This window comes from Anolis carolinensis, chromosome X (assembly GCF_035594765.1).
Source record: "Anolis carolinensis isolate JA03-04 chromosome X, rAnoCar3.1.pri, whole genome shotgun sequence".
NCBI classification, from domain to species: Eukaryota; Metazoa; Chordata; class Lepidosauria; order Squamata; family Dactyloidae; genus Anolis; species Anolis carolinensis.
The window spans coordinates 3,710,008-3,854,186 of record NC_085847.1 but is presented as its reverse complement, the minus strand read 5'-3'; the positions used below and the strand labels follow the sequence as shown (position 1 = coordinate 3,854,186).

The window sequence follows — 144,179 nt, the reverse complement described above, 5'->3', positions numbered from 1 at the left end:
CCCTTGTGTAAATACAATGTGGTTGCATGCATACATGGTGTTTGTGTGTGATGGGGTGGTATGTATGTACCCATATATGTATGCTTACATGCACAATTTTGAGGTTTGCATTCCATCTCTTCTCGGTTTTGAATATTACTGTGACCGATTTTGGTTTATTCACGCTCTGAATGCTTTCATTGCTCATTCTTCTGTGTCATGCACAGGCAAGAAGAACAGTGATGCGGACAGGAACTTTGATACACTGGATCTGCCGAAGCGCTCTGAATCAGCAAAAGGTAATGTGCAAATGTTTCTCTACGAGTCACTTCTAGAGGGCTCAGGTTGAGGGAGTGAAAAATATACAACATTTATCATGACTATTTGTGCTTGTTTAATCTCACTATTAAATGAGCATTCAAGGGCTTCCTGGGTTGTAATACATGCACTGATTGAAAAGAGTGTTTGCTTTTGCAAACAGCGCACATTTTCTACACAGAATCAAGGTTGATTGTGGCATTTCTTCAGTTGCAGTTGTTATTTAATTGCTTTATTTTACTTTGGTTTTGTTGCATGCCCAGCCTTTCTTGTATATTTGATCATTTTATGTAATTGTAAGTGAATACCGTTCTCTGCTTAGTGCGTGCAAATGCCTGTTTTAATATCGCTCCCCGCGGTGTTACCGTTAAGATTATTTCAGATCTTGGCCTTAGGGTTTCCGGGAAAGGGCATTTTCACTCAATGGCCTTACAGGAAGACAGTAAAATCTTATGGCTTCCTTGATTTACGACCTCATTGATCCCAACTTTAGGAAGTCAATCCTGCTGGGTTTTTGCTCCAAAGACCTGCCTTGGTGCTACCATTGGTTCCTAAATTAGCACTTCATGCCTCCTGAAGTCCACCACAACTGATGTGTGGACACAACTCTGTGGAGCTCTTTGCACAACCCGTGGTTACTGCATTTTAACTGCATTTGTAGATGTAGCTTTGTAAATGTAGATTCTCCTTGGTATAAGGCAGTTGCATCATGGAATGTTTATGGTCATCCGTATCTGGAATATCATTAGCTATGCTGTCAACATTGGTCTTGTTTGCAAAATGAGAGCCGGTATAATATGAGGGCTATCCAGAAAGTACATTACATTTTGGAATTAAAAAAGAACAAAGTATACATTACGTTTTGGAATTAAAAATGAACAAAGTATAGGAGAGAACATTTACCATATGCAGTTGAAAGCCACACCCAAATACCACATCTCATGTAGTCGCCATTCAAATCTAGGCACTTACCATAGTGATGAAGGAGCTTTGCAACTCCTCCCCCATTAAATTCTGCCGCTTGCTTCCTCAACCACTTGTTTCCAACAATGGTGACGTGGCTGGCAACGCAGTGTTTTGGTGACGCTGCGCAGCTGCGGGAATGGGTGACTGGCTGGTTGAGGACAAGTGGCAGAATTTAGTGGGGGAGGAGTTGCAAAGCTCCTTCATCACTATGATAAGTGCCTAGATTTGAATGGCGACTACGTGAGATGTGGTATTTGGGTGTGGCTTTCAACTGCATATGGTAAATGTTCTCTCCTATACTTTGTTCATTTTTAATTCCAAAACGTAATGTACTTTCTGGATAACCCTCGTATAGAGTTGGATCTTGTGGATATTTGGCATAACTTTGATAGTTAACCATCAGTCATGGTGGCTAAGTCTTCTATCAGGTAGCAGGGTTCTGGACTAGGATAGGCCTGCACAATCTGTGGCACTCCAGGTGTTTTGGACTTCAGCTCTCAGAATTTCTGACTATTGGACAAGCTGGTTAGGGCTTCTGGGAGTTGTCTCAAACACCTGGAAGGCCACAGTTTGTGCAGGTATGATCTAGAAGAAGGTAGATATGGGGTTGACTTTAGATTAATCCATCTCATCTTCCTTCTTTTCCTTACTATTATGAGTGCGGGAGGCACACACATACACAGCATTTGTGTGATTGTGTATCTAATGCACACATCACCCATGACTTTATAGTCATGGGTACAGAGTTGTCACAGTGCCTTTTTGGGCTTAGAAATTGACCACCCTATGACTAATGGCTTTAATTGCTTACTCATATGTAGTAATCACACACTAATCCGTTAATAATAGCAATTGTCCTTTGCTTTTCTTACAAATGTGATTGTTGACTTACAATACATGATTTCTTTATGAATAGACCAATAATTCCAGCAATTTAAGATTGCACGTAGAGCATGCAAATTTGTTGCCAGGACTTGTGTATGTAGTAGTTTGGCTGCTCTCCCCTTCTGTCCCTTTCAAATGCCATGCTTTGGCAGGTGCAGGAGTAGAAGGGTGCTCAAAACCCACCATGGCATGAACCACTTTCTTTTAATGCTGTGTTCGAAGTAAGAAGCAGCAATTTGGCCACGATCCACTTAGAAAATTTACACATAAAAGAGATTGCTATGTCAGATTAATCTAACGTTTGTGATGACCTTGGGGAACGGAAAAATGTGCACATCTTTTTTCTTCTCCCCCTCTGGAAAGTCAAAATGTTCTCTGCAGGGCTTTCACCACAATGGTCCTTTTGTCTAGAAGCAGCGATATGTGCCGTTTAAACAGCTCAGAGTTTAAAGGCTTGTTTGTTCCCAGCGCTGCATTTGAAACGAGACAAAAATGAACTTTACATCATGAAAAAAAAAGACAAAGGAAGAAAGATCTGGATTGCTGCCTAGTTCTCTAAAAGCATGTTGTGCTCTGGGATATCTCATGGAAGTTGTGTTGTGTTCCTGAGAGAGCGGTTGAACTGTAACTGCCATGGCCCCTGGTTTTATGTCTTTCGTGTGATGTGGCTGATTCTAAGTGGAAAAACAGCCCAAGGGGGGAAAGTTGCCCTGATTCCACAATCAACCACTCAAGGTAGCCCACATCCTGACAGTGACACAAGTCTGGAGATGTTGGCCAGATCATTTGGACCACCAGTGCCAGGCTTAGGACTGAACGGAGGTCTTGCCTTCTTAGTCAAGGTCCTCCTAATCCACACTCCCCACATATGGAATACCCAAAATTTACACCTCCCTTCAACACCAAGAAAATTACAGATGCATACCATAAGGCCAGGTGTCAAACTCATTTTCACCAAGGGCTACATCAACCTTATGGTTGCCTTCAAAGGGCTGTTTGTAATTGTAAGAATGTATACACGTAACTATGATACTTTGGCATTGAAAGCCTCACAGTCCACATAAAATGATGTGGCGGGCCAGATTTGGCCCACAGGCTATGGATTAGACATATGTGCCATATGGGAACAGGGCTGGGTTGAACTGATGACACCGTGCCATTATCGTGGTTGTTTTTATTCTTAGCCCTGGGAGTCAAAGCAACTCATGGGAGGGGAAGCAAACAGAGTCAGCTGTTCACATTTACTGGGGTTAGAGGTACAGGGCGCCAGCAAAATGGAAATTTAAAAAATTGTATGGAGTTGTACAGGTTGTAAATATCTGCTTTAAGGTCTTGTCTGCCTTGAGGAAGAGGAGGCATTGGGAAAGGGGGATCTTTTCATTTTAGACCTCTCTGGAGTAAGCTGATCACAAGTTGTGCCCTAAGATTGTTCAGCTCTAGTCTGGTTTGTCATGTGGAGTTCAATCCCTGATCATCTTGTTCTTGTAATAAAGAAGGCGGGATCTCATTTCTCATCTTCTGTAGGCATGGTGGCAGACAGCTATTGAGTATATTTGTTCACGTCAGCAACCTACCCTCCCCACTCCCACCCAAAAATATGAATGCTGCTTTCTTATTTTGTGGACTTGGGAAAAGTAAAGTCACTGTATAGCTTTGTTTTTGAGCATTCAGGGTGTTGAGACACATTTTCTTGTTGAGGGCAAAAATATTGAGCAAGTATTCTTCCTAACTGTGTCCCAGGTCTCTCGAGATCACCTTCCCTTTGTAATTCATTAAACTTTAGCATCATTTGCTTTGAATGTTTATTAAAACCGTTTTAACAAACAATGGGGTCACCTCAACAGTTGACCTGAAAGTACATAGACCAAGACTTTTCTTGACTATTAACAAATTAAGTAGTTGGAAATGTTACCTTATAAAACCACTAGCTGTGCCCAGCCACGCGTTGCTGTGGCGTTGTCTGGTGGTGGTGGTGAGAAATTGTTGAGGTAGTGGTGGTATTGAATGTCTGTTGTATGGCTGTCTTTATGTTTAGTATGCACACTGAAGTGGATTATATGGCAGTGTGGAGTCAAGATAATCCAGTTCAAAGCAGATAATATAAGATTCTAAATGGGTTATATAGCTGCGTGGAAGGGCCTTGAATCTACAGTGCCATTTAATCCAGTTAAAATCTGATAATCTGTGGAAGAGGCCTAAGTGAGGCCTAACTCTGCCTGTGCCCTGGGCTGAGTGGGTTGCTAGGAGACTAAGTGGGCGGAGCTTAGCCTTCAAACTGGTAGCAATTGGATAAAAACTATTATTCCTCTCCCTGTAATTAAGACTTTATTTTTCTTTTCTTTTTGTTGTATCAACCTAGAGCCGTGAATGATGGGTTGTGTTGTCAAATTTCGAGGTTGGGAGGCCTGTAGTTTTGTTGTTTTGTCCGCTGCCCTGATGCCATCACTCTTTTATATATATAGATGTCATGTGGTGTCTTTTAGTGCAATTGGAAGCTCTGTTGGTGTTTTGAGATGGGACTGATAGGTTTGTAGGCAGAATGAAGGTTTGCAACATGGTGCTTGGTTCTGCTTGTGCATGCTACTGAATTTTCTGAATTCATCTATCCATCACTGTGCTTTGAAAGCAAAAAGTGGGGCCTGCCGTCAAGAGCCCGTTTTGGTGCCTTTCTTCTCTTAACAATGTAAGTGCTTGGCATTTCCAGTGTGGAGGCTGCTTAGCCATGCACACGCACCGTGGTTTATGTGACACTCTGTCTTCCAAAGCTGACCCACATAAAAGAACACAATCCCTGATGACAGGCTCTAGAATGTTCCTGTCATGGCAGGAGGTGTCTGAGGAAGGCACACTCCTTTCCTCTCAAGGAAATGTGACAGATCTTGCAAAGGGAGCTGATGGCTGGAATTGAGGGGATGTAAAGGCAGGTTAGACAATATCAAGACAGAAGCCACCAGTCAAAGCATGGCTGACTTACTGAACAAGCTCTGGCCCTGAAAAAAGAATGTGTGTGTCTCTCATTATGTGAGGGGATCATTTGTCCATGAAACAGGACATCATCTGGCAAAAATTAGCATTAGCGGTATACAAAACATGTAGAGAGGGCCTAAGTATACCCCAAGGGTATTAGATCCTGGAAGATAAGGGTCAATCCTGGTTGTAGGCTATATTTCAGAGGGAGGAGGTAGAATTATAGAGTTGGAAGAAGCTGCAAGGGCAATTCAGTCCAACCCCATCCTGCCATGCAAGAACACACAAAGCACTCCAGACAGATGGCCATCCAGCCTCAATTTAAAACATTCCAAAGATAGATTCCCAGGAAGCATATTCTAATGATAGCTCTTACCATCACCAGCAATTTCCTAATATTGAGTTGGAATTTATTTTCCTAGAGTTTGAATCAGTTTCTGCATGTCCTGGTCCTCTGTCTTTTAGTATTCCTCACCATGAGATCATGAGAAAGCTGCCAGGTTCGAATCCCACCTGGGGAGAGTGCGGTTGAGCTCCCTCTATCAGCTCCAGCTCCATGTGGGTACATGAGAGAAGCCTCCCACAAGGATGGTAAAAACATGAAAACATCCAGGCATCCCCTGGGCAACGTCCTTGCAGACTTCCAATTCTCTCAGTCCAGAAGCGACTCAAGTTGCTCCTGACACGAAAGAAAAACCATGGGATCACACCCAATATTTTCCTAAGTTTACTGAAATGAACTTTCTTGAAGTCCAGAATGCATTTTTTTTTGCTATGCTTGACTTCTCCTTTCCGCTGTATAACCAACTCTAGAAGAACACGGTCACTCCCACCTAAGAATCTTGTTGCTTCAACACCATTAGCCAGGTCGTCTCCAGTGTTTAGGATCAGATCTAAAACAGCTGATCCTTTTGATGCTTCTTCCACCTTCTCGACAATGAAATTGTTTGCAAGGCAAGGAAGGAATTTGTTGGACCCTATACGCTAGGTAGGGTTTGTCTTCCAAGAAATATCCGGATACTTGAACTCTCCCATTACACCTCTACTTTCTGAATATATGGCATTGTGTTCCAGGAAGGTATAATCAACTGGAAAAACCACAACTGAGAACTCCTTGCCAAATAAACCTTCTGAAATTCAAGGCGTCTCCATAGGTTGGCTTGAAGGCACAGGCACACACCCCATGTGGAAAACCAATTGGCTGCATTTCTTTCAGTGTTGCCTACCGTGGATACCCAAGCCACACCGTGCTACTGAATTCTCCCCTTTCCGTTCTCCTTGCTCTCTGCTATTTTTCCTTTTATGTTAAACCAGGACAAAGAAGTAGATCTAATCCATGATTTTAACATTTTATTCTGTATGTGCTTTTTATGACTTGTTTTTATGGTTTGATTATTGGTTTCTTTGGTTTTCTTGTCTTGTTTTTATTGTTCTGTTCGGGCTTGGCCCCATGTAAGCTGCCCCGAGTCCCTTCGGGGAGATGGGGCAGGGTATAAGAATAAAATTATTATTATTATTATTATTATTATTATTATTATTATTATTATTATTATTTTATTATGACACATCAAACAAGATAGATATGCTGGATTTCATATCACAAAATCACAAGTCGAACACTTCCCAAGTGTCTAGGACTGTGTGATGTATTTTCAGATGATGCGTGCAGATCCCAGTAGGGTGGCCTTTTGCAGCTGGCAGATTGTAATTTTGTCAATGTCTATTGTTTCCAAATACCGGCTGAGATCTTTTGGCACGGCACCCAATGTGCCCATCACCACCGGGACCACCTGCACTGGTTTCTGCCAGAGTCTTTGAAGTTCAATCTTGAGGTCCTGATAGCGGCTGAGTTTTTCCTGTTGTTTTTCGTCAATGCGACTGTCACCTGGGATGGCGACATCAATGATCCAAACCTTTTTCTTTTCCACAACTGTGATGTCTGGTGTGTTGTGTTCCAGAACTTTGTCAGTCTGGATTCGGAAGTCCCACAGTATCTTTGCCTGCTCATTTTCCAATACTTTTGCAGGTTTGTGATCCCACCAATTCTTTGCTGCTGGGAGGTGGTACTTGAGGCATAAGTTCCAATGAATCATTTGGGCCACATAGTTGTGCCTCTGTTTGTAGTCTGTCTGTGCGATTTTCTTACAGCAGCTGAGGAGATGATCAATGGTTTCGTCGGTTTCCTTGCACAGTCTGCATTTTGGGTCATCAGCTGATTTTTCGATCTTGGCCTGAATTGCCTTTGTCCTGATGGCTTGCTCCTGGGCTGCAAGGATCAGGCCTTCTGTCTCCTCCTTCAGGGTCCCATTCGTGAGCCAGAGCCAGGTCTTCTCCTTATCAGCTTTGCCTTCAATTTTGTCAAGGAACTTTCCATGCCATGTTTTGTTGTGCCAGCTGTCAGCTCTAGTTTGTAGTGTGGTTTTCTTGTACTGGTTTTTTGTCTGCTGTGCTTTGAGGAGTTTCTGATTTTTGACTTCAATCAAGGCAGGTTCTTCACTTTGCTTTACATATTCTGCCAGGGCATGTTCTTCTTCTTTGACTGCTTGTCAAATTATTATTATTATTATTATTATTATTATTATTATTATTATTATGCAAAGTTGTAGAAGGAAAGTGAGTTGTCTTTGGGCTGTCATCTACATTTTCCACAATGCTCAGAGTGATGTTGTGTTGGAGGTAACAGAAATGATCATTTCAGCCGCCAACCTGCTGCTGCTCAGTAAACTGGGCCAGAAAAATAAATAAGGAACCAAAACTGGCTTCTGATGTCCCACCGGGAGAATGGGAGGATGTTGGTGTCCATTGTCCATCACATCTGGAGGCCCAGAGTTTGTGTTGGTGCAATATCAAATGTTGAAGATGTCAGTTTTTGGACTACAAACCTCCCAAATCCCAATAGCTCTGCTTTCCCTTGCCCTGGCATTAACATTCTTCAAGCATTTGGCATACAATGTTCAGCATTCCCACTGGGACTGCTAAGTGTCTTCTCTTTCAAGGGTCTTGCTAAGTACACAGATCATTGTAATCCCCAGTGGCACCCATAATTTACAAAGGAGCTAACGGCGGCTCATTTGTCTTGTCGTGCCTGGTGCTGGCAGAACTTTTATGGCTCTGAATGGGAGATGTTTCCCTTGCGTATTTTTTGTGTAGCACAGCCCCCCCCCCCCACTCCCCCCAGGACATTACATTCTCACCTCTTCACATCCATCAAGAAAGTAGGCATTGGGTACCAGCTGGCAGCTTTTCAGCTCCACTTATAACAGAGGCGCTGGTTTATTGTTCCATCAGGTTGTGCCTTTCCTTAAAATGAACTCAGAAACTAAATTAATGTTTTACGTTGCCATTTTTGGCATTCACACTTCCCCACCTGTTTCTTTGCTGCAATAAAAATAAGTAGCACAGAATCTCAATGTGGCTCCATTTGGGTTATGAAGTGTGAGCTTAATAGGAACTTTTAGCAGTCCTGATATATATTTACATGTATGTGTACGTAATTTAAGCTATTAATACCATAGTCATTCTCCAAGTGTAGATTTTTGTGTCGTCACATTTGTGTCGTCTAAGAAGGACAATATTAGCTTCAAGGCTTGCAAAAACACATTTCTTGGAAGGGATCCTGGTCGAAAAAGCCTTTTCCATGAGGACTGTGTATTTTCAGTGAGTGTGGAATGTTGACCAGTGGTTTTTAGGAAAACGGAGGGAATGGAAATGTAACAGAATATCTTGAAGAGGGGATGGCTGGATGAATTGTGTCCTGAACAAGAGCGCTATGTGCTTCAAATGTTGGTTTATCTATAAGTTTGTATCAGGGACTGCTGTAGAATGAGTAAATGATTTATTTATTTATTTATTTATTTGCAGTATTTATATTCCGCCCTTCTCAGCCCGAAGGGGACTCAGGGGACTCACATTGTACACATATAAGGCAAACATTCAATCTATATATATAAAAGAGTGATGCCATCACGGCGACCCACAAAACAACAAAACTACAGACCCCCCAACCTTGAAATTTGACAACACAACCCATCATCCACGCCTCTAGGTTGATACAACAAAAAGAAAAGAAAAATAAAGTCCTAATTAGAGAGAGAGGAATAATTGCTTTTATCTAATTGCTGCCAGTTAGAAGGCTAAGTTCCTCCAGCTTGGTCTCCTAGCAACCCAATAAAAATAATAAAAATACTAAAAATAATTAAAAACACTAAAAAATTAATACAATAAAATACTATAATAACAGAAAATAACTAAAAATAATACAAGAAAATAATAAAATATAATAAATAAAAAGAGAACTTACAATAAAATTAATTAAAAAAAACAAATAACGTCAAATAAAAATTACACAACAATTTTTAACCTATACCACCACCACTTTGCCACAGCAACGCGTGGCCGGGCACAGCTAGTGCCATATAACATAGAACAGAGACAGAGACAGACGCAGAGGCAATTTAAACCTTCTCCAACTTCCAGCTTCCTGAGGGGATGCTTGATTCCGGCCACTGGGGGAGCAGCTGCTTCATCATCCACTGCGATGGCACTTCCTCATTCCAACGGCGGCTGGATGATTTTTATGGTGTCGTAAATTAGCCTCCCCACATATAAGTGGTAGCTAAATTTCCTACTTGATAGATGCAACTATCTTTCGGGTTGTTTAGGTCAGCAACGAGCAGGGGCTATATTTTATTTTTAATGGTCGGGTGCTTACCTGAAATGTTTGGGACCAGAAGTGTTTGGGATTTTCATATTTTGAAATATCTGCCGTATTGGTTCGATTCTAAGGTGCCATCAATTGCAAGATGTACATTAATTTCAGTAGAAATGACAGGAACAAAGTCTAGGACTTTCTGTCATTTTTCATTGGTCTGGGCATGGCTTTGACAGACTTTATTTGCCCACAATATGATTAGAAGGGGAGCCAACCCAGTACCTTGTGGCAAGGAGTTCCATGAGTAAGCCTTCTCAAAAAAGCAAATTTACTCCAGATTAGATTCCTAGGTCTGTCTAACCTTATTTGGCCAGCATCAGCGTAAGACTTTCAGGCTCAGGTTGGTTACATTACTTGCTCCCTGATCAAAGTCTGGAGTTGGATACTGCAGCAGGGTGTGTGCGCTTGTGTGTGTGTGCAGGCATGTAATTTTCTGCTCCTGAAATCCTTCCAATGCTGCATAAACTGTCAAAGAGAAAAGGAAAGTATCTTCTCTGCTCAGGCAGGGTCGCTAGACAAAGAAGCTGTGATAATCAGCAGCTTTTCAGCTCATCCAGCTGTGGATGTGAAATGGACCGACCTCCGTCTGCTTCCAAAAAATGATGACAAAGATTCTGGTGGCATGTTAAAGAAAAGCATATTTTATTTGCCATACACTGGCACAGACTGATGCAAGCTTTGAGGCGCCTCAAAACCCTTTGTTTTTAAATCTAAAAAGGTAACTTTCCCAACCTCCGAAGAATCTAGACTTCTGCAGCTGGACAATGGCACACAGGTTTCTCCTCAAGACAGTTGCTCCTACCTGAAACTTTAGCAATGCTGTATCATCGGACCACTTCTTTGATTCTCATAAGGATAAACAGTTATTTTTTATTCAAGAAAGCAAACCTACAAGCATACATACAAACAGAGCAACATTGTCAGCTTGTCCATATCAGCTAATTCACATTAGCTATGTCTTCTGCTGGACTTCAGGCCATTCTGTTGTCGAGCATTCTTGCTCAGGTTACCTAAAAGGAGAACTGCATCTATGCTTAGTGCAAAAGGAGCCCTGTCTTTCCTCTTTGGCTGGCAGGGCTGAGTGCTGGCATAATCATACATCCATGCCATATATCTCTGCCATGGACAAATTCAAATGGGTTGGCCAAAAAAGCAAAGCAGTAGTTGCCGGCTCCTCATCTTGGCCTGGAATAGTTTGGCATGCTTGGGAAACCTTCACAAAGCCTTCCCACCTGACAGCTTCACAGGGCTGTTGTTGAGGATTGATGGAGCTGTTAGTGCAACATGGGCTGCCGTTTCGCCTAAGTGCTTCATTCGGATATCTTTTTAATGGGGCAGGTGTCAAGCTGTTCTCCTTCTAAATCTTTGTGCAGCAGCCCAGGCTATTATTATTTATGAGGCTGCCCATTAAATATACATCTGCACAACACTGGGAGCATTGAAATAAAAATTATAGCTCCCCCCCCCTTTTTTTTTGGACAATTGGGCTGCCCAGGTAGAATATGGAATCTCCATTCATTGTGAGAAAACTGTGTGTCCGTTGCCAGCCCTCCGATGGCATTTTGAATGCTGCTAGATGTTCATGCTCCTTGTTTGCTTGAGAAGACTGAGATGTGAGAGTCCTCCCCCCGCCCAATAGTAATAAAAGGTGAAAGAATTGATCCGAAAAACAGACAACTGCCAATTTTGCATTTTCGCTTCTTTTGTGCTTGTTCTCGTCTCCTTGTGCCATCTCCTCTGAACAAGAGGAATGTTATTTTTTTTTCTGGTGTATACATTTTATTTAAGTGATTGATTTAATTGATTTCACCAATTGATTTAAACTTCATTTTACTCTGCTCGTTGATTCAAAGCATGTCAGGATGGCCTAGGAACAAAACAATATGGCATCAGTTGGGAGATTCTGGAATTTTTATTTTGTTTTCTTCCTGAAAAATAATTGCCAGGCTCTGCTTCTGACACAGTAAGCCCCCACCTATCTCTTCCAAAATGAAGCAACCGGCTTCAAAGCAATCTCTCTAAGAAAAGTCTCCCTGCATTTCGTGGGATGATTCAGATGATGTATGTGTAAGTGTATGTATCTCCACCAGTGTATTTGCATGTCTCATTTAGCATTTATATTACAAACAGTTATATCATTGGCTCTAAAGGCTGGGGGGATTGACTGTCTTAGACAGTCCAGTTCATTACACAGTTTGTTTGTAAAATGTGTGCCAAGCAAATCTGCCAGGGAGCCGGAGTGGCTCTTTGCGCTTGGCTGCTGCTGGCTCAAGCTTGGGATTTCCGTCGGGGCCCCGAACAGCTCTGCCTATCCATCCAGAACTGTTGAATTGCAAAGAGTTCCTGCCATGGCATTTCTCTGCTCTCTCAGTTAAATCGTCACAACCCAGAGCCCATTTTAGTATGTCCTCTCTTTCACATGCGTACACACGGCCATGCTCAAAGGGAGTGGCTACTAATGCAGAGCAAGGATGGGGTGCCCTGGCAGCACAGAGCCATTGACAACACAGAATCATAGGATCCTAGAATTGGAAGAGACCCCCGGGGCCATCCAGTCCAACTCTGGCACGCAAGAAGATGCAATCCAAAGCCTCCCAGGAGATGCCAATCCAGTTTCTTTTGAACAACCTCCAGAGAAGGAGATTCTAACACACTCTAAGGAAGCAGATTCCACTGTTGTCGGAGGCTTTCATGGCCAGGATCACAGGGTTGTTGTATGTCTTTCGGGCTGTGTGGCCATATTCCAGAAGTATTCTCTCCTGACATCTGTGGAGAGTCCAGGGTGTGACAAGAGTCCTTTGTCACTTGGAAGCCAGCGTTAATGTTCCACAGATATATATTTTTACCTTCCTTGCCTAGTTTATCCATGCAAGAGCCACACCCTGGACTCTCCACAGATATATATATTTTCCTTGCCTTGCCTAGTTTATCCATGCCACACAGCCTCTGAGGATGCCTGCCATAGATGTGGGCAAAACGTCAGGAGAGAATACTTCTGGAACATGGCCACACAGCCCAAAAGACATACAACAACCCAGATTCCACTGTCTTCCTAATGTTTAGGAGGGATATATTCCCCCTTGCAATTTGAACCCATTTCTATATGTCCTAGTCTCCAGAGCAGTGGAAAACAAGTCTGCTATCCATCAGAATCAGCACAGAACTTTAGTGCTAAAGTTTGAAAAAATGTCCTAGGTCTGGAAGAGAATCCTAAGAATCCTGCTGCTGGTGACTGAAAATAAGAGCAGCCCTCCTGGATCAGACCAAAGGCCTATCTGAGCTGGCATTCAGTGTTTCCTGCATTGACATAGACTTTGAAGGATCTTGGGGCATTCTGTAGTGCAAGATGCACTCACAAAGATCCCCACATGTAGACTCTTCTTTTATACCTTGCAACCACACAGTCACCCCCTCCCTTTTGCTCTCTATTTGCACTCACTGTTAAGAGACGTTCCCTACAATGCTTTTTCCAAATAGTATAGACACTGTTCCCCAATGTCTTACTGTGAACGTAGTATAAAGCAATCATGACCAGGAGCCATTTATTCCCCATGAATTTTTCTAATTCCCCTTGAAAGCCATTTACCTTGATGACAGTGCCTGTTGCCTGGTGTCCCTGTTTATTCCAGAACAGCCAGCCTTAGCTGATTTAAAAGTCAAGAGTGCCCTTTTTTGGATTAAAGCATCAAAACACAGTTGTTTTACAATAGGCAATCAGTTTACTGAGTGCCTTCAAGCCGTTTCCAATTTATGGTGACCCCCAAAGGCAGACTTGTCAAAGGAGATGTGTCACTGCCTTTCTTGGACGAGGCTGAGAGTGTGTGACTCACCCAGGGTCACATAGTATTTTCCATGGATCCAACTACCAAACCACCAAGCAACACTGGTTTTCATTGTAATCCATAAATCCCAGCAGCGGGGCATGAACTGACTATATTCCGCGTGGTATTTTTGTGTTTACATGCTCACATGAGATGCCATCCAGGACAAATGTCTAGTGAGCGGGAGAAGAACCGAATATCATCATCAGTGCCTGTTGAATAGTCTGTTGTTTAATGGTGCATTATTGTCTGTATTGATCTTGTGTCAGTTGCACTGGGAACCTTGTTGGCTGAAGAATTGGCTAGAAATATTTGCCTGTGTGTATGCTAGAAACAAAAGGCACCATTACCTGCTCTGAGATGTAATTGCAAGAATGCGGAGAGAGAGAAAAAGACCCATCAGGCTGACAACTTGATCAAATCTAGATTGTGGCCAGCTTGGAAAGTTACTGAAGGCAACAAGTAGCCCCAAGGCCTCTTGAAAGTACAATAATTGCTCTCCTGAAATGTACTGTTTCCCACACAGTTTTGCTTATCCACAATAGAACTTGTACTTTTGGGCATGTTAGTCATATGTGACTCCTAGCCATATTTCTCCCCACTTTCTTCAATTTCTAAACTTCAATATAATATACTAGCTGTGCCCGGCCACGCGTTGCTGTGGCCTTGTCTGGTGGTGTTGGTGAGAAATTGTTGAGGCAGTGGTGGTATTGAATGTCTGTTGTATGGTTGTCTTTATGTTTAGTATGCACACTGAAGTGGATTATATGGCAGTGTGGAGTCAAGATAATCCAGTTCAAAGCAGATAATATAAGATTCTAAATGGGTTATATAGCTGTGTGGAAGGGCCTTGAGTCTACACTGCCATATAATCCAGTTAAAATCTGATAATCTGTGGAAGAGGCCTAAGTGAGGCCTAACTGTGCCTGTCCCCTGGGCTGAGTAGGTTGCTAGGAGACCAAGTGGGCGGAGCTTAGCCTTCTAACTGGCAGCAATTGGATAAAAACTATTATTCGTCTCCCTGTAATTAGGACTTTATTTTTCTTTTCTTTTTGTTGTATCAACCTAGAGCCGTGAATGATGGGTTGTGTTGTCAAATTTTGAGGTTGGGGGGCCTGTAGTTTTGTTGTTTTGTCTGCTGCCCTGATGCCATCACTCTTTTATATAGAGAGATAGGGTAATTGTCCCTGTGATTCTTCTTGGTGAGCCTGATTGTGTCTAGGCCCCTGGTTTTGTCTTTCTCTGCCATCTACCTTGGTATTATCCACAGTAGACCAAAGCCAGTGTTGCCTCCCTGCTTCTGGCTGCCCTTTGCGATCTCCTAAATCCCCTCCGGATGTTCTGATGTCGCATATTTCCATGTGGCATTTGGCAAGAGGAAGAAGTAGAACAACAGCTTCCGACTCGGCTCCATTATTGATCCTCTTGGCTCCCAGAAGCACACGCCACCCTCGAGACATCGCCAAGGATGCTGACACAAAGGGGGCGGGGGGGCGGGGGATCTCATATAATGAATTCCAATCAGAAACCTCTGCAAGTGCCTTCAAATCACAAACATCAAAGCGACGGTCTCAGCTGAGCATATAATTACGAGAGGGACCTGCTGTGCGCTTTGGAAAGGGGAGGAAAGGGAACGCTTCTGCAGCAGCAGCTTCACCTTCCAATACGTCGGCGATGACACAGGGAAAGAGAAACTGGGGATAGAGTGTATGTGTGTTGGAGATGTCCTCCCATCTTGCTTTGTGTTTATGCTGTGAATCCCTTTTCTGGTTGAAAATCACCAAAAGCTGTCATTGTAAGGTCACCCGTATCACATCCTCAGGGCCCGTGCCCTATGTGAAATGGCAAGGAACTCCTCAAGTTTCAGGTTTGGTCCTGAAATCCCAGACCATGGGAGTTATTCTGTTTTAGCAGCCGTAAAGTGGATGTATTTGCTTCTCTTCTCAGCATCTCTTTCTGCTCAAACTCTGGTCCTCTTTTTCTTTTTTTTCTTCTAGTTCTCTTGGAATCTTTCTGAGCCAGGAAGTAAAATATGTTGACCACCAGAAGGAAGATCAGAGCTTGCTTCTCTGTCCTGGAGCAGGCTGGACATTTCTCTGTGTCTTTGTGGTGACTCCAAAGATTTCGTAGGGTTTTCTTAAGCAAGAAATGCTCAGGGGTGGTTTTGCCTGATCATTTCTCTCCCGGCTGCATTCATTGGCAGTCTCCCATCCATGTCCTAACCACGGTTTCCTCTGCTTAGCTTCCAAGATCAGGTCAATACTCCTTTTGAGTATTTCGGCCAATACAAGCCAGCATATTTCTCCCCTCCCAACCAGAGAATTCTGACTTCCCCAAGGAGGAGGGTTTCTTCCTGCTTTCCTTTGGATGTGCTGATGCTTTACATATCAACCTGAGGATATTTGCATGAGCAGCTGCAGAGTTCAAGTTAGAAAAAAAAGATGAGCAGATGCTCAAAGCATAGTATCAGGGAAGAGTGTAAGGTGTATGCGTGTGTTTCCCTTCATCCCCTCTTTTTCCCGGATTGGGATTTTGAGAGTAAAAGTGTGCATGAAGCACATGCAACCCTAATCCGCCATGCTCAATTAAACCCCATCCAACCAGGAAGGGAGCAACGTCCTTTGGGATGTAGTTGGTAAATATAAGTTTAACTGGCTCAGGAAAGGTGGTTATATACAATTAAAAGAACTAAGTGATGGTTGTAGACTTCATTCCTTCCCTGACCCCCAGCAGCAGATGGGACACCCTTCTCATCCTTCTATTTTGCATGGAAGGTGGCACTCGGACTCACTCCGTTGGCATTACCACCAATCACCATCACTGAGTATTGAGAAAAGCTTCCTTCTGTCTGCTTTTTGTTGTCTTTCTTGGAGCAATTGCTCGTGGTTCTCAGAGGCAGAGGGACTGAAGGGACAGTGGTCTGGTCGCTGGCTAGCTTTTCAAGCTTTTGGAAACACAACTGAATCAAATCAGAGTTTGTACAATGAAGCATGGGCACCCTCTCTTCCAGAGCTTGGAAGTGTCACTGTTTTCAATGACGACTTCTTGAAGAGTTGAAGTTCCCAAGTCCGCCTTTCTTTTTGTGCTTGTTTTCTTAAGGATACGGGGTGTTTTCAAGCTCCTAGTGAGTCACATCAGGTTTATTTTTATGCGTATACTTCTTTTCTGCAGTTATGCACTGATAGGATTATCTAGGGTTGTGTCCTGTCTAAGCAGTCTTCCCAAGCTTGAGCCTCAGGCAGCCGTCATATGAGGCAGGAGCTGAGAAGCTGGAGCCAGGACCTGAGCCGAGGGTCAGCTAAGAACACATCAGAGCCAACAAACTTGGTTGCTCAAGAAGGATCTGCTTTTCCAAATCAGTCCCACTCCAGACGGGACAAACGGCCCAAGCCAAACCTTAGGGATGAATGGCTCCAAGGTTCATCATCATGGTCGAATATAATTTCTTCCAGAGGTGGATCCATAAATGTCTGTGACAACCTATTCTGGAGCCACATTGTCTTTTGCAATGGGGACATACATTTTCAAATGGAAGGTGGTCCCGACAAGGGTTTGCTTGATGCACCTTCTTCCCCTTGGCACATTTCTCCCTTTCGCCCTCTATTTGTGCCTCTTCGAAATCCACAGCACTGTTAGTCACAGCTGACCTCCAGTTCAACACCCGCGGGCCTGGGCTTCCCAGTTCTTTCAGGGTTAGCTTTAAGCCATCTTTAAATCTTTTCTGCTGTCCACCAACATTCTGTTTTCCATTCTTGAGCTGAGACTCAATACAGGAGACAGTGCATATGGCACTTTATCACTGTTACTTATTTCCATGATACAGCACTTTATGAAACCTGTTCCCACTGGTTTGCTTTCAATTACTCCGATTTTATCTGCTTGGATTTTAATGTATTTGTCCATTATTTTATTTTGTGTATTGTTGGAATGTTTTAAGTTTATGTCAAATATGTTGTTGTTGTTTCGGGCTTGTCCCTGTTGTGAGCCACCCCGAGTCCCTTCGGGGAGATGGGGCGAGATATAAAAATAAAGTTTATTATTATTATTTCTCATTTGGACAAAGTGGCCAGTCCAGTGAAGTGGATGGCGGAGAATCATGGCTTCAATGCTGGTGGTCTTTGTGTCTTCCAGAACTCTGACATTTCTCTGCCTGTCTTCTCAAGAGATTTACAGGATTTTTCTAAGACAACGCTGATGGAATCAGTAGAGAATGGCGTTTGTAGACAGTCCACATTTTACAGGTGTGAAACAGAGTTGGAAGGACAATAGCTTTATAAACAAGCATCTTGGTATCCCTACAACTGTCCCAATTCTCAAACACACTACACTTCATTACAAAAAATGCTGCAGTCACAAAGCTCAAGACAGTGGTGTATTTCGGCGTGTATTTTTTTTTGGAACAAGCTTTTCAATACCTGTGAAGTCTCAAAAGATATATTAACCAATATTATTTTGCAAAGGTTGAATGTGTTTATATTATTTTGGTTGCCAAATTCAATTGATGTTGAAATAGTGGAGACTATTACAATCTGGAAGATACTACTGTGGATTATAACAGTTGACTGTACTTATTATTTTTATTATTGTTGTTAACTCTCAGGTAATATTGTATGTATATGGTGCTCTGAATTACATAGTGCAACTTATGTTTTGAAACTTTATAGTATTCGCTTATCCTTTTTACATAGAAGGAAGATAGTTCTATACTCAGAGAGGCCTGACTATTTCTGTGGCCTTTGCAAGATGCTCTAATATACATATCTCTTTTTATGTTTTGAACCTTTATAGTGGTTGTTTATCTCTTCGACATAGACTGGGAAAATAGTCAACAGTTTCTAGCATCACACCATTAAGCTGTATTGCTGGCATTGCAGAGGAGTTGGTTGGTGCCAGTCTCCAAGATTAAAGCTCTAGAAATTCCTGACGTGGGCTTGCTGGTACTGGCAGCTCTCTTTGCTTTCCGCTCTATCTCCGGGAGCTCTTCTTTCTCAGTTCTCCTTTGCAGCTTTCAGCCTCTGATTCCTGGGGTGAAGTCTCTGCTCCCGCCTTCTTCCTCGCATGAGGTTCTGCCGTCTGTCTTTACCACCAAGCTACACTTTGCATCCATCATTCGAAGCACTTGACTGCCAGATCTGACTGCAACTGTGCTGCCTCTAAAAATAAAAATAAAAATCTGTCGCTGCTTTTTAAAGACATCCCTCCAGTGTTACCTTGACATTAAGGTTGCTTTCACAGAGGGAGTTGATGGGTAGCATCCCAATTGAACAGGGCAGGGCTGGCGGAGCAATATGCTCTTTCCAGGTTGGGCTCACAGAAGGACAATTCACTCCTATCTTCCAAAAGTGCTGGGGTCATAAATAGCAAGTCATCAATAGTAAGTGCCTTTATAAATGCAATGTGCTTATAGGGCTTTCCTTTTTCAAAAATGAGCTTGACACCATTACTAATGAAGCCCCTGGGGTGTCATCTCAAAGCAAGACTGTAGTCCAACAATCTATCCTCATTTACAAGATGTTCCCCTCCCCAAAAAAATCTTAAATTGATTTCTCTTCCAATTCTATGCATATCATTTCCTTTCTGCCTCACGTTTTTTTTTCCGGTTGCTTAGAAAATGTTTTGCTTTTTCTCAGCAAAGCATAGTTTTGATAATATGACCTTGTAGGAATACGTCCGCTCAGCTTAAAGAGTCCTCATTGCCATCTGGTGGACATCCGTAGTATCTATTCATACCCTATTCTAGATAAGTCATTTTCAATGGCACGATTATTATTTTCTCTCTCTCAGTGTCCATCACATTTTCATCCTTCTTTCACGCATTCTGTTTGTGTTCTTCACCTTTCTCTCCAGGCTCCCGCCTTCTCTTCTTCACTTTGCTGCTCGAGTTTTAACTGTCGTTGGGCAGCTTCACAACTCCTGCAGCCCTCTCCCTTCTCATGAACTTTGTTCTCAAAGGAGGCCACAAGTAATTTTTGAACGTTCTTAAATGTTACTGCTCTTTGTCTTTGCCTTTGTTCCTTCTCTTCTCCCTCCTTTGGCTTCCACACTGGTGTTTATTTATTCATTTACAGTATTTATATTCTCTGGGCCCCTGGTGGCACAGTGTGTTAAAGTGCTGAGCTGCTGAACTTGCAGACCGATAGGTCCCAGGTTCAAATTCCGGGAGCGGAATGAGCGCCCGCTGTTAGCCCCAGCTCCTGCCAACCTAGCAGTTCGAAAACATGCCAATGTGAGTAGATCAATAGGTACCGCTCCGGCGGGAAGGTAACACTGGCGCTCCATGCGGTCATGCCGGCCACATGACCTTGGAGATGTCTATGGACAACGCCGGCTCTTTGGCTTAGAAATGGAGATGAGCACCAACACCCAGAGTCAGTCACAACTGGACTTAACGTCAGGGGAAACATTTACCTTTACCTTACTATTTATATTCTGCCCTTCTCACTCCGAAGTGGACAGGGCAGATCACAATGCACATATACATGGCAAACATTCAATGCCATTAGACATACGCCATATATAGACAGACACAGAGGCAATTTAACATTCCAGCTTCCGGCTTCCGGTATGTTCGATTCCAGCCACAAGGCAGAGCTGCCGCTTCACCGTCCACTGATGGAATACTTCCTCATTCCTTTCCACACACTGCTGGCAGTTTTATGGAGTCGTAAATTAGTTAAATTTGCCTCCCCACATAAAGTGGTACCTACATTTCCTACTCGACAGATGCAACTGTCTTTCGGGCTGCATAGGTCAACAGCAAGCGGAACTATTAATGGTTGGGAGCTCACTCCAACCCAGGCTGGCTTTGAACTCATGACCTCTTGGTGATTTTCATTCTCTACTACTCTACTCAACTCTGCTAAACAGCTGCACTACAGCCCGGTCCTTACATTGATATTAATTCAGCCTTTTCTTCTGTTCATTTCACCTCTTATCAGAAGTTTCTCGCCATCTCAACATTTGGAGGGGTCCCAGAGGCGTTTAGCAGCCAGCTTCATCTCTTTTGGTTAAAAAAAAATCTGTCACCCAATGGCTGAAGGCAGTATTGCAAACTACAATGTCTTTTAAGATAGCTAACTTTAATTAATCCATGCTAAAAACTGTATAAACCTTGAGATACACACACTCCAGGGTCCCCTTAGTATCCATGCAGTGCCTGGCACTATGTTTCATGGTCTTGGAGCTATGGCAAAAAAACACCTACACATTTTCTTTGAGTAGAGTCAGTAGATTTATATCCCATTTTTCAAAAGATATGCTCAAAGGAGTTTACACTAATTGTAAACCCAAGAACCTTATACTGGTCCACTGAACCTAAGATTGACTCAACTTCTGCTTTTGTTCCACCACCCTTCACCCAGCATAAATACAACTCCTTAGTAATGTGCATTTAATAAAAGAGTTATATATTATTTAAACGTTGCAGCAGACTCCTGCCAAGGCGGGTTTTCCATTGCCGCCACATTTTAAAAGAATGTGCAAAACAGCACTGAGCATTTGGTTCCTGCTCTTTGCCAATTGCCAGCCTCGGTTGACCTTTTTGTCTCTTTCAAGTTTTTTGAGACAATTACCTATATATTAGACAAAAGTAGTAAGGGCTGTAGGGAAAAATAGTTAAGATGGTTTTTGAAATGAAGGAAATGGATTTAGGAGGTAAGCAGGTGCTTAATGGGAGTTGGAACAGCTGCACTTCGCAGGCACCGGCTTCGAAAGGTACTTCAAGGAAGGGTTTGATGGCACTGCGCACAGCTGGAGTAACATGTAATAATTAAATAAAAAGACATCCTGCAAATGGGGCAGCTGGATTCATTAGATGCATGCATATTTGTGGTCTGGTCTTCCATGTGTTCTGGTGCAGGCAGAAGGCTCAAAGGAGAGCCATAAAGAGAGTCCCGTGAATGATGGACATATGTGTCCATGGGTTGGAGCATTAATAAATCGATTGATTGAATGATGGACAAATGCCCCTACCGCCTCTCTTCTTTCACTGCCCATTTTGATCCCCGTTTTCTCTCTCTCACTGACCTCCCATGTACACCTGGATTTTCAAGTGGGACCCATTAGTTAAATGGAGTGACCTGTCCAAAATGGGGCTAAAATTTAAAATAATTTCCATATCTTTATTTATGAATGGTGCCCAGCTTTTGGCCTACATCAGGGGTCTAAAACTCATTTTCGCCTTACAGTTACAGTAGAGTCTCACTTATCCAACATAAACGGGCCAGCAGAGCGTTGGGTAAGCGAATATGTTGGATAATAAGGAGAGATTAAGGAAAAGCCTATTAAATATCAAATTAGGTTATGATTTTACAAATTAAGCACCAAAACATCATGTTATACAACAAATTTGACAGAAAAAGTAGTTCAGTACGCAGTAATGCTATGTAGTAATTACTGTATTTACAAATTTAGCACCAAAATATTACGATGTATTGAAAACATTTAATACAAAAACGCTTTGGATAATCCAGAACATTTGATAAGTGAGTGTTGGATAAGTGAGACTCTACTGTACCTCCAAAGGGCTGTTGAGTCCATAGACAGAGAATTTGTGGATACAGAGGGCCAACTATATATATGTGTGTGTGTGTGTGTAGGGGCCCCTGATGGCACAGTGTGTTAAAGCACTGAGCTGCTGAACTTGCGGACCAAAAGGTCCCAGGTTCAAATCCCAGGAGCGGAATGAGCACCCGCTGTTAGCTCCAGCTCCTGCCAACCTAGCAGTTCGAAAACATGCCAATGTGAGTAGATGAATAGGTACCACTCCGGCAAGAAGGTAACGGCACTCCATGCAGTCATGCCTATGGCCACATGACCTTGGAGGTGTCTACGGACAACGCCGGCTCTTCGGCTTAGAAATGGAGATGAGCACCAACCCCCAGAGTCAGTCACAACTGGACTTAACATCAGGGGAAACCTTTACCTTTACCTATGTGTATATGTGTATTTTTACATTACAGTTATGATGTCCAATGATGAGAAATAAAGAAGCTGTAATCCAGTATCTGGAGGGCCACATAAAATGACATAGTGGGCCAGATTGGCCCCACAAACCTTGAATGTTGACACTTCTTACCTATATGATCAGAAATCAGTTGAGTCAATAGATTTTCCACACTGATTCCAGATGTTCCAGAGAGCCACTTCTGTCTCTTAATACCACACTCCCATTTATTCATTTTTTTCATTTGGATCTACATCATAGCCGGTTGTGGGAGGGCTTTGTAATCCACAAGTGTAACTTTGGGAAGTTCCGATGGTAAATTTAATCAGACTTGCAAAAGACCTGCTGAAATCCATGAAACGTAATATCCGTCATGATTAATTTGTCGCATGATTTCAGTGGGTTTATTATAAGTATGCCTAAATCTGGATTTAATTCAGAGGCTTTTCCCCTCTACTACACATGTTAATTTACTTAGTTCTTCCTAGAAGATGGTTTAATAATAAATTACTGACATTGATAGTGGTCACTATGCTTTTCAGAAATGGAAGCTTTTAGTGATTTGTCAGTAACCGCACTTGTGCCCCTTTACACCTGTGTTTGCATGGACATGTGTATGTGTTCATGTATAATACACAAAGTAGACTCCTAGTTAACCATCACCCATGGGATGAATGTAGTTTCTAGTTGTGTAAGAGTTACTATTAAAAATAGGCCTAACTAGATACTATACCACACATTATACTAGACAATAAGGTCTGTATTGACTGGGTATTAATATTGAAATACAGTGATTAAAAGCAAATTAAAACAAAGACAAAATTAATGTAACACAGTTTTACTGCATCATGAAAAACAGATTTTTATTTAAATACTATTTGAGTTTTTTTGTTGGCAGTTGCTTGAGTGTTCCGGTTGCTTGAGTTCTGCTTAATGGAGAACTTGCATACACGTATTACATATATGTGTGTACACACATTCTTGCCACCTGAAGATAGCTCTCCATGAATCTGATAAAGGGGAATATAGCTCGTAATAAATGTGTTAGTCTTCTTATTTCTCTTGCGTTTGCTGCAGCTGGTTAACACAGCGACCCCCTGGAAATGGATAGAAATCTGAAATGTGGCTTGTATCTTCACTTTCAGGCTTTGAATTGCTCTACCAACCAGAGGTGGTGCGGCTTTACCTGTCCATTCTCACCGAAAGTCAGAATTTCAACACTTTGGAAGCAGCGGCTGGTGCTTTGCAGAACCTCAGTGCTGGAAACTGGACAGTGAGTTACCCCTCTTTCTTTACTCTTCATGTTATTTAGACTGGAAGAGTCTCAGGTTTTTCTTTCTTTAAAGTAACCTTACATTGTCAGAACATGCTTCAGACTTAGGGATCCTCCTCATTTTTTCCTCTTTTGTTCCCCTGTACACATGGCTCCTTGCTTCTTCCCTCTGACCAGTGGTCTACCTACATCCGGGCGACTGTGCGAAAGGAGAGAGGCCTCCCGGTCCTTGTAGAGCTCCTGCAGTCAGATTCCGACAAGGTGGTCAGAGCCGTCTCTATCGCTCTGAGGAACCTCTCCATGGATCGTCGCAATAAGGACCTCATAGGTACGTTCTGAACAGTCCCTAGAAGACCTGCAGAGGAGCTGTCCGATGGGTGGTTTAGATCTACACCAAAGTCTGCATGTTTTCCTACTACCATAGTCCAAAAATCCTCCTGATATTAAAAGTATACTCTTGGAATTAAATACAGAGAGTTGAGTTGGTTGGAGCTCGGTGTTCTTTCACATAGTAGCCCATTGCTACCCACCTGAAACTTTCAGTTGTCTGATTTAAGGAGAATAGAATCATCATCATCATCATCATCATCATCATCATCATCAGGTTGTTGTATGTCTTTCGGGCTGTGTGGCCATGTTCCAGAAGTATTCTCTCCTGACGTTTCGCCCACATCTATGGCAGGCATCCTCAGAGGCTGTGAGGCATCCTCAGAGGTTCTGAGGATGCCTGCCATAGATGTGGGCGAAACGTCAGGAGAGAATACTTCTGGAACATGGCCACACAGCCCGAAAGACATACAACAACCCTGTGATCCTGGCCATGAAAGCTTTCGACAACACATCATCATCATCATCTCTGGTCCCAGCATACCATGGAGGACCTAAAGACACTCTGAAAATTTCTGAGTTCCTCCAACCCAACTCTGTGATAACTTCCAAAGGAAGTCTATCATAGAATCGCCCTGAGGAGATCTAGCAAGTGAATTGAACCCTGGATTTCAGTTATATGGTTACAGAGGTCTTACTGTATTAAAAAGAAGTCTGGCCCTAAAAGATTTTTAAACAAGTCTCAGACTTGTAGCATTCTGAAGTCCCAATGCTATTAGAAAAAAAAATGTCCTCTTTCCAACCCTTCATAAATTCTTATCCTTGGGCAGTAACATGAAGATGGGTTGCTACTGATTGTAACTGATAGATGACTGTGTCTCAAGTCATAGACAGACTTAAAGTTTACAACGAAACGTTAAGTTGTGCCCAGAATCAGTCGAGAAGACCTATCCCATTACTTGGCTACTGTTGAACATGTAGAAGTCCTTTGCTCTCCATTTATAGTCACGTACGCCATATCCGTTAGTAATTACTTTCCCACCAAAAAAGTTTTCTTTCAAGAGTCCAAAGTATTAAAACTAAAAGCAGCCTTAGCCCTTTATCTTACTGAACGGCGAAAGGCCCACCTGGGGGTCTTAAGGCATCGTCTCCTAGAAGCACTTAAAATGCTACATAACATGAAAGTTTATGTGCACCTTGTTGAGCTGAGGTGCGTCGGTTTTGTATCCGACCCTGCAGAACCATTCTGCATGTGCATGCATTAGCATTAATGTGTGGTGTTAAGCAATGTGTCTCCCAGTGCCTATTCGAGGCCATGAAGTATAAAATATGACAGCTACAAAATCTGACTTGCAGGATACAAGCACCTCTGCTTTGCCCTGCTGTGCAGAACAGGCTCACTTTGGGCAATGATTTCCCAGACATCTTCCCCGATCCCAAAATAAGAGTTGGAGGGTGAGGGAATGCACACTTAAAGCTGATTCAAACCAAAACTTTTTTCAAGGATCTTGGATTTGCAGAGTAATTTTGTGCTTGGATTTCCAATGGGTTGAAGCTACACAGGCTTTGAGTGGCCCAGGGAGCTGAGACTGTGAAAACTGGAGTGAACCACATTGGTATGGAAGGATTACGTTTTCCCCACACCAGTCTTAAGTCAAGGAGAAGCAATAGGTACTGCAAGTAGCTGAAGGTTGGCGGTTCGATTCTGGGGAGCCAGGCGAGCTCTCGCTGTTAGCTCCAGCTTCTGCCAACCTAGCAGTTCGAAAACATGCAAATGTGAGTAGATCAATAGGTACTGCAAGTAGCTGAAGGTTGGCGGATATCAGAGTCTTCCAAACTTACCTGGCCTACTACCCTCTTTTCAGGAAAAAAAATTACTCGTTGGTCCCCTGTAAATCTGTCTTTTTGTAGTGAACTAAAAGAAAGATACAGCGAGAAATTTGCATTATTTTATGTATCTCTGTTTCTACCGACATCCTACAATGTGGTAAAGAAGGATGTTGTTGTTGTGAATAAGACACCTTGAAATTACACTGCAACACATTAAGATAACGAAGGATCATATTGAAATAAAAACTATGAATAACATTAAACATAATCCTAAATGAGAAGGATGAACCTGGTGCGCTGCTATCCATTTATTAATGTTCAGCTCTATTTTTGTCAACAGCTTGAATTGAAAAATGTAAATACTGATTGCATGGGCACCATTTTTAACTACTTGTCACACAATTCAGAACCAATCTAATTTAGATTTCATACATGGGTTGCTGTGAGTTTTCCAGGCTGTATGGCCATGTTCCAGAAACATTCTCTCCTGATGTTCTGGAACATAGCCATAATATTCTCAGCAACCCAGCCACGAAAGCCTTCGACAACACAAATTTCATACATGTCGCTTATTATGAACACATTATTGCATGCATGTCTTCCTGCCAATGCATGCTGGACTTCCTGACAATTCATGACATGCTTACCTGCCCGCACTTACTTGTTAAGTTCTGTCTGCAGACTTGACCACTGATTGGTTATAACTTGCATTTTGTGTATTTCATTTGGAAAATGATTACTAATATTTTAGCTTTATGTTACACAGGAGATGTAACAGGTTTTCACTTTTTCTTCTTCTCTTCTTTCTTTATGTTTCCACGGCCCCTTTATTTTTATTTGACATCCCCCAATTGCACCCAATGCTTCCCACTTTAGGAAGCACTGCTCTAGATGTTTTGGCCTACAGATTGAACCAGTCTTCACAATTAAGCAAGAGCAGGGATGCTAAAAATTGTATTCTAAAACATTTGGAAAGCGCCAGGCACCTACTGTTAATCTAACCCCATTTAATTTGTTAGCAGCTTCACAGTCTCTGAGAGTGAACCCGTGGCCTCTGTACAAAGCAAGTGCTACCTTCTGCTGTGGCTCCATCACTTTCCTTGAGTACTAATCAGAATTGACTAATAGGAGCACTTTTGGTCCTTTAGGTAGCTATGCCATGGGTGAGCTGGTAAGAAATTTGCCTAGCAGGCAGCAGAGATCTTCGAAAAACTTGGAGGAGGATACTGTGGTTGCAGTCCTGAACACCATTCACGAAATCATTACCGACAGCTCCGAAAACGCCAGGTCCCTGATCCAGACGCAAGGCATTCAGAAGCTCATCGCTATCAGCAAATCGAGGTTAGTGTTTTCACTCTTGCTCATTTCAAGGAAGTAAAGATATAGAAAATAGCCTTATGGGACTTCAGAGTATTTGTTCATCTGGCCCAGCATTGTCTGCTCTGGCTGGTAGAGGTTCCCTTGGGTTTCAGATGGTGGTCTTGTCCATCACAGCATCTATGATGTTGGAAGAAGCAGATTTTGAATTACAGGGAGGCTGCATGTGTGTGTTGGCTTCTGCCAAAATCAAGCATGGATGAGACCATCCTTTTTTTCTCTCACTTGACTTTTCGGTCACCTTCTTTCCTCTGTCCCTTCTCCATTTGTGGGCTTCCAGGTGCTTATTCTTTTGAAAGTAGGCCACCAACTTAGAGCTGCAGGTTGTCCGTTCTTCCTATACAAGATTGATGTCTCAGTACAAGAGGACTCTCTCGGCCCCAGACTCCTTTCCCAGCCAGGAAAGAACTTTGGGGCAGCAATGCTTGGTTTGCACATGAGCTTTAGCTGTCAAGATCTCTGAAGGAAGACATTTTAAAAACACATCAACATCATAACAGCAGCCTTTTGCTTTAGAGTAATAAGGCCACCTGCCAGCCTTGTCTTTTAGGTGTGGAATTGAAGTGCTTAAAGGACATGCCAAACCTCTGTATCATAAATCAGTGCCTTTAATAGGTTGAGTTGACTTGAGAGACAAGATCAATAGAATGCAACGATCAGTCATCTTGGGACAGGGTCCCTTGACGCCTGCTCTATTCCTGAGCATCCGACACACATTTATCATGCATCATCATTTAAGGAAATCGAGGCATTTATTGGCAGACAGGGAGATGTTTGTCCTTTTGCTGCATTCCATTATATTGGTGGCAACGTCCTGGCTGTTAACAGAATAAACTGGCCGACATTCTGACGATTCTAAGGAGATGGGTGATGGTCTCAAATGAATCTCCTTTGAGCTATAGCAGAGTTGGAGAGAGGCTGCCTTCTCTGTGCATACTTTGTGAGGCAGGCTTTGATCTGCATAGTCTCAAAGCTCTGTCACTTACAGGTGACTTCATTAGGTGCATGAAAATATTTCAAAATCCAAATAAATGAGGGGTCTCAAAAGATTTCCACACTTGAGCTTCTTCTCCTCTGCCAGTTGCTTCGGCCCTCCATTTGGTACACACTTTACTGAACTTAAGGCTGGGTTGCTGTGAGTTTTCCTGGCTGTCTGGCCATGTTCCAGAAACATTCTCTCCTGATGTTTTGTCCACTTCTGTGGCAGGCATCCTCAGATGTTGTGAGGTTTGTAGGAAACTCGGCAAGTGGGGTTTATATTCACATTCACTCTTGCTTCCAACAGACAGTTCTTTCTCCCACCGTGGACATTCCACAAGTATATAAACCCCACTTGCCAGGTTTCCTACATACCTCACAACCTCTGAGGATGCCTGCCATAGATGTGGGTGAAACGTCGGGAGAGAATGCTGCTGGAACATGGTCAGACAGCCGGTAAACTTACAGCAATCCAGTGATTCCAGACATGAAAGCCTTCAACAACACATTAGACTTAAGGCTGTCATGAATCAGGGCATAAGCAAATCCAACATTCACATTCAGCTTTCCCGCAACCTCTTCACGTTCCAAGGTTCTTTCGTTCTTTCGTTCTTTATCCATGTAGAACTTTCCTACTTAATTAAGTCTTTCCTACTTAATTGAAATCAAACATTTCAATCCACTCATAAATGACTCTACAAGGGAGAACTTTGTCCTTCCTGAGCACACCTGCAGAGATGGATTTGCACTCCTGGCACACCTTCTGCCCACAAAAAGCGTGTGAGAGAACGCTGTTTCTCTCTGGTGTCATTTATAAGTTTCACAGCCATCTTCGCCACAGCGTGACAACTCTTAGACTAAACTGCAAGGCCAGCTTGCTTGCCAGACACATTAGTCACAGGCCATTCTCAGACACGACCAGTTACTACTCCTTCTGCCCTCACTATTTCCAATAGTGTGGAAACGTTTTGAAGACCTCTCATATTTTTAAAACACGGAGCCTTCTAGTGTCATGCAGTTTGGATAAAGAATGTTCACCCATACATTTGTACGGTAGCTTCTTCCATCACAAACCATTACTTTAATGGGTGCTTTGTCTGAAAGTTGATATAGAAATGTAGACAGTAGGAATTCAATATTGACAGAAATGTAGGGTTTGTGAGACTCCTGGGAATTTTGCCAGTTTTCGCACTCACTTTAGCAATGCTAGGTTCAGAGTTGCCTTTCAAGGCTTCTGAGTGCACATAGCAAAGTTTTATTTATTTATTTATTTGCATCACTTTTACCCCGCCTTTCTCCCCGAGGGGACTCAAAGCGGCTTACAATAAATTGGCAAAAATTCAATGCCTAAAAACAATGTAAAAACGATTCATATTTTAAAAATCTACAAAACAACCATTCATATTATTAGGAACCAGCTGATCCTAACCATCACAATAAACATAAATGAATGCATCATGTGGTGAGCATGCTCATGGGAACGGACCTTCAAACGTGTCTTTAGAAGTACTTCTGCAAAAGAATGGCCAACCAGCAATCCCATAGCATTTGTATCAAGTTAAATTGTCTCCCTGGATCAAATACCTGAATGCACTTGATTTGTAATGCTTGCTTTTTGTGTGTTTCTCCTTGCATCCCCTCCTCCCCAATTCCAAAAGCAGCCAATCCTCCAGGGAAACCAAGGCAGCCTCTCACGTCCTTCAAATGACCTGGAGTTACAAAGAGCTGCGGAGTGTTTTGCAGAAGGAAGGCTGGAGCAAATCCCATTTCCAGGTGAAAAGAAAGCAGACTTCTAATTGAGAATTGTAACCAGAGAAAGCCAGAATTTAGTTCATTTTGGCCTCCACCAGTGATGCCTAGGAAACATATAAAGTTGGGTTTTTTTTTAATTTCCACGACAACAAATCCAGGTTCTGTTCTGAGAAAAGAAAAACACAATCATGCTACAGTGTGGCTTCAGCCTCAGTCAGCTTTGTGTCTCGGTAGAGAGAGATGACCATAGGTTTCCCAAGTCCCAGCCCAACAACTACTATTTATTTATTTATTTATTTATTTACAGTATTTATATTCCGCCCTTCTCACCCCGAAGGGGACTCAGGGTGGATCACACTACACATATAAGGCAAACATTCAATGCCTTAACAAGACAAATGTGGGGCTCCGAGTTGGCCTCGAACTCATGACCTCTTGGTCAGAGTGATTTGTTGCAGCTGGTTGCTCAACAGCCTGCGCCACAGCCCGGCCCTACTACTACACCAAACTGGGTCTCCATGCAAATATAATTTTAGTATCAACCATTCATAAATGTCTGTTGCCATGCCATGATTCTCCAGCATCTCCCCAGCAACTCCTTAAAGCACATCTTCTATATGCCACTCTTAAAAAAATAAGATGCCAGCATGCCGGCCTAAGGCTGAGCAGCTTCATGCTGAAATAGGAAGTAGAATGTAGATCGTTTTTCTTGCGGTGCTTTTTAGAAGTGGATTTTGCTTGCTGCTCACCTTCCTGCAAGTTGCTGACTCTGACTTTTCTCCCGCTTTTTCTCTTCTAGTCTGGCTCGGCTACTCCTAAGGGATCCAAAGGTACCTCGTGCAAATCAGGCTACGATGACAGCACTCTGCCTCTTGTGGATAAAAGTCAAGGTCAGTCAGACATTGCCTATGGGTTTGCGTTTACAAAAAAGGGAGCTGCGGGGACCCAGGATGGACTGGAGCTGGTTTGGGTACCGCCCTCCCTCCCTCCATACACTCACTTCACTCACAAAAACATGGTCACACTCACACAAAAGGCCGTTGCTTAGTAAAGGAAAAGAGGTACAAAAGGGCAAACCGCATGAATGAATGCTGCATCTAGGTTCATCCTGGAAACCAGCGTTGGACGGTGTTCTGGTGGCATTGGTTCCCTGGCTGTACAGCCGGGCTGTCAAACTCATTGTTCTGGGGTTTGACAGCCTTGTGGTTGCTTTCAAAGGGCCGTTGAATCCATGAAGTCTGGGGATACAGAGAGAGGCCCAGCTATAATGTTTGTTTGTTTTTACATAGTGGTTGGTGCTCTTTAGTTTTTGCCCAGTCTGGGTCCCCAAATGTTATTGAAGACAACTCCAATCACTTTTGATGATCTGCCATGCAGATTGGGGGTGATGGGAATTGCAACCACCCGCCCTTGTGGCACTGAGGCTGGGGAAAGGTTAAAGGAGGTTTTAAAGTCAGGCATCATATCCACAAGCCTTGGATCTCAATCCAAACCTCACTCTCCTGACCAACAGAACAAACAGCAGCCTCCCAGATGTCACTGTATCCTAACTCCCATCATCCCTAGTTGTGACTTCTAGTGTTGAGGAATACAGGAGCTGGAGTTCAGCTTCTGGGTGGCCACATAAAAGGACATACCAAAATGGGTTAAACCCTTTTTCCGGCTTAACTGCTGACCTGAAGGTTGGGTTGCTAAATCCGCGAAATGGGGTGAGCTCCCATCTGTCAGCTCTAGCTTGTAGGGACATGAGAGAAGCCTCCCAGCAGGATGGTAACACATCCAGGTGTCCCCTGGGTAAAGTCTCTGTAGACGGCCAATTCTCTCACACCAGAAACAACTTGCAGTAAGTTCTCAAGTCGCTTCTGACACAATAAAAAAAATACTAGCAGCCACATTTAAGTCAAAGAATTAGTTATTTTAAATTTGGAACTATAATAGTCTCTATTTCTTGGGGTGTCAGGAGCCTTGGAATTCCAACTATTTTTAAAGTAACTTTCCAAGCTCTGGGTCTGGCCTGCCTCTCTCACAGAATTATGCTTTTAATTTCTCTCTCTGCCATAGATAATGAGAAGACTGGAAGTCGGGATATGATTCCTATGGACGAACTCGGGCCAGGTAAATGCAGCTGTGGATCAGCCACCCTGTTGTCCTCAATAGCGAATGCTGTCACTCAGAAGGGAACTCAGCTTGTTCTTTGGGAGAAGCTCTTTCAAGCGTATGTGAAGTTGACATTTAGAGCAGAACTTTTCTTTCCGAGGGATCGATAGTCTTTTATTGCACAACCCTATGCATGCGTTTTCATTGAGTTCAATAGGACGTACTCTTACACCCAGGTAAGTGGGCGTAGGGTCTCAGCCTGCATGTGTTTATCCAGTGCAGACAAACGTACACACATATATGCACATACACTCATGCACAGACATATATACATCCATACATATGCAATAAAGCATGGTTATTTAACTGAGACTGGGTCTTATGGCCTCATACTTTTGAATGTTTCCAGTGATGTAGCCTCATTTCAGGCCAGCTTTACCCAATTTGGTGTCTTCTAGAGATCTTGGACTACCCATAATTTACTGACTGGAAGACCTTTGTACTTTGACATCAGAATTTAGCAACCTTTTGTGTCTGTACAAGGAAGGGAAATGTAGACCCCCTCACCCCCCAAATCTGTTCCCTGAGCCTTTGTGGTGTGGATTTCTGAATGGTTTGATTCTGAATGTTTTGAATCTTTTGATTCAGATACAAATAGCCCTGGTGGAAGGCGAAATCTGAGGCTTTTCTTGTTGCGATGAGGCCACAGATGGCCAGTGCATGCTTTGCATGCAAAAGGTTCCAGGTTCAATCCCTGGCATCTCCAGATAGGACTAGGCAAGACTCCTGTCTGAAATCCCGTGACGCGACTCAGCAGTGTGTCCTTAGCGGTAAAGTGGCTCAGAATCTGTGGGTAAGGATGGAAACTAAACACACCAACACACATTGCTGGAGCGAGAAGTTGGCCACAGCCTGATCGGTTACAGCTGAAGGTCCTTAGCACAGAACAGATCCATCCCACCTGCCAAACATTAGTCCACTTTGGGGAAAACAATGGGGTGAGAATATAGGGAAGTGCACTTGGGCACCCACCACTGTGTGGTTCCTCTATCATGCAGAAGTGTAGTAGGATGATCTGCCCAACTTTGGCATCATCCTGGCAACCTTGATTCCCAGGATCCTCTAAGGTCCTAAAAGCATATCCAAAATTGGATCTGACCCAATGTAGTCATAGAAGAGGTGCAGTACCAAGGCATGCCATTGGAGCTATGCAAGGAAGGCGGGGTGGATTGTTCTATCAAAAAATAAAGTGGTGTGGTGTGGCCAGAATGAATGATGCCCTTGTAAACCAGAGCGGGAAATTCTGCTCTCAATAAGTGTGGAAATGGTTACCAATTGACTGAGCCATCCAGTTGCCGATTGGCTCAGCCGGTGCGAGAACAAGTGACGGACAGTTAATGCAACCCATATGGCTGCTGGAGAAGCTGCTTTGGGGCAAGTTGTTGGGAACCAAGGACCTCACATCTCTTGGCTTCAAGCCGACGGGGCCCAAACAAATAAGGTGGGACTTGTAGTAAAGTACATTCTGATATTCCTAGCCTTTCCTGAAGGTTCTACTTCTGTATCTAGTCAACATGCAAGGGGAAACGCAAGGACGAGAGCTCAGTCCTCATCCCATTTTTCTTTAAAATGATAGATCTCTACAGCAGGGAATATTCTTGTGTAGATGGCCCATGTGAGTCTGAACCCTGGAAATCTGATTATTATTATTATTATTATTATTATTATTATTATTATTATTATTATTATTAACGTCCTGCTTATTTATTATTATTTATTATTTACAGCATTTATATTCCGCCCTTCTCACCCCAAAGGGGACTCAGGGCGGATCACATTACACATATAGGCAAACATTCAATGCCTTTTAACATAGAACAAAGACAAACATAGGCTCCGAGCGGGCCTCGAACTCATGACCTCCTGGTCAGAGTGATTCATTGCGGCTGGTTAAAAATATACCCAAAGCAACACAATGTATAATTTGAAACCTACAAAAAACAATTGCAATAGAATTAAACATGGACACTATTAAAAATAAACAGAATAACAATTCTGCTTGCTGTTCATCTAGAACAATAAGGGGATGGTGGAAGTGGCTCTCATTTCTGTGCTCTTCCACTCGCCTGTTGAATTGGATATCGATCTGGAATGCTTGAACAGGGCTTCTGTTCTGGCAAACCAAACATTTGAATGTTGCATAGATGTGTTTGGAATCCGTGGCCATTTTAAATAAATAAATAGAAAACATTGGGTTGCTTTTCATACCCCCTCACTTAAACCTTTGTGCATACATGCTCTGGATGGGAAAGGAGTAACTTTTAATGGAGTGACACTACCAGGTGGCCACATACTTTCCGACAGTGTGCACTTTAAGAACAGATTCCATGCCTGGAAGATGTCATTCTTCCATTCTGATAGTACCATGTAGAACTTTTGCTATGACTGGATGCATATTGTGGGTTTAAGGAAGACTTCTAAATGGGAAGCCTGGAAAGAAATGTGTTTACGAATGGAGTGGCTGCATACGATTGGATTCAAGCCTCTATGTACTCCGTAGGCTCCAGAGACTAGAAGATTGAGAACCTGGTATACTTTTTAGATCTTTGGATCATATATTGGTTCGGTCAATATCTTCAGAACTCTTAGATGACTGGGTGAAACCTGTTTTCTAATAGCCATCCCATCTGTCCTCCAGAAGGTAGAAGGCCTTTAGATGAGAGCCTCCACCAAAGATCTCCATAGTGTGACAGGTTATCTTCCTTGTGACCATCTACTCCTTTGGTCATGTGGGCTGTTGGGGATGCTGTTCTCATTGTATTATATAAGACAGCAGCGGAAGACACAAAGCCCTGCTAGCTTTGATGTTCTTGTGTAAAGATTTGTCTCCCCTTTGAACGAAAAGTAGAATGAGCAGCCACGTGGCTGTTGACATTACACTGTCCCTTATGGCTGATGTCATTCCCCTGCAGATGGCTACTCCACCATCGATCATCGCGAAAAGGAGCGGAAGTACAAGGCTAATGACAACATGGGAGATGCATCCGAGAAGGAACCACTGAAAGTAAGTAGGTCTTATCACTAGCAAGCTACACGTCCCACAGCCTTGGTTTATAGCAGTGGTGTCAAGCTTGTGTCCCTCCACATGTTTTGGACTTCAGCTCCCAGAACTCCTGGCCATTGGACAAGCTGACAAGGACTTCTGGGAAGGCCACTAGTTTGACACCTTTTAGTTGCAGGCTCATCTCTATGGGAAGAAACAGTGTGACTAGTAGAGAGTTTCCTATTGTTGTGCTTGTCACCTCCGTTGAGGGCAATGTGAGTGGCATAAAAGGCAAGTGTTTTTATCTTGTTCTTTTCTGCAGAGGACCTCTTGCTTTTTAAAACGTTACCCCATTTTTCGAGGGTGGAAATCAACTCTCAGGGCTTTCTGTTTGTATACAGAATCCTCACCCTTGGTTTCTGTGTTGGTGCTGCCTGTCATTTTCATCAGCTGCCAAGCTCAAGGGTTCTTGGGGTGTTTCCCCAGAGATGTTCCTGTGTATCTACTCACTCCCCTGGATGCAAAGATAGTTACCATCCCGCTTAAAAGATTATTTCCCAGCTATGTAAAAAGAGAGGCTCAGATTTTCAAGCAGAGGGGATTTTCAGTAATTGCTCTGCCTTCTGCACCCCACAACTTGTGAGGCAGGGATCTCTGGCACTCCAGGATCCCACAACTTAATCTCACTTTCTCGGCATCACCTTTCATTCTTATGGTGGTGGTATGTCACTTTCCCAAAGATGACTAGAAGATTAAAAAAGGAAGAAAGCCCAGGGCACCAGGAAAACTCACAGTAATGGGCCATTCTTCCTTTTACTGGGCCCTGGCAGGCTTATGTGGCTGTGGTCATCAGCAGTAGCCATTGTAGTTCAAGCAACTGGAATTGAAAATGAGTAGCACACGTCTCGTTCTGCTTTGGTTTTCTTGCTTTCCGTTCTGCCATCTAAAAACCAGCCCCAACCCCACAGATTATAGCTGTACAAGAAACTCGGTTCTAACAATAATCTCTTCTCCCTTGCTGGGGAGACACAGAGAATGTGCAAGTGTTTGTGAATGTGTTCAGACTCAGTCACTTTGTCCAGTGTCCCGTTCATCTGCCTGCCTCATAAAAATAATCTATTGTCTTGTGATCACACTCTCGAGGACAAATCCAATAAGCCGAGTGCTTTATTTAGCTGGGCCTGTCCTCGAGAGTCTCCAGATGCTGGTGTGATTGTGACATACTGCCCTCTTTACCCCCTGTTCTGCTTTCCTTATGCCATTGCACTAAGCAGAATGGTCAGTGGACGGGGATTGTAGCATCACATGCACGATGATCCCTCAGTGACCCTTAAAGCTGGCCTGGCCAACAGGAAGCCATTGAAGGTGACGTCTGGTTGCTTCATTTGACCTGCCCTTCATCTGCCTCCTCAGCAACAAGTGCCAGGAAAACACAAGCCCTGCAACAGCCAGGGCTTGTGTCAGCCATGAAAAATCTGGCTAGGATCATTCAATGCTTCAGAGTTAGTCTGAAGACGCATGACTGGCTTTGGATTTGACCCTGAGCACAATAAGAATTGCATCCTTAGGCACCCCAAGAAAAATATTGCAAATGTCATATTTGTAGTGTTAGCCACCAACTCCAGTGGTTTTAGATTAGACATGTTCACAGAGGATGTGGCTATATTTGTTATGGTTCAGAACCAGCCTTTTAATTTCCCACAGTGGCCCAGAACAAGGGCTGGTCAGTTGCTCTGTGAGATGTTTAAAGTACAGTTAGATCCACTCACCTGACACTACTCAGACATCAGTGACAGGTTGGTAGGATTGAAAGGATAGACCGTAGCACTGCAGACGTCGGTGACAGGCCCTGGCAGCTACGTGTAGCGGTGCTTTTTCTGCTAGCATTCCAAAGCAGATCTTGACCAAATGCAAACCATGGAGCTGTGTGGTGTAGACGTGTCAGCTTCTATTTGTTCCCTGTGCATATTCTGCTGAACAACTACTGTAGCATCTCCTAGACATCTAACCTGTTCCGTGAGCCAAATGATGTCCCAGCATCCTCTTCCAAGCAATAAACTTGGGCCTGCTTACTGCATGTCAACTTGTAATTGTTGCTGTGAGAACCTGAAACTGTAATGGTGCTATGGGATGATCTGGTTGTGGGAGCCAGAATGCCTGCCGATGCTTGCAGTCCAGTGGGCCAGATGGGCATTGAGGTGAGGCCTTTGCCCAGATCTTCCCCCTGCTCTTGCGCCTCCTAACTTCCTCTCCCTGGTATTAGGGGCTGTGCCACCACCACCATCTCAAATATAAAATGTGTGTTGAATTTCAGTGCTCGGAATCCATGGGCTCAGCTGCTGTGAAAGTCCCATGTTGTTAGCGACAGAGGCGCTGCTCCGTCCAGCGTGGTCTGCTTGGTGCTCCCAGGTGTTATGGGTGTTTGCAATGAAGCACATCTTTTGCTGATATGTTCTCTCTCTCTTCTCTCTCTTTCTCTCTAACGCTTTCTTGTAAGCCTTTTGAACTGTCGACTTTGCCTGTCTGTCTGTGTGTCAATTAATCTGCTCTGTTTTGCCTTTTTAACGCCGCGCCCTGTCTGCTGCAGAATGACACAAGTAGGAAAACCATAAACAGGAGCAATAGGGCTTCAGTGACTCTGGTGGATGCCCGTGATCCTAAACCCCAGCCTGTTGACTCCTGGGTCTAATTTGCATGCATGGTAGGTCCTTTTCGCCATACTTGGGGCTTGTGATTAACGTGTCTTGTTTGTTGTGCATGACCTTGCACTGCTGCCGTGTTATCTCCCCTTCCCCGGTTCCTTCTCAGGCAGATAAAAGGCAGCCCTGGCTTGTGAGTGTGCACCCTTTCCAATCTCTATTTCACACCACGCTTTGAAGGAAATGTTGCCATGTGGAGCAAATAATAATCGGTCACAGAAGCACACAGCAGACTCAAGGATCGGTCCATGGAGCCCCTTGCCTTTCAAGATGAGGAGCTGCTAGAAATGACTGGGAGGGGAAGCTGAAGTCTTCCAGTGGGCCCAGGATGCTCTCCATCAGATTAGTTTATGTGAGCAATTCTAACGTATGATCGAATCTAATGCACACCTCACTTTTGGCGATGTAATTTGGCCAAAAAAGGTGTGCATTAGAATCAAGTAAATATGGTATATTTTATTTTGGCTTCATATCGGAAAAATGGCCCCTGGTGGCACAGTGTGTTAAAGCGCTGAGCTGCTGAACTTGCGGACCAAAAGGTGCCAGGTTCAAATCCTGGAAGCGGAATGAGCGCCCGCTGTTAGCCCCAGCTCCTACCAACCTAGCAGTTTGAAAACATGCAAATGTGAGTAGATCAATAAGTACCGCTCCGGTGGGAAGGTAATGACACTCCATGCAGTCATGGCAGCGGCCACATGACCTTGGGGGTGTCTATGGACAACACTGGCTCTTCGGCTTAGAAATGGAGATGAGCACCAACCCCCAGAGTCGGTCACAACTGGACTTAACATCAGGGTAAATCTTTTACCTATGGGATATTTGCCCTGGGAGACACAGGTCAGCATTTTGTTAAATAAACAAGCCTGTACAGGAGACCAAGTCAGTCATTCTGTGATAAGAACAATCTGTGTTTTCCTTGCTAATGTGTTGTTCCAAACTGCTATCTTGTTCCAAACTAACCAGTGCTATGTCTTTGGTAGCCCTGGAAATAAAACTCACATGGTATCAGCTTATTATGGAAGGGTAGAAGAAAGATCCTAGGCTTAGTCTATCTAGTCTCCTTCTCTTCACACTCAGTGTTGACTTGGCACTGGGTTGGAATTTTTGCAATCAGATTCCACAGTCTAGATGCAGTTGTGTCAGCGTACAGGACACCAATACAGTTCTTCCTATCTAGAAAGTCTTACGGACATGATTCAGATGTTTTTTTAAAAGCCTATGCAAACATCTCTGGATAGAAAGCATCTCGACAGCAGCCGCCTTTGACTGAATGTCTGAACAGAACTGTCTATACTCCAGTAATTCAAATAATATGGCTAAAGGTGACCTCCCGTATTAGAGGCAGGCAACAAGGGACTGAAATGTCACCAGATCCTGTCTGATCTTGGAAACTAAATGGACTGAAATGGTCATGGCTCCAAACTGCAGCCTGAAACATTCTGAGGGACTTTGTGGCAACTAGTGTGTTGTGTTATCCCTCGTGTTTACCATTCTTGCTCTTGTTCTTAAGGGATAATTTAGACAACAAAACAAATCTGCACAAGCATATTTATTTATTTATTTACAGCATTTATATTCCGCCCTTCTTTCTCACCCCAAAGGGGACTCAGGGCGGATCACATTACACATATAGGCAAACATTCAATGCCTTTTAACATAGAACAAAGACAAGACAAACATAGGCTCCGAGCGGGCCTCGAACTCATGACCTCCTGGTCAGAGTGATTCATTGCAGCTGGTTGCAGCTGGCTTGCTCTCCAGCCTATGCCACAGCCCGGGCTTGCTTCTGTGTTGGGCTACATTGTGGGCAGTCTTGTGAACCTTATCCTTTAATGCACTGTTTCTTAAACCCTGAATGGGGTCCCCTTAGCTCAATGTCGAGGCCACACAAAAAAAATCTCCTAGTAGCTGTTTTAGATGTTTACACGAATCTGTTGTGCAGTGTTTACAGTGGATGCTGCAGAAGATGCTTCAGCTGTGTTTCATATAAAGGAAAACCACCTTGTAAATACTGGTTTGTTATCAGTATATGTTTGAATTTTGTACCTTTTCAAACATGTTCTTTGTTTTTGGGGGGGACGTGGTGCTCCCAAAACGGCAAAATCTTCTTATCTGATCCCATTCTTGGGAGTAACTGGCTTTGACTCTTCTCTTCCAGGGCTAAGGTCCAGCTGCTTGTTTTATTCTTCTTATTATTTTTTTTCCTCAACTTCAACGAAGACTCAACTCACACAGGATCTCATTCAACCATCACTGCCATTCAGATTCAGAGGGCCTTGACATTTTGCATCGATGGAAGCCACCGGGCGGCAGATCTCTACGCGGGCGGGGGACCGGGGGACCGAAGCATCCGCCGGTCCTAGAGCGGCAGCCATAGAGCAGGGACTCTCCTGCCTTGGGAGGACCGACCACATTCCCACCCACCTCCCTCTGCCCTTTCCACTTCCCGCTGGAGGATTCGGAAAGACACGCTTACGTCGAACAAACGACTCCTGTTCTGAGCCGACTCTTCTACGCGGATGGTGCCAAGTTAGGGGATGAAGGTCACGAGATGGGGAAGAGGAAGTCGAAGAAGACAAAGATGTGTGAAAGAAGAAGAAGGAAAAAAAACCCTACCGAATACTCCAAGTATACCTTTGGTACGGTCATTTAAACTAGCACTTTTTCCTCCCCTCCCTCCTTCCCTCCCCCCGCCTTTTGAACTGTGAATTTTTCAAGGAAAAAAAAATGGCAATGATAACACTTTCTTTTCTTTTCTTTTTGTGGCCTATTGTGGAGGTTTTATTCTTTGATCTATGGGAAACGTAGAACTGTTGAGCTGAGTTTGATGGATTTTGATGAAAGGAGAAAAAAAATATAATCTTGGTTGACTGACTTGGAAAAAAAAAGGTGGAAGATTGAATTGACGTGGGCTGTATAATCTGCTTTTGAAGTAAGTGATACCACACTGTGCTCTCTCGATATTGTCGTTGGTGTACAATTCATCTGCCTTTTGACTTCTGTAATGGCTCGTTTCTATTTCCAAACATATACAATGCTTTCTTTGAGGTTTTGCTGTCCTCGTTCGGAAAGGAGAAGAAAACCTCAAACTCGAGACAGTTGACTTTTGTTGTTCGCAATGTTCATAACAAGTGCGCCTTTTGTTTTTTTTTCAACCTGTCGACATTGGGTTGATGGTGATTCCATAGTCAGCATCACAGGCTTCCCCGCACCCTGCTCCCATAGATAGCATTGGATTTAATTCAAGTGGAATCTTCCTCACAAGGAAGATGTGCGTCGGATGCGGCACAAACCTCAGGTGTATCTGTTGGTTTTGCTGATTCAAAAACAAAGAGGGAAACCCCCACCTACTACTGGATCCCATCTGTGATCTTTGGATACACTTTCAATAGACCACTTCAAAGGGAACTGTCATATTTCTTTCTTACTTTCTTTTTCTTAAGCCACTGGTTTGTGGATAGCTTAGAACAGGGATGGCAATTACACAGCCTTCCAAAGACTGTTGGACTGCAAAGCCCAGAATTCCTGTTTGGAGTTGCAGTCCAGGAACATTTCCATCCTGAGTTTCCATCCTGAGATGCAATCCTATCTGCCTTTATCTGGAAGTAAGCCCCAAGACTTGACTTCCATGTAAACATACTTAGGATTTGACTGTTAGCTTGTAATTTGAGTTGTAGGTGTCCTATTGATATGGCATCCTATTTATGTGCAAAGCCTTATCTAAGATTTCTCGTTGTCGTATGGGTTTAGAGCAAGATGTTTGCCATTGGTGCATATAACCATATCCCCATATACTGTATACAGTAATGCTTTGTGCTTTAACCGCATTAATTTCTTCGGGGTTTCTAGACAGAAAATGCAAGCAGGACTTTAAATTTCTAATTCAACTGACATTTGCGCTCTCGCTCTCTCTCTCTCATTCGGTCAAGTTAGTTGGTTGCCATATTAAACCGCGTGATTGGAAAGCACATTCTTTTGTCAAAATCCAGCAAATTTAATTTGGGGGAATCTCAGTGCCTGCTCTTTCCTTTGTGATTTAAAATGAAGCGGGGGGGGGGGGGGGCGGGGGAGGCGGGCGGGGAGAGAATAAACAGAACAAAACGAAATTACTGTACTAGTTAAGCATCTAACTTTTTTGTAAAAAAATAAAATAAAAAATACGTTTAAAAAAAAAAGGAGACAAGACAAAAAAAAGCAAGCATCGAGAGCTCTGTATCGTCTGGAATATAAAGAAAATAAAATTCGACATGAATTACATATATAAATATATATCTATATCTATATATTGTTGTGCAGAAAATAGGTTGCCAAAACCACGTGAGTCACGTTTGTAGCAGGAAAGCGTTTTTTGCAACGATTCAGGGAAAGACTGGTGCCAGAAGCTCTTTTTGGCAACTTGAATGGTACAGACACAAACATATATCAACAGTGGCCACCCCACCCCACCCGCCACTTTCCCCAACCCATCTCAGCCACGCACAGCGGGGGTCACCTTGGGGGTTCTTCCGGAAAGCGTGGTGTTTGGGAGCAAAGGCAGGTTGCCAAGACCTAAAGCAGAGGGAGGCCTGAGCAAGCCAAAGATCTCTTGATAGGCCAAAGAACGAGGAAGGTGACCTCTCTGGATTCCCCCTGGAGCAGTGCTTCTCAACCTGTGGGTCCCCAGGTGTTTTGGCCTACAACTCCCAGAAATCCCAGCCAGTTTACCAGATGTTAGAATTTCTGTGAGTTGAAGGCCAAAACATCTGGGGACCCACGGGTTGAGAACCACTGCCCTAGAGACCCTCCTTGCCCCCCCCGCGGCTGAAAACGGCTGGTGCGGGACCCCATTTCTCCCCACCTCTAACAATGGTGCTCTTTTCATACTTCTACTCTTGATAAGCGAAGAGCCTTTTGACTGGGCTGTACATTTTATACCATCTTGACTCTTGCGTATTTCTCTTTCTCTCGCTCGCTCTCTGTTTTTAGTATACAAAGGGAATTCTGTTTCATTTTGTTGTCGTCGTTGGTTTTTTAAAAAAAAAATTGTGCAATTTGTGGGTAATTGAGTCTGCTCCATGGTTTGCTATCAGGGCTCTAAAGAGCTTTAGTTTATGAAGTGGACTTTGGCTTTGCTGGGAGTCCAGTCTCTTCCAGTATGGTTGCCCACTTGCCCATGATGTAGCTTCTCCCTGCTTTTCCCATTCTGAAGGTTGAAATGCCTCCCCTAAGGTTGCATTATTGGCTGTAAGAGCTTCAAATCGATGTTTGAACCCAACCCTTTTAACCCTCTCCACCGCTGGAGAGCACGAACACCACCAACATTACATTCAACTCTTAATTTTAAAGTCCAGTGTCTATACTTTATGGTAATGATCTCCATCGCCAAGATTTTGATCCATGCCTGCCTTTTGATCTGTGTTATTTAGTAAGAACTGCAGAGGCAGGGTCATCTCCTGATGCAGCTTGGTGGCATCTCCGATGTCTACAAGGCTTCTTTTTTGTCATGGACCATCTCACAGAGGCGCTATTGTACAATTCTTTGTAGCAAGGAGATGTCTCAAATTGTGGTCTTTATTGTATGAATGTTCAAGTGGCCCGAGACGGTGAATCGATAGGAGAAAATGCCAGGGAAGGAATTGCGGGGTTGGGTTACCAATAGTAGGGATGCACTTATATTGAAGTTCGGCAGGTTTGTCAAGTGAGTTGAAGGCTCAACTTGAGTCTCAGTAGTCAGTGAAGGTGTCAGGTCTGTCCGTTCTGACCGGTTAGTGATAGCACATTGCAGGAGAAATTGTGTGTTGTGAGCAAATGTTGTGCACCCTACCCTTGTGTACATTCTTGGTTTCAATCGCCACATTTGGCTGTTGGTTTGTTCCTTGCTTTGTCATACAGATTAGTATTACCATTGTATTTCTCCTCTGGAACAGGTTGCCGTGTGATCCCCAGAAATGTGCTGAAGTATTGTCAAGGAAGTGGCTCATGGGGTGACTGCCCATTGGTCAGGCCAATCCAGTGCTGCCATCTTGGAGTGTTGGGAAGATTTGCTAATGTCTTCAGATATTTGCAAATGGGGACATGAGTAGTGAGATGCACGTGAGATACTGCCTGGGGGTGGCTCTCCAGGGGCACCGCAAAAGTATCCACATGTCTGCATCCCGTAACATCTCGAGGTTCATTGTTTGACTAAAGCAAGTAGAACCATACTGTTATATTTGTGTAGCGTGAAAGGTCTCTTTCAAGGTAGCCCTTTTCTATACTTTGCAGTCTCTCTTTTGTGGGCAGGCTTTCCCTCACTCTCTCCCATTCAAAGTGAGAATTGTGTCTTTGGGAAGGTTGAGGAACTTCAGGTCTGAAGGCCACATCAGGCCTCCACGAGTCCTGATCCAGCAATCTGAGGTTCACATCACACCATTCTTGAGTGGTTTCCTAAATTTTGTACTATTCCAAAGGGTTGTAGTACTTTTCCAAAGGCTCTGTAATTCTGGTCCTACCGATAGCGTTTCTGGAAAACAATATAAAAGAGTGCTTGAGCTGTTCCAGGTTTCTTTCAAGCTGGTTTGAAATTCCTTTTTCAGATATTTTCTAAGTTTCCCAGCTTGGAAGCAAGAGCCGATCCTAAGTGCTTTGAGCAAACATGGTGCTTGTATAGACTGAATCAGGAATCAAAATGGTCTGACCAGGGTGATGAATTCTAACCTAAGTGTAAAATGTTTGGGTGGGTTAGTCAACACTGCCAAAGGGTTTTGGTGTAGAAAAGTAGTGCACAACCTGTGGCCCTTTGGGTGTTTTGGACTGCGACTCCCAGCATTCTTGACCATTGGACAAGCTGGCTAGGGCTTCTGAGAGTTCTGGAGGTCCACAGGTTGTGCACCACTGATGTAGGCGATCTGCTCTCCTTACTGTGGACCAAAACAGCTGCTAAGATTGTTTCCTTCTCGCCACTTCTTTGCTTTTGTGTGTGTGTGTTGGTTCCTGCTTGTCCTGTTATGGCATTTTGGTGTATCGGAGCTTCTTGTTGCTTCATCTCACTGATATTCATAGGTCATGAGACTTGGAATGACCAAGAGGAAATCCTGGCGATGTGTGCCAGGAGTCTTCATAGCTTCTCTCACTAGGATTTCATTCTGCTCGTCTGTAGCAATAAGTCGATCATCTGTGTACGTTTCTTAGCTCGCGCTCCTGGGGAGTTGCTCGTACATACTTTTCCATGGGCAATGACAGAAAATACAGCTCTTTTTACTAACATGTTAATCATGAATGCTGGCTCTGGTTACCTGTTTTTATAAATGAATGTCTAAATTCAGCAAATATCTCCACTTTTTATAAAACCTTGTGGCCATCAACAGGATATGGCTGTGTCCATTGTGGCCTGGATTGACTTTGGGCCTTCTTTGGCAATTCTTCTCATCCAATGGTGAAATCTACCATCAATGTGACTTTTCAAAAGGCAGCTCTGCTTTGGCATTTTTGTTCCCCATAGGCTGGTCTGTGGTGGGCATATCTCAGGTTGGCGGAGGTCTTTTTCACTAGGTGACCCAATTGTATCCCTTCAGCTGTGGTTGAGATGCAGTTCCCACAATTCCTTAGCAGCGGGACTGAGTTCAACCATCTCTGGAGTGCCAAATGTTGTCCTCCTCTGCCATCAACTGGGGACATCTGTTTGCATAGTAGGGATTTGATAGGCATTTAGATGTCCAAAATGGAGCTCAAAGCCTGTTTATGCAGAACGCCATTCTTAGATTTCCCTTCGTTTTCAGTTTCAATGACCAAAAAAAGAGAGAGAGACAGAAAATGTTTAATCCTTGCTATTGAATAGGTGGAATCCAGAAGTTCTCGTTGATGTATTGCAAGCCACCTAGAGATCGAGTAGCAAATCTAGATCTGCCTTTTGCCCACCCTTGGTGTTGTCAGTAGTGATCCCTACTTGATCCATGTAACCGACACGGATCAGAATAGACAGAAAATATGTATACCATGTATCAGAATTTGGAAAAGTTCCTATTTGGGACTGGAACTCCCTGAATCGTCCAGCCCAGGAATTCTAGACGCGGTAGTCCAATGCAACTTTTCCAAGCTCTGTACATGCCTGTATCATATGTATCCCATATTGCCGTATAACTATAGGTCTGTGCCAGCACATCCGTGATACAGAATTTTGTACAGCCAAAGTACTCAGCACCCTGTGAACCTCAAATTCCTTTCCAGCAGGGATAGGAACGGTGCAACTTTCCTTGTATTCCTGGCATTCCTTGGCTATCTGGCTAGGGCTGCTTGGAGTTGTTGTCTAGTACTATCTGAAGGCCTGCACATCCCTGCTTTAAAGATTCTCTGGAACTGAAACCAAATTTCTAGTCTGTTATGTCTGAAAAGATAAGCTTTGAAAGGTGTGGGTCATGGCATCCAGGGCATCTCAGAAGTCATGTTTGCACTAAGAAGGTTTTATGGTCCATTGGCAGCATTCAAAGACCCCTGCCTACCTTCTTGATTCCTTCCCCCTCTGTATAAAAGTTAGGCAAGTTCTACCAAATATGTAGGCATATGCAATTTTGCTTAAGACCTAAGTCACGTACTGTGCAAAGAACATGATTCCGTGTCCTTAGCACAACATATTACATTTATGTAGCCCTGTCTGTGGCACAACCATTGGCATGTTTCTTAAACCTCATGTTATATGTGGACATCAGATACCTGCAGATGGGTCAGGCTTACATTTGTCGTTTCATGTCTCTGAAAAGTCTTGTGGCACCTTAAAGGCTAACACATTGGTTATGGCATGAACGTTCAGGAACAGTGTCTCCTGGTTGTAGTCCAGAAAAGTCTTCATGGTGCCACAAGACTTTCATGTTGCCACTGTGTTCTGTGCTCATTCTGCTTTGTGTGTTGTCATATCTATTCTGGGCCGAACAGGGAAGATTTTCTTTCCGCATCATAAGCAACTGTGGTGGCAGCTCTTCCCATAGTCTTTTGCTTTGTGAAGGTTGAGATGTAGATACGGAGTCTGCTTTTTTATTTTTGATGCTACCAAAACAGTTATCATTTTCAAATCGGAGTAAGTCAATGGGCCCTTGCAACTTCCCTGGCAGCAATCTTTGTCTTTGGGAAGCCACTGCCAGCATCCCACTCATTCCAACGTGGTGACTTCCCAGATCATGCCAATGCTACAAAGGCCTGCAGTGGGAAACCTAAGACTGGTCTCAATATTGGTGGGCCTTCCTGGAGTGATTGAACCTGTACTAATATCCTTATTATTTTTAATAAGTTAGCTGTGGGCTTCAGGAAATGGCCAGCCATTGTAGAAAGCTATCACAAACCAGTGTGACTGGAGGATGAAGACGGAGGTGTCCCTTTAGTCCTGGGACAGAGTAACTTGCTTTCCCAAACTTGTTTTCCATGGAGTTATGTACTACAGCTCCCAGCATACCCAAACATGGCCATGGTTTGGTGAGACCCGTAGTCCAGAGCTTCTGGAGAGCACCATGTCATGGGAGGTGCTATCCCCTAGATCAGTATTGAGACCAAGCCACATCATTTCATCTCATTCTCTCAAAACTTTCAGATTGCTCTGAGATCCCGGAGATGCTAAATTCTGTCGTACCTTTGCTGCAGCTCATTGGATTAGGTAGCCTGTAGATGCCAAAGAGAGGCCGTGTATTGTAAACGTTTGTGCGGAATCAGCTGAAGTGGGCAGTGCATGGGAACTGCATGGTCCAGTTGGTGGTAGCTTTGTTGTCTTCTGCTGACAAATTTTGGTGAATGTCCCATTTTGTCTGTATTTGTGCAAAGAGTTGAATATATAAGTTGTTGGGAGGAGGTTGACTTCCATGCTTCTAGAACTCTTGGTGTTTCTGGACAAAACGTGGAAGCAGATGTGAGTATTAAAGACAGCTTGAGGGAACGAGTGGTGACCCCATTAACTCAAATGACGCAGGCCCAAGGACTTAAGGGACTGAAAGTAATATCAAATATATCTTGAGAACAATACTTGAGGGACCCAAATATAACGTTTGGCTTGTGGAGAGAGGGGCAAGTTCACCAGGACATCATGCCGTTACTACTGTTGTTATTACTTATTTCATGCAGAGCTTGAAAAGGTTGCTTTTGGGGCTAAAACTGCCAGAATCTTCCTCGTGTCTGGGAGTTATAGACCAGAAGGATAATGTTTCCACGTCCTGGTGTCATGGTCTGAGTTTTGACACACAAGGGTACCCACTTCCTGCCAGGACTTATGCTATCTGCTGCCTTGGTTTTGGTTTTGCTTCATGGCAGATCATCACTTGGAATTATCATGCAGTGATCCGGATTGCGGCCACTACTTCCTCTCCCACCACTCCAAAGCATTGTGGGTAAAAGATATGGCAGCCATTGCTGGGCATTGTTTAGCCCACTTTTATGCTCCCTCTAGACCACTGAAATGGCCCGTTGCAACTCTGTAGCTTGGGAACAGGACAGCAAAGGTGTACGGAGAGGTATTTTAGCTCACTTTAAAGTAATACGCACTGTTGGCATCCATTAACCTTGTTTTGTGTTTTCATATACATGCTTTGGAGCTGATATGTATCAAAGTATTGTTGAGGCTACATTCATGTGCATTTTTTTGTGTGCAAGAATGATATCCAAGAAGGTTTCGGAACCCAGGAGGATGACGGCAGTGCATTTTGGTTCCATGGGGTCCTTGCCTTCTTAAGTCACCGTCAGGTCACACATGCGCCCATCAACGCATCTCTCTTCACATTAAGATTTGCTGCCAAATGTGGGCAGCCCACCTCTGTTGAAATGTATTGTGTCTTGAGGTGATAGGAAGCCTCCAGGGATGGATGACCTGTCACGGCTCTTTCGCACAACCAATATATCCCTTTCACCAGATGTGGCCAGATGAGGTGATAGAATGAACCTTCAGGCAGCAGAGCAGATGATTCTACTTGGGGCACATGGGCCTTTAGATCCCTTATTTTTGACTGTGCTGCCTAGAGCTACTGGGATGTGGAGTTCATCATCTGGAGGACCACTCATTTCAGATCCCTGGCTCTTTAGGGAAGGAAAGAAAGCAGGTTCCTGTAGCTTTGACAGCTACGTAGATCGTAGACATTCAGCTGCCACTTAACCTGTGGACACCATCTGCTGAAACTGTGTCTTTGACACAGGTGGAACTGGTGCAGGTGTATCTACCAACACTAGGATGGCCAATTCTTGCTGCCACTATAGAACATGGTGGACTATAGATGGTGTGTAATCCAAGCTTCAATGCTGCTCCAGATTTTGTTGTTTTTTCATAGTTCTTAGAACTTTCTCTATACAAAAGTATGGCTCATGATGCAGAACGATTCTTGCTCATCATTAAAAACACCCTCCAACTCTCATTTCTGGAGACAACTACAAGAAACTGCATATCGGGCAGACAAGCTCTGGTTCCACCTATTTTTAGGAAAAGAGAGGTCACATGGGATTATTTTTTAAAAAACAACAACATACTACTACTACTATATTCAAGTGTGGTCGTCTTCTCTACTGCCTCAGGATTCTACTGCTTCATTCTGCTCCGTGTGTCGACACGCAGTCAATTGTGAAGTACTCCGCTCGACAGATACGGAGCTGATCCTTATGTATGTGTAGATAAGGCTACCACCTTCCCTGGCCACATCTGATGGGTGCAGCTTATGAAAACATGTGCCACAAAATACCAGCGGTTGTCTTAAAAAAGCGGGGAGAGAGCCAAAGGAGTCACCACACCACTTGGGCTCTTTTGTCTTTGTCGGGCTAGACGAGGGGGGCTCTTTGGCCTCTGGCTTCAGTGGAGGATGGTGAGATACTTGCGAGAGAGAGAGTCGGGGGAGACGTGCCCGATGGGAGCATGCGTGGGCCCCTCCAGTTCAGCCGAGGGGGTGACCTTGTAGGGAACGCAGCATCACTGACTTAAGCAGCTTCCTGGTCAATCAGTAGCCAATGTGTTTGTAACAATCATGTGCCTTAAACTTTTCTTGTTGGGGGTGGGATGGGGGAAAAGTCACCCAAATCCAAAAACAAAACAAAAAAAAATAGTTAAAAAATATAAAAATTTAGATCAACAATGTGTGTTTCTGTACTCTTCCTCAACATTATCGCTGTTGTTTTTGACCGAGATGGGGGGGCGGCCGGGGGCGGGGGGCGTTCCTTTTGCATTGTATTTACACTGTACTATAAACAGACCGGTTTGGTTTTAAGACTAAGGGAGGGGTGGGAGGTGGATTATACTTTCACAGAACCAATGTTTAACATAACCCGAATGTATTAATATTATTCTAGGAACTTTCCGTAACACAGACAAGTAGAATGCTTGTTGAAGCCAGGTGTGTAGGTTAACAATTTGATGTGTTTTCAATAAACAATGCCTGGAATTAATTCATGTGTTCTTGGTTATTTTGATTGTGTCTCGGTGGAATCTTTGGCATGGAGTCCTGGTCCCAGGAGGGAAAAGAAGGTTGTTCGGAGTGATATTTGGTGTTCCTTTCAGAAGCATTCCTATATCATTCCAGGAGCTGGATGGGCAGCGAGACCCAATCCCCTGGTGTTGTATCTCCAGTTTTGCCTGTCATGTTATTCACTCATTTTGACTCTGCATTATCTGAGAACCTGTTCTTGTAGATCAGAACTTTCCAAACTATGTGTTGCGACAATTTGTGTATCAGCTGCAGTGTCATGAAAGGTACTGAGTAGTACAGCAATTCAGTAGTAGCCTTCGGCACAGGCCACATAGTTTACTTTTACTTTGTGTGTTGTGTTCCATTTATTTCTTTATTACAATTTACGTATGTGTCTGTATCTCTTAGAAGGGGTTGATTTAACTAGTAAAACTGCAAGAGCTCACCCACAGGTGACTACCCTGAACTCAACCCCCTCTGTTCTCAAGACTTTTCTGCTTTCAGTGTCTTCGGTGGTTGTGTCCCTGCAAACAAGAGCCAAGCAATGATTTCAAAGGAGAACAGGAGCCCCCAGCCGTGGAGCTGAACACAACTTGGGCTTACACCAAAACTGCTCTGGGCAAGTTCCAAACAAAGGTCAGTCTAGGAAACAGCCTGTCACCACCGGTGCAGTTCCTTTTCCTTTCCAAAATATTTCCCCTTTGAGACATTTCTGCTGGTCTCCTATGTGACCACTGTGTATGTAATGTTGCTATGTAGTGGGTTCTGATCTGACCCCCCCGCCCCAAACCCCACTTACCAGTAAGCTTAAGCAAAATAGAGTTTAGGAGACTTGAGTAGTTATGCTATATTTGCAAGATTCCCATCTTCATTTGTAATCTAACAAACAGGTGACCTTATTCAGTTCTCTGAAGATGGAGACACTTTTTAAAACAAGTGTGATAGCTTCGAACAGGCTCAAGATGAGAGGCGATTTAAAGAGAAAAATACGAACGGGACGTGAACTGCACACTTAAGGAGATCTTCTTTTGCTCCTTGCTACACATCAAGATGCTTTGCTGTGTCCCTTATTTTTCCTTTTCAGATGCACTAACATGGCCATGAGCCAGAGCTGCTGCCAGGGAACCACAGACCTAAAGCAAATGCAGTATTTCTGCCTCGTGACCTTTTAGAGCTGTCAGAATCACTTGGTTTGGAGCCCATCACAGTGCAGGTATATTGGAGCATGGAGTCCAAGCGGTCAAAGGTTAATGTGGGAACTGCAGGCATAAAATACCAGGGCCCTTGTCTGTGTTCAAATGCAGCAGACTCTGCAGCAGGTCGTTTGGTTGGCTCCAGGCCTGTTTGTAGAACTAGCTTAGTTACAAGCAGCGCTTGGGATGCAGCCTTTTGGGCCCTGCCATCCCCAAAGTCTCTCAGAAGCGCTTTAGTTGTATATTCTGACACAGACTAAGATGCAATGAGTTTGAACCTAGTTCCTTTCTTTCAGCTGCTCGCAACAGGGATTGGCTCCTCATCCATTCTCTTCCTGTCCCTTGGTAACTTCTAATTAAGGTAATTAACTCAAAGCAGCAACTCTTGAATTAAATGGGAAGCAGTTGAGGAAGGTTTCAGCATGTGACCCCAGTCGTTTGCTTTAGTGTGAGCAGATCATTACCTACTGGATGCAGCCAATATTTCTCACTTGTCTAATTGATCTTAATTAGGCTTAGAATTCTTTGTCTGAAACACACTAAGTGCGGGACCAATAGGTGGAGAGAGACGGTTTATAACCGTTAGCCCATTCCTCAATGCGTGTTGCCCTGGAGCAAAACTGTAGTAAGTGGAACATACAGAAACAAACAACAAAGTGATGATCTAGAAGTTTTTATCACGAAGTAGGCGCATTTTGAAAAATATAGGCACACAAGTAACAAAAAGCACAGGGACAAAGTTGGTCGTCCACTTTGGAAAAGTAAGCGTACGCAGTAATACATTTCAAGGCATCTCTATATCTATATCCTGTCATTTGGGGTGTGTGATAGGGAGCCCAAAGGCGAGGCTCTCTGTGTTGGAGATCTCGCTCACCTTTAAAGGGTGCTGCTTTAAATCCCAACACGGTGAGGTCTATGACTAGACATGTAACCATTCCAGGAGCTCTTACAGTGTCTGGATGGGCACACTTTGATGGCACACCATGTGTGCCCTGGGATGAAAAGCACAGCACAAGTCAAGAAGGGGTGAAGAGACAGAATATGGGAGCACTTTGAGGTACGTGCATATTTTTGGCATTTCAACAGAAAGCTTTTTCAACTGGTGTTTTGAGAAAGGCTGTGGGCAGTCAGTTCTAATACATACCATGGTGTCTGCCAGACTTTACGGTGTTTCCTTTGTGAGCTAACCGTGCTATTTGGCTCTAGTCAGAATGGGATAGCTGGTTTTTCAATGCTGTAACATGGTGTTTGTGCGCTCCTATAAGTGTGCATGTCGGCCTCGCACTATCTGGCTGTATTGGACCCCAAGTCCCATTGACCCAAAGCTGGCAGAGGAATCAAGTTGGAAGTCCAAGGCAGCTGAAGGGCACCTAGTTGATGATGGCTGCATGACTAAGGGGCAGGACTCCCTTGGGAATATTGCTTTCTAGCCTAAACAATCTTGAGCACCTCCAGTGTGACTGACCTTTCATCTCACTTTTCCCACTTTCTCAGAGGAGAGAGACCTCTGTCCATGCTATTAGTGTGGGCATCATAGAACCGTAGACTTGGAAGAGACCCCAGGGGCCATCCAGTCCAATCCCCTTCTGCCATGCATGAAAAGCACAATCAAAGCACTCCCAATAGATGGCCAATCCATCCTCTGCTTAAAATCCTCCAGAGAAGGAACGTGCCTCCGCCACACTCTAAGGCAGAGTTCCACTACTGAACAGCTCTTCTTACACTCAGGAAGTTCTTCCTAATGTTCAGGTGGAATCTCCTTTCCTCTAATTTTAACACATTCATAAGTGCTTCCCAATTCCAGGCTTCCATGGGATGGGACTGTGAAAGTTGAAGTGGAATCATAGTGCTATAATGACGTAGTGTGAGCTTTGAAGACTCTGAGTCTGGGTGACCTGCAGGAGAGCAGCAAGGCTTTCCGCCTCCCAATGCCATCTCCACAGGGAAAGCTTTGTATGGGGGGAAACAAGGGGCAGACATTTGTGTCTGTATGCGAGCAGATGCTGGGGGGAGGGGGCTGAAGAAGCTTAGAAGCGGGGGAAGAAGCTCTGCACCCAAAACCAGAAGAAAATTCTCCTTCCTCAGCTTTCATTTCTTGGTCCAAGTCTGGTCTTAGAACCAGCTTGCTCTGCTTTCATTTTGCGCCAGTTTGGGGCCTGTGACTTAGAGTTGCTTTTTAGTAAAGAACATAAGTCTTAGTGGTGAAGAACACGGCTGAAGTCTTCTCCTCCCCCCATTCCTTGGCTTTGACCTGCCTGTAAACCAACTAAACACACCTTTGGCTCTTAAACTGGTGAGTCAACAAATCAATAAATTTAGACAGAATAACAAGACAGGTGACTTGGGAGAATCCACACTCCACTTCTGCTGCTTTTGGTCCCATTATGTGGTGGAAAAATTTGGAGAAGCTTTTAGCCAGAAGTATGTTCTAGGGCTGACTTCGAAACAAGAGGTCAATCTTTGGGATTGGAAGGAAAAGCAGCAGGAATTGTGGTTCTTTTTCCTATCATTCTGCAATCAGAGTGGCCAACAATGCACCATCTGATATAAAATGATTGAAATGCAGGATTTGCATACATAAGGTGGCTTGTGGTGTTGCTTAGCACAACACAAGGGGGGTCAATCTCAGCCCTACAACCAGGCCTGGCCCTTTTTCTCCCTCTAAGGAAACAAAATTGGGCCTCTATGTCTGCAGTCCCAAATGTGGTCCCTACCAACGATGAAGGGAGGCAATGGGATGGTCTTGTCCTGCTACATATCTGCCATGTAGAAAGGGCACTTGGCAAAAAAAACAAAAACAAAAACAAACCCAAGAGGAAACAAAGGCATTAACCCAAACTGGAAGGAAAAAACAAATTGGGACTTGGTTGCCTAGCCTATTTGCCCTCCACATTGGCAGGTTTGACTTTGGCAGATTTTGATTATTTCTCTGTACATAAAATATTCTCTACAGGGATCTCTAGGTCAGGCCTGCACAAATTGGGGTCCTCGAGGGTCTCAGAATTCCTGGCCATTGGAAAGCTGACTAGGGCTTCTGGGAGTTGGAGGCCCAAACACCAGGAGGGCTGCAGTTTGCGCTCTACATCCTCCAGTGCAATGCTATGGTCAACCATTACAGACACATTGGAAGACCTAGAGATTCCTAAAAAGAACACTTCTGTGTAGGACGCTTTAGGTCTTCTAGTATGATTCTATGGTCAACACCAAGTGGACGTTGACCACAGAGTTGTGCTGGAGGATCGAGAGATTTCTAGGGAGATATTCTCTCAGTTTTAAAAAAAACAAACCAGCATTTTTCTTTGTGTTTTTCCCACTTTTGTGGGATTCCTGGACCACTAATCCTGGCCAATGTGGAGGGCTGGTTGAGCTTCTTGGTTCACAAAAGCTTGTTCTCCCGTATCACAATGGTTTCATATCATAGGCTCCAAACGACAGAAAGCTACAATTCACGTTGCGTGTTCACACAGACCAAACAGAAGACAGACAAGAATGTCGCGCGCACACTTGCTCTTCATCCCAGGTACACGGCCTTCTCCATGGCGTCCTCTGCCTTCATGTACTCCAGGTGAGAAGGGTAGTTGGTGCACTCAAAGTGCTTGTGGCTACGGATGTACTTGATGAACTCGGGAGCCCCCGGGTAGATGATGTTGTCGGCCAAAAGGACCGATCCCTTCCGCAAGAGGCCACATTCCTGGGAAGAGAAAGGCAGGGGAATATTTGTTTTGTGTTGGATTTGTTGTTGTTGCTGTGTTCAAAAAATGTAAAGCAGCAACAACAGCAGTAGCAGCAGTTTGGCAGATCAGAAGCTTCTAGTGCCAGCAGTAGAGCAACTCAGCTTCAGCAACACAAGAGCAGAGTCAAGCTTAAAAAGTTATAAAAGGCTTCACTCAAAGAACTATTTAACTAGATATGAAAGTTAACGGAGACCTAGCTATCTAACTAAATCACATCAGACATCTTGTCTCTCCATGCTCACAGGAGAAGACCAAAAATGGAGGACTCAGTGGCTTGCCATGTGCTCAGAAAAAGAGGTAGGTCCCTGGGAAATCTGAGTCTGACTGACAGACAGAGAGAGGCCAATAGGAAAAGGGCTTTTCCCTGCCAACTAACTCTTCTGCCGATCTAAGTCCTTGGTGTGCAAGATGTGGTTGACTTCCAACCATTGTTTCATTCATTTTAAGGGGAAAGCAACGTGGTCTTCCACAGTCTGGGACACAAAGCAAGACACACAACATTTGCACATTTTCTCCAAGGCACAAGACTTTCCAAAGTTTGGAAACGTAGGACCCAGAGCTCCCCTTGTCCCATAACCTTACAGGGGATTTTAAAGCATTTCTATTAGTCATTCCAAAACAAATGGAAAACAAATGAGTGGAACACAAATTCATTCCTTATTCAGGACTCATTCCTTTAACTCCCACTTTTCTCTTTGTTACTAAAACAAACCAGGGTATTTTCCCCAGTTTTCTATTCATTTTGAAAAGAAAGGCACACTCCGTTGGAAGCCGTGAACCACTTTTGTCCTTTTCTAGGTCCTTCCAGTGACTGTTCACAAAACTGGACAAGGTACAATTTTGAGATTGTGTCTCTCAAATTTGTCCCTTGTATAGTTTTGTAAACAGCTTCTGGAAGGACCCAAATGTGCAACAATATCTGGGAGCCCTCCCAGATTTCCCCGCTGCCTTTTTCCAGAGGTTCCTCCCACAGAAAACAATGGAGTTGTATGAAATAAGACTGAATGAGTACGCAGCGGCTGATATCTTGCGTAATCAAACTACAATAAAGAGGGTTTTTTTCCCTTATTGCCAAGTTGGCCCCAAAGTTACGAGATTGTAAGTCGGCCGTACAATCTTGCAACTATGGAACAAGGAGGAAAAATATCTTTTGGAGCTTTTCACGCTGCAATGAGCTACCTTTTTGGGCAAGCATTCTCAGTGTTTTTACTTCTAAACAGTTTCACAACTACTCATTAATTTTTTGGCTGTAACAGGTAACATTGGGAGTTTAAATGGAGCTTTGGTGGGATTTTAAGGAAATGTTCTCCTTCTACACTGCACTCATACATTTCAGGGTTTGCAAATGCACCCCGCCTTTTCCTAGAAGTCTACAAGTGTTCTAACAGGACAGTTTTGTTCTAAATGACTTGATATGCTCAGATCCAGTGGTTTGGTCCCCCACCTGCTTTGGGACTTCAATTCCCCCAAATGCCACTCAGCCAGCCTGACCCATGGAGAAGGATTCTGGGTGTTGAAGTCCAAAAGATCTGAAGAAGCAAAGGCGGAGAAGCCCTACTCTAATCTCTGACCCTGAAGTAAGAGAGTGACATTTCTTGGCCAAGAAAAGAGGTCACACATATTTGGCCATGAACTATTTCTCATCTTGTGACATTGGTCTTGGGTTTTCATGCAACTCTCTGTGATTCATGCAAAACTTTACAGGAACAAAATCATGGGATTTCACTGTTCAAGGATGGGCACTTTTGTCACAATGTACAATTGAGTCACTGCTTGAGGACTGTGTGTTTGTGTCAGACAAATAAATCAAACATTAAAATAAACAGTAACATTCCACTCAGTTTTCTAATTGCAACCAAAACAGTACCTTCCAAACACACACACGAGAATGGTAAACATATAGGGGACAGATTTGCAGAATTCACCAAGAAGCCTGCAAGTGAGGTGAGAAGGAGCCTAAAGAGCTCAGGATTTTGCAGAAGGCATTGCTTCAACTAACCTCAAGAAGGATGGTGTCTGGGGCATATCTATCCTTCCAGTGGTCCAGAAAGACAAAATCCAAGGTATTCACGTTGTATTTACTCTTCAGCAGAGGGATGATGTCCTGGGCATGGCCCTCAAGGATGGTCACCTGAAAGCAAAATCGTCTGTGTTACACCTTGAAAGAGGTGCTAGGTTCCCGCCAGTGCTTGGAAAAGTTCCTTTTTTTGGACACAATGTCCTGGGGAATCCTGGGAGTTATCCTCCCAAACAGTAACTTTTCCAAACGCTGGTCCCAATGTTGGGAACGGCTTCTAGTCCCTGTCTCATTCTTTCATGCTGAATCCTGGCCACAAATGATTGCTGTTTTCATTTCCCACAAGGTGTAAGGTCACCTTAGGCCTTGTGGGACATTTAAATGGCATCCATGGTCAGCTGATGCTGTTTGCAGGAAGGCCGCCCCAATGATGGATGCTAGGAAAGGCTGCGTTTTGGCCCTCCGTCCCATCAATTGACTCTGTTTCAGAACCAGGAACCAAGTGCATGCTCAGGGGTGACAGCCTTTACATTTGCAGCCACTCTGCACTAAGATCTTGAATGGCCCTGGCACACACAAATACAAAACCTTCACCCAAAGCTCGCCAAGTTGACTTGCGATCCTCTAGGGGTTTGCACGCACTCTCACCTGGATGCAAAATAAATTGACTTTGTTACTCTTTCCCCAAATGTGATTATAAAAAGGATGACCTTGCTTCTGGGGAAAGAGAATGTGATTTCTCCTGCCAGTGTTGAGGGAAAATCTCTGGCAGGACACACAGGCCTCGGCTTGGCTCGACTTGAAACGTTTCAGCCTCCAAATACCATCGACAAAAGCAAACCAAATGGAAAAAGAGAGCCTTAATCTCCTCTGCAGCAAAGGGCAAAAGGCAATGGAGGCACGCCACCCTCCCTGCCAAATGGCAACCCCCAGGCAAACACAACACCTCATTTCATTTATTATAGTTTCAATGCCACCTTTCAACCAATATGGAGATGCAGTACCAGTAGGTCTGTATGTTTCTCAATGCCGATTTGCCCCTTCACATAGAAAAAAAAGGAGTTGTTTCTTGTAAGATAGGTCTGAGGATAAAGGGGGAAAACATTCCCTAAAAATAAACTAAAAGCGGGGCCAAATATGCCATCAACCTAGCCTAAATTCCACCAGGTTTCTGGCCAAGCCAAACCCACACACCTTATCACTGAGCCCAGCCAACTCGATCATTTCTTTAGCAATGGGTATGAAATCCGGGTTGGGTTCAATGGAGAAAAAACGAGCTTTGGGTTTCAAAAGCCGGGCAATCCGGATGGCCGAGTAGCCGCAGTAAGTCCCCAGCTCCAAGGCGGTGGTCGGGTCGGTCTCCTTGACAATTTTATCCAGGATCAGACCTAGAAGAAACAAGAAAAGTAGGGGAGAGAAAGGTTCAGTTATGTCCAATGAGTGATAGGGGTTGGTGGAAGCTATTATTTTCTCAAGGGGAAGGGGTTTGTGGAGAGAAGCTGTCTCTGTTCACACCAAAGTAACAAGCACAAAAGACTACGGCACAAGAGCACACATCACTCCTGAGAGAGGAGTGCTCTGAGGGTATAATAATAGTAATACCCACCTCTCCTAACAGTTCAAGGTGGGGTACAACAGAGTCAAAACATATGAACATAAAATACATACATCAAAACACACCATTATAAAGAACATTGCCCGGAAACTAATTGGCAGCCAGTGGAGTGACTTTAATGTGGGTGTGATATGCTCACTCCTACATGTCCCTGTAACCAATCTGGCTGCTGTGTTTTGAACTAATTGGAGTTTCCAAACCTGGTACAGAGGTAACCCAATGTACAGCATTGCATTGCAGAAGTCTAGCCTTGAGGTGACCAGTATGTGCCCCACCATCTATAGGTCCTCTGATTCTAGGACGGGGCACCGCTGATGTATCAGACTAAGCTTGGAACAAGACTTCTGATGGGGTTGGCAATTTGTGGGTGTTTTAACAAAGCCAAGTGGGTCTAACTCTGCAGTTTTACACAAAAATAGAATTAAATACGGGAGTATTAAAATAGTTTTTAAAAATGATGAGCCAATCGTGTTTGTTTTTAGATGTATACAATTTTGTTTTGTAAATAAACTTTTTGAGATTTTTATTTGAACAAATTCTAAAACGGTTGCTTTTAAAAATGGACTGGCTTCATCCAAACACACTGCTCTAACAACTACTTTTAATGCCTCCCATACTATTTGAACTGACGTTTCCAGTATTACGTTGCCATTGATGTAGTTTGTAATAACACCCTTTAAGTCTGTTTGGGAATCCTTTCCTTCCCAATAATAAAGAGTCGGTTTTTACCTTTCTCATCCCCGACGTTCATGGCCCACTCGCTCTTGGAGCAGTATGAGTCAATGCAGTTCAAAACACTCTCAGGGTCTCCTTTGACGGCGTTGTAAGAGACCGAGTTCAGGATCCGCTGCTCCTTGCTCTGATCCATGACAAAGTTGGTGATCTTCTCGAGGACGATTTCGTTCCAAAAGATATTCGCATGGACGTTATTCCGGAGGAGGACGAAGAGAGCCACCACAAACAAAAGCGAGCCAACGCCGATGGAGACGAGGGCAGTCAATATCCAGTTATCCAGCATCTGATAGGAAAGACAAAGGGAAATACAGACGATCAGTTAAGGATCAGAAAAGAAACTGAGAGATAGCCTTAGCTTATCCTCTATAGCAGCAAATGTGTAAGGCAGGATTTTGAATAAGAAAGAACAAACAACTTTGTCTTCTTGAGGTGATTATTGCAGGAAAAGGATAACTTGTTACATATTTTCATATAATCCTAGAGTTGAATGAGACCCCAGGGGCCATCCAGTCCAACCCCCTTCTGCCAGGTAGGAAAAGCACAATCAAAGCACTCAACAGATGGCCATCCAGCCTGTTTAAAAGCATCCAAGGAAAGAGCTTCGAGGCAGAGAGTCCCACTCTTGAACAGCTCTAATGTATTTCTGCATTTCATTTTTTCTACCTATGCTGGAACCCCCCCCCCCCAAAAAAAAGGAGTGTGTTGCTATTACACAGTGAAATACAGCAGGTACCCTTGGGTTAGGCGGGACCAGGGGTTTGAATCCACACAGGGCAGCTCCCTAAGTGTATAAACTAAATCTGGAGAGCCCTGCTCCTAAGCTTTCCACAAAGTAAAGAAGTACAGAGCATGGTAATTATCTGTTACAGCTAACATATAGTTATATTATTTAATCCCAAAGGATTCTTCCAACCCCCACCACTAGCTAATCCTGCAACTGCCAGAGGTAAGACTTTACAAGACAGCACTGAAAGCTTTCCCTTCTTCACCTCTGTCCTGTGAGTTGAAACATGTTGAAAACTGCCCGAGATACCTTCCAATAATGGAATGTCATGTGGTAGATACAAAAAAACAGGTTTAAGAAGCCTTCCCCTAACCTGAAACCCACAAAATGTGTTGGATTACAAGGCCTGGCACTGGATATTGGGAAGTGCAGCCATGCACCAGTTTGGGGGGAAAGCTAAGTTAAGAACATCCCAAGCAACATTGTGTCTTCTTGCCTCTCCCTCACCCACCCTTTTTTTTTTTTTGAAGATTGCTCAATAAAGCAACAAAACATCCTTTGTTTCCAAAGTGTCACAGACAACACTCCTCTGGTCTAATCCCTAGAAAACTGAGTCCCATTTAGCTTGCTCCAAAGTCACCATTGAGCTGCAAAGCTAGCCAAGAAAACTTGCTTTCTGCTTTCCTTCTTCCAAAGGTTGCTTGGACAAAACAGATTTTCTTCAAGGCAGAGAAAACAGCAAAACAGACCCCGCATGCGGGTTGATAGCATCTCCCTTACCACCTCTTATAGGGAAAAAAGACAACTGGGAGAGGATGAATTGTCCTTGTGCTCCAGCCAAATTCCTGAACATTAGACTATGGGAAACCAGGCATGAGAAAGCCACGGTTGGAACAATGGAGTGCCTTGTCGTTCCCCCCAGACGGGATGGGTTTGGCACTTTGCTACAAGCATCTAACCAAGTTGGGCCTATTGTTTGACGGAAAAGCCAGTCACAATGTTATCTGGGCTCTTTCTTTTTGTCTCCTTACATACTATCTTTAAGTAATCTTATTGGTTTGTATGGCCTGCAATGCTATCTTTAAGCTGAGGACACTCAGCTGCATTTCGCCACTCCAGATCTCTCTTCTGGCATCGTATTGCAACTGTCTCCAAGTTATTTCAGCATAGATGCTTCATTGCCACCAAAACATTAACATGCCCAAGGCAGAAAGTACAGCACTTCTTTATCTTCCCAAATCTTCTTCACAATCTTCTCCATCAATGTTAACAATGTGCTCATTGGCCCTGTGAAGTAAGTATGCAGTCCTGGCTTTATTTTGGACTCTTCTTAGTCCTTTGCGTCTTCCACTTGCAAAGTCACGTTGACTTTTTGTCTTTATAAGGCTGCCAAAATCAAGGCTTTTCTTTCTGCTTCCTCTACTGAGACTTTAGTTCACGGCTTGCTCATTTCCTGCCTTGATTATTGCAATCTTCTTTTGACTGGTCTTCTGTCATCTCATTGCGGACCACTGGTTTTCATTCCAGAACATCTTTCTGGACTGTCATTTTGATCATATTACGCACTGTTAGATACCTCTTCTTTGGTTACCCATTTCTTCCAAGATTCAGAATAAATACCTTGTTTTGATATTCAAACCCCTACAAAACCTAGCTCTCCCTTATCTTTCTATCTTTATTTCTTTTTTACCGGCCTGCAATTCAGGGAACTCTAGGCTTCTCAGCAAACCAGGGGTTCATATTTTATGATTTCTTCCTTCTTTCTGTATGTGTGTACACATATATTTTAGATGGTATGCCATTGACAGAACCAACTGGTTTGAGTTGTTTTACTTGTAAAGTGTGTGTATATGATAGAGAATAAAGAAAAAGAGTCAATGTGCACTTACTGTTGTAGCTGCTTAGGACTTTTGCAATAAAATCCTGCAAAAAAGGGGGAATCCATGGTATCTCCTACACATACAAAGCCCTCTTATTGTGACCAGGATGTGAACTGACATCTCACTAGAATATCATATTTCATCGAATCTAAGGTGCATTTTTCCATTCAAGGGGCGTCAAAAATGGGGTGTGCCTTAGATTCAATGGCACCTTACATTTGGTAGTTTTCAGGGTGTTTTTGTATAAATAGAGGAGGACGAAGAAGATCTCCGGCCCCAATGGCTCTGCCAGACCCCCACCCTTTCGTCCTCATCTCCAGTCAGATGGCTATTTACTGGCATTTTAGCTAAGCACCGCTTCCTGCTTCTGTTGCCTCCTCAAAACGGACCCATAGGCCTAATAAGATAGACTCATGCAGACAAGATGACTTTTGCATTTCTCCCTCCTTACCCCACAGGAAAGATTGCACTATAAAACTGCAATGAAACAAAATAAAAAGTATTGTGCATGCAGAGGAAATTCTAAAAAATATTGTAAGAAAATTGATTGGGTTTTTTTCCAAATCTGAAATGTAGCAGGAAATGTACTAAGTCAGCTTTAGGTTTAAGGAAGGAAAAAGGAGTGTTTGTATCTGTTCCTGTACATGTAGAGAAGGGATGGGAAAAGTGCAGCTATTGGGATGCAACCCCACCGCCCTACTAGCGTTAGCCAGCATCATCAATGAGAGCCAGCAGAGAGTAAGGGTTAAAATGTTGGGCTGAGTCTTGGTCAACCCAATTTCCACAAGCCACAAAAACTCTTGGGCCAGTAGCCTGCCTTGCAGGGTTAAGAGAAAAACAGAGACACAGATGTCATCTTGACCTCACTGGACAAAAGGCAAGCTGTAAATGTTCCTAATAATCTGGAGGAACACAAAACTCCCTATGAGATAGACCTAGCTGTGCCAACCATCCACAGAATCCTTTTAAAAAGGTGCCCCTTGGGCTTTTCAATCCGACTGGCAGCCGCGAGATATTCAGCACTAAACGTGCTTTGTACTGGGTGTTTGGTGGGAGGCACGAGGAGGTGGAAAAATCCCACCTTCCTCTCCCTTTTAACTTCTGATCATTTATGCAGGACACATGTGGAAATGGGGGAAATGCTTCAGGTTGCCAGGGAGACTGCCTCCACTCCGAGCTCTGGGTGTTTGATCACCCATCTATTTATTGCAGCAAAGAGAAAGCATTTCCAGAACTTCCAAGCACCTTGTGATTTATCCCCTGCGCAGACACAAAAGTGCCTTAAAGTTTTCCTCTGCCTTCATAGTGGAAAGGAGACGTCTCCCTTAGAGGAAACCCGGCTCACCATATGCCCAGGAGTTCAAAATATTCCCCCCAAAATTACAAAAGCAAGCCTTGATTTTGTCATTTTCTGCAAGGGATGCCAGTTTTGCTATGCCGTTGTACACAATGGGACATGAGTGGCCAGTTTTTGGTATCCACAGGAGATCCTGAAACCAAACCTTGGTGGATTACAAGGCCCCATTGTAAGTGATGGTACAGGGGTGGTACAATAGTACACACAAATGTGATTAGGGCTGTCACTCCCAGGGAACATTATTTTGAACTGCAACTCCCAGAATCCCTTAGCCAGCGGACGAGATAATGGATGCTGTAGTTCAAAATGGGGTTTCCCCGCCCCTCGGCAGCTCTGGTACAGGTTCAGCGAGGTTCTTTCTAGGACAAGGACACAAGAAAAAGTAGGGTAAGGGGTGACCCTGGACTCCACTTAGAGAAGTGAGGACAATCTTTCACTTCCTCTCCTTGGAGAGCTATCCCATCCAAGTCCGCCTTGAAGAGAAAGAGGTAAAAAAAAAAGAGAGTAGGCATATTGGCAGAACCCATTCACATTTAGCACAATTTGGACAAGCAGACAGCTGAATGCATTGAAGTTCTTCCACTCTTTTGTTCCAACCTGCAGCTGTTGTTGTCATGGGCCTTTGGGGCATTTCTGACTTATTGCAGGGTTTTCTTGGCAAGTTTGGTTCAGAGAGGGTTTGCCACAGCCTTCCTCTGAGTCTGAGAGAGTGTGACTGGCCCAAGTTCACTCAGTGGGTTTTTACGGCCAAATGGGCATTCAAACCCTGTTCTCCAGGGTGATAGCCTAATGCTCACACAGTGATACTATGCTAATAACTAAGCCTTCGGAGAGGCATTCCATCCTTCAAGAATTGGGCCCAAAATCTAGAAAAGTAGGGAAACCACAGGATGGCCTTGCCAATCTGGAGCAGGATGGACATCCAGACTGAGATCCAAGACAGTGGGAACTTGGGTTTTTTCCACATCCAGAAGAAACAGAATAAATCCATCCCCTGTGGACAAGCTGGGCTGTTTTCTGTGACTAGATCGATCTTGTTGTTTTCAACTGAAGCCTTTGCAGCTGGTGCCTGGGTGGACAAGGAAAGCAGCAAAGCTAGCGTTTCTCTTCCCTCTCCCAAGGGGGCCTGGGAGGGAATGGGGGAAAGTGCCTTGCCCTCAAAACTTGGCCTGCACAACACAGGGAAAAGGAAATAAAGAAAAGAAAAAGATGGGCTGGTTTGGAATAAGCAAACCCATAAGGCGGAGGGAATGCCGCCTCTTTGACTAGTTCAGCACAGGTGTAGTGAAAGAGTGATGCTTGATGGCAGATGAACATTTTGCCAATGGCCAGGAATTCTGGGAGCTGAAGTCCAAAACACCTGGAGGGCCACAAGTCTGACACCATGGGTTTAAAGATTTCCAAAGAAGAAAGTGCCCACCAACCTTCCTACGTTTATTCTTGTGTCTAGAAGATCCTCTTAAGCCTTTTGGGGTTTTCTGTATAACACAGCAAACTAGCCTTCACTAAGCTTGTTACTTTTCAACCCACCGCTGTCCCCAAGCTAATTCTCACCAGACGTACTGCACAACGCATCAACCTCAACTTGTAGGCCAGCTGGGAGTGATTAGAAGAAGTAGACCAACACATCTGGAAGGTACCAATTTGGGGGAATGCTGTCATGCAAAGTAACAGCATTCATTCCATTCAAACTAAATATTACATTACCCATATATTTACCAAGAGCCTGACTGGTCAGAGTGTATTAAAAGGCCTTAGTACAACAACATGTTGATACTGCAACAAGTCAATTTGGATGTTGTTTTCCTCACCCAAAAAGTGCTGGGGGCGTGGAGGCAGAACAGTCATTTTTCACCAAAATTAGTTCTCCCATCCGCTTGGCAGCGCTGAGACTAACAGGAAAAGCCGTCATATCTGAAGGACAGCAGTCTCAATCACACTGCAAAAGATGTGCTAGCTAATAGCTGGAGTCCGCACTGCCGAAGGTAATAAGCCATTGCAATTACCCAGCAGATTTATTTTTCCAAACAGTGAAGCAAGATTAATTAGCTCTTTCAGTTAGTCCCTGCACAGCCAAAGGCCACTGTCAAACTGACACAGAAATTAAGTACATGTACACACAAAACGATGCTTGGGGGGGGGGGGGGAGTACACAACACACAACACAGAGTCCAAACCCGCCTAGTAAATCACTTTACCACATGCAGTCCACATGCAATCCACTTTACCACATGCAACCTCTATGCAGTCAACTCAATATGGGCTGGTTTGGAGGCAAAATTATGGATTTTGATAGGGATAAGTTGAGGGTCATTTCATGAAGAGGGGAAAGCACCAATGCTGCCACCACCATTTCCCTACCCAAGCATCCAGGCTGAAACTTCTAGACTTATACATGAGACTTATATAGTAATCACAATCACCCCCAAACATGTTTTGAAACATGTCATGTAGCTTTCTGCAGCTAACAAGTGCTGCAATAGCAAACCAAGAGACAAAAAACAAGTGGGCATTTTTCATTTTTTCCCCTAAGCAGTCATGGCCACAGCTAATTTGAGACAGGTCCAAATCTGGTGCTTTGTGCATGCAAACTGCGGCTGTGATCACGGAGCAATGCCCCTTAGCATGCAACTTCTCCCCATTTGGCGTGATTGCATGTTTCCTTCTAAGCCAAGGCCAACACTGCATGGACTTAGCAAGCTGCCTTATGCCACTTGAGACCCATCTAGTTCAGTACCATAAACCGCAAACAAGAAAGCCATTTTAAAAACATACCAGAAATATAGACACAAAAGTACATTCTTAAAATGCCACCATTCAAGAAGGATATGACCAAGCTAGAATACATCCAGAGAAGAGTGGCCAATATGGTCAAATGCCCAGAAACCATGAATCCCTTTGAGGAGCTGGGTATGTAATAGCCACATTTACATATTTGAAGGGATGCCACACAAACCAATGCTACTCTAAACAGTAATGCCTAATCTAGGGCCAATCGCCAAGCCATTGGCTGCTGATCCCTAGAATCATAGAGTTGGAAGAGACCTCGTGGACCATCCAGTCCAACCTCCTGCCAAGAAGCAAAAAAAATCGCATTCAAACCACGTTTGAATGCAATTTTCCAAGGAGGAAAAGAAGCCAATTGGCACAAATATGGTGCTGGTCCTAGGCAAGTTGGAAAACGTAAATAAATGATAGTCTCCCACATCAGATAGCCTGGGAAGCACTGATGTAGAAGAGGGAGGATGCTTGTTTTCTCCTTGTTCAGCCTGCCTTTCAGAAGACATAGTCTAGGACAGTGATTCCCAAACTTCAGTCCACCAGAAAATTTGATTTCAGCTCCCAGGATTCTTGTTAGTCAAACCTACTTGGTTAAAAATTCCTGGAGGACCAACATTGGGGAATCACAGTTCAAGAAGACACTGAATCATCCAGACACTCAGAACTACAACACTTCTAAGACCCAGCTCACATGGGTCAGGGATGATGGGGGCTACAGTCCAACACACTAGGAGAACATGAAGTTATCCGTCTCTAATATAATGAACATTAAAAAAAATCACAAAAGATAGAGATGATACTCAGGTGCAGCAAAATGCCTGGCCCACGTGAGAAGTTTACACTTCTGGTAAGATCTCTTATCTGTATTTTAATTTCCTGGTTGACAGAGTGTTAATTTTTTTTAAAAGAAAAGAAATAAATCTCACCAGATGTGATCAGAGAATATGAACCTCTACACCCTTTTATTATACAGCCTGCTGGGTGTTATTTTAACTTTTATCTATGAAGCAAGACCGGCAAGCATTCACAAAAGCCACTGAAATGTTGCTATAGCAATTCCCAATAAAGCATGAGGTGTGTTCTTTGGGAAAGAAAGCATGTTCTTACTTTTAATCACAAAACACCAAAACAAAATATACCAGATCACAGAAGAGAATCAATCATTTGCTCTAGCTTTCCTACAAATCATTATAACACTTTTCCTACACTCTGAAAACTTTACAACAGGAATTGAGTTAACCTAAAGCTGAAACTGTACATATTAACCAGGACATAAAGTTCCACTGAACCAAAAAGTAGAATCACATCAGTTTGTGCTATAGATGGTTGGGTTTTTTTTGGGTTTTTTTTTGCCTAGTCCCCCTGCCTACATTAAAGGGTCATGGTGTGTGTTCGTTTCCATTAAAGTCAATGTTAGAACATAAGGAATATATCTCAATCCCATACATGCCCAGCACTAAAACAAAAGATTAGAAGACATGATGGGGCTGCGGGATTTGTCATCCTTCCCCAGTATTCTGCTGATCAAAACCTTGATAAGACTTGATAACTGTTGGTTATAAGAACTGGCCGTGGGGATATATCACAACAGAATAAAATAGACTCAAAAAATAATCTGAGACCGAATTGCACATTTGGCAACAGACACATGATTAAATGAGACGATTCAAGCAACCTTTGGTGTCCTCCCCCCCCCCCCCCACACACACACACATACATACATGACTTTTATAATATGTATTTATCACCTTTGGAACTGCCCAATAGCAAACATATTTAGGAGTTGTATTTTGAAAACATGAATGTTAAAACTGGAGCTAGGAAAGGTAAATGGCAAAAGCAGCAGAGTCAAAAAAGTACACAACACACAAAATCATGGCAAAGAAGAGAGTTCAAGAAAATGAAGAGTGCAACAGTTACATCCCCAAAAGACAGGAAGTCACCAGTGTGAAAGCTCTTTGAAAAAGCAAATCCATCAATCAATCAGATTTTATACTCAGAAGATATTTTGTTAGCAAAAGCAAAGAAATTATTACAGTTTACACAGAGCCTATTCCTGCCGGAATAAAGTCCCCGCAAGGGGCGGCAGGCATAAAACTTTGGTTGGAATTGCTTGCTTTGCTTTTTCAGAGATAAGGAGGATTAAGCACAGAAGCTTCTTAAAGAAGAATGCAATCCAGGAATTAATGGGGCTTGGCAACAAATTCTGCTAAAGTATCAACCACTGTCCAAGGGAACTGGCCATACTGCTGATTTTCTTTTTCTTTTTCTTCCCTGGAACACATTCCTTCCTGGATTGCACCATAGGCAGGTGTCAGACACTTCAGTTTCCACCTGAAAACAGGGAGCAGCTTGTTTAAAACTGCGCAGAACTCTTGCTCTTTTATAGTGGACGTGTTCAAAAAGATACCCCATTTTTCTCCTCCACGGATTTGTTTTGTGACTGCGTCCGAAAACAAGGAACACAGATGAATAGGAGAAATGACTACATTCTCCCTTGCCTTCTAATATAGAGACATTCAATAAATAAAATACATAAACTAAAAATAAAGCATTGTACACAGCTTCCCAGATCTGCTCAAAGAACGCATAAATATGTACCTTTCCGAGTCAACTGGGACAGTCTGTGGTCCTTTGCCCAGGCTGGAGGGATATGGATTTTGCAGATGTCCTACAGTTGCCTCGTTGGTCACATCTGATCACATTACACTGAGGGCTTACAGGTTCCAAGTGCCACCGCTTCTAAAAGGAGCCGCGTCCTCCTTCTCCCCTCCCCTTTTCTCCTCCTCTTTCCTGCCCACTCAATTCCACCAGAAGCATGCCTTAGAAGACAGGGCTCCGCATTTCTCCGGAGGCACATAAACTTCTTGTTACTTGGTTACCGGAGCCAGGGAGCTGAAGTTAAGGGGGTTTTATAAAGCCAAAGTGGAACTACATCAGGATCAAACCCTAGCTCAGCCAGCTGAAGGCAGGGAAGCATATGGCTGGTGTACCGGAGGAGCCAAGTTTAACTGCTGCTAAAGAGCTCCCCAGGACATGCCACCCCAAAGACCTGGACCAGCCTGCTCCACACTATACAATGGGCCCTCCATATCTGCTATGTCTGGTTCCAGGATCTCCAAAGGAAACCAAAATCCAAGGAGGCTCAAGTCCCATTATGTGCAATGATGGGATAAGACGGTGTCCCTACCAGCATGCTATTTGTGACATATGCAGGTATACGTTATACCATACATGTGAACAGTTGTTTTAAACCAAGTGCAAAGTGCAAAGATCATGCTGATAGCAGCATGAGCAGAGTTGCACACATCAGACAGTGGCTGCACAGAGTAGGCTGTAAATGTATAATGTCTTTGCACCCCATGCATTTCATGTATACAATGGGTTGTCAGCCACATTGAGCACTGATCTGCCTATGCTGCACTATGTCAGTATTCAGCATAGAAGTTCCATAATGTGGCTCCACCATGTATGCTGAAACAATGAAAGATCCCTAAGTAGGCTAAATGGGCAAATGAGTGAACATTTGCCCATGTAGTGAACAGCACCGATTGATACGCAGATAAGCTCATATGGGCTTTAAGAGTGGAAAGCAGACCTGCAAACCATTGGCACCGGCACCCCAGCAACATCCTTCACACTGAACTTACAGAGAAGCCTCCTTGTAGTTTTGAATCTCTACATACCAAAGGTCGGAAATGAAGGTGGCACAGGCAGGAAAGCTCTCCCACACTGTGCCCTGACATAAATCACCCCTCAACAGACACACACACAGACAGAGAGCAAGAAGCTTCCATTGGCATCAGTGAACATTTCCCTACCAATGGAAACAGCATCTTAAATTGCTTGGGGGAGATTATTCATCAGGGATATCACAAGAGAGATAGGATTAAAATTTCCTTTCTTACCCAAAACTATTCAGGCTTCCTTGTGGAAACCACAACTATTCCTCTTTTTTCTCCTCCTTCCTCTCTTCTTTGTCTTCTCCTTAACCACAAGTTCTATCAATGAATTTTGCTGAGGAATGCAATTATCCTGTACTTTCTAATCAGGCTTAACCTATGTAAATATCGGTTCACTTTCACTTGATGCCAAAGTCCAACGTGGTGTATGCAGGCAATTCCTGAGCTTTTTCTGTGCAGTTTCTAGATTCTTCCTGGTCACCATGTGTTCTGGGAATTATAGAGCCCCAGAGTAAAGTTTTGAAGCTCTGCATAACCAAAGTTAACATTGGAAATTAGTCTGAACAGCGGTGCCAGTGTGACAATCTGCATTAGGTGGTCCAAACCAAAAAACGTGCCAGTTGCTCTTAGTCCACGTTACTGTTGTATTCAGGGGGTGAATAGTCTGTTCCCTGAAAACAAACTGGGAGCATGGTAGGATTAACATGATTTGGCACCACTTGAACAGCATTAAGGATTGGGATTCAATTTGGTTAAAATTAAAGTGAAGTTGATATGAACAAAGGACTGAGGCAAAATTGAGGGCATGCAAAAAAAACCCTGGACATCAGTGAGTAGCAGTTCCTGTCACCCTAGCCAGCAGAGACAATGGTGATAAGTAAGAGGAATGGTAATCCAACAAAAACAGGACCTTCGTAAATTGCACCATGTTGTTGTAAGATGATTTATGCTTGATTACTTGTCTTCAAAACTGGAATTCAAGGTAGATCAGAACAAGGATATGATACAGAAAAACACTACCCAGGTTGAATGTGCCTTCTCCAAAATGTTTGGGATCACGAAGTGCTTTGAATTTTAGAATATTTGTATTTGCATATGCATAGATGATGGATATACATGCATATAGACACATGACCAAAGATAAAACACAACATTCATTTATGTTTCATATACGCATAGCATGAATGTAATTTTAAACACAGCATTTTAAAATGAATTGCCTAAAACAAAGTTTCTGCACACTAAATCATCAGAAAACAAAGGTGTTGCTATCTCAGTCACCTATGTAAAGAATTTGGGAGCATTTTGGAATTCAAGATAAGGGAACCTGAACTATAAAAAGGGAATGCAGCAAATTACAATAGCTGAATTAAAAGTGCAGGGAAAAGGAAGTACAGTAAACTGCATGTATCCGCAAGGGATATGTTCTAGCATAGAGACCTCTTGCCACACTTCTCCCAGTAAAGGAATGGAAAAGGTGAGGAAGGATTTTGGGCAGTGACAACAATTAATCATGGATAAGTGAAAGTGCATGTCCCAGGAAGACTTGTTGGGGAGATTACAGCCCTCCTGGGTTCTTAGTGGGCTTTATTTCTATTGTTTGTTTAAACAGATTTGAGATATATGTATCTGAACCAGCTACAGCTGAACCCAGGCCCAAAGCCTTCTTGCATTCGGGGGGGGGGGGGGGGGTGAGAAAGAAGGCACATGAGCAACGCTGAGCCACCAAAAGGAACTGTCTTTCCTGGACAGAATGGCAAAAGAAGTCACGAGTAGAAAACAAAAGCAGAAGAGTAGAACTGACCGAGAAACAAAGATTGAGCTGTCCACAAGAAGCATAGACGTGACATGAGTGAGAGCCTTCAGCTCCAGAATAAGCACACTTCCAGTCCAGTGGTCAGGAATTCTGGGAGCTGAAGTGTAAAACACCTGGAGGGCCACAGGTGAGGCAGGCCTGGTTTAAGTGTTTAGATAATAATGCTATAAACAAGGAGAGGATCAAATCAAAGAGTGAAAAAAATCCAGTGTAAGCTGGAAGGGCCAAACAAAGTCAGGGATGATTTCCTTGCACCACTAACCATTTGGCAGAGCCTGGAAAATTTATTTTTTCCCCAGCTACTTTCAAGAACACCCTACAGTGTAAGAGCTGCAGTCTAAATCAGTAACTCTTCCTCTCTCCCCAATGGGATTTATACAAGTTTTGACTTGTCATCCATCAATTCATCTGCCTCTAGCTGGGACTAGCAATTGGATGTAAGATTGTGGCAAAACAGCTCTAGCTCTGTGCAGATACATCAACAATACAGAACTACCAGTAGCCATGCTAGCTGGGGGACACTACTGTTTAGCTGTTATACCTTGCTCCAGATTTCTTTCTCTTTCTCTTTCTCTCTCTCTCTTTCTCTCTCTCTCTCTCTCTCTCTCAAACACACATACACACACACACATAGATACATACACATATACAGTATATATAAAATTTGGCAGAGCCTGGAAAAATTATTTTTCCCCAGCTACACCTTCAAGAACTCCCTACATTGTAAGAGCTACATTGTAAATTTGTGTGTGTGTCTGTATGTGTGTGTATTTATTTATTTACCTTATTTATACCCCACCTTTCTCTACCCCAAAGGGGACTCAAGGCGGCACATATACATATGAGAGAGAAATCTGGAGCAAGGTATAACTGTGCATACAGTTCTTTATTGCACAAGATAGATATTTATCTATCTAAAGGTGAAAATCTGTCTGTGTTTGTACCTCAAAGGCTCCGACATGGCTGGAGGGATCTGACCCAATATGGTACACATACCCTTCACTGACCACTATGTAAAACAATATTATAGTTGGCTTCTGTATCCACAGATCCACTGTCAATTGATTCAATGGCCCTTTGATGGCAACCATAAGACTGATGTGGGCCCCCATGAAAATGAATTTGAAACCCATGGTGTAGAATTCATGCAATTTCAAACCAATTTAACTACCATGGCTCAATGCTATGGAATTGGGGGAGCTGTAGTTTGTGGAGTCGACAGTACTCTGACCAAGATGGCAAAAGACCCTGGGTTTGGGAGTTATAGTTCACGTCAATCCAGAGAGCACTGTGAACCCAACCAACTATGAATCTGGATCAAACTTGGCACGCATACCCAAAATGGCCAACTTTGAAAACTGGTGAAGTTTGGCGAGAATTGACCTTGATTGTTGGGATTTATACTTCACCCACATCCAGAGAACACTGTGAACCCAACCAACGAAGGATCTGGACCAAACGAAGACTCCAGAGCCAACATGACCAACTTTGAATACTGGCAGGGTTTGGAAGGACTGGTCTTGGAGTCTGGACTCCAACTCCCATAATTCCTCACAGCCTCAGGCCCTTTCCTTTGTACTTCACCCACATCCTTATACAATAGAGTCTCATTTATCCAACCTTTGTGAATTCAACATTTTGTATTATCCAACGCAGTCTGTCTCCCGCCTGGATCCACAGCTATTTCTCTAGGCAGGCAAGGATCACTGATTTTTTAAAATCTTCACAAGACTGAACTTTTTATGGATTTAACTTCTGAATTCATTTTATGCAATTCTATCTTTATCGGATGTCAAATTTTAGTAGTCAGTGTTTTTGTAGTCAATGTTTTCAACACACTGTGATGTTTTATGATTGTTGGTTTTTACTACATTTTGTATTATACAGTAGAGTCTCACTTATCCAACAGAAACAGGCCGGCAGAACGTTGGATAAGCAAATACGTTGGATAATAAGGAGGGATTAAGGAAAAGCCTATTAAACATCAAATTACGTTATGATTTTACAAATTAAGCTTCAAAACATGTTATACAACAAATTTGACAGAAAAGTAGTTCAATACGCAGTAATGCTATGTAGTACAGTAGAGTCTCACTTATCCAAGCTAAACAGCAGTAATGTTATGTTGTAATTACTGTATTTACGAATTTAGCACCAGAATATCACAATATATTGAAAATATTGACTACAAAAATGGCTTGGATTATCCAGAGGCTTGGATAAGTGAGGCTTGGATGGGTGAGACTCTACTGTAATTACTGTATTTACGAATTTAGCACCAAAATATCACGATGTATTGAAAACATTGACTACAAAAATGCGTTGGATAATCCAGAACATTGGATAAGTGAGACTCTACTGTATGTGGCATTTAATTTTGCCATTGTGTAAGACCGCTCTGGGTCCCCCTGGGGGAGAAGAGCAGTATATAAAATAAATAAAAAATAAAATAAATGTTTGGGTGCTAAATTCATAAATACAGTAATTACTATGTAACATTACCGTGTACTGAATTGCTTTTTCTGACAATTTATTGTAAAACATGATCCTTTGGTGCTTAATTTGTAAAATCATAACGTAATTTGACGTTTAATAGGCTTTTCCTTAATCCCTCCTTATTATCCAACATGGAGCCCCGGTGGCGAAGTGCATTAAAGCACTGAGCTGGAGACTGAAAGGTCCCAGGTTCAAGCCCCGGGAGCGGAGGGAGCGCCCGCTGTTAGCTCCAGCTCCTGCCAACCTAGCAGTTCAAAAACATGCCAATGTGAGTAGATCAATAGGTACCGCTCCGGGGGGAAGGTAACGGCGCTCCATGCAGTCATGCCTATGGCCATATGACCATGGAGGTGTCTATGGACAACGCTGGCTCTTTGGCTTAGAAATGGAGATGAGCACCAAACCCCAGAGTCGGTCACGACTGGACTTAATGTCAGGGGAAACCTTTACTTTTTTATTATCCAACATTATGCTGGCCTGTTTATGTTGGATAAGCGAGACTCTGCTGTACAATTTCTTAAGTGGCTGAGGGGGAAAAGGAAGGTGCCTGAGGCTGTGAGGAATGGTGGAAGTCCAAAACACCTGGAGGGAGGTCCTAAGTTGGCCCAGGCCTGGTCTAGAACTGTGAGGGTTTTAAAAATACCTCAGGTGTTGCTCAGGCCTCTCCTCGGCCACTAGGCCCAAGAAAATGGCGCCTCCTGGAGCCAAAGCACGGAGAAGGCAAACCAAAGGGGCCCTTTCCCCTTCTGTGGTGTTTCTGTCCCCTTTTGACTCCCTCGCCATGTCCAAAAAGAAGGAAAACCCTGCTCACCCATCCATGGCCCCCAAACGCCGCTTCCCCTCATTGCTTGCTCTTTGGACTTGAGAAGAGGAGCTCCCGCTGGGACGCTGCCCAAGGGGACACACCTGTTGAGGCTCTGTCGGGAAAGAGGCGGCTACCCCAGTGCCTGCACCCACGTGACTCAACTCTCCCTCTCACTCACACCCCCAAAGCGGCTACTTTTCTTTCTTTTCCGCTTTCAATTCCATTTTTTTTCTTTCCTCTCCCTCACAGGCGCCTGACGGAGACAGCCTCCCTCACGTGAAAACCGGCGAGGACCCCGCTGACTGCCGTACAGCATGGCGGCGCTGTGGCGAGGGCGGGCGCGCTGGCGGCTGGAGCTTGGGCTCTGCCGTACGGGGCGGGCCTTGTCGTCAGGTACGGGGGTCGCCCGAGTTGTGGGGTGGGCTGTCCCTTCCTCTGAGGCAGCTCAGAGCTTTGAAGCTGCGTTGAGGCTGAGTGACATTTGGGAGAGGTCCAACAGGTGAAGACTCCTGCTGCTACTGCCAGGCAGGTTGAGGCCTACTGAATGCCTGCCTTACCTTCTCCTAAAACTTGGGTGCAGTATGAAGGCAGCTTGGCCCCACTTTGACTGGCATGGCTCAGGTATATGGAATCTCAGGATTCCATAGCATGGAACCAGGGCACTTCAAGTAGGATCAATCAAGCATTAGTTCTACAGTGTAGATGCACCCATAGTCCCTTTAGGATTGCCATAGGGGAGTGTCAGAAGTGGGCATTCCCATCTACACTGCTATATAATCCAGTTTCTGAATTCAGATGATCTGCTTTTGGACTGGATTATACGGCAGTGTAGACTAGGTGTCATCCAGTTAAAATTTAATAATCTGGATTTTAAATCGCAGTGTAGATAGAGCCCTAAACTCCATCTACACTGCCATGTACAATTCAGATTATCTGCTTCGATCTGGATTATATGGCAGTGTAGACTCAGATAATCCAGTTCAAATTATGTAATGTGGATTATCTGCTTTTACAATCTGGATGATATGGCAGCGTAGAAGGGACCCTAGATGCCTGAGTTTGTGTCTTGGGGCCCTGTCCACACAGCCATATAACCCAGAATATCAAGGCACAACATTCCTGGGTTATCTGAGTCCACACTGCCATGTATCCCAGTTCAAAGCAGAAAATGAGGGATTTTATTTAGCCATGTGGAAGGGGGCCTAGAATTATGTGGATAGCAAGCCATCTCTTTTTTGCTGTGTTTAAAGTTGGCTCTTTCTTTCCTTCCTGCCTTTACCTCATACACCTCTTCCTTTCTTTCCTTCTTAATAAATGATGATATCATAATAATTTATTTTTCTTTATTACCTCCCTCTCCTTAGGGTTTCAGGTAGGGCACAACATAGTTCAACTAATACTGAAATACATCCCATAAAACAAGAAGCAATGAGGGCCAGCTAACACCTCCCAACAAAGGATTCCCCCAGGCAGGAAACAGCCAGGCTTTGAATCAGCAAGGCTATTCAATGCTAATCAAGGTGGCCAGTGGCAACATTAACGCTTGCCTTAAACAGACAAGAGTTCTTTCTCCCACCCTGGACATTCCACAGATAAATAAACACCACAGTATAGGAGATAATACTTCTGGAACATGGCCATACAGCCTGGAAAACATACAACAACCCTGTGATCCCGGCCATGAAAGCCTTCGACAACACACCACTTGCCTAGTTTCCAACACACTTCACAACCTCTGAGGATGCCTGCCATAGATGTGGGCAAAATATCAGGAGAGAATGCTTCGGGAACATGGCCATACAGCCCAGAAAACTCACAGCAGCCCAATGATTCCGGCCATGAAAACCTTCGACAACACTGTCAATTTATACCTCCACTGAGGCTAGGTTTACATTGCCAAATAATGCCATTTGAATCTGAATTCTATGGTAAGCGTATTTATTTTATTATTTATTTCCATCATTTCTATCCCGTCCTTCTCTCCCGAGGGGACTTAGGGCAGCTTACAGATCGGGTAGAATTCGATGCCAATACACCCCAGTACAATAAAATAAAACAATTAAAAAAGCAGTTCAACGAAATTACAATATACAAAATTTAAATCAATATAAAGTACTTGAACCATTCATCCACAAAACCTTGTAGATAAACCTTAATCCAGACCGAGTCGAAGCCAGCAGAAGTTAGTCTTTAAACACTTGCGTAGACCATATAATGCAGGTTGAACTGCATTATTTGGACCTACGTAGACCATATAATGCAGTCGAAATGGCATTTGGCAGTGTAGATCCAGCCTGGAAAAAGTTAATTGCTACCTTAGAGATGTAAAAATGCTCTCGCTTTCTGATCTAAGGAGCTTACGTACGTCAGGTATCTCTGTCAGGGCCATATTGAGCCACGATGGTAGTGACAGTGGTCCTCTGTGGTTGCAAATAAGCCAGCACATCTAGTAGTGGGGGTTCATGACAACTGTCCTAAAAGCTTCTGAAGGCCCATCCTGTTGAAGTGATCACTGCACTGATGATTTCAGGTCTGGACTGTTGTCACTACAGACTGGCAGGCTCCTTTCCCATTGTACCACAACAGCATTATGATGTCACTCAAACCATCACATATCAAAGGGACCACTAGGCACTGTCATTCAGGGAGACTTTCAGCCAAAGCTACCCAAACTGTAGGTCGGTGTGTCACACAAACGTAACAAGACACCTCGGAGTCAATGCGAAATCAGTAATCAGCCATATATTTTAAATCCTGTATATACTCGAGTATAAGCCGACCCGAATATCAGCCGAGGCACCTAATTTTACCACAAAAAAAACTGGGAAAACATTGACTCCAGTATAAGCCGAGGGTGGTAAATTTCAGAAATAAAAATAAATCCCAATAAAATTACATTAATTGAGGCATCAGTAGGTTACATGTTTTTGAATATTTACATCAAGCTCAAATTTAAGATAAGCCTGTCCAACTCTGATCAAATCATTATTCTCATCTTCTTCAATGTAAATGTGCTTATGTATCCTTTTAATAATAATAGAGTCAAATAATACATGTAATAATAATAATAATTATGGTCCCGGTGGTGATGGGCACATTGGGTGCTGTGCCAAAAGATCTCAACCGGCATTTGGAAATAATAGACATTGACAAAATCACGATCTGCCAACTACAAAAGGCCACCCTGCTGGGATCTGCACGCATCATCCGAAAATACATCACACAGACCTAGACACTTGGGAAGTGTTCGACTTGTGATTTTGTGATATGAAATCCAGCATGTCTATCTTGTTTGCTGTGTCATAATAAAATAATAATAATAAATAATACAGGAAAATAATACATGTAATAAATAGAGTAAAAATAAATGCAATAATAATAAGATCAGAGTGAAATAATAAATGTATTATTAATAATAATACATTTTAATATATTGGGTTTATGGTTCCCGTCCCCTTGATCTGGTCATGTAAGTGTTATTTATTGTTATAATTGCATTATTTTACTTTGTTTAATAATGTGTTATTATGTTGCTATGTAATGTTTGTGTTGTTTTTATGACTGTAAACCGCCCTGAGTCCCATCCGGGAGATAGGGCAATATATAAATAAAGTTTTATTATTTATTATATAATAAAAATAGAGTAGAATAAATGTAACAGTAGCAACAATGATAGAGAAAAATAATAAATGTAATAATACCAATAATAATAGAGAAAAATAATAAATGTACCATATATTCTCGAGTATAAGCTGACCCAAATATAAGCCAACCAGGACCCTCACCCAAGTACAGTAGAGTCTCACTTATCCAACATTCTGGATTATCCAACATTTTTGGAGTCAATGTTTTCAATATATCGTGATATTTTGGTGCTAAATTCATAAATACAGTAATTACTACATAGCATTACTGCGTATAGAACTACTTTTTCTGCCAAATTTGTTGTCTAACATGATGTTTTGGTGCTTCATTTGTAAAATCATAACCTAATTTAATGTTTAATAGGCTTTTCCTTAATCTCTCCTTATTATCCAACATATTCGCTTATCCAACATTCTGCCGGCCCGTTTATGTTGGATAAGTGAGACTCTACTGTATAAACCGAGGGGGGCTTTTTCAGTCTTAAAAAAAGGGCTGAAATACTATACTCGAGTATATACAGTATATAAACGTTTTTCAGGAGATATGTTGCATCCCCATACATTTAATTATTACAATTCATCTATGTGCCTGGGTATCTTATGAGGTACTGGTTTCACTTCCAGTTTGCGATGAAACTGAATTGCTGTGTCACGAAATGCATGTCTCAACAGTGTGTCACCAACATGAAATGTTTGGAAAGCTCTGCTTTTGGATATGGCGAGGGATCACAATATTCACAGACCACGTCAATGTGTGATCTGAAAGGGTCCGCAACGTTTGCTCATCTTTCCTGGATCTGCTCCAGCCCGGCTCCCTACACTAGGAATAGCCAAGAGAGCCCCATAAGCTGAGCATATTATATTCATGCTGCCCCTCAAACCCCCTTACCTTTTGTCCAGAGGGAGCGTGGTGAAGATGGTAGATGAGACGAGATGCGGAACGCCTGGTTTGGTTTGGAAGCAGGACAGGAAGAGGACAGCTTGTCATATATCACTGGAGTAAATGGCCTATCGAGGCGCTTCCTTTTCTATGATTCTGTGACCTCTTGAGTTACGCAACACAAGTGTCTGGGGAACAAGGGAAGGGAAAGAAGAGCTGACTTGCAATCTGATTCTTGCAACGGTCACAATCCTTTAACTGTTTGGTTTTAAGATTGTTTCCTCTGGGTTTGTGGCCTGCCCAACGGTATAATGTATCATAATTTGGAAACAGTTGCTTGTAGTTTGCACACATCTTTTGGGAAGGAGAGAAGCAGAAGATAGGGCCAGCAAACCATACTGGGTCAGAGCAGAACATGCAAACAACGGGCTGTTTATCGACACATCTAAATACAATATTCCCTCACTACTTCGCTGTTCACTTTTGCGGATTCACTGTTTCGCGTTTTTTCAATAAACTCTAAATGACTATTATAAATCATAAAAAATTACAATTTACAGCCTAAGGAAGGGAGGAAGGAGAAGCCGAAGGGAGAGAAAAGGAGCCCAAGCAGCAACGGAAGGAGAAGGAGGCCATTTATCAACACATGATTGGTTGATAAAGACTTAAAATAGTGAATAACTACTAAAATAATGTATAAATATTAAAATAAATATAGCATCCCTACTTAGCGGATTTTCACTTATTGCGGGTGGTCCTGGAACTTAACCCCAGTGATAAGTGAGGGAACACTGTAAACACATTGAGGAACCTCTGTTTTTTATTTTATTTTCTTGCTCAAGCAGAGGCTGGATGGCCATCTGTCAGGGGTGCTTTAAATGCTTTGAATGCGATTTCCTGCTTCTTAGCGGGGGGTTGGACTGGATGGCCCATGAGGTCTCTTCCAACTCTACTATTCTATGATTCTATGATTCAATTCACTAAGCAGAGATCGATGCAAAATTATTTGAGTTAAATATAGTAGAGTCTCACTTATCCAAGCTAAACGGGCTGGCAGAAGCTTGGATAAGCGAATATCTTGGATAATAAGGAGGGATTAAGGAAAAGCCTATTAAACCTCAAATGAGGTTATGATTTTACAAATTAAGCACCAAAACATCATGTTAGACAACAAATTGGACAGAAAAAGTAGTTCAATACGCAGTGATGTTATGTTGTAATTACTGTATTTACGAATTTAGCACCAAAATGTCACGATATATTGAAAACATTGACTACAAAAATGGCTTGGATAATCTAGAAGCTTGGATAAATGAGGCTTGGATAAGTGGGACTCTACTGTATCAGGATTGGCCTTCAGAACAAAAATTTAATTGAACTCTTGTTAAAAAAAAAAAACCAAAGCACATGGCTGCTTTCTTTAGTACCCTAGTTTAAACTGAAAGATCATTTTGTCATTCTGGCTTGGAAAGAACTGGGAGTCAAAAAAACACTTGCCAATCGGCTGCCAGTCAACCACTGCATCCCATTCTACCCCATGATAATCTTGTGTGGTGATGAATAAGATGTGTATTCTCAAAAAGCCATTGTGTGCGTTCCTGTTCTCCCTGGATTTGGAAGTTGCGGATACACATTCCAGGTCCCCAGGGCTCTTCCTTCATTCTGCTTTTCCCTCTGTATCCATGCAACCATCCATGGCTGGAAAATATGTTTTCAAAATCCCAAAACAAACTTTGACTTTGTACACAAGGGACTCCCATTTTGCGACACTCCATTGTATACACTGGGACTTGAGGAGCCAAGGTTTGGTATTCACTTAAGGTCCTGGGACCAAACCCCAGTAGATACCATTGATATAATTAACTTGCACCCATTTTGACCACTTAATACTCACAAAAGACAGACATTCCAGATAATGAAATTAATGTTAATTAATGTTAGCAAGCTCTGAGTAAAGCAGCTTAAACACATACTGTTTCTTTAACTATGTTATCTTCTCTCTTGTTCTTTTTTAAAAGAGTACTTCCTTTCTTTTCCATAGGGGAGAGTGAGTATAATCTCATAGTCGTTGGCGGAGGATCGGGTGGCCTCGCTTGTGCAAAAGAAGGTTTGTGCCAGTAATTCTTTGTGTTGTGCGTAGTTGTACAGCCATCAGACCTTGCAGAGTCAGTTTAGTGGGAAGCTCTCTGGGTGGCCATGGGTCTCTCCCTTGGCCTTGTTTGCTTTGTATGATTGTAAGGATGGAGAGAGAGAGCTGTGGATATGCCCTTGAACTCATTTTAAGCAAAAGTCAGATGTATAACTAATGCAATATCCATAGCTCTCTTCACCTGCAGGATCACCTACCTGCATCCAACAAAATATGTCATAGCTAGGAATTTTCTAGGTCCTCTAGACAATTCTATGATCAACTTCCTCTGGAAGTTACAATAGAGTCACCCTGGAGAAGCAAGAAAATTCATAGAGAGGCATTGCTAGGTCTTCCGAGACCTAGCAAACGTGTTCATTTCAATATGGTTCACCATTATCCCGTTTCCAAGCTAAGGGTGTTCTTCCATTGGCTTACTTACAAGTAAGTGGGCCCCTTTGTGCTCTGAGCAGTCCAGACAGGAAGAGCCTTTGTTCATTCCTGGAGAAAAACAGCAAAAATACAAGTAAAACAATTGTGGTTATACCTTTAGATGTTAGCCTGGGCCCTCTCACAGTACACAACTATGGTGCTACAATGTCACATCAGCATTCAAGGCTGCATCCTATGGAATCTTGGGAATTGCAGTTTATGGAGGAGCCTTCCCATTGTAATAATGCAATGTATTATTATTATGATTATTATTATTATTATTATGACACAGCAAACAAGATAGATATGCTGGATTTCGTATCACAAAATCACAAGTCGAACACTTCCCAAGTGTCTAGGACTGTGTGATGTATTTTCGGATGATGCGTGCAGATCCCAGCAGGGTGGCCTTTTGCAGTTGACAGATTGTGATTTTGTCAATGCCTATTGTTTCCAAATTCCAGCTGAGATCTTTTGGCACGGCACCCAGTGTGCCGATCACCACCAGGACCACCTGCACTGGTTTCTGCCAGAGTCTTTGAAGTTCAATCTTGAGGTCCTGATAGCGGCTGAGTTTTTCCTGTTGATTTTCCTGTTGTTGTTATTATTATTATTATTATTATTATTATTTGCGGACTACAGTGCATGGATTTATGTTGGTGTATGTTTAGTCTTTAAGTAAAGGTAAAGGTTTCTCCTAAAATTAAGTCCAGTCATGCTCGACCCTTGGGGGTTGCTGCTCATCTCCATTTCTAAGCCAAAGAGCCGGCATTGTCCGTAGACACCTCCAAGGTCATGTGGCTATTGGCATGACTGCATGGAGCGCCGTTTACCTTCCCACCGGAGCGGTGCCTATTGATCTACTCACATTTTTGAACTGCTAGGTTGGCAGAAGCTGGAGCTAACAGCGGGCGCTCACTCTGCTCCCCGGATTCAAACCTGTGACTTTGAATGCGATTTCCTGCTTCTTGGCAGGGGGTTGGACTGGATGGCCCATGAGGTCTCTTCCAACTCTACTATTCTATGATTCTATGATTCTACCTTTCGGTCCGCAAGTTCAGCAGCTCAGCGCTTTAAGACACTGTGCCACCGGGGGCTTTATAGTCTTTATAGATGAACAAATATTACGTTATACTACATACCATTGCTTTCCAGACTTTGTTGATCGTTGTATTAGGTTCCAGGCTTTGGAGGGTGGCGGGCTTGAGGTATGGGACAGCCAACTTGCTATCCCATGCCTCAAGGAACAGTCACTATTGAGGTACGGAGGGGATTCCTCAAAGCCAAAGAACCCAACTTAGCTTCTCGTCATTCATTTGCTATCCATAAAAAGATGCAACAGACCCCTAGGAGACCTTGAAGAAAACGTGATGCTGAAGGGTCTTATGGTAGCCATGAGATGGAGAAAGGGAGACCCAATGGGCCCTTAGTGACACTGGGGAATCCTGAAGGGGAAAATCCTGGCGAGCATTGACGCAAGCACAACTACGCTCTGCCCTTTCATAAATCCGTTATTTCTTCTTGTCTTTACAGCGTCCCAATTTGGGAAAAAAGTCGCCGTGTTAGATTACGTGGAGCCTTCTCCAAAAGGTAGGAGGCTTTCCCACTGTAACTCAAAACTAGCAAATGTATACTGTGACTTTTTCTATCCAAGGGCATCAGGATTTCTATCTTGCCTGTTCTGCTCATGATGTTCATCTGTTATGCTATCTCTGTTATGATAGGTTTCAAGCCAACATGGCATGGGGATTTGAGTGTTGGCCTTGGACTGTGGGAGGCGAGGGTTGCAATCCTCTACTAAGCCATAGGGACGCACTGGGTGACCTTGGGCAAGTCCCACTCTCTCAGCATCAGAGCGGGAAACCGCTGAATCGATCGTATCAAGGAAACCCTAGGAGAAAGTCCCTGAAAGTCAGAGCCAGCTTCAAGGCTCTCAGTAGGTCAGTTTATTTGTTCGGTTTAGATTTTGCCTCTCTCCTATGAATGACGTTCAGGTCAGGAAACCATTTAATAAAACAAATACAAATTAAAACATAATGCGCAAAAACCTATTCAGTTTTTGCATCCAGATATGTGATGACCGGTTACATTTCGTTATTACAATTTATGTATTTATCTGACTATCTTATAAGGGGTTGGTTTAACTTCCACTTTAGTAGTAAAACCGAATGACTGTGTCACGCCATGATGCATGTCTAAAATACAGACATAAAGGATTTAAAGCACAATTTGTAAGACAATGCATCCAGATATGTGGTGACCGGTTACATTTCGTTATTACAGTTTATGTATTTATCTGACTATCTTATAAGGGGTTGGTTTAACTTCCACTTTCGTAGTAAAACTAAATCACTGTGTCACGCCATGATGCATGTCTAAAATACAGACACAAAGGATTTAAAGCACAATTTTAAAAGCATACTAAAGGGTGTGTAAGACAATGCATCCAGATATGCGGTGACCGGTTACATTTCGCTATTACAGTTTATGTATTTATCTGACTATCTTATAAGGGGTTGGTTTAACTTCCACTTTAGTAGTAAAACTGAATCACTGTGTCACGCCATGATGCATGTCTAAAATACAGACATAAAGGATTTAAAGCACAATTTTAAAAGCATACTAAAGGGTGTGTAAGACAATGCATCCAGATACGTGGTGACCTGATACATTTCATTATTACAGTTTATGTATTTATCTGACTATCTTATAAGGGGTAGTAAAACTGAATCACTGTGTCACGCCATGATCCATGTCTAAAATACAGACATAAAGGATTTAAAGCACAATTTTAAAAGCATACTAATGGGTGTGTATTACAGTCCAAGAATGAGGGATGTAGAGTCGAAGTTGATGTGGGTTGTAGTCCACACTGAGCATGAAGCCATCAGTTGGACTTAGGATAGTTATCTCTCGGTGTTTCCCTTCAGATATGTAGGAACCGTCTATGACTGTCTCCCCTTTTCTTCTCCACCTTAGGAACCAAATGGGGACTTGGCGGTACCTGCGTCAATGTCGGCTGCATCCCTAAAAAGCTGATGCACCAAGCAGCACTTCTGGGAAGCTCTCTTAAAGATGCCCAGCGTTATGGCTGGAATATATCCCGTCCTGCGAATCATGATTGGTAAAGTGTCTGTTCTCATATGTGTGTTGCGCTGTAAATTGTACATAATAACAAGTGTCATAGCTAAAACTGATAGGTTGTTCACGGAAGCCTTTGGGCCGGTTCGGCAAACACTCTTCCCTGCTTACACTTTCAGTCTCATGACGCAGAACCAAGATCATCAGAGAGAGTCTTTGCAGCATGTGATGCTCAAGAACTCAGGGAGGCCTTTGACAAGGTTCCCCATGACATTCTCACAAAGAAGCAGTACTGGGAGTTATAGTTTCCCAAGGTCCATACCCTTCTCTGGGTGCATTTACACTATGGAATGAATACTCTTGGACCCCAATTTAAATAGCATAGCTCCATACTATGTGTTCCTGGGAGTTTTAGTTTTTCAAGGTCCATACCCTTCTCTGGGTGCATCTGTACTGGAGAATAAATGCAGTAGGGACCCATTTTAAATGCTATTATTATTATTATTATTATTATTATTATTATTATTATTATTATTATTATTTTATGATACAGCAAACAAGACAGATATGCTGGATTTCATATCACAAAATCACAAGTCGAACACTTCTCAAGTGTCTAGGACTGTGTGATGTATTTTCAGATGATGCACGCAGATCCCAGCAGGGTGGCCTTTTGCAGTTGGCAGATCGTAATTTTGTCAATGTCTATTGTTTCCAAATGCTATTATTATTATTATTATTATTATTATTATTATTATTATTATTATTATTATTATTACGCCATGTCTCCATGCTGTGCAGTCCTGGGAGTCATAGTTTTCCCAAGGTCCATACCCTTCTCTCGGTACATTTACAATATGAATGCCCTTGCACCCCACTTTAAATGCCATGGCTCCATGCAATGGCGTCCTCCTGGGAATTATAGTTTCCCAAGGTCCATACTCTTCTCTGGGTGCATCTGCACTGGAGAATAAATGCAGTAGGGACCCGTTTTAAATGCTGCTATTATTATTATTATTATTATATGTCACAGCAAACAAGATAGATATGTTGGATTTTTATTATTTATTTTTATTTATTATTATTATTATTATTATTATTATTATTACGCCATGTCTCCATGCTGTGCAGTCCTGAGAGTCATAGTTTTCCAAGGTCCACACCCTTCTCTTGGTACATTTACAATATGGAATGAATGCCCTTGCATTATAATAATAATAATAATAATAATAATAATAACTTTATTTTTATACCCCGCCCCATCTCCCTGAAGGGACTCGGGGTGGCTTACATGGGGCCTTGCCTGATACAACAATATAATAATAATAACAAAACAATAACACAATTATCCCAACAATAAAAACATCACCTTGCATCTCACTTTAAATGCCATGGCTCCATGCAATGGAGTCCTCCTGGGAGTTATAGTTTCCCAAGGTCCATACCCTTCTCTGGGTGCATTTTACACTGTGGAATGAATGCAGCTAGACCTTACTTTAAATACCATAGCAGTCCTGGGAGTTATAGTTTTGTGTGAGCTGCTACTTCTAACTATAGTTACATGAAGATCGTGACCACTTTTACCATCTCTTAAACCACCAGCCAAAATACCTCCTATATCAAACATATTCCTGCACCATCTGTTTGAGGCACCCTGATTTTAGGAAGAAGAAAGCATAGGTGACAAAGTTCTGGTTCAGTTGGACTTTCCTCTTATTTTATGGTCATTTGAAGGGTGCTTTTTTCTCCCTCCAAGGCTGGGGAGCATTGAGTGGGTTGGAGGGAGTCCTTGGGGTTCCCAGATGACGTTCCTTGGGATCAAATGGCACTAAAGCGTCCAGCTAAAAGAACATGCAGTTCAATAGATTGAGTGTGCTAGCCAACGGCCGTGACAAAGAGCTTTCACAGGTACAGGACATTTGAGATTAAAAGGTACAAAAAGCACCCTGCATTTTACATGCCAAAGTGATATAGGATAACAACATTTTCCAATTATATAAATTGCCAGCATTAAATAAACCAAACAAGTTAATACTTTTGAGTCCCTGTGACGATTTTATCTCATTCTCACTTTCTGGTCTTTTTTGCAGCCAAGGTTAAAAAAAGAGCCACTTTATGGTTTACATAATCATTGGAATCACTCAGAAATAATAACAATAACAACAATAATAATCTATTACCCGCACAACAACAACAATATAGTACCCGTGATTGTGTCCTCTGCAAAAAAAAAATGCACTTTGAGTAAAAAAAGAAAACCCTCTGTCTTTTTTTTTTTGCGAAAAATACACTCCAAACTGTCCACAATCATTGAAACTGTACCAAATTGTTAAAAATGACTAATTTCCTTCGAGAAGAAAAATCAGGGAAATTATGTCTGTTATTAGAAGGCTTTATGGCATAGATTTACTCAGGAGTAAAAATGGACCACATTTTAGATAAATATGCATAGGATTACACTGTTACACTTGGGTTCAATAAGGATATAGGATCACAATCCTAGATGTCACTGAAATTCCATTTTTTTGGGTTCTACCAGTGCCAAAAGGAGAGTTGTTTCCGTGCCTGATCATTCCTTTAATTCCTGGAATTCTCTAGCAACCTTTGTGTGTATTTAATACGCAATTTAAGAAGCATTTTGCCGGCCAAGAATTGATTTACAGCATCCAAGACGTACTGGTAATTCAATAGGAAGAAGAAAAAGCAAGCAAGGAAGGAGGAAAAAAGCCCAGCTTTGCATTAACATCCTGGCTTCTGTTTTCGCTATCTGAGGACAGCATCTCGCAACATTATCCTGCATGTGCGTTTATTTATTGTCTTAATTTACAGCCATTACCCTAAGTAATAGCTTGCAGTGTTTGGAAGATAAAACAAATTTACAACCAGTTACGGGGGGAAAATAAACGCCTGGACTGCATTGCCTTCCTGAATTAGTCCGAACACTCCAGATAGTGGCCGGATCATTGAAAAGGGGAAAGAGGAGGGAGGAGAGGCCCAAGACAAGTGAAGGAGTCTAGGGCTGGATCTATACTGCCATATAAAATCCAGATTATCTGCTTTGAACAGTGTAGACTAATATAATCCAGTTCCAAGCAGATAATGTGGATCTGAATTATATGGCAGTGTAGAAGGGGCTTGACCTAGTGATGACGGCAGTGTTTTAATATTGTTGGGCATCACTGGATAGGGGTTTTTTTTTGCCTGGTAAATACCTTTATTTAACCTGGACACGAACCCCTAAGAAGTGGGGCGATTGTAGTACAGGAAATTCAATGCACTTTGACTCTGACATAGCTGATTAATCGTAACCTCATTTGAGAAACTGTCTTGTTTTTTGTCAGTGTAGCCTTTCCCAGCTTGTTCCACATTCTAGATGTGTTGAACTGCAACACCTCAATGCCCTAAACTAGCTTTGCAAATAGGAGCATGACAACATAGTGACGAGAATGAGCATCTTCCCCGACAACACACAAGCCATCAGCGGAAGCAAAGACTTTAAAGTGAAGATCTGGGACATCCCGCAGCAAGCAGTGCTCGACACCTAGAGTTCATACTGGTCAAGTGACATGTGTGGCCTTCTGTCCTGCGCTGAGGATGGCAAGATTTTACTCTGGGAGACAAGACTGCCAAAACCAGCAACTTGGATAGCCTGCAGTGCCTCTAGCAACTTCCCTACCTCACTGATGTGGCATCCACATCAAAGTGACAAATTTGTATTGGGTGATGAAAGTGGAACTGTTGCTCTTGTGGAAACAAAAAATGTGGATCCTTTCCTTAGCTCACCTGGGTGTCATGGCATTTAATTTTTCTGCACACAGTTTGCTTCATTTGGCTTCCATCAGTAAATACTACTCAGTAGTCGTTCTTGACTCTATCTTTTCAGAAATCTTTAGAAACTGCTCCCACTGAGACTTTGTGAAAGACCTTGAACTCACTGACAACAGTCGGATGGGACCATCAAGTTCTACATCACACTGTTCCAACACAGAATAATCACCATTTTGGCAAAAACAACAACATAACTGCATAATTTTATATGTCCTGTTTTGAGTAGTTGCCCAATATACACAGGAGGTGTGTCAGCTTGGGGAAGCCTGCATTAATCATCCCCTTTCTGCACCAACAGCATGAAAGTGAAGCTCACCTTCAAGATGTCTCTTGAGCTTGTAAATGCCGAATGTGACCTTTCTCTGTTTGTTGCGCTTCCCAGGTCCACGATGGCGAAAGCCGTTCAAAACCATGTGAAGTCCTTGAACTGGGGGCACAGAGTACAGCTGCAAGACAAGCAAGTGCATTTATTTTCTTTCTTATAATGTTTGACTTCATTAGAGATGAATGGAGCCTTCAATACAAGTTTATAATTTATTCTCAGCATCATCTCAAGGTTCTGGGCAGTGATCGATGGGTTGTAGGCTTATTCGTTTCAAGAGCAATTGGCTTGGGGAAAGTTGCTGTGATAGGGTTGGGGGAGCTGGCCCATTTTCGTCCACTTATGGCCCCCTTTTCCCCCTTAGCTTAAGCGGCTGAGGGGTAAAAGGAAAGGTCCTGAGGCTGTTAGGAATTGTGGGAGTTGAAGTCCAAAACATCTGGAGGGCCCAAGTTTGCCCATGCCTGCAATAGATGGTGGTGGTGGTTGCACAGAGGTGCATAGTAGTTGCTGTTGTTGTCGTTGCTTATATCAATATTATTTTTTCTCATAGAAAAGTGAAGTACTTCAATTTGAAAGGCAGTTTTTTGGATGAGAACACCATTCGTGGGGTGGCCAAAGGAGGCAAAGAGGTAAGGCCTTATATATAGTTACATAGCTAGGTGTGCATGTATGTGTGTGTATGTATATATATGTATGTGTGTGTGTATGTGTATGTATATATATGTATGTGTGTGTATATATATGTATATATATATACACACACATACATATACCCTGTTTCCCCGAAAATAAGACAGCCCCAAAAAATAAGACCTAGTAGAAGTTTTGCTGAATTGCTAAATATAAGGCCTCCTCTGAAAGTAAGACCTAGCAAAGTTTTTGTTTGGAAGCATGTCTGCCAAACAGAACACCAGAGTATGCAGGATCGGTAAATGTACATACCAGTTGTACATGGAAATATTGGTAGTAACAAGAAATTCTTGATAGGATTCACAGTTTGTCTGGTTATGCTGATTTGTGATGACAACTACTGTACAGTATATAATGTTCATTTTTTTGTTCAACAATAAATGTAAATTCTTCTTCATGGAAAAATAAGACATCCCCTGAAAATAAGACCTAGCACATCTTTGGGAGCAAAAATTAATATAAGACACTGTCTTATTTTCGGGGAAACACGGTATATACATACACATACACACACATATATATAGGGACCGTGGGTTAAATCACTAAGCTGAAGAACTTCTTGACCAGAAGGTTAGCGGTTCGAATCTGCAGAGCCCCAGCTTCTGCCAACCTAGCAGTTCGAAAACATGCAAATGTGAGTAGATCAATAGGTACCGCTTTGGCGGGAAGGTAGCGGCGCTCCATGCAGTCATGCCAGCTATATGACCTAGGAGGCATCTATGGACAACACTGGCTCTTCAGCTTAGAAATGGAGATAAGCACCACCCCCCGCAGTCAGACTGACCTAGACTTAAAGTCAAGGGGAAACCTTTAAAATATATGTGTGTGTGTGATTTTCCAATGCATTTTGTTTCTTGGAAGGGCCTGTTCTAAATATTGACTTTTTGTCTTGGAACCGGGCCACTGTAGTTTGGACAACAACCGAAGCAGTCAAATTTTGAGGTGCCTGCCATGAATTTCTAATCGATTTTGACTGCCAACTTTTTTTAGCTTCTAGTGAATCTCCTGTTATGAATTTCAGCTTGAAAGTGGGCAATACAACACTCTCATCAGATTTCAAGGCATCAGACACGAAGTCTGAGCTGCCACAAACATGCATGAATTCTCTACTATGAATATATAGATATATATGTCATCTTCATGAGCATTCATATATATATGTTAGTGTGAATGAAGCTGTTTCTTTTCATCTCCCTGATATCTTTGTTTTTTATTCCTAGATTTTGCTCAGAGCAGAAAATATCGTCCTTGCTACTGGGGGGAGGCCTAAATATCCAACAAGTGTAAGTTGTATGAAGTCAGATGGGTGTTAAGTGTGGTGAAATGTCTGAACTGCTAAATGTTGATCCAGTATTCTTCCATGGAAGGCTGACTTTTTTGTTTTATTTTCTAATTTATTTTTCAGTTTTAGCCATGCATTGATTTATAATCACACACCTCAACCCCTTCAGTGATCTTATGAAGAGAGTTCCATCTTGTCTCTTTGCAGCAGATGGAGGCCCCTCCCCGCAATAACATGCTATGCTAGTTTTATATATATGTATATATATATGTGTGTATATATATATACATATATATATACACACACACATATTTGTGTGTGTGTGTGTTTATATATATGTATTTATATATACAATATAATTTACAATAATATATAATAATTATAGCATATTGTATATACATATAATATTCATATTATATTATAATACGATATAATACTAATAATACAATATAATAATAATAATTATATATTATATTTTATATATAATATTACTAATAATATTACAATATATTGATACAGTACAATATAGTAATTTATTACCAGTATTGTACTATGCTAATATAATATTGTATGTAAATTTAATTTGTAAGCCGCTCTGAGTCCCCTTCGGGGTGAGAAGGGCGGCATATAAATGTAGCAAATAGATAGCAAATAAATCTTGCTACACCTGAGGCACTCCAAGTGGCCAGTTACTAGTCAAAGGAAATTTAGTATAATAAAAAGTATAATGCCAAGTTTGTAACTTTGTTTGTGGTGTTTCTATATATTATAACTGTATTCTCCATTCGCTTCTGACACAATAAATAAAATAGCGGCACCTAGTGTTATAGAGATTAATTGCTTCTGTGTCCAGTTGCCGACATCAAACTAATTTTGACCCTTTGCTTTGTCCCAATATTTTCTCAGTCAACACTTTATATCTAAATGCATTAATCATTGCTGAATTATAAGAATTATAAACACAGAGAATAAATGATGGTTCCTGATAGTTTAGGTAACTTCCATTGGCAGTCGTACATTCAGATCAGAAGGACCTCCAGGAGCGCTTATACTATTTGAACTAAAATGTGTTTCTTCTCCCCAAAGCTTCCTGGGTTTTTACTGGTCTTTCTGTACCATTAGAATCTTATACTGGAAAAGAACTTCTTGGCAGTGATTCCCAAGCTCTGGAGCTTTTTGCCAAGGGAGGTTCTTTTTTGTTCTTCTTATTCAGACAGGGTTTTGACATTTGCGTTGCTCTTGAAGAAGAGTTTCCACTGGTCAGGTGATGTGGTTTTTCTTCTGTTTATGTGATTTTGACTGCCTTTTCAACCTTTTCCATTTGGCTTGCGTTTTGGTTATTATAGGCGCCTTCTGTTAGCCACCTTGAGTGCCATCTTGTGGTAGAAAGATGGGCTGTGAATGAAATCTTTACACATCTTGGATGCTGCAGTTTGTTCTGTTTACTCAGGAAAGTGGGGTTTGAACTGAGGGTGAGATTCCTGGCTTTAAAACCTCTTTTAGCCTTTCCTCAACATCAGGGCCACAAAGTTTGTTGCTAAACACACAGATGTCTATTATACACAGTACAAAAGGGAAAAAAAGGAAAAGTGTGGTATATAATATAATACAAGATAAGTTTGTTATTGTTATACGCTTCTATAGTAATGTAGTCCCTTGTATGTTACGACTTGTATCCCTGGAACCTACCAGTGAACTCTGTCCATTGAGTAAATCCACTTTGTTTCCACTTTGTTTTCATTTATACGAGGAATTTATACTGCATTTTATTTACTTTGAATTATTTCACCTTGAACAATACTACAACAGATCTTCAGAATATTATCAAGACAACGATAGGACTGTATTGAGAATTAACAATTACATGAGTTAGAACTGGATTTAAGACTAGAGACTGAATTAGCTTTAACCGAATTCAAACCCGATGTGATGTTGTAACTACAGTATTCGTTATTACTATATTGTATACATACAGATTGAGGATTGAATAAATCCATCTGGATACTATATATACAGGGAACCTATACTGTATTGTACTTTGTTTGAATTGTTACTATAATTAGGTTTAAGATTATTATTTGGATAAACGACAAGAACGGGGTTACGGTCAATCACAGGGTCAATTTAAACCCAATCCAGACCCGAGATGGTTTAAAACAGCTGTTACTCACCTATACAGTCTATATATATAAAAGGGTAATGAAATTTCGGCCTAGGACAAAACAACAAAACTACACATCCCAGAAACACTAAACTTGGCAGCACAACCCCTCATCCATGCCTCTACGTTCATACAACAAAAAGAAAAGAAAAATAAAGTCCTAATTACAGGGAGAAGAATAATTGTTTTTATCCAATTGCTGCCAGTTAGAAGGCTAAGCTCCGCCCACTTGGTCTCCTAGCAACCCACTCAGCCCAGGGGACAGGCCGAGTTAGGCCTCACTTAGGCCTCTTCCACACTGCCTATAAAATACAGATTATCTGATTTTAACGGGATTATATGGCAGTGTAGACTCAAGGCCCTTCCACACAGCTATATTACCCATTTATAATGGACTTAATGTAAGGTAAAACCTTTACCCTTTACCTTAACTACCACCAATTCCTCAATACTTTATTTCCCATACCACCATACTTCGCCACAGCAACGTGTGGCCGGGCACAGCTAGTATTTTATATACAAGTTGATGCTATAATCGTAATATACAAGGGACTACATTACTATAGAAGTGTATAACAATAACATAACTTACCTTGTATTATATTATATACCATACTTTCCCTTTTTTCCTTTTGTACCACAAAGTTTGCTGGGCAGCAGTTTCCATCATCCCCAGTCCGCATGGCAGATAATCAAATGTGGTGGGAGTTGTCTTCAATAACATTTTGTTCCTTTCCTCAGGCAGAATAGTACCTTCAGTCCCAAAAATATTTTTTTTCAGTTGGGGAAGGGAGTTTATTGGCTGAGCTTTCACCTTAATTTCGCCCTCTCTCTTTCTGATCACGATGAGGCTAATAAACGTAATCAATACGTGTATTTTTAAAATCTTGTTGAAAGACAGAAAACCACTGAACCAACAGAGGCGTGCAAAGTCCTGATTAATTCTTCATGCATGACTACTTTTAGATATGGAATCATTGAGTCTTCCTTTGTCGATAACAGCTACATTTTCTTTTCTTTCTTTAATAAAGGTTGCAGGGGCATGGGAGCATGGCATTACGAGTGATGATATCTTCTGGCTGAAAAAATCACCGGGGAAGACGTAAGTTTCATCCGCTCGGATTTGGAACACACTACTAAATGAGAGTTGTTGTTATTATTATTATTATTATTATTATTATTATTATTATTATTATTATTATTATTATTATTATTAATTGCACTTGCCTGTATTTTGAATTCTTGTTTTCCCATTCTCTTTCTCTCTCGGTGATTTTTTTCCTGTTAATAAAGTCTAACGGGGTATATTTTTGTTGCCAATATGTGCAGCTGGCCTGGGAAGACTGCGTCACCCTTGGATGTTGCTAAACTGTGGCCCCATCTACACAGCCATATAATGCAGTTTGAAACTGCATTATATGGTCAGTGCAGACTCATATAATGCAGTTTAACTGCATTTAATGAGTCTGCACTGACATATAATGCTGTTTCAAGCCCTTTCAGTGAGATCAATACTGATGAACATGGAAAGTAGTAGATCATCAAGTTTATGGATATCTTTAATGCACGGGGGAGACATTGCAACCTATTTAAATGCTGAATTATCATTACTGGAGACTTCTAGGAAAGGAAGGCAAGAAAATAGGGGCAAAGAAAGAGAAGAAAAGAAGGAAGGAAGGTTGGTTTATGAAGCAAACAGAAAAAGGAAAGTAAGAGCCACAAAGCTAATGCATACCCAGGCAACACAGGTACATACACTAGTTGTGCTATAAATGTGTCTTAATGGGAAATAGGGAAGAATATGCCTTTGAGGTGCATAGGGTTTTTACGCATGAAACTCCATCAGCTTCCTTTCCGAAATAATGTACTTTTTGGGGTTGTTGTATGTCTTTCGGGCTGTGTGGCCATGTTCCAGAAGTATTCTCTCCTGACGTTTCGCCCACATCTATGGCAGGCATCCTCAGAGGTTGTGAGGTATGGATAAACTAGGTAAGGAAAGGAAAGAATATATATCTGTGTAGAGTCCAGGGTGTGGCAAGAGTCCTTTGTCACTGGGAAGCCAGCATTAATGTTTCAGTTAATCACCCTAATTAGCACTGGAAAGGTTTTTGTCTCTTGCCTGGGGGCATCCTCTGTCCTCTGCCCTCAGAGTGTTGGTTCCCATCTACTGTTTTGATTTTAGAGTTTTGTAATACTGGTAGCCAGATTTTGTTCATTTTCATGGAAACATTAATGCTGGCTTCCTAGTGACAAAGGACTCTTGCCACACCCTGGACTCTACACAGATATATCTTCTTTCCTTTCCTTACTTAGTTTCTCCATACCTCACAACCTCTGAGGATGCCTGCCATAGATGTGGGCGAAACGTCAGGAGAGAATACTTCTGGAACATGGCCACACAGCCCGAAAGACATACAACAACCCTGTGATCCCGGCCATGAAACCCTTCAACAACACAATGTCCTTTTTCTCTCTCGATTTCTTCATTTTTCTCCCTCTCATGTCTCTTGCCTCAGCCACAGGAGGGCAGCAAGTGCCTAGAATATCCATCCCTGCCCAGCTTCTGTTTACCCGATCCTTCATTCTCTCACCCCCAATTACATCTTTCTAATGGGGAAAGGTGTACAGGTCTCCATTGTTTGACATTCCTTCTTAGCAGGGTTACAAATCTGTTGAAGTTGACAAAGTGGGAACGAATCTTAGACTGGTCTGACTTTGAAGGCATTCGGGAAAACGGAGTGATGCAAAAGTAATGTGTAGATCTTGGAAATGTTCCTTTTTCTTAGTGACCCAGCCATGCTGATGAGGGATTCTGGCAACTGTAGTCCAAAAGAGTGTGTTTTGCATCGTTGAAGTTGCGCAGGAAGAAGTAGAGTTCTGGATTTAAACTTGATGCAGTTAATATGTACTGTATAGTCCCAGATTGTACTCTTAGGGCAAGTGAACAGTTTGATCCCCATATGCACTGCCATGGCTTGATGCTGCGGACTGCTGGGAGTTGTAGTTTAATGAGGCACCGAGATAATTTGACAGAGAAGGCTTTGCAAATTTACAACTCTCCTGATTCCAGAGTCCTGAGCCACAGCAGTCAAGTGGGATCAAACATTGTAGATGCATCCAAGGGATCCTCATGGATACCAGAAGCAGAAAAACTGATCTTCCACATGTGGTTGGACACTGTTTTCCATTAGCCCCTCTCTACATTGGCTAATGGCCAGGAATGATAGGCATTGTAGTCTAGCGTAGAACTAAAATACGGGTGAGGGAGAGGGATGTTCAGACTCTTCTGAAAAACATGCCTGATGTTCTTTCCAAAGCAGGAATCAGGTTTAATTTTCCAAAACCAGGATCAAAATGGGTCAGAAGAGAACCACAGACACCAAAGAATGCCTCTATAAATGCCCCTAAAAAGTAACATTCAAAGTTACAAGTTGAGCATTTCTTATCCGAAATTCTGAAATATACCAAAATCCAAAACTGTCCACATGGGTGGCTGAGATGGTAACGCCTTTGCATTCTGAAACAAACCTGTGTTTCATGCACAAATTATTCAAAATATTGTGTATCAAATGACTGGCAGACTATGTGTATAAGGTGTAGATGAAATGTCAATTAATTTTGTGTTTAGAATAGGGTCCCATCTCTAAAAGATCTCGTTTACAAAGGCAGGTTTAGCAAAATCCGAGTGGAAAAATCCAATATACAAAATACTTCTGATCCCAGGCATTTCATCTATGAAATCTATGTCAATTTTATCAATATTTGTATGTATGTATTTTTATCCTTTACAATTTAGCTTGTAAATCGCCTAGAGCATCTTGGATGGAGGGCGATTAATAAGTAATTAAATGATGATGATGATCTATCCCAGTCTATCATCTGTTTTAGAAGTGGATTAAAATGAACCGGTTTCACTGCGAGGCGCCTACACAAGCGTCCTAGGAACCAATTTGAGTCTGAATCGGTGGCCACAGTACCTGATGCTTACGGATCAGAACCAAACCAAAGAATCACAGTATCCGCAGATAGACAGCATCTGCTCATTGGACATTTGCTTTCCAGGAAAGAGCTACCATGGGCCCTCACTCAAAAGCATAACTTCCTAAAAATGAACCGACAAAAACCATTTGCAATATTTTGACGCCCACTACTGAAAATATAGCATCTGTTCGTTCAACCTGACACAGATAAACAGGGGGTGGTCTTCCAAAAGTTTTAAGTGGAAGCTCAATTGGCAGTTGCCGACAATATATCAGTCACCTCTTGAATTCGGAGAGGGTGATTTATGCAATGAAAGTGTGTTTGTGTGTTCGCAGCACAGGTTTTTTTTTAAAACACCCCGAAAAAGATTTATCCCTGCGAGATATTTCTCTGAAAATGTGGCTTTTGTCCAGTTGCGGCTGGTGCAAGTTGTAACAGTGTAATGTGGGAGTCTCGTGTTTATACGTTACATTCCTAAGCTTTAGTCAAAATAAGCCCTGGAGGGGCCTACAGTAGCATTGCTGTACTTTATCAGCCTGTGTCAAGGAGGGAGTCGGAGCACGCCTTGAGCAACATTTGTTTCTGTCAAATGAATTTCCCTTCTCAACGTTCCCATGATTCAATTTCATACCTTGACTTCTTTTTTAAAAAATACCTTTCTTGCTCAGCACCTTTCTTGCTCAACAAACTTTACCACTTGAATACTATATTTCTTCGATTGTAGGATGCACACTAATTCCAGTACCACCAACAGATTGAGATATAGATATAGATACAGATCTATATATATAAAAGAGTGATGGCATCACGGCAGCGGACAAAACAACAAAAGTAAACACCCCACAACCTCGAAAATTGACATCACAACCCCTCATCCATGCCTCTAGGTTGATACAACAAAAAGAAAAGAAAAATAAAGTCCTAATTACAGGGAGAGGAATAATTGCTTTTATTAAATTGCTGCCAGTTAGGCTAAGCTCCGCTCACTTGGTCTCCTAGAAACCCACTCAGCCCAGGGGACCCTTTACCTTAACTACCACCAATTCCTCAATACTTTATTTCCCATACCACCATACTTCGCCACAGCAACGTGTGGCCGGGCACAGCTAGTACTGTATATACTCATGTATAAGCCGACTCAAATATAAGCTGAGGCACCTAATTTTACCACAAAAAAACTGGGAAAACATTGACTCCAGTATAAGCCGAGGGTGGTAAATTTCAGAAATAAAAATAGACACTAATAAAATTACATTAATTGAGGCATCAGTAGGTTAAATGTTTTTGAATATTTACATAAAGCTCAAATTTAAGATAAGACTGTCCAACTTTGATCAAATCATTATTCTCATCTTCTTCAATGTAAATGTGCTTATGTATCCTTTTAATAATACATGTAATAATAATAATAATAAATACAGGAAAATAATACAAGTACAGTAGAGTCTCACTTATCCAACATAAACGGGCCGGCAGAACGTTGGATAAGTGAATATGTTGGATAATAAGGAGGGATTAAGGAAAAGCCTATTAAACATCAAATTAGGTTATGATTTTTCAAATTAGGCACCAAAACATCATGTTAGACAACAAATTTGACAGAAAAAGTAGTTCAATACGCAGTCATGCTATGTAGTAATTACTATATTTACGAATTTAGCACCAAAATATCACAATATATTGAAAACATTGACTACAAAAATGCGTTGGATAAGTGAGTGTTGGATAAGTGAAACTCTACTGTAATAATAAATAGAGTAAAATAATAAATGCAATAATAATAATAATAATAATAATAGTAAGATCAGAGTGAAATAATAAATGTATTAATAATAATAATAAAAACAGAGTAAAATAAATGTAATAGTAACAATAATAGAGAAAAATAATAAATGTAATAATACCAATAATAATAGAGAAAAATAATAAACGTACCATATATTCTCGAGTATAAGCTGACCCAAATATAAGCCAACCAGGACCCTCACCCAACTATAAGCCGAGGGGGGCTTTTTCAGTTTTTAAAAAAGGGCTGGAAAACTAGGCTTATACTTGAGTATATACTATATATATATATATATGTGTGTGTGTGTGTGTGTTAGATATTTAGAATGTTATTTATTTGAAATACACATTGTAACTGGATTCCAACTCCCATGATCCTCTGTCAGGTCCCCCAAATCCTGCCAGTATTTTAAATTGATCATGATGGATATATGTACCAAGTTTGATCCAAATCCATCATTGGTGGGGTTCACACAGCTCTCCAGGTGTGGGTGGACTACAACTCCCATCATCCTCTATCAAGCCTGTTGCGTCTTTCCCATCAAACCACACCATTATTTTAAATTAGATCATGAAGGGTATGGTTCCGATCAATTGTGAGTGGGATCCACCTACCTGTTCAGATGTTGGCGAACTACAACTCACAATTCTTTGTCAATCCCTCCTAAACCTGAGCAGTATTTCAAGTTGGGCCATGATGGGTCTATGTATCAAGTTTGGTCCAGATCCATAAAACTACATCGGAGCCATCCTGGAACAGATACAAACATACATATTTTCATTTCTATAATATATTGAAATATAGATAAAAGCACCCGCAATTCTAAGATGCACACAATTTTTAAAGATGTTGGTGCTTGCCTGAACATTCATGGACACATTCATGATTTGAAAATTGTACACAATTCGTACCGAAAACATCAATATTAAAATATGATCAGAACATTTCTGTTTCCTTAGTCACACTAATATATGTTGTAGGTAATTAACAACATCCTTCTGAGCATTCAGTACCGACTTGCCCAGACTGTGGTTTGATTGTTAAAATTCAATTGTGTGCAGATGCACATGATGGCAAACATCATCTCGTGACTCATCAAATTAATTAGGGTTAGAATTAGTAATAAGGGTAGTCATAACTAATTAATCCCAAAAAGTTCTGCTATACTTGTTTTCACCACAACTCTGTAAAGTAGCTAAGTTACAAAACAACTAAACCAAAGAACTGAGCCAATTTGAATCTCCTTTGGGAGAAAAAAGTGGGATATAAATACATGTATTAATCTATACATATGGTACTGTATTTTTCTTTTTCTTTTTTAAAAAATATTTTTATTAAGAAAGAAAAAAAGATTTAGACACATAAAAAGTGGGGGAACAATATAGGATATAGAAAGTAGGAAAAAAGAAAAAAGGAAGAAGACATATATAAAAAAGATAATATGTACATAAAAGTGGGGGAACAATATGTGTATAGGAAAGCAAGAAAAGCAGCAACAAAAAAAAAATTAAAAATTCCCAAACAAAGAAAAGACGGGTATATTGGGTTGGGAATTTCGTGACTTCCGCTCTTACTCTTCCTGTAAAATTTATTACAATATTTATTCATTACAATATTTATATCCCGCCCTTCTCACCCAACAGGGGACTCAGGGCGGCTTACAATAAAACGCATATATAAAAAATTATACAGTACAATATAAATCAGTTAAAAAATTATAACTGATAAAAACACATTTATTTATTTATTTATTTACATCACTTTTACCCCGCCTTTCTCTCCGAGGAGACTCAAAGCGGCTTACAGTAAATAGGCAAAAATTCAATGCCTAAAAACAATGTAAAAACAACAATTCATATAAAACAATCTACAAAACAAAAGTTCATATAAAACAGGTACCATTACAAAATAAAATCACATTATGTAAAATTTTAAGAATGTCCAAGATTAAAATCCATTCATCCAGAATCCTCAAGTCTTCGTAAATATTATAAAATGTACAGTGTAGATATGTGAGATTAGATTACACATTATAAGATAAAACACATTAAAAAAAACTGGGTCTGTCGACTTAACCTTAACACTGTCAAAATCAAAATTAATAATAATTTCTTTCCCGCTTGTATCTTTAAAGTTTCTCAAGATACTGTTCTAAAAGCGACCAGTTTGTTTTCTTCATTCCTCTGCCGTTGTTTTCTTTTAATAAAAAAGTTAATTTGTCCATATCTTTTATATCCATTATTTTAATAATCCAATCATTTGTATTTGGGATCGTATCCAACTTCCAGCTTCTAGCAAAAACTATTCTCGCTATTCTTTTTCCAAAAATCCGATGTTTTTTTACATGTCCACCATAAATGGAAGAATGTACCTTCATTTGCCTTACATTCCCAACATTTATTGTCCATATTCTTGTACAATCTTCCAAGTTTTGCTGGGGTCATATACCAGCGGTGCAGCATTTTCAAATAATTTTCTTTTAGGTCTGATGCGTAAGTATATTTTAATTTTTTCAACCAGTTTTCTTCCCATTCTTTAATTTGTATTGGTCTTCCAATACTGTACTGTATTTTTCGAGATGTTTATATGGCGGGAAAGAATTGAAGAAATATAGCAGTAGGGAAAGTGTGTCCTTAAATGTAAGGGAAAAATACATAAAAAACACCCTTGCATATTTGTAAAAAAATAACAGATTGAATGGAATGTATCCTTTTAATAATAATAGAGTAAAATAATACATGTAATAATAATAATAATAATAATAATAATAATAATAAATAATACAGGAAAATAATACAAGTAATAATAAATAGAGTAAAATAATAAATGCAATAATACTAATAAGATTGAAATGTATTAATAATAATAATAATAATAAAAATAGAGTAAAATAAATATAATAGTAGCAACAATAATAGAGAAAAATAATAAACGTAATACAGGACTAATGAGAAGTGACTATGGCAGATTTGACCACCTCTCCTAAGCACTGCCCATTATCCAGGGCTCATGAAGTCCTCTCCAAATACAGTCTTGGAAGGAGAAATCTGCCCGATTTTCCATATATGAACCAGTCTTTGGACTCAATAACTTGAAGAAATGTTTAGCTCTTCGACCGCTCGAACAACAGCGGAAATGTCATGCTCCGTCTGTCTTCTTCACCAGCTTTTGTGTAGCCAAATCTCCGTCTGAGCCTCCTGAGCCCATCTCTTTTTCAGACCTGAGTCATGGTTTACATGAGCCGGACAGTTGCAAGCCCGTCCTGTCTGCACAAAATTTGCCGGCATCACTTCAGACAATCACTCCGGGCGCATTCCTGTCACTTCACCCGTCGCGGTAGAGCGGCAGAGCTGACGACTTTCGGCGGGGCCTCCCTTGGCATTATTTGGCTTGTCTTTTTCCTTTCCCCTTTTTTCTGTTCTTTTTTAAAAGATGGAATTATATTATTAGTACCTCTATGGATTAGCGATGACATTGGTATTATCTGCTCTGGCATCACGTTATCTTTTTGAAATGACAAATGAGGTGGGCCACCCACATCTTCGTTTGCTAGCATCATGAGTTGTCATCTTAATGAAGTAGATTTGTGCATTCTTTCTGTCTGTCTGTCTTTCCTTCGCCATTGAAGCTCACGATCGGAAGTAGCATTCAACACATTATTCTTATTCATTAGTTTTACCGTATTTGGGAGCTTTCTGATTCCTGTTCTTTGGATTTGAAACAAGTGACTTTTTACTCCATTTACACTGCCATATAATGCAGTTTGGAACTGCATGGTTTGATCAGTGTATACTCATATAACAACATGTCCTGGCTCAACTCTGTTTGGATTTTTGGATTGTGGCAAACTAGCTTCTCTGTGTAGTCCAGGGGTCCCCAAACTAAGGCCCGTGGGCCGGATGCGGCCCTCCAAGGTCATTGACCTGCCCCCTGTCCTAAACTTTAGACTTAGGGTTGACCTAAGTCTACCTGGTCTTTGGAGGTCTCTTTGCTTACTTATGGCCTTATGGGATCGTTTAGATGTCTTTGAAGGTCTCTTTGCTTAGCTACGGCCTTATGAGACCATCTAGATGGCTTTTGGAGGTCACTTTCCTTACCTATGGTCTTATGAGACTGTCTAGATGGCCTTTGAGGGTCCCTTTCCTTATCTATGGTTTTATGAGATTGTCTAGATGGCCTTTGGGGAACCCTTTCTTAAACTATAGTCTTATGAAACCATCTAGATGGTCTTTGAGGGTCCCTTTCCTTATCTATGGTCTTCTGGTGGCCTTATGAGATCATCTAGATGGCCTTTGAGGGTCCCTTTCCTTACCTATGGTCTTATGAGACCATCTAGATGGTATTTGGAGTTCTCTTATGGTCTTATGAGATCGTCTAGATCAGGGGTCCCCAAACTAAGGCCCTCCATGATCATTGACCTGGCCTCTGTCCTAAACTTTAGACTTAGGGTTAACCTAGGTCTGAAATGACTTGAAGGCATACAACAACAACAATCCTAATTTTGGACTATTTCATCATAGTCCAGCCCCCCAGCAGTCTGAGGGACTGTGAACCAGCCCTCCACTTAAAAGGTTTGAGGACCCATGGTGGTTGTTATAGTGCTCCAGCATTTCAGTGTTCTCCAATAATACGCTGTGTCCAGGTTGGTTCATCCAATGCTCTGCTATGGCTGAATTCTCTGGTTGGATTATTTTTCAGTGCCTTTCATGTTCCTTGATTTGTGCCTGGGCAATGCTGCGTTGGGTGGTCCCTATGGAGACTTCTCCACAGTTGCATGATATACGGATCCCAAGAGGATCCCTCTTGTCCTTTGCTGAATGTAGCATTTGTTGGATTTTCTTAGTGGGCCTGTAGATAGTTTGTAGGTTGTATTTCTTCATCAGCTTCCCTATGTGGTCATTGGTTCCCCTGATATATGGTAAGAACACTTTTCCTCTGGGTGGGTCTTTGTCTTTACTCTCGTTGCATGTTCTTGGTCTTGAAGCTCTTCTGGTGTCTGTGGTGGAGTCTCCATTGGCCTGTAGAGCCCAGTTTAGGTGGTTCAGTTCCCCTTTGAGGCAAACCTCACTTGCCTAGTTTCCAACAAACCTCACAACCTCTGAGGATGCCTGCCACAGATGTGAGCGAAAGATCAGGAGAGACTGGAACATGGCCATACAGCCCGGAAAACTCACAGCAACTGAGTGATTCCGGCCATGAAAGCCTTCGACAACAAATTAAAATCACTCTTCATACTGCAAATTAGTTTCCAGGCAAAGTACAAAGTGTTGATTGTTACCTACATGGTTTGGGCCCCGGTTATCTATGGGATCACCTTCTCCCATATAATCTGCCCCAGAAACTCTTCTGAGGGATATCTACTTTAGTCAGCCAAGACTAAACTTGACTATTGCTCAGATGACGTGTTTCTTTAGTCACCCACAGATTAGGGAATGACCTGTCAGAAAAGCTCCATTGGTTTGATATGCTGTACATACTGAAATCAGCAGTAAAGAGAAGTCTCTTCCAGCAGACCTATTCAGATTATTTCCATATTATGACTTTTTACATTATTCATTGATTGTTGAATGTATATGCTCTTTTAACTGATTACATATTTTAATTAGTGTTCTGTGGTTTGAGCTTGTATTATTTTTTTTAATTTGCCTTGATCCATAGGGGGAAAAGGTGGGTAAGAAATAATAATAGTAATGATGATGACGATGATTGAATCCCTCCTTCAGAGGTTCTGCTTGTCCAAACAAACGTGTTATGTAACGTCTATTTTAACTTTACATCATAGGGCTGTCCACTGTTGAGCTCTGTGTATTTTCTTTAAACCCAAACTGCTTTTCCTCCATCCATATTCTGTGGTGCCTTTATGTTGGCATTTATCTGTAATCATGCCACAAAATTCCAGAAAAAGAATTTGTTTTAGTTATGACAATATGCACAGTCTCATTTTGGGTTTTTTCCCCCTTTCTCTTGAACAGGTTGGTTGTTGGAGCCAGCTGTATCTTTTGTAAAAGCTGTAATGATTTATTGTCAGGCTTGACATATTTATCTTTTCTGCGAAGGCTCAATCCGCCCAAGTGCCACTACTTAGCAGCTCTTGTTGAAATCCACGATTAAAATACATTTAGACACCGACTACATGGTCTGCGGACTCTCGTGCTCAAGTTTCTTGCCAAGTTTTCTTCTCGTCACCGAGTTTTTAGACGGGGCACAAGGGAAACTGCAATTCCCTCATGTTGCCCTGTTTTAAATAGTGATACAGTATAAATTTGGATGGTCTGGCAAAAGCTGCCTCACGTAATTTTGTGCTCAATTGCCTAGTCTCAAGCTTCCATAGTTCTCAAAACAATGAACTGAATACAAAACTTATCCAGAAAGCTGCTTTACAATAGATGGCCTTTGTATATTTACTTGGAAGTAAGGTCCACTGAGTTTAATGGGGCAACATCTACATTAGACTAAATAAAGCCTTTGTACGCTGATTTGATGCAAGAGTTGAAGCACTGAGCCTATGCTTTGCATGTTCTGCACAGAATTTAAAATCTAATTCTGTGCCAAGTAATATGAAATAATTGAAGGTAGAGATTCCCTTTATCCTGTCCTCGAAACCTTGTAAACAGTGTAAAGGATGGAAGCTACGTTACACAGTGAGCTTCATGGTTCAGGGAAGTTACCCAGGTTTTCTTTTGCAACGTCCGATATTCTCCCCATTATTCTACGTTGGGACCGTGTTTTAATTCTAGAGTCAGCTTTACACATTTTTTGGGTTGATTATTCACAGATGCTTTCTCTAGGAATCTCTAAGTCTTCCAAGTGTACTCCATGGTCTACTTCCTCCAGAAGGATCTAGACCAGGGTTGTCAAACTCATTTTCATTGAGGGCCACATCAGACTTACGGTTGCCTTGAATCCATGGATGGAGAATCCATGGATACATAGGGTGGACCAATTATATATATATATATTTACATAGTAATTGGTGCTCTTTAGTTTTTACACAGTTTGGGTCCCCAGGTGTTTTTGAATGACAACTCCCATCACTTTGGATGATCAGCCATGTGAACTGGAGATAATGGGAATTGCAGCCCAACAGCATTTGTGGCTCTGAGGTTGGGGAAAGGTTAAAGGACATTTTAAAGTCAGACCTCATATCCACAAGTCCCAACCCCAGGGAACGTGGAGGATCGACTGTATATTGAAAAGCAGTATTAGAAAGATCCTCGTTGCATCTAGATCCAAACTGAAGACTTCCGCAGAGGAACGGTTAGGAAAACAAATGTGTCATGTCTTGAGTGTTGCAATTCTTTCCTAATTGATTTTCTCTCATGTCAAGCTGAGCTTATTATTTTTTCCCTTGACCTGGCCGCTTCCCAGATGTTTCGCTTGAATGTGCTGGCTTTCTCACAGGCCTTGGACTGGACGCCACCGTCATGATGAGGAGCATTCCACTTCGAGGGTTTGATCAGGTAGTTTGTCAGGTTAAAGATTCAGCTCGACCCCTTAGCTCAGGCCCAGTTCAAATACATTTAACCAGGAATGTGAAGAGTAGTAGGTTCTGTTCAGAGTGAAAACAATGCATTGAATGCCTGCTGAAAGAGAAATAAATGCATTGAGCAGGAAAAGAGGAACCAGGAGATGCAAGTTGACAGGTATCTCCAATTTCGGATTAGAACAAATGCTGACGTAGGCGTTAGTTTTACTTGTCTCCTGGCTGCGACTGATAGCATCGAAGGAAAATGTAGCATCCAAACCCCAACAAACAGCACTTATGTTCTTCTGTGTGGGTGGTTTTTACTAGTTTATACAACTAGTAAATTCATCCTTTTACACCTGACAGGTTGACTTTTTTTTCTAACCATCAACTGCAATGAGGGTATCAGTGGAACAATGACATGCTGTTTGTTTCAAAGCCATGGCAATTAAAGTGGTGTCAAGCCGCATTAATTCTGTAATGTAGATGCATCCCAAGAGAGGTTCAATGTTGAGTCATTGAGAATCCCCAAACTGTGGCATGACATTTCAAGGGGAGAAGTTTTCTCTTAAGTTAAAACGTTTCCACTTTTGCATGAGCATCAGGAACAAATGCATTTAAGGTGAAGGCATTATTTTGGAGTTTGGATAAGACTGACAATCTGGATTTTTTATAGTGATTTGTCACTATAAGTTTGTTGCAACTTGTGTTTTTTTGTAGCAAATGGCCAACTTGGTAACAGACTATATGGAAGACTACGGGACAAGATTTCTGAAGAAATGCAGCCCGACGAAAGTGAAGAAATCTGACAATGGCAGACTGCGGGTGACGTGGAAATACCTCGATTCGGGCAAAGAAAAGTCGGATGAGTTCGACACGGTGATGTGGGCAGTAGGTAAAAAAAAGTGTATAGCATGCTTTTAGTACAAGGATATGGAACAGTCTCTTTCAATCCAAGGGCTGAGTTCAACGGCAGTGAAACTTTGGACTCATTCCAGGGGTTAGCAAAGCTCAAGGCAAATAGATGTGGCCAAAGAAACCCCCAACCCTCACCAGGTCCCCCATGCTTGGGTGAACAGCCAAGTATTAACATAACACTGAAATAAAGACAACACCATTGCCAGTTGGAAGGCATCCCACCACTCCATCTTCTGAAGATCTTCAAGATCTGTATATGTATGAACATGATCGTAGGTGGGCATTACCTTTGGAAAACAGAGTAGTTTGGTTGTGGGTTTGTACCACCAACCAGGTTAATAAAAGTAGTTGGAGTCGCCCCATCCTTGGTAGTTCAAGAGCTGAGCTCCACACTTTGGCAACACATGACAGAGTCCTTTCTAGCCTCTGCCACTTCAAAATATCGGGCTGTAGGATGTTGTAATGTTAAATGCTCCTTCATGCAGTCCTCTTCCCAAATCTCTGCCAGAGGTGACGGGAGGGAAGAAATTCCAGGAAAGAGAGATAGCAAAGCCAGACTGAAAGGTATCTTTCCATCTGTTTGTCAGTGGCATCGCTCGACAGTTTCAATGAATATCAAACATTGAGAAATTGTTCATTATGTATATGGGCTGTTCTCAAAGTCAAAATCTGTCCGTTTCCCAAACACCTTATCTGATTTGCCTTAAATATCTGGCAGGGCTCCAAGCCCTGCCCTTGATTCAGAAGCCATCCGCTGAAAGACTCCAGGTGTAGTTGGCAGGATGTTTGTCCCATGTTTGGCATAAGAGGTACCATAGAGAAAGCGACAGCAGGTTGAACTTCCTGCAAAGTTGAGAATCCTCCACAAGCCAAAATCCAAAGAACCACTGAGGGTGAAAGAAGGCTGTCCTGTTTGATATAATGCCTAAACACACAAAAAACACCCCTGGGGTCAAAGTGGGGCATGCCAAGATCATACAGGAATACGTAGGAGCATATGATGCTGCTTTGTGTTGAATCACCTTTTTCTGGTTTTGTCTCCTCTGAATGGCAGTAGCCCTAAAGTTGGAGTGAACGATAAATATGTCATGGCTCAACCCACATGAAGAAATAAAATCTGCTCCCCAAATGGAGATTGCTGTTTCCCACATTTTGGGAGGGTTGCCATGTTAGCCCCATAAAGCAAAAGTCTCCAAACATCACATAACAGGCTAAAGACTGACAGATTCACTGTGTCACAAACTTCCAACAAGCAGACCCCGTGTAATAATAATAATAATAATAATAATAATAATAATAATAATAATAATAATAATACATCACACAGTCCTAGACACTTGGGAAGTATTCGACTTGTGATTTTGTGATACAAAATCCAGCATATCTATCTTGTTTGCTGTGACATAATAAAATAATAATAATAATAATAATAATAATAATAATAATAATAATAATAATAATAATAATAGAAATAGATTTGTGATGTCCTGGTTAATTGGTGTGCAGTCACTATGTGATTCATTGAAGGAGCTTTTAAATTCTGTATCAACATATCTGCACCAGGTGCCTGTGATAATAGACTGGGAAACTTAGTTGTGTTGAGAGTTTCCTGTCCACCAAAATGGCAATTGCAGTTGGTGACTGAAAAGGGACAGCTTGTGGAGATCTGTAGGAATCAGACTTCTGCCAAGTTAACTGCTTGTCGCCCTGAATCCGGCTCAACAGTCGTGGTTCTCAGGATTTCCTATGTGCATGACTTCAGGGCACAGTCTGACTTGGAATTGCCTACAGATCATTATGAACCATAATAGCGAGATTAAGTTTCGCCTTTTGGTATATGAAGGGAGGCCGTTGTTTTCAAATTGGTTTTTGTCTGGCTGGCTTTGAAAAACACACAGGAAATGCATGAAATAATCTCCCTGAGAAATACCACACGCCTTTGGGGAACCCTTTCGGATTCGGACTCAACTGCTTAGATGTTTTACCCAAGGAGAAATCTCTCGCTCGCTCACTTGCTCGTTGCTTCTTTTTCCTCTAGTTGTCTCTCAAATATTATGTTTTGGATGAAACATTAGGCAGACCAAACTTTTCTGCTGTCACTTCTCTCTGCCCAGCATCTATTCCCAGAGGCCTGGTTGTTGGGCTAGTCCTGGTCACATCTCTACCCTATCCGTCCAGTAGTGACTAGGAATCAGCCAGGACTAGGCTGGCAAGTATTAACCAGAGGACATTTTTATTAGCCACCCCCAAGTTGTGGAATGACCTGGAAGGGCTCCAACAGTTGGATACACTTTTTGCATTTAAAACAGCATTAAAGACCAATCTCTTCTGCCAGGCCCCATCCACATGGTTTTAAAATCATACTTAAAAACCAAAGTATGAATGTATTATTTTAATATGATTATGCATTTTTAATTGGTGATGTGTATTAATCGTATTCTGTGTCTATTATTTTCTGTATTTTAATGATCCATAAGGAGAGGCGAGTAAGAAATGCTTGTTTGCTTGTTTATGATTCCTCCAAGTAGCATTCACAATCTCACTCAGGATCAGGGCCCTGCCGCTGCGAACTGAGATCCAGTCCAGCCTATCTATCAGACACTAAGTTGGGGGATTCTGCCTTTGAGGTTGTGGTGCTTCCTCTTGAATGGTTTGCCAATCTTTTTCCCAATACAAATGGCTGAGATCCATTGGGATTTGATACCCAAGAAAGGGTTAAACAAGCTGGAAATGGTTTCCTTTTCCCACTTCTCAGCCATATCCATTTGGATTACCCAAGAAAATAGTTTGGGGTTTGGGTTTTTTTTTTCCTGCTAGAGAGCTTTGTTTTGATGAATCCCATATGTTGAAGCATTGGCAGCATTGGGTGTAACCCCGCCAGCCTCCTCTACAGAGGAGGAAAGGGCTTGAGAAATGTTCCCCCAGGATTTGAGGTGTCCATTGAGTTCTTAACCTCTTGAACTGGACAGAAGCAACAAATGTGCCTTTAGGTCCTTGGAAAACTCTTACCACTAGGGTGTCTTATGTTATTGTCTGATATTTAAAGTGTTGGTATGGCTTGTTTACACTGAACTTGAAGAGATGTTTTAAGATTCCAAACCCTGGGGTTTCCTGCCTAAAAGGTGAGAAAAATCCTTTTTATTTTTGGATTTCACCACTCCAGAAACTCAGTAGCCATGCTGGCTGGGGACTCTGGGAACTCTAAGAACTTTCCCAAGTTCTTACCCTTGACAATATATATACAGATAAACTCTTTGAGTCCCTTGACTCATAGAAGGGTTTGTAAGCCATCTAATTCAACCTAGTTTTCTGTGCAGGAACTATGGCAATAAAGAGCTGCTTACATAAAGCTTTTTAGCATTTGTTTGAAGCCTCCAACAAAGGAGAGCACTTTGCTTCCACCCCTGATAATTATACCCTTGCAATTTCCTGAGCAATTGGTTCCATAGTTGACTTGCGCTTGCTATTAAGATGTTTCTTCAAAGTTCATGTTGTTGTAACATAGGCCTATCATATCTAGTCCTACCTTCTAATACAGCAGAGAACAAGGCTTTATCTGCTTCTGAACGATTGCCTTTCATCTGTTGGAGAAATGGCTCTTTAATATTGGGGACATGTATTTGGCCAGTCATATTTCCAACCATTTGGAAGCGAGGAGCAGAGACTTTTTGATGATATCCCCTGCAATTATGGAACAATATCATCTGTGTGTTTTGGCCATCTCTTTGTTTTGATGCTTTTATTCAAACAAGCGAAAATGATTCTGTTCTATTCTACCTTTGTGAGTTGGCCAAGGGACTCTTCGGTTGCTTTCCCCTTACACTTCTGATGTTCTGCCGGGAAGTTTGAAGAGATATGTGAACGTTATTTCTGGAGTGTTTGTATTCCCCCCGTGTCACATAGATTGTGGTACAGTAGAGTCTCACTTATCCAACATAAACGGGCCGGCAGAATGTTGGATAAGTGAATATGTTGGATAATAAGGAGGCATTAAGGAAAAGCCTATTAAACATCCAATTAGGTTATGATTTTACAAATGAAGCACCAAAACATCATGTTAGACAACAAATTTGGCAGAAAAAGTAGTTCAATACACAGTAATGCTATGTAGTAATTACTGTATTTATGAATTTAGCACTAAAATATCACGATATATTGAAAACATTGACTACAAAAATGCGTTGGATAATCCAGAATGTTGGATAAGCGAGTGTTGGATAAGTGAGACTCTACTGTAGTATGAAACACCTAAAATCACTCCTAGTGCATTGTGCATGTATTGCTGGTAAGTACTAAAAGTTGTCTATTTGGAAGCATAAAAGAGATCTTGCTTTGCCAGAAAAAAAATCGCAAACTCAATCCTTGACACATCCTATTATTAAAAAATAATAATAACCAAGTAACAGGTGATAGGATGCTCCCTCTCCTTTCTGGCTGAGATCATGGAGAGGCAGTGGGTACATCTATACCAGTGGTTCCCAACTTTTGTTTGACCAGGGACCACTCTCCAACCTTAGTATCAAAGGGGTTACGGTCAACTTTAGATTCGGTTTGGTTATTTGGGGTGCTGACTCAGAAAACTGCATTGGATAGACTACATCAGCTTTAGTTTCTGATACAGAACATGTGCCATCCAGTAGTTGCCATCTGCTTGCCCACAGAAAATTCTGTTTAATCAGCCTTGACATTATAAGACGGTTTTGCAAGACCAGTCACTCTCGTTGTAACGGTGTAGTAACATTGAGGCCGTGAACCATATTTTAGGTCTTGCGGACCACTGGTGGTCCACGAACCACAGGTTGGGAACCACTGATCTATACTATAGAATTAATGCAGTTTGGCCCCACTATAACTGCCATGGCTAAAGACTATATAGAGTAATGGGAGTTGTAGTTTGATGGGAATTAGTCGTCTTTGACGGAGAAGGCAAAAAATTCCATGGCAGTTTAAGTGGTGGTGGGGGAGACAGACTAAGTAGGAACATATGCAAGTTAGTTTGTTTGTTAGTTAGTTAGTTAGATGAGCCAAATAAGAAAGTAGTCTGTATTGTTGAGTAATTTGTTTTATTGTCTTGCTATTGTTATTATATTGTTGTGTTTGGGCATGGCCCCATGTAAGCCGCCCCGAGTCCCTTTGGGGAGATGGGGCGGGGTATAAGAATAAAGTTATTATTATTATTATTATTATTATTATTATTATTATTATTATTATTATTATTATTCACCTGAGTGCCCCTAACTTTGATGTCCTATTCACATCCCACTTTAAATATGTAAAGCATCTTGAGGAAGACAGAATGACAGTCAAGCACCTGTTGTGCCTCCAAACCTGTGATAAATCTTTCTCTATTTGATCTTGATGCAGAACATCCTGAATATATAGTACTTTCCAAATCAACACTAGTGTGGCCAATCAGCAGTAAACATACACGGTAAATGTAACATTGAGTTCCTGCTTTCAGAATTCCACTTGAGGCACACATGGGACAAGGGATGAAGTTTCATGTTGGATCAGCTAAGTGTGTTTTGCTTGGTTTCTTTCATTCTTAATACCAAGCGACGCAGATGTTGAGAGAGATTTGAACCGAAAGGTTTCATGTCATACTGCAGGTTTTGATCATCTCAGCTGCTGTTTTTGTCACAGCGTTAAAAAAAAAGCCATCTATTGCCAACCTGCGCAAGGAAAGGGGAGAGTAATGTGGCTTTTTTTTTCCGGCTACTCTCTTTGAAAAATAATAATAATACAAGCATCTGTCACGTTGCGTGCTAACTTTTTCTCTTGGCTCTGCCGGGACCGGAAAAAGGGGAAACTAGAAAACCCCGCTGGCTGCCCCATTTGCCAGTCTTCCAGACTTCATTCTCAGTGCACAAAGAAATACAACAGGAGGAAGTTGTTTCACATCCGAGCCAAGATAAGGTCTGGGAGGTTTATTATTTTTGGTGCCTGATAGCATCAGGGCCAGGGAACAGGGGGCAGCGAAAGGAACAGCAGATCCCCGTCCCACGGGGATGGCAACGAGGAAGACAGACAGATAGCCCAGTGCCGACAGCTCCACTCACTGCTCCCAAAGGAAGTGTCGGTTTCACCAGTCGAAATTGATCTGCCAAAGTCCCCACGGAGGCATTCAGATGTGACATTGTTTTGGTGGGGGGCATGGGGCAGGGGGAAAGGACCTGGCTCTTAGAGCAGATGGATAATACAGTGAATCATATGTTTATTTATAATTAGATCCCCCATTGAGGAGCCAGGTTTTCCTTTTGTTTAATAATTTCCTACCTTGAGATCAAAGGCCTTTAAGTGGTTTAAAAAAAATGTTTTGTTTTTAGAATGCAAACACATTTCCCCTCCTCTCGCTTTCTCTCTCTGTCTCTCTCTTTTGGCCACAGTTCTGAGATTCACATGCAACATGAAAGGATGCCCCCTTCTCCTCCACACTTCCCACTCCCGCCAAGGCCATGCTAGCCTTACTCCTTTTCCTGTACAGTCTCCAAAAATGGATGGAAACTTCTAAAAGTCAGAACGACAACTTCCTCTGTTCCCTTGGCCCTACATAACATGCTGGTTTCTTCCTCGGCATTGCCAAGCCGTACTTGGAACAACTTGTTTCAGTTCCTCACCCTGCTAGAGGAATTTTGTGATGGAGTAGGGGATAAGCGTTAGACTGAGACTTGGGAGATCAAGGCTTAGGTGCTCACTGAGTGATGAAACTGGCTTAGTGACCCAAGTAAAGGTAAAGGTTTTCCCCTGACGTTAAGTCCAGTCATGTCTGACTCTGGGGGTTGGTGCTCATCTCCATTATTAAGCCGAAGAGCCGGCATTGTCCGTAGACACCTCCAAGGTCATGTGGCCGGCATGACTGCATGGAGCGCCGTTACCTTCCTGCCGGAGCGGTACCTATTGATCTACTCACATTGGCATGTTTTTGAACTGCTAGGTTGGCTGGAGCTGGAGCTAACAGCGGCCGCTCACGCCGCTCCCGGGACTAGTCACTATTGAGAAGTCTAAAGTTACTCATGGACTTTTGTGAACCACTAACCAGTCCCCTTCTCCCTCTTCTAGGCCGAACCCCTGATACCAAGCCTCTTAATTTGGATGCTACTGGAGTGAAAATAAACGCAGAGACGGGAAAGATAATTGTTGATGCCAAAGAAGCCACTTCGGTTCCCCACATTTATGCAATCGGAGATATAACAGAGGTAGATGTCTGCATTAATTACTTGACAATAACGGAAAACCATCCTTTGTTTCTGGTTAATAACCAGTGCCCATACGTTGCCATATTTTTGTGTAAAGCTGTACTAGGCTTCCCCTTTTTTTGTTTTGGAGAACTGCATTTCTTCCAATCACCTAGAGCAGCAATTTCCTTTATACATGGCACAATTGTTCCATCTAGACAGCGAACTGGTCCGAATCAAACCGATCTCATTTTCCAGACTGCCCTAAAGCTGCAGAGTACTTGGCTGGGAGACTACAAATAATACCAAATACTGTTGGCTCTATTTCAGCAAAACTACCTCTGATTATAGAATCATAGAATCCTAGAGTTGGAACAGACCTGGTGGGCCATCCAGTCCAACCCCATTCTGCTAATGTTCAGGTGGAATCTCTTTTCCTGTAGTTTGAAGCTTTTGTTCCGTGTCCTGGTCTCCTTGACTAAGAAAACCATATGAAACCCATGCTTTCAATCAGTGACTTGAAGTTTATACAGTAGAGTCTCACTTATCCAACATAAACGGGCCGGCAGAACGTTGGATAAGCGAATATGTTGGATAATAATGAGGCATTAAGGAAAAGCCTATTAAACATCAAATTAGGTTCTGATTTTACAAATTAAGCACCAAAACATCATGTTATACAACAAATTTGACAGAAAAAGTAGTTCAATACGCAGTAATGCTATGTAGTAATTACTGTATTTACAAATTTAGCACCAAAATGTCACAATATATTGTAAACATTGACCTCAAAAATGTGTTGGATAATCCAGAACGTTGGATAAGTGAGTGTTGGATAAGTGAGACTCTACTGTATGTGTGTGTGTGTATGTATGCGTGTATATATATATATATATATATATATATATATATATATATATATTCACATGTTTCTGATGCAATGCAAAGTCATCCTATCTAGCAGCCGTTGATAGTCCTGTCTTCCCTGAATTTGTCCCATTCCTTTTGAAGGTCATCCAGATTGACAACCTTCCCTACATCTTATCATATCAACCGCCCCGTGTGAAGAAATACAGGATGTTTGAAAAAGAACTCCCTGGTTTTAATGTAAATTACATTCTCTTTTTCAAACACCCTGTATTTCCTACTCTACCTGTCCATTTGGCTTCAGTGGATGGCCAAGTTCCAGTGTAAGAGCAGGAGAATAAGATCTCCCTGTCCACTTTCTGTACTGCACTGGCCTTTTTGTGCCATGCTGTAATTCCTCGAGATTTAATTTCAAAACCAATCAGTAGACAAGAACGACGACTCTCAGAATTTTCCTGAAACGATAGGGTTCTTCATTGTTGCATCTACTCAGCTTTCCTAACCATCTCATCTTCAATGTGCCAGTCGGGTCCTTGCTAGTCCCAAATCAAACAATTCCGATTGACAGTAGGGCCACAATCCCAGGCTTTTGCGTCAGCTGCTTAGTCAGGGAAGTCTTAAAACTATTGTTTTGCGAAAAAAAACCAACTTATATCTGCAGGGATGTTTTAGCAATTAGCTGGTGAGTGCGCATGCAACGGTGTGTTTGCCGGAGGCTTTCACGAGTTTATCTCTTTCTCCGATCTCCTGTTCAGAGCTGGAATGCCAAAATAACATCTGTATTTCCTGCCCACAGCAATAACCGCAATGCAGGCAGACATGTGTAGGGGGTGGGGAAGGGCAAATCTCAGCTGGCAGATAACTCTCTCGGAAGAGTTTGACAACCGTTGGTTGGGAAAAGAGATAGTAGTCATTTGCCTAAACTTTGGGACGAATCCCAAAATGGTGTTTCTTACTGTGCTGTCTACTCCTGGTTTTTTCACCTCCTGTTTTCTTCAGAGCAGCCAGATACAAAGGAAATAAGGGACAGTTATATGTGGTCCAAAGTAGCTCCCCCCCCCCCCAAAAAAAAATTACAAGGGAGATGGTGGCAGAGGTGCACACCCTTCTACCTTAGAAAGAATTGGGCTGCTATCTTAATTTACCCAGAAAGACTCCAGGCCCTATGTTGGGGTTTGGTGATATTTGAGGAAAATTAGGGTGGCTACTAGGATTTTATCATAGTACTAGCTGTGCCTGGCCACGCATTGTTGTGGCGAAGTATGGTGGTATGGGAAATAAAGTATCTTATATTATCTGCTTAGAACTGGATTATATGAGGCCCCTTCTACACCGCTGTATAAAATGCAGACTGAAGTGGATTATATGGCAGTGTGGAGTCAAGATAATCCAGTTCAAAGCAGATAATATAAGATTATAAATGGGTAATATAGCTGTGTGGAAGGGCCTTGAGTCTACACTGCCATATAATCCAGTTCAAATCAGATAATCTGTATTTTATAGGCAGTGTGGAAGAGGCCTAAGTGAGGCCTAACTGTGCCTGTCCCCTGAGCTGAGTGGGTTGCTAGGAGACCAAGTGGGCGGAGCTTAGCCTTCAAACTAGCAGCCATTGGATAAAAACAATTATTCCTCTCCCTCTAATTAGGACTTTATTTTTCTTTTCTCTTTGTTGTATCAACCTAGAGGCATGGATGAGGGGTTGTGTTGTCAAATTTCGAGGTTGGGGGGCCTTTAGTTTTGTTGTTTTGTCGGTCGCCGCGATTCCATCACTCTTATATATATATAGATATTTATTGTATGTGACCCCATTTGTTTTATGACTTGTTTTATTGTTGATTGCTTGTTTCATTGTTATGTTTTTATATTGTTTGTTGCCTGGGCTTGGCCCCATGTAAGCTGCCCTGAGTCCCTTCGGGGAGATGCGGCAGGGTATAAAAAATTATTATTATTATTATTATTATTATTATTATTATTATTATTATTATTATTATTATCTTGTTTTCTTTTGGTGGGTTTTGTTCTTGTCCTCTTTTCTGATCCTGTTGTGGGTCTTCTTTTCTCAGGGCCGTCCTGAGCTCACACCTACAGCCATAGCTGCAGGGAAGCTGCTGGCTCGGCGATTGTTTGGCCAATCAAAGGAACTAATGGATTATATCAGTGTGAGTACTTTTAAACCCCTTTTCCTTCCTTGTTGGCTCTGATATTAAATGATACTCCCCGCCTCTTAAAAACTAGAAATCCACCATCGCAGTCCCACTTACGCAGGAAAGTTGTAGGTCGTGCTTATACTAAGAACCAGTTTAGACAAGTGATGAAGTTGTTGGTTTGAAGCTTGATTCTAGTGACCTTGATTGAATCATTATTTCTCACTCTGTCCCACCTAACACGGTTTTATGAAATAAAATAGGAAAGAAGAGACCCCTTTGAGTCCCCCAGGGAAAATGAATACAGTCCATGGGAAAACTGAGCATCGAACAAGAAGCCATAGATCTACAGGTCTAGTCACTGCCATGCAGTATCCTCTACTACACTATTGTTTATAGAATATTTCCTACTTTATAGGTACCAACAACTGTTTTCACGCCTTTAGAATATGGCTGTGTGGGTCTCTCGGAAGAAGAAGCTACAAAGCGATTTGGATCGGACAATATAGAGGTAAGCTGCAATCTGGGTTGGCCCTTGTTAGTGTAAAGCAGTATCTTGTAATAAGTCACCCAGAGATTGCCTAGTAAATTCCTTCAGCTTGCCTATGTTTGGAGATCCAGATTCTTGTTTGACTCCACAGCAAGTGAGCCAGGGATCTATGAAGCATGTCATCTGTCCCAGTCAAGACACCATAGGAGGAGGGCATGTAATGTAACAGCCATTTTTGTATGTTTCCTTTCATTCAGGTGTACCATGCATTTTATAAGCCCCTCGAATTTACCGTGGCTGAGAGAGATGCAACTCAGTGTTACATAAAAGTGAGTGAGTTTTGTTGTTGGGTGACTTGTATTTGTGGGCCTGCTCCCTGCAGAACCTTTTTTTTCAGATGCCTGCCCTTGGAGTTCTTTCTCCCACCCTGGACATCATTTCACAGGTATAGATATAAACCCCACTTGCCTAGTTTCCAACAGACCTCACAACCTCTGAGAATGCCTGCCATAAATGTGGGCAAAACATCAGAAGGAAATGCTTCTGGAACATGGCCAGACAGCCCGGATAACTCACAGCAACCCAGTGATTCTGGCCATGAAAGCTTTCCACAACACAGTATTATTATTATTATTATTATTATTATTATTATTATTATTATTGTATTGTATGATATTATTATTATTATTGTATTATTGTATGCTGGATTTCCTATCACAAAATCACAAGTCGAACACTTCCCAAGTGTCTAGGACTGTGTGATGTATTTTCTTTTTCTTTTTTTTTGTATATGATCTTTATTCAAAGTTTTATATATAAAAAAAAGAAAAAAAAAGAAACATCTATATATGTATCTTGATAAGAAAATAGTGTTTTTCCATCGAAAGTGGGAGAACATTTATTTTTGTTAGAAAGTAGGAAAAAAGAATAGAGAGGAGATAAAAAAAATAAAAAATAAAATAAAATAAAAGCTAATTAAAAAAAATGTGTGATGTATTTTCGGTTGATGTGTGCAGATCCCAGTAGGGTGGCCTTTATTATTATTATTATTATTATTATTATTATTATTATTATTATTATTATTATTATTCACCACACGATATGCCTGCTGGTGCTTGCACTGCATGAGCATGGAACTGCAGCCCATGCACTGTCCTGAGCAATGCGGCACTGTCTAAAACAAACTATATAGCATGTTTTACGCAACCCGCATTTAATCTGGGCTATTTGTCATTCTCTCTTTTCCTTGTGGGTTGCTTTCAGATGGTGTGCCTCCGGGAGACGGAAGGGCGAATCCTCGGCCTCCATTTCCTTGGCCCAAATGCCGGCGAAGTAATTCAAGGATTTGCCCTTGGAATCAAGTAAGTATAAAGAATGTTTTCTTATTCTTTTCTGACTCCCCCCCCCCCCTCCTTTAACTAAAGCCTGCCCTCTGACGTTACTTCAAGATTACAAAAGATAGCGGTTTGGGTTTTTGGCAGGGCTAAAAAAGTGTTTTTGGTTTCTTTTATCTCTCATTTCCTATATTTTCATTAAAAATATGGCCATTCTTTAACAGTAAGCTGGGGGGATTAGCCATGGACGTACCACATTTTTTGGTATTGATGTTTATGAAATACGTTTCTTGGGAAAGCCGTACAGATAACTCCTTTTCCAAAAAAAATAGAATAAAATTCACCATGCAGCTGCCTTCCTCTTCAAAGTGCAATTAATGGAAGAAGGCTCTTCCAGCTGTCTGTTCTGGGGATAATAAATGATGGCTGAAACATTCAGAGACCTTTCTTGAAGAGAGAGAATGGGGGACTTAAAAGCTTGTTTTGATTATGTTTCATGGGGAGGCCTCTCTTTTCTACAGAAAGAATCATCAAAGCTTTGAAGAACAGTTCAGGTTTTTCTCTTCAAATCTGCCCCCATTATTATTCCACCGCCCCTTGTCCCCGAACGGTAGGATCTGTTGAATCCCTTCCTCTTGACTTAAGCGAAAGAAGGGTGCACTGGAAATGCTCAGGCCTCAAAACACATTACTAAAACAAAGGGGAAAATATGCTTTACTCAAGATGCCATTCATCTATGGAACTTGCAGTAGTCAGTGGAGGGGACAAACATCTAGCTTACAGGACCTGCTTCTTTTTATGGCTGCCATCCCAAGATCTAAGCACAGGATCTCAAATGGGGAAAAGTGGCTTGGGGAGACTCATATGTACTTCAAAGTACGGTAATGACCCAAGTACTTCTGTAAGGTGGGTCAGGCTGGTGAGTTTCAGAGCTCACTGGAGACTAGAGCCTGCAATGCTGGGTCTCAACGTCTTGTCAACCATATCCAAGGTATTGTGAGTTTCCAAGGCCAGCAACATCTCACCAAGAGGTAATAGAAAACATTGCTTTCTCCCTTATAGACCAACCCAATCCTTATGTTATGTAGGTTGGAGGAAGTTGCCTTATGGAGACTAGGAGTCGGACCAATGGGTTCACATTACAGGAGAGGAGATGTCACCAGAACATTGGAAAAACTACCTGACCAGAAGAGCTGTTCAGCAATGGAGCTAACTGCCTCAGAGTGTAGTAGAAGCTCCTTCTTTGGAGGCTTTTAAACAGAAGCTGGGTGACCATCTGTCTAGGTGCTTTGATTGTGCAGTTCCTTCATGGCAGAAAAGGGTTGAACTGGATATTCTGTGATTCTATTGTACCATATGACACTGATGTTCATGTAGTCATGGTGAACATCGGCAGTATATTGTACATATGGCTCTTCCTCCTGTTGAAGAACTCACTGGGAGCTCAAAGGCTGAGGCATGTGGATGTGATGGGTGGAAATTCGGCCTCACGCTCTCCAGAAGTATCAATTTTTGGACTAAAGAGAAAAATGACTGGATCTGGGTCTATGACCACTTTATGTATCCAATGGTTTGGATGTGGATCTGCTGGATTGTAGGCTCCACTTTGAAGAAACTGAGGAAAAACTGCTCTTTCTGTTTACCGTTCCCAAGGACAATGGAGGCTGGTTGTGAATTCATGGATGTTTAGATCCAGGCAGTTGGGTCCAGGCAAGCTCCTAGGGCTGGAGTAGCGATGAAAGAAAATTTCATAGTCCTGATAAAAGCAGTGGTAAAATCAAGTGTGGTCAGCCACTTTGTGTTTCTGTGAGCCCTAGTTAGCACAGACAATGGTCAGGAATGCTGGGTGTTGCAATCCAACATCTGGAGGTCTGTGAAATTCCTCCCACCGCCTTATGATATGTTTGAAAGCAGTAAAGCAGTATGACAAGGAGCAAAGCACACAGCCTGTGGAAGAATGAGGCCACCATGGAAAAACCACCTTTATCCTTGTCATGCCAGCCAAATGGATTGCTTGATCTTCCTGGAGCTATAGCAAGTTTGGGCAATTGTTTTGATGTGCTCACAAGTTGTTTTGGACTCATGGTAACCCCGAGGGGACCCTATCACAGGGATTTCTTGGCAAGATTTACTCAGAAGAAGTTTCCGTCAAGAAAGAAGTAGCCATCATTTGTCCAAGGTTGCCCAGGGGTTTCCATGGCTGGGTGGAGATCCGAACCCTAGTCTTCAAGGTTCAAACCAGGCTGGCTTTCAACCTAGTTGTACACTGTTAAGACCTGGGATGAAGCCCAGGTGTTGATGGGCTTCATCCCAGCCAGAAGGACTCTTGCTTAGAGAGACTTCCCATATATTCAATCCAGGGAAAAGGTTATGCCCCTCCAGATGTTTTTTCAGCCCATTTCAAGGGACCAGGTATTGCCCGTACTTGTTCCTTTTCCTGGTCATTCCTGTCCTCTAGTGGTCAAAGGAAGGAAGGCGAAAGAAATGCAGCCAAACATCTGTGTTTACGGGGATTAGACGGAGAAGCGTTTCTCTCCTGTGGTTATAGCTCAGAACAATCCCTACTCATTCCGTGCCAATGAGAAAAGCACCTCCCTTGGCCTCTGTGCCCTTGTTTCTAAAGAACGTGACAACGCATGGTTATTGAAATGCCATTGGCTGATTGTGGAGAGTGGTGGCAGTTTTTCAGGGTAGGGACAACATTTTGGAGGAAGAGGTTTGGTCCAAAATATCATTTAATTGGTTTTTTTACTTTTCCAAAAGTTTTGTTTACCCTCTACACAGATGGTGCTCAGACATTATTTAACTTCATCCTTTGTTAACCTCAATCGCAATTCAGATTGCAGAATTATAGCAGTTTGACACCACTTTAACTACCACAGTTCCATCCTGTGGACTCCTGGGATTTATAGTTTGCTGTGGCACCTGAGCTTTCTGATAGAGAAGGGGAAATACCTTTCAAAACTACACATCCTATACGTAATATTTATCTTTTAAGCTCTCTGCCTACTGGTGCTTGAATTGCTAGCTCCATGTCCATGCTATCCACAACACGACTCAACTAGCCCTTTAGTTTGAAAGAGCTTCATTTCTCTTTGGAGCCGAAACCATTCCCTATTCTCACAAAGGCAAATATAAGAAAATCCTCAGGAAGAGGAAACATAATTGAAGGGTATGCGGGCTGGGAGCAGGAAGTGACTAATTCAAGGGCTATTTTGGGAAACTTGTGGCATGGAAACCTTGACCATGCTTTGCCAGTCCACACAGACTGGTCCTACAGATGTGTTTTAATATAGAATAATGGCCATAGGTACAGAGGGAGAAATGGGAAATGTGAAGAACCCTGGGACATCTCTTGGACTGTCTGAACGAATTAATATGCGATGTTAATGGTAAAAGAAATGATTTGTGCAAAACCAAACTGGCGGAAATGACTTGAACTTGATCACCGGTCACATCACTTGGGAGATTCTAGCAGCTGCAGTCCCAAAAGGTAACCATTCCCAATTATGGCATAGCAACGACTGGTGTTGGTAGATCATCGCCAGGTATGGTCACATTGCTGCCTACTCTACCTATTCTTTAGTGTTTTGGCCTCTATTCTCCCTTGTAGATGTGGTGCTACTTATTCACAAATGATGAAGACCGTTGGGATCCATCCTACCTGTGCCGAGGAAGTCACCAAGCTGCACATCACCAAACGCTCGGGTTTGGATCCAACGGTCACCGGCTGTTGAGGTTAAGCGCCATCCCTGGATAGACACCAAAAGAGCACGTGGCAGAAGCAGTCCTATGGAGAAAAGACAAAGGCTCCAGGTTTGTAATGTTTATTTCCTTTAGAGGCATTTCCATGTCCTGCTTGCAGGCCTTTGAGATCCATGAAGCATGTAGGGGACTATTTCAGAATTAAAGCTTGGAAAGCTTTCTTTGGACTAATGTATGTCTTCAAGTCACCTATTGACATGGCAATCCCATAGTTTTTTTTAGAGCAAGGAACACTCAGAGATGGTTTTGCCAGTTTCTTCCTCTGAGATATTGCTTACAGCGCCGGGTATATGTTGTTGTCTCCCATTTAAATTCTCACCACTGCTGATCCAGCTCAGGTAGGATCTGGTGCCTTAAAGTAACTGCATTTAGAGATTTTGGATTACAGGTTCTCAATTCTTTTTACTTCCCAGTTCAGCTGTATAATTTGCTATCACAATATGTGCTGATTTCTATCTTAAATTGGTTTAAAGGGGGATTAAATGATTTACAGAGGATAAATCACCCTCAATGGCCACTACATCATGTGGAATAATGTCCAGAGCGGGAGAAAGAACTCTATTATTACTATTATTATTATTATTATTATTATTATTATTATTATTATTATTATTATTATTTTATTATGACACAGCAAACAAGATAGATATGCTGGATTTCATATCACAAAATCACAAGTCGAACACTTCCCAAGTGTCTAGGACTGTGTGATGTATTTTCGGATGATGCGCGCAGATCCCAGCAGGGTGGCCTTTTGCAGTTGGCAGATCGTAATTTTGTCAATGTCTATTGTTTCCAAATGCCGGCTGAGATCTTTTGGCACGGCACCCAATGTGCCCATCACCACCGGGACCACCTGTACTGGTTTCTGCCTGAGTCTTTGAAGTTCAATCTTGAGGTCCTGATAGCGGCTGAGTTTTTCCTGTTGTTTTTCGTCAATGCGACTGTCACCTGGGATGGCGACATCAATGATCCAAACCTTTTTCTTTTCCACAACTGTGATGTCTGGTGTGTTATGTTCCAGAACTTTGTCAGTCTGGATTCAGAAGTCCCATAGTATCTTTGTGTGCTCATTTTACAATACTTTTGCAGGTTTGTGATCCCACCAGTTCTTTGCTGCTGGGAGGTGGTACTTGAGGCATAAGTTCCAATGAATCATTTGGGCCACATAGTTGTGCCTCTGTTTGTAGTCTGTCTGTGCAATTTTCTTACAGCAGCTGAGGATATGATCAATGGTTTCGTCGGTTTCCTTGCACAGTCTGCATTTTATTATTATTATTGTCTGTTGGAGATAAGTGGGAATGTTGCAATTGGCCGGCTTGATTAGTATTGAATGGCCTTGCAGCTTTCCAACAGACCTCCCAACCTCTGAGGATGCCTGCCATAAATGTGGGCAAAACGTCACGAAAGAATGCTTCTGGAACATGGCCATACAGCCTGGGAAACTTACAGCAACCGAAATTTTATTTTATTTTTTCACTTGTTATAGTGCCGTAATGACTTTTGTAAAAGTTTTTAAAAGTCACAGATGCTGATAAATATCCAATTCTTACTGCTAGGTCTCACAGAAATCTAAATTGAGCTCAGCAGCTCAAAGGCTTAAGCTCCTTGAGCCTGCTGCTTTAGAGAACAGACTTTTAAAAATTGGCATGGTTCTGAAATACAATAATTTCATTGATGATAAGAAAGAAAACACTGTGGTGGGTTGTTTTTTTTATGGGGCTGAGGAACATTAGACGAAAATCAAAATGCCATGCCTGTTTCTAAAGAAGCAGGATAAAGTAAACATCCTGATTGCATAGCACAAGATTCCACTTCGGAAGAAGCAAGCCACTCCTAAAATAAAGCAAGGAAATCAGGAAATGAAGTTCCGGGTCTTTTTGTAGTGTATCCTGGTTTCTTTGTGTGTGCTATGCTGTTGTACTATTTATTGGTATCCCGCAATGTCTCCAAATTGGGGCTCAAAGCAGCTTACAAGTTCAAAGAACCATACAGTGAAAAACATACCATTGACATTGAAGTAAACAATTCACAGTATTAAAATGCATCTTTTAAAACACAATGTCAAGTCAAAAGAATGAAACGATGACAGAGGGACACCCCACACCATATCATTTTGCCACAGTGCCAAATGTGGAAGCCTATGAACACATTGGACTATTTCTCTATAGTTTCCTAACCCTCCCTTCCTCCATCCAGTTGTGAGCTTCTTCTCATTATTATTTCTGCCTTGGCCAGAAGGTGGAGGTGCTGGCCAATATGAGGCAAGACAGATGCTTCTTTGCTTTTCTCTGGCAAAAAAAAAAAACCCCAGAATTGAATCCTGAAAAGTCAAAGCACCAAATAAACAGTGCATTTTCCAAAGGCGATCATTGCCAGCAGTTGGACAAGAATGACAGCTGAGCTAATGGTTTTCTACCTCTGAAGCAGAAAGGTTTCACAGACCAAGAGACTGGTGCCTCACCATCATCCCCCAAGTGCAAAATTGTATAATACAGTAGAGTCTCACTTATCCAACGTTCTGGATTATCCAACGCATTTTTGTAGTCAATGTTTTCAATATATCATGATATTTTGGTGCTAAATTCGTAAATACAGTAATTACTACATAGCACTACTGCGCATTGAACTACTTTTTCTGTCAAATTTGTTGTATAATATGTTTTGGTGCTTAATTTGTAAAATCATAACCTAATTGGATGTTTAATAGGCTTTTCCTTAATCTCTCCTTATTATCCAACATATTCGCTTATCCAACGTTCTGCCAGCCCGTTTATGTTGGGTAAGTGAGACTCTACTGTATCAATAACCCCCAAACAGGTGTGGGGCTCATGCTAAGGGAAACCCAAGAGTGAGCAACTTTGGATTTTATTTATTTTGCAAATTACGTTTCTCAACTGCCTTTCTTCCGCTAAGCTCAAGGCAGCCCACTTGGGTCTACTGTCCACCATTTTGTTATTGCAATAAGGGGGAAACCAAGCTAAGAGACACAGAGTAATAGGATCAAAGTTGCTCAAAGACTTCCCTGGCTCATTGGGACCTTGATACTGGACCTCCATTGTCCTGGTCCAATATTCTAACCCCTATACAGTACTGATACATGGACAAATCCCCCCCCCCTCCACACACACACACATCCTTGCTTCCCAACCTACCTTAATACCCAGCAGCTGCACTGAGCAACAGAGGTCTGTTCTTCTGGTGATCACCATGCAATAGAATGGTATTCCCAGCCCACTCCCACCAGTCACAATTAGCAGCAAGACCCTGTCTCAACTCTCAACACAGTTCACTAGTGGTAGCGGGCTGGGAATAATATCCTGCTGCTACTGGATTGCTGGCTGTGGCTGCAGGGTGTTATGGTAGCTTTAGAGAGACAATACAGTGAGCTCTTAGTAGTGATGATGATGATAATAATAATAATAATAATAATAATAATAATAATAATAATAATAATAATAACAACAACTTTATTTTTATACCCCGCCTCTATCTCCCCAAAGGGGACTCAGGGCGGCTTACATGGGGCCAAGCCCGAATAAAAACAATAGCAATATAAAACACAACAATAGACAAAAACATGCACAATTATAAAAATTTAAACATTAGCCAATAAAAACAAATGACAAGAACTACTAAAAACATGGATTAAAACGGAGAGGTTGTAAAAGTAGACTGGGTAAGGTGCACCATATAAATATTGTAAATATGAGGTGACTGATAAAGTGCTGCAAATTCTTGGAAGTGCAAATTGGGATGGGAATAGACCCTGTGTCCACTGGGATATGGTTCCAAGACCCTCAGATTTACCAAACTCTATGGGAGCTTGTGCCCTGTTAAATACAATGCTGTCCCTTATATAAAACTAACATATATACCTGGCGTTGCCCACGTGTCAGAGGGGCTACTGCCCTTCTGCTTTCATGCCTTCTTTCTCTTTTTTCCTTCACTCCCCTCATACCATACATCCAAAGGGCCACTTCACCTAGCCACAGCCTTTGTGGTATAAGCAGACAGACAAATGGACAGACATACTTGACACACACATACATATATACATATATTGATGGCAAAATTAAGGTTTACTTATTGTTTGTTTGGGGTTTCTAAAAATCTGTCTTCAAGCCACGGATGCAGAATTGTGAGTATGGAGGGCCAACCATATATAATTATGCATTTGTTACTTTGCCGGTGATCTCAGCCTGCGTATTTTGGAGGCTCAAATCAAACAAGGAAATCGTAAAATACTATACTGAAAATGGTTTTAATAAAAAAAAATATTTAGGGCAGCCTAAAGCAGAGTTAGTTAATATGTTCATTTATTGATTAATTGATTTATTGGCTGGCCTGGTCCTATTTCTGCACTGTGGCAGTGTCTTAACTGGCCGCAGGAGGGAAAAGGCCTTTTGTCTTGTCTTTCAGCAGCTTGGGAGGAGGTGACCTATGGCTTTGTTTAGCATAGAGTCCATCTTGCCCCCACCTTGCCATTGAATTCCCCCGTTGTTTGTGTTGCAACTCAAAAAGGTCTCAATGTGGTGGAAATACATTGACTACTCCCGCTACATCATATCCAGAGACCACCAAGTAAATATAGTAGGACAGCATATACAATTACAGTATGTGGAAGGCATGAAGCTGATCCACATCAGTGCTATTATAGACGCCTCTTTTAACTGATCAGTTGATTTTTCAAGTGTGAACTCCTGTTGTTTGCATTTCGTCAGATGGTCCCCCATACAGCATTTTGGAATCGGACCCTGCATCTGGAAATTCCAAGTTGTCACTGGCTGATGAGACCCTTTTTTTGTTTTCACACACGTCAATCCAGATTAGCTCTGACGGTCCAGAACCAATGACGAAGTAGTCGGAGAAATGGGAACGAAGAGGGATTTGTCTTCTTGCCTGATGGATTCTGCCTCGCGCTCTCCAGGGATGGCTGCCTTGTAACAATATCGCCTGGGCTGATGTTGACTCGAAAGGCCTGATGGATGGTTTGGATTATTTCCTGTGTGCACAAAAGCTGAAAAATGCGTACCTTGGATGCCAGCGAATGACGGCTTGTGTACGAAACCACATGTTGGAGTAGACAAGTCTGATGTTTTGCTGGGTCCTTTTTCAGAAGAAGTGGCCTCGTTGTATTTCTTGAAAAATAAAGTGCACATCCATAGTGTCCAAGGTTCATTCATCAAAGCTTTTTTTTAAAAAAAACGTATTAACAGTATTGTATAATTCTCTGATCCACTGGAGTCGACAGGAGTTGTTTCTGTCCTTGTAGGTTGTTTCTCCATGGATTCTTCTCCATGAGTTGCCATTGGCCCTTGTTCTTGGCTCAATGAGGCGATCACATCCCATTTTACAGGACTGGAGATACTACCATTGCTATGTTTCTCTTTCTTTGTATTGGGTTGGCCTACCTTTCTTTTTGAAGATGGCTTCAAACAATGGGCTGTCCCCAAAAAGCAGAAAATACACAATTTGATAGTTTTCAAATCTAGAGAATTCCTGTTAATTTCAAAAGCATGGCCCCAATCATTTGGAGCTTCAAACTCCAGGGATAAATTCCAACTGAAAGCCCTTTGGAAGCGCCTCTACCATTGCATACCTGACTTAGGGCTAAAGCCACACTTAAGTGCTTTGAGGAGTATGGATGGATTGAGATTCATGCTCGGCTGAACATACAGCTTTGTTTAAAAAAAAATGTAAGAGAGACGATGGAAGGCGGGCAACCAAATCCAGCCACCTTGGCTTAATTGAGCCCATTGCTGTGCTTGAAATGTGATGCTTTCTCTCCAGAGCTTATTTGGCAGTTATCCGGGTTATTTGTACAGAAACACTTTCCCAGCTTTGATCTTTCTTTCAAAACCCTGCACCACAAGGTTGGTACTTCATGTCACACATAGATGTGCCAGGTGTCAAAACCTGGCCTGGTTTCTCCCTAAGCAAGGTAGGTAAGAACGAAGGCCACACAGGGAGGTTTTTACCACCAGGGTTAGGAGCCCAAAACCCACACAAAAGTGAATCAAAATATCACAATTTTTTTTCATCAGAGAGCAACTCTCTAGGAATCTGTGGGTCCACCAGCACAACTCTATGGTGGAAGTGGACCATAGAGTGGCACTGGAAGACCTAACCATTTCTAGAGAGAATTTCGTAATTAAATCTACAAATAATCAAATGTGAAAATGTCAAACCCACAAATGTGGTGGGCTAACTGTATGTATGTATATATCCTTGAATCCTATTCCCAACAACAAGGTCTTTAAACCTCAAAAACAGAAGTGATGCACCATCAAACTGCTCACAATTTCTTTTCTTTGGCACAACTTTCCATGCCAAACCCCAGATTAAAAAGACCCCATGCCATCTTTCCTTGGAATACAAAATTGAATTTGACTCCCCTTTGGATCTAAGAGACCATAACTCTGTAGAGTAGAGCTTTCCAAACATTTCATGTTGGTGAAACACAGGCATCATTTCGCAACACAGTAATTCAGTTTTACTGGCAAACCGGATGGGTGCCCTGTGCCCCTAACTCCAGCAAATGTTGAGGGATGGCTAGATGGTATTTGAGCTATGATATGTTTATATTAGTCTAAATGAGGAAGGGTATTCTCTATCATTTTGCTCCTCCGGGCTCGGAGATAACACTCTGCATATATTAGAAATTTAATCCAATCAATAGGGTGCGGGCCATGTTCCTTCCAAGACAGCAATTTGAAAAAGTGAGGGGAAAAGCATCACTCCAGAGACAACAACCAGGTAAGATGTTGATGTAATTACTCGAACAAGCATAAAAACCTTGAGTCGTTCTGTCCGCCAAATGTCAGGGAACTAATTATGTTCCATTGTGGCACTCTGGGTGGATATTGTCAGCTATTCTTTGCACTAATCCTCGAACATAGAGGCTTGATGGGCCGCCTGAGATATCCCCTTCAGCGCCTCCCTTGCAACCCGTGTCAGTCAAGCTTGCCAAAGGAAAGCCCGCACGCTACAAAGGCCCTGCCAGCGTTGTGGTATTAGGCATCCGACTGAACAGCTTTTAATCTCGTGTACACCTTAAGAAAACATCGGTTTGGCCTACCGGGGCTCAGGAGACATGGATGGGACCCTGCATGTTGGGGGAACAAAGGCGCGTGAGCTCACCGCTGTGATGGGACTGACATGAAACCCTTAAGACATGTCAACGTGACGGGAGAAGAGAGCTCTTTGCCGCATTAAAGAAGAGGCAACTAAGGCACACACCCATGGAAAGAAACATGATGAGCTGACATGAATGCAGATGGGTAGTCCCTCTCTCCTGCAACCTGGAAAAGTTACTTGGATGGGGCAGGCTACATCCCATTGTTAGTCCCGACTGACTAAGTCCCATAGAATGAATGGGAACTTGGTAAATCAATACTTGTGTCAATATCATTGATTCAGTAGGGGGATTTGAGAGGACAAACCATGGGATTTGGGTGTTGGATAACCATTCCCAGAATATGGTGACAACATGATCCATGGCCATGCAGGCTGGGAGATTCTGGGAACTGTAGGCCAGAAAGGTAACATTATAAACTCTGCTTTCGCTTGATATCAAGTTTTACCGGGGTGATAATTGACTTTCTTCTTCAGCAAGTGGCTGTCAAGCTGTATTGGGCTTCTTTGGTTTTGCAGAAGGACCTTGGAGGTTCTTAAGAGCAGTAAATCTCCACTAGGCTGCTTCTTCTTGGGCAATGGAATCATAAAGTTAGAAATACCTTGAAGCTGTGGGATGCTATAAATTTATGCTGGGAGTATTTGTGTGTTATTCAGTCAGACAGTTGGAAGGACCTGGTGGTTCTTGAGTCTGTAAATCTACACTGGAGATCTTTTGGTGTCACAACAGAATCATAAACTTGGAAGGACCTCAAAAGATCTTGGAGGCTGTAAATCTAAACCAGATGACTGTATTTCACTGAACAATGCACTCAGGAGATAGTGTTTTTGTGGATTATACAGTCATAACACTGGAAGACACCTTTGAGAGTTTGGGATGATGTAAATCTGAATTGGGTTTTTCCTGCTCTCTGGTTCAGTTGGAAGAACCTTGAAGATCCTTTGGTCCAGCCTTTGTTGGATGCAAGGTCTGAAGGATGATACCAAAAGCTAGTTCTCCAAACTCAGTCAACGGACCTGGAGTATGGGAAGTTCCTTGTTGAAAACGTAAGATAAAATGTGCAAACCTTGTCCAGTTCATACACACCTCTGCTGCTGGGATCTCAGATACCATTGTCCGTGGGTGTCATCAACCCTCCAGGAATGGGATTTTCTCAAGATATGATGCTGCAGCGAGGAATGCAATGACACCTCTATCCTGCATTTAAAAAGTCAACAGGATTGGTAATTGAATCATCAAGACTGGCAAAGAGGGCCATTTCCTCCATCTCAAAATTAATTATTGGAGAGATAAGAGGGTCCTAGGGGAAGGCAATGTGGCCTCCTAACTCTTGACATTTGTTTTGAACAAAGACATCACCACCCCAAGTTTAAGAACTTTGAGTTTGGCCTCCATCAGGAAAGCATTTGAAGAATTAGCCTGAATTAAAATGCTTTGCCAGTGCTCCCCCTTGCTTTCCCATTCTCCCCCCTTTCCCGCTGTCAATCACAGCCTTGGCGGTTTTGTTTTGTTTTTTAAAAAATTTTGGAGAGTGCCACGAAAATCCCGCAGGCACTGCCAGTCTCGCTTCCGATAGGCAAGATGCAGCACATCACTGGTCCCAGTGTGGAAAATTCAACGTCTTTCCCAAGAGGCTGCTGGGACATCAGCTCAAGGATAGAGGCAGGCTTCCAGAACTTGATTGCATCAGTCAGAATGTTAAGAACATGATGAGGAAGGAAGGGGGGAAAAATAAAGATCTTCCCTCAGGGAGCAGGGAAAACGGAGAGACTGGGTCTTGTTCCAACAGGGTGCTGTGCTTTGTTCATGGGACAGATACAGGGAGACGCCGGCTTGCCAGAACGAGCATCCTTGAGGGAATCCGTTCCAGGTAGAGGATTCTCTGCAAGTTTCTGGCATCTGAGCCCAGGTAACCCAATGCATCTACATTTCGATTGCCCATTCCAACTGGCAAAAGTCATCATTTCAAGAGAGATCAGGCAAGGAGACTTCTTGGGTGCTGCTTTTCCCCTTCGAAGCTGAGGAACATCAGATGCTACCTTATCAACCTTATCCATGTATGTAACGCACTTCCATCAAGTCTGACTGGCAACAACTGTCCAGGGTTCCGGATGGAATTTTTCCCTAAACCTGACATGAGCTGGTGATCTTTCATCCAAGTCAGTCCTAACCAGGCCTGATGCTGCTTAGCTTCCTCATCCAACGAGAGCATGTTTGTTGAGGGTATTACGATGGGGTGGTTGCCATGCAGAGGGAAATAGGCAATTTGCACAGCAGCACCACGTCTTCAGCTTCACCTCTGCAATCTCAAACTGATGTTCTAAAAATATACAACCCCTTCTGTAGATTGACTTTTGTTTAATTGCAATGGCATTCTGGCCAAAGAACCCTAATAGAAGAGTAAGGAGAGATTTTGAGGTTGCCCATTGACAGTTTGCGGCAGTTGAGAAGCTCAACGAACAGCAAGCATACATCATCCACTCTTGCACACTACGATGTAATGTTTTGTATTTCTGTTTAAATAAATCGAAATAAAACATACAAGTCAGATTCAAGTGGCATCCAAATGGCTCCTCCCTAATAATCCTGTGTCCAGTTCTGGGCATCAAAGCCCAAGAAGATGGACAAGATGGAAGGTGTCAGAGAAGGGCAACCAAAATGATGAAGGGTTTGGAAGCCAAGCCCTATGAAGAGCAGCTTAAGGAACTAGATCTATTTGGCTTGGAAAAGAGAAAGCTGAAGGGGGACATGACAGCCATGTTTCAATATCGGAAGATGTCATATCGAGGAGGGATCCATCTTATTTTCTGCTTCCCTGGAGAACACAATGGATGCAAATGGCAGGAAAAGAGACTCCATCTAAACATCAGGAAGAAAATCCTGACAGCAAAACTGTTCTGCAGTGGAATGTGCTGCTGCCTGGGAGTCTGGTGGAGTCTCCATCTCTGAAGCAGAGGCTGGATGGCCATCTGTCAGAAGGGCTTGGGTAGTGGCAAAATGGGGTTGGACTAGATGGCCCTCAGGGTCTCTTAGAACTCTATGATTCTACGTGTTTCTTCTAGCAGATACCTCTGTCATCTTCTATAAGCAGCCATCCCTTCTTCCTCCTCCCTTGGCTTTGCCAGCAGGCATTATTAAATCAGTCAAACCCTAGCCTTGAAAAAAAATCCTTTCGAATGCTACCATGTACTGTTTTAGTTATAAGCGGAGAAAAGGAAATGTTTTCTTCCCCACTTAACCTCTATACTAAGGCGAGCTGCGTAACCACAGCTGAAAATGTTAGGAAACTGAAGCCTTTTCCTTAGAGAAATGCGTTATAATCCTACCATTGGCAAGAGACACTTTCTAAATAATCCGGAAGACATTGCTCTTCGATGCGGCGGTTTGGCACTCTCGCCCATTTTCCCCTTTTCTGTCCCTGTAGCATTTTCAGGACCCAGATTAATGATGCTAGTAATGCAAGAATGTGGGATTACTGAGCATATAGCAGGAAACAATTTAAAGCACAAATGAGGCTTCAGAATCCAGAAAAATGGCCCTTCTAGGCCACCAAAGGCTATTGCTCATTTTTACGGCACCTAATTTACACCCTTTTTGGTTTTCCACATCTCGCTTTAGCCCGTTGTGCTCATTCATTTTACATTCATGATGGAGAGAAAAGGCCATTATTTCCTTTCTTCTCTGAGCAGTCATTACTCCTGCTGTTTCCCCACTGTTCGGACTTGTAATCTTTTTGCAGACCTGCTGACATTCGCTAGAAGGAATCAAAATAAGCCACGCTTTGGCCTTTTGCAAGCGCAGGCTTTTTGGAGGGTCATTCTGGTGTCAGATGGGATTGTTCTGCCTCCTCCCAACTCTTGCTAAGTTTGTTTCCATTTATTTTGGAGAATTGTTGAAGTGGGGAAAGGGCTCAGGAAAACTACCAGAATAGGTTGACTATCCCATAACTGAAATTCCAAAAACCAGAATACTCCAAAATTGTCAACATCGGTACCTGAGATAGTGACACCATTCTGCTAATTTTTTCATGCACAACATTATTAAAATTACCTTCAGGCTATGTGTACAATGTATATATGAGAAGTAAATTAATTTCATGTTTAGACTTGGTTCCCATCTCCAAAGTATTTCCTTAGGTACACACAGAGGTATCAAAATATACACTTAAGAATGAGATATACCTATCCTACTCTTACACCAGTTGGCATGACACATTAAGCACCAACAAGAGTTGCTCAAAGTATGACATTCAAATAAAAGAGGTCAGAACTGGCAAATGAGGAAAAATATACATGCAGACACCTTTCAAGGCTGTGGTTTCACCTTGAGGTTTCTCTCAAAGACCAAAGAAGAGGGGTCATGTTCTGAGATCGGCGCACCCTCTGTCCACTCAAAATATATCTGATGAAAATGTAACTTGGAGTGGCTAATGATCTTGCTTTATTCCAGGACTTGGGTAACGCATGGCCCTCAAAAGATGACTGAACACCTTCATCCTTCCTCATTGGCTTTCCTGAATGAGACAGATGGAGGTTGCGGTGCCATGACATCTGCAGAACCGACCCCTCTTATCCAGAAAAGGCCTGAACTTAGGCTAGGACCTCAGTGCTCCTGGCAACACAGGAACATGTGATGTTGACTCAAGACCCTAGGGAAATGCCACACCAAACACAACATAATCTGAGTGAATATAGGTGGCAAGAGGGAAGAGGTGTTTCCTTTGACATAAGACAAAGTTGATGCCACAGACTGCTCAAAGCAGATGTGTTCTCTTTGTGGTCCATCCCATGCTTACTTGCTCTGCCTTGACCTCATGTCTCCTCACTTACCACCTCAACCATTGGTTCTGTGCCCAAGGAAATACATCCACATCCCCCATCAATCTGCCCAACCCCCAAGAAACGATTTATTATTCATTTCAAAGGGTCCTTTCTCACATAGCCTAGAAGGGAAAAAACAATGTCCATCCTGTCTTCTCATCCATGGCTTCCACCTCCAGCATCCCCAGAGCACATGGCATCTCCCTTTTGTCACCAACAAAATATTGCCCCTTAGCCTGTGAAAAATTTGACAGTATCTCACGCTGCCTTGAAATCCATGCCCGCCTTATACATTTTGTTGGGTTAAGACACATTGCTTTGGACAAGCAACACATGGTCCAAAATGTGTTGAGCATGTTAGGGTCTTCCTCCTCATCATCATCATCTTCATTTATATCCCATTTTTTATCTCTAAAAAGGAGACTCAAAGCGGCTTATAGCAAAACCAACAGAATACAATTAAAACCTAAAAATATACCAACATTAAAATGGAATCACACAGGAACAGTATTAAAAGGAAACAATTAAAAACCTCAAAACCAATTCATAGCTAAAACCACAGCATCCCCTAACTTGATATTAAAAACCTAAGCCTCCCCACAACAATAAATCTTTCCAAGGGCACATTTAAAACAAAGCAAAACACAAAGTTGAGTTCTTTGATGATTTCCAACCAAGTAAGCACGACCAAAGGAAGCGGGAGAGATAAGAACCAGTGGGTGGAAACTGCATGGAAGGCAATTTTAGCTAAATGAGGGGAAAGGTCTTGATGGGAAGAGCTGGTACTCAAGAGGTGCCTCCAGGTCAGGCTTTCTCAAAAGGTTGTGGGATATCCTTCACAGGAGGCATTCAAGCAAAGGCTCCACAGCCATCTCTCAAGGGTGGGCAAGCTGTAACCCTTCAGAAGTTGAGCTTCTATATCAGAAATGGGCATCATGTAGCCCCTCCAGATAATGTTGGTCCACAGTCCCCATCATCCCAAGCCAACCATGTAGTTAATAGCAAGGAATGCTGGCAGTGGCAGTCCAACACCACCTGATGCCCATCCCTGTAGTATACACATAAATCTACTCATTGCAAGCTTTGCTTGCTAGAACCGATGGGACTTGAAGTTCCATTACATCTCCTTACAGGTTTTCCACACATATTGTAGATCCTTCACAAAGCAAGATGTTGAATAACCAAATGATCTCTAAAGTTTCCTTCCAGCTCTATCAAGGGATGGCCATTGAGTGGCTCCTCTGGACCAGGAGGATCAAGAGTGTAGTGAAGTCTACTTCTCTGGAGGTTCTTCAACAAACGTCAGATGGACATCTGCCAGACGTGCTTTGTGGGTTCCTACTTGGCAGGGCTGGATTTGATGGCTTTGGGGCGTCTTCCATCTCAGTAATTCTATGATTCTATGAAATATCATGGAGGGATCAGATGTTGGCATCTTTCTCCCACCACTTCTTCAGTCTTTTTCCTTATTGCTCCCCTCCATCCATACAGGAGGGAAAGGCAGACTAGTAGAGCAGTCCTTTTGGATGGCCATGCTAGCAACGGGTTTGTAGTAGTCTACCAAACAAGGCACTTTTCCAAACTAGAACCCAGTAAAAGTTTAATTGTGGGGCTACAAGTCTCCATTCCTTCCAGAGGGAATCCTTCCAAACTGTACTATTTCTCTGGCCTCAGGCAGAAGGTTTTCAGTATCATCAAAGGGCAGCAAATTGTTAGCTATTTGCTTTATTATTGCTATATTTGCACAGCCAAGAATGGGGAGAGGTGTTCATGGGATATTCCACCTCGGATGCCAGAATAACTTGGCTGGCTCCGAGTAGGCACCTTGATACTACAGCTTTAAAACATTTGCTTCCTTGGTGTTTGGAAATGGTTTTCCTAGAAACTCTAGAACAGGAACAAGGGGATAGCTCCTTCTGGTATGATAGGAAGGCCATAGCTCAGTGGCAGAGTGCCCATTTCTCTTGGGAAAGGTCCCAAATTAAGTTTCAGTTATCTCCAAGGTGAGGATCAGGTAGCAAGTGAAGGGAGTGACATCTCTTTACCTTGAAGGGTGACTGCCAATGTAGACAATAAGGGAAAAATGGACAGATAGTATAACCACACTAAAAATAATTGTGCTTTTGGATTATTGCAATTGTAATTGGCTCCAAAACCCGTGTAGATCTTTGGCCAAAATGCTGGGCAAAAAGGCAATGCTTTTTAAAGTGATTTAAGGGCCGAAGAACCAAGTGGGATGTGAATCATCATGAATGTCATATGGCAGGATAGTGGTCCCTATGAGGTGAGTACAATTGTTTTGGTTCACATAGACAGGACCCAGTCTTCTATAAATTCCTGATGCTCCACATGGAATTACTAGACAATTTCTCATTGTATGCCAGTGTTGTACTCCCAAATGCAAATGTTTCCATACACTGTCTGATTCATCCCTTCCAAATGATAACAAGGCTAAGCTGAACACGTTTTATGGCCCGGTGTTGCGTCATCCATATGTCAGATCAACCCTGTGACAAAAGTGCCCATTGTAGTTCCTCGATGAGGAAGTATAGGTTGCTTTGCCAGTTTTGGGGCACCCATATTGTCAACTCCAACATCAGTGGCTGGTGTTTTGACCCACTCATGTTGCAAATCTCTCCCCTCAGCTTTGCTTCCAGAGATCTTAATATGAGAAAGAGGACTCTGCTGGCTGTAATCCAGAGCCCCCTGAGGCTGGTGTGTTATGGCTCTGCCACAAAAAGCATTGCCAGATCTGTATAAGGAAGAGCGGAAGGAAGCCAACCTTTCTGCCTACACACTGTGGCAAGGAGGAGTTGGCACCAATGCCGCTTACATCCCAATACCTGCCTGCGCTGCACAGCATCAAGCCAGGCTTCACGTAGGTGTGACTTTCCCCTCCGTAAGTGCCAAGATATATAATTGGAGTCACTGGGAATAACAAGGCAGTGGAAAACAGTTTCCCATCATATCTCCAGGTAGCCAGGGTTGGGGCTACAAGGAGAGAATGGGTGCCAAGGCGTGCAAACCTGCTCATCCGCCTACATGGAATGCTGTGAGATGAGGTGGAGGGGTGGGGCTGCGTAGCACAGTAGCATGGCACACCTGTGTTTTGCATACAGACAGTCCCAGGTTCAACCCCAGGTTCCATCCTTGGCAGCAGAGGGGAAAGATCTCTGCAATCACGCCTCTGGATGGCCCCAGATCCCTCATCCTTGCTCTGTAAGATCATCTGTTGATCAGTGTTGGTGCGACAGATCCATCAGTTAGCTGCGCCTCAGTTTCACTGATCAGAAGGAGCTCAGGTTTGCCAGACATGTTAAAAAAGGGAGATAGACTACATCTGGAGCAAGAAGAAGAACAAGGAACTGGTAGGACTACTGCCTGGAGAAGATAATGAAATGCCAACAGGGAGCGGGACCTCATTGTCTCTTTTGTCTCAATATCTTTTTTGTCTCAGTCTTCTGAGAAATGGTGTGTTCATATTGATGCAAATATATTTCCACCACCACCCCGTCCGCACACACACACATTCACTGGAGTTAGGGGCACGGGATCACCCTCAAAAATGGGAAAACGGCAAATAAATAACTACTATTTTTAACCCAAGATAACACCTCTCTATTCTGCTTTGGACAGACCTCACCTGGAATAACTCTGTGTTTCTCTCTCAGTTGAAAAGGAAACCTATGAAGAAATCCTGACAAAGGCACAAAAGAACGATGCCACACAGTCTCCTTACCTGGACAAAAAGAACATGGCTGGATAAAGATGGTCAAAAGAACATCCTCATGTCTTCTTCAAGGGTTTTGGTTCCTACCAAGCTTCCAGTTCAGATGCTTACTGTTCTGCACACAAGCTGGAAGAAGAGGAAAAAGCTTTGCTTATTATAATTGCTTTTTAGGAATTGCAATGTGCAAAATTCCCCATTTGCTTGGCCAGTGCTCATGTTTGGCTGGGGGATTCTGGGAGGTACACTCCAAGGAAAGATAGTTTTCCTGAACCCTGCCTTTTAGGAGATGTTTCCCTCTCTTTTTAACCCAGCCATGCCCTTTCCTTGTTTCTCAGAGGCTCACCCATGAGGTCTCTCCAGGCTCTGAGCTTGTGCCCCCCTCTCCTCAAACCGAGTGTTTTCCATTTAGCCTTTTGGAAGTTGCCCAGATTCATCTTGGGATACAGCCTAACCCGGGCATCGGCCTTGCAGATGTGGAAACCGCAATTCAGCCCTTAATATGGGCTTAGATGAGAAATGCAAATAAATGTATAAATCCAAAACAGGCCCAGAGGTTATTTGCTTCCATTAAAAAAAAGCTGCAATAGACCTGATTTAATATGTTTGTTTTATTCGGTTTGGTGACCGATGTCGGTATTTAATGCTTCTAATAAAAAAATGTAAATTGCAGTAAAATACCCCTAAATCAGCCTGACTTGTTTGGGTGGGAGGATGGTTGCAATTGTGCAAAGCATGTTCAGCCTTTTATAGGAAACTTTGGCCGGTTCACAGAGCTAATGGGCCATCGGGTTTGAAAGAATAAACAGAAGTCTACAAATGGTGGGCAGACTAGAAAGGGTGCCAAAGGTGTGACTGTGATTCACAAAGAGGACGGAAAGAGTACCACAGTTCACATAAATAACAGTCTTGGATGGAAGGGGAAACCAACGCAAATCATTTTCTCTCTATTACAATCCTGAAAGAAGAAGAAAAAATCCCTGCAAAGTTATTGTTTGCATGTCCAGGGGAGACTCAATAGTAGGAATGATTTATTTGCTTGTTGGTCTTCCCAGTTCTCACTCAGTGTTTATTCCACATTTTTTGAGGTTAGCTTTATGCTGTTCACCATTTCTCATTCTTGCCTATCCCTGGTCTAGAGCAAGGTAAAAGGATAGGATGGGGAGAAAAAACAGATCGCTCTTTGAAGGAAGAAAAATAATTGAAGGAAGGATTAGCAGACCCCCAGGTGTGGTTGCAAACAATGTCGGCGCTAGCGGAAATGCCTTCTCATCAATTCCATGTCAATATCCAGGTTTTTCTTTCCAGTCACTTCTCAGTCAGCAGAGTCTCTTCTTCCTGCATCAGCCGTTTGGATGAAGAATGCTGTGTACAAGTGAAAACATCTCCTGACACTCCATTGTTCCAAAAGCAGGAGGGTCACTCAAAGTAAACGCTCTCTGAAGTCCGACAAAGGTATTTTTCCCACATGGAAAGACTGGTGAAGTGGAATGGGCAGCCAGGGAGGGGAAAGCCACCAAGTTTCCCAGAGTTGCATTATTTGGGGGCCTGAAACAATACAACACAAAGAATCGGGGAAGAATAATAAATATGGCCCAAGCCTTGAGTTGTGCCAGGTTTTTCAGACGAATATCAAGCTGCAAGGAAGCAGAAGCAGAAACTTTCAGACCGTGAGTCCTGATTTAGGGGAAATAGGATATAAAAAAAGGAATGGATGGAAGAGGGTAGCATGTGATAAATTGCAGAGTTTATTTTCTGTATACATAGAATCAAAGAGTTGGAAGAGACTCCAAGGAGCATCCAACCCAACCCCCTTCTGCCAGGTAGGAAGACACAATCCAATCACTCCTGAAAGATGGCCATCCAACTTCTCTAAAAAACCTCCAGGGAAGGGGACTCCACTGGACTCCAAGGCATCATATCCACTGCCAAATAGCTCTGACCACCACAAAGTTCTTCCTAATATTTAGGCAGAATCTTCTTTCCTGCTATTTTAATCCATTGTTCTGTATCCTAGTCTCTGGACCACCAGAAAACTAGATGGTTTCCTCCTCAATGTGACATCCTTTCAAATATTTAAACATGGTTCTCAGGTCCCTTCTCAGCCTTCTCTTCTCCAAGCTAAACATACCTACCTCCTTAAACTATTCATCTTTGGGCTTGGTTTCCAACCCTTTGACCACTTTGGTCACTCTTCTCTGGACACCTTCCAGCTTGTCAATGCCCTCCTTGAATTGCAGAACTGGACACAGAGTTATTCCAGGTGTGGTCTGGCCAAAACCGACTAGAGGGGCTATGACTTCCCTCGATATCGGATCCATACTCCTATTGATGCAGCCTAGAATCGCACTGGCTGCTGCATCACACTGTTGACTCATGTTCAATTTGTGGTCCACGAAGATCCCTAGATCCCTTTCACATAGATTGCTTTCAAGCCAGGTGTCACATCCATCCTATGTTTGCGAATTTCATTCTTATTGCCTAAGGGTATTACCATACATATTATCCTGATGAAATTCATTCTGTTAGTTTTGGCCAGTCAGCTCTCTAATCTGTTATGGTCATTTTGGATTCTGATTGTCTCCTTCCCAATTTGGTGCACATTTGAGAACATGCAAATGGTTGGAACCAGCCCAACTTTCCTGACAGCCCCTAAATTGGGGAAAAACCAGAATTCTGGAGTAAGATTCGTGTTTTTCCTTGACTTAGCTTAACCCAAGGCAAAGCCGTGTTAAAGTGGCCTTGTCCTGGGTTACCCCAATCAGCTCTATGTGCTGTTTAACTGCCATGAGGCTGATCCAAACCTACACTGACCACTTAGGTCAGTGTAGATGTACTCCTAGTCCTCATTCAAAACCCTATTCCCATCCCACACAGAGGGTTTGCTGGAATCTCAGCAGCTGCCCCTTCTGCATCCATCTTCTTGCCGACAACCGCAAGAGCAAAGGAGCAGAGTTTTTTTCCCGAAGGGAATGCATGAAAGCTGATGTTTCTAAAGATGACAAACTTGGCACCAGTTGTCAGATTTTGCCCGAGTGTGGTAAACCTGCGGATGTGCAGGTTACACCAATTCCAGATAATTGCAGCCTGTTAAAACGTCTGCCAGTGTGTGATATAATCACATTATTACTTCACTGGCCATTAGCCAATAAACACGGCTATTAAATATAGCCAAGATCAGCAAAACCAAAGCAGTGGGTTTGTAGTAGTTTGGCATAATACAAACCTACATACATAGGGGAGGGGGATATATAAAATAGATAGATAGCTGGATAGATTCATATATCTATATATGTGAGTGTATTGGGAAAGTACTTAAAACCAGATGAACCATGCAGTGAAAGAAATCATAAGTACATTTCTGTCTTCCACTTTCCTATCTATACATACAATTGATCACTTTCTTGCGGCTGCTGTCTAGCAACAGAGAAAGTAGGGGAAAGAAAGTCTTGTTGATTTTTGGCTTCAATCTAGCAGAAAGAACAAATGCTCTTAATGACAGATGGCGTGATTATTTTTAAAGAGCGCTCTCTTTGCCACCAGGCACTACAATCTCCTTGCTGCAATTATTGTATTAGTCAAGTTGTTGAGAACTTCTATAAAACCCAGGGCTGTTTCTTTCTCTTGCTCTCCCTCTCCCTTGAAAGCAACATTCTTTATGATTTGGCAAGTTTTATGATGTAACAATTAAAAACACGCTCCGGGGCTCGAAATGAGTACGGGGTTGCCAAAATGAGGCACCCCTCCTCCTTCCCCGGAGGGTCTTAGAAACGCAAGGAGGAGAAAATCAAAGGGCTGGCTTTCTGCAGAAGACGTTCTCCCATCCGCCTTTGGCTTCAGTTTCAAGCAAGCACATGGTAGGACTGAAAAGGAAGGACCGCTCAAGGACGGGGCCAACTGCCTAAGGAGAGCGACATCCTTTGCGAGCAAAAGCCAAACACCTTATCCAACTACAATTCCCAGGATTCTATAGCATTGAGCCCGGTCAGTTTGAGTGGTGTCAAACTGTATTCATTCAATAGTGTAGATCCATCGAGGGACCACTTCAGCCTTATGGTTGCCATCAAAAAGCCATTGCATCCATCAACTGAGAATCTGAGGATACAGAGGGCCAACTACAATGTATTTATATAGTGCTCTTTAGGTTGTATTGAATTTGGATCTCCAGATGTTACTGAATGACAACTCCCTTCCCATTAGATTATCTGGGGATACTGGGAATGGCAACACAACAGTCCTTGTGATTCTAAGGTTGCGGAAAAGTTTTAAAAAATTAAAACCAGGCATCATATCCACAAGCATTGTATCCAAATTCAAACCCCACCATCTTGACTGATGTTCCTGTCCCAACTCCCATCATCTTAGTCATGATGCCTAATGATGAGGAATATAGGAGTTGTAGTCCAGCATCTGGAGGGGCATATAAAAAGACATAGCTGGCCCGGTTTAGCCAATGGGCCTTGTGCTTGGCACTTTAGGACCTAAAGATTCCTAGAGATAACATTGCAATCCAATGCGCATATAATCCCATCTGCAAAAATCAAACTCACAAATGTACTATAGGATGGATGATCCCATCTCTACACTTGAGGATCTCCTTGGTTACCGCCCTTCCAGCAGAAACACATTGGAGTGATTTTTTCCCCTATTCTGGAAACACAATTTTGTTTCACAAGCATTGTTGTTGCGATATCAAAGAAATTATCATTATCTCTCTTTTTCACTTACTAAATAAAAATAAAGAAAGAAATAAGGAAAAAACAAAGACAATACAAAGAAAACAGATTTACATAGTATATGACACTGAAACTACACTATACGAAATCAAATCTCAAACCAGTGCGCTAACCGAATACAAACCTACACAAATGTACACTAAGCACACAACTATAAAAACTATTCACCGAATGTCACACTCATTGTTGATTTTTACCCATTATCCTA

The 144,179-nt window shown here is 42.3% G+C and overlaps 3 protein-coding genes and 1 pseudogene across 21 annotated transcripts in view; 3 read left to right on the top strand and 1 right to left on the bottom strand.

Annotated features, from left to right (window-relative positions):
• Window positions 1-50,321, top strand: part of arvcf (ARVCF delta catenin family member) — a 315,018-nt gene extending 264,697 nt beyond the window's left edge. For 8 of the 14 annotated variants that reach the window (XM_062958522.1, XM_062958518.1, XM_062958517.1 and 5 more), the window contains 10 exons: window positions 207-278; window positions 23,737-23,864; window positions 24,042-24,192; window positions 27,170-27,362; window positions 30,035-30,149; window positions 30,928-31,018; window positions 32,190-32,243; window positions 35,198-35,289; window positions 37,856-37,969; window positions 40,126-50,321. In XM_062958522.1, coding sequence (XP_062814592.1) covers window positions 207-278; window positions 23,737-23,864; window positions 24,042-24,192; window positions 27,170-27,362; window positions 30,035-30,149; window positions 30,928-31,018; window positions 32,190-32,243; window positions 35,198-35,289; window positions 37,856-37,957 — 998 coding nt within the window. In that variant the 3' untranslated portion in view covers window positions 37,958-37,969; window positions 40,126-50,321. The remainder of the gene's footprint in view (window positions 1-206; window positions 279-23,736; window positions 23,865-24,041; window positions 24,193-27,169; window positions 27,363-30,034; window positions 30,150-30,927; window positions 31,019-32,189; window positions 32,244-35,197; window positions 35,290-37,855; window positions 37,970-40,125) is intronic. The other 6 variants (XM_062958523.1, XM_062958526.1, XM_062958521.1 and 3 more) reach the window with 3 other exon arrangements.
• Window positions 50,322-54,974: 4,653 nt separating this feature from the next.
• On the bottom strand, window positions 54,975-79,860 carry comt (catechol-O-methyltransferase). Of its 4 annotated transcripts, none has more exons than XM_062958536.1 (5): window positions 79,711-79,860; window positions 59,630-59,918; window positions 58,480-58,673; window positions 57,268-57,399; window positions 54,975-55,225 (listed from the first exon to the last, which is right to left on the bottom strand). In XM_062958536.1, the coding sequence occupies exons 1-5, from the start codon at window positions 79,807-79,809 to the stop codon at window positions 55,046-55,048; spliced, it is 894 nt and encodes a 297-aa protein (XP_062814606.1). In that variant the 5' UTR covers window positions 79,810-79,860; the 3' UTR covers window positions 54,975-55,045. The 4 variants fall into 4 exon arrangements, with proteins under 4 accessions (XP_062814606.1, XP_062814607.1, XP_062814608.1 ...); XM_062958537.1 differs by lacking the exon at window positions 79,711-79,860 and adding an exon at window positions 77,543-77,722; XM_062958538.1 differs by lacking the exon at window positions 79,711-79,860 and adding an exon at window positions 75,184-75,341.
• txnrd2 (thioredoxin reductase 2) lies at window positions 75,436-139,309 on the top strand. Of its 3 annotated transcripts, none has more exons than XM_062958534.1 (18): window positions 75,436-75,570; window positions 81,743-81,808; window positions 83,795-83,851; window positions 85,241-85,385; window positions 89,553-89,627; window positions 90,043-90,121; window positions 91,403-91,465; window positions 94,657-94,727; window positions 105,365-105,384; window positions 106,761-106,852; window positions 107,578-107,752; window positions 114,835-114,971; window positions 117,881-117,976; window positions 118,380-118,472; window positions 118,709-118,780; window positions 119,715-119,812; window positions 123,399-123,601; window positions 139,180-139,309. In XM_062958534.1, exons 1-17 carry the CDS (start codon window positions 75,492-75,494, stop codon window positions 123,520-123,522), a joined length of 1,542 nt encoding a protein of 513 aa, XP_062814604.1. In that variant the 5' UTR covers window positions 75,436-75,491; the 3' UTR covers window positions 123,523-123,601; window positions 139,180-139,309. The 3 variants fall into 3 exon arrangements, with proteins under 3 accessions (XP_062814604.1, XP_062814602.1, XP_062814603.1); XM_062958532.1 differs by lacking the exon at window positions 139,180-139,309 and adding an exon at window positions 128,379-128,720; XM_062958533.1 differs by lacking the exon at window positions 139,180-139,309 and adding an exon at window positions 128,275-128,720.
• On the top strand, window positions 87,194-89,453 carry LOC134292915 (methylosome protein WDR77-like; annotated as a pseudogene).
• Window positions 139,310-144,179: the final 4,870 nt, after the last annotated feature.

Excerpts from the sequence above, each read along its gene's own strand:
- txnrd2 (XM_062958534.1), top strand. The coding sequence starts at position 75,492 with ATGGCGGCGCTGTGGCGAGGGCGGGCGCGCTGGCGGCTGGAGCTTGGG. Across the intron at positions 105,385-106,760 it reads GTTGGTTGTTGGAGCCAGCT|ATGTTTCGCTTGAATGTGCT; the intron begins GTATCTTTTGTA and ends GCCGCTTCCCAG. Across the intron at positions 117,977-118,379 it reads AACTAATGGATTATATCAGT|GTACCAACAACTGTTTTCAC; the intron begins GTGAGTACTTTT and ends CCTACTTTATAG.
- comt (XM_062958536.1), bottom strand. The coding sequence starts at position 79,809 with ATGACAAGCTGTCCTCTTCCTGTCCTGCTTCCAAACCAAACCAGGCGT. Across the intron at positions 59,919-79,710 it reads ACGCTCCCTCTGGACAAAAG|ATGCTGGATAACTGGATATT; the intron begins GTAAGGGGGTTT and ends CTTTCCTATCAG. Across the intron at positions 58,674-59,629 it reads GAACGTCGGGGATGAGAAAG|GTCTGATCCTGGATAAAATT; the intron begins GTAAAAACCGAC and ends TGTTTCTTCTAG.